Source organism: Molossus molossus, unplaced genomic scaffold, assembly GCF_014108415.1.
Source record: "Molossus molossus isolate mMolMol1 unplaced genomic scaffold, mMolMol1.p scaffold_m16_p_1, whole genome shotgun sequence".
Classification (NCBI taxonomy): Eukaryota; Metazoa; Chordata; class Mammalia; order Chiroptera; family Molossidae; genus Molossus; species Molossus molossus.
The window spans coordinates 205,945,601-206,089,779 of record NW_023425344.1 but is presented as its reverse complement, the minus strand read 5'-3'; the positions used below and the strand labels follow the sequence as shown (position 1 = coordinate 206,089,779).

The window sequence follows — 144,179 nt, the reverse complement described above, 5'->3', positions numbered from 1 at the left end:
AAGGGCCGGTAACCCTCCGCGGGAAAGAATTTGTGGTCTCTGGTTAGTTCATTCGGTTCTTGGGGAGCACCTTTGTTCCAGGTACTCTGGCCACAGTTCTCGGCTCAGCAAGGAGCCGACTCTCTCTTGGAGGAAGCTTCCTGAGCAGAGTTTATTTCTTCTTGGAGGTGCCCTTTCCTGGCCTACCCCTTTCAGGGGAGGAACCTCATGGGAAACGTAGAAGAAACAAACCCTTACTAAGTCAGGAGCTCAGCAAAAAGTGCTGAGAAGCAACCCTCTGGCTCTAGAAGCCCGGTTTGAAGTCCAGGTCCACCACTTTTCATGAGCAAATGGCTTAACTTCTTTGAGCCTCTTTTTTCTCATCTGCCAACTGAATAAGACCTACTTATTCACTGGTTTCTTGTAGGGATAAAATGTTAGCTCCTCTCTGACCCACTGACCTCCCTCACTGTTCTCTGTGGTTCTGCGGGGGAAGGGGCACCGATCACCCCCATCCTCACCCTGAGCAGAGCCCTTCTCCCAGTCTAGGCGGGAGGAACCCCATTCTGCTCACATCAGCAAGGGTTACTGAGTCCTAGGTCTATGTCCCTGCTGTGCTGCAGGCCACTCCTTCTCCTGTGCCCCTGTCACTGGGGCTTGGAAAGTACTGGGGGAGCCGAGGATGCCCAGCCAGGGCTGTGGCCTGCCACAAGACAGGGCAGAAGCCAGGGCTCCCCTCGACTGGGCACCCACTTCAACCGCGCCCACTGGGACTCCCTGGGCCAAGGCCCACCGCCTCATCCGCACCCCGGCTGCTCAGCCCAGTGTCCAGGGTGTATCTGGCCCAAGGAGGCGGAAAGCAGAAATGTAAACATCCCTTAAGACATCGCCAACTCCGCAGCCCCCATCCAAAGATTTTTTTCAAGGGACTGGGTGACGCAGGGAGGGGTGCAAAGGCTCGGAAGAGTGAGCGATAGAAAAAGTGAGAAGGCAAAACTCAACCGATTTCAGCGGAGACCCGGTGCACCCGCGGCGGCCGCCCCGCCGTGGCCCGGGCTCCCCGCAGCAGGAGGCGGGTGGAGGGCCGGGGGAACCGGCTGCATTTCCCCGCCGCCCCGCACGGCTGCCCGGCGCGAACTTGCCCGGACCCGCCCTCGGAGCGGCCGCGGGCCCCAGGGAGCAGCCGGGCGGTCGCGGCCGTGGGTGCGCGTGGACCGGGAACCGGGAGGGCGCGTGCGCGGGGACCCCAGGCGGCACCGGCGAGGAATCCCGCCCTCGGTTACCTGGGTTCCGAGGGTCACGGCGTCCAACTGAGACGGCGCGGACCGGGCGCTCCTCCGGGCGCAGCGGCCCCTAGACACGCGGGCGCAGCACCTGGCCGGCCGGTCGGCGCGCCTACCCCACGGGGCCCGCCCGCGATCCCCTGCCGCGCGGGGCGGGGCGGCGGGGCGGGGAGGCAGGGGGAGGAGTCACGGACGGGGCACCCTCCCTTCGCGGGGCTCACACTTAACCACCGGCCAGCCTCCGACACTGGACTCGGTGACCTCCAGAGGATCTCCCATCACTCGCCAGGCTGAGGTGCTGTGAAAGCCCCGCGCCCAGGGGTTGCGCACAGGCCCCGCACCTGACCCCTCTGCGCCCTTCCAGCCCACCCCCCACTCCCAGGGGCCAAGCGTCGGGAGCTGGAGGTCTCCTAGAGGCCCTGAGCATGCCCTTCAGAAGAATGCACGGGGTGGAGCACAGGGAAGGAAAAAAACAAACACTGGATACCCGCAGCCACACCCCACAATGTCCTCTTGCAGGCTGTTCTGGCCCTGTTGTCGTTTACACCTGGCTGTCTCCTGAGTGGCCGAGAAATGGGCTGGAAGTGGGGTGGTGGTGAGGGAGGTGTTGCTTTGCCACCCACCTCTCATCCTTTCTCCCGGGTTTCTGTTTCCCAGGTCTGGAAGGTGCTGGGCCTGGGCCTCTGCCACTCAGTGGACACGGAGATAAGAGTTGAAGGGACACAGAGGACAAAGAATGTTTGGTCCCTGGAACCCAGACTTTGTGGCTGTTCCCAGGTGCCCAAGGAACAGGTTGCAGCTACTTGCGGGCCCCACTCTTCATCCTCAGAGGAAGTCTGGAAAATCTACCCCTTGGACAGAAACAGGCCTGAAGTGAGGCGGCAGAGCCCCTTGCTGCCTCCGGCTCTCTGCCCTCCTTCTGCTCCCGGCGTTGCCTCGTTTGCTAAGTGCACAGACAGTGCAAGGAGCACTATACGTGGAGTCCAGAGGCCTCCGTTTAGGTCTGTGACCTTGGACAAGTCTCTGTCCCTTTCTGGGCTTCAGCTTCCCCATTTGCAGATAGTTGGTTGCAGTTTATTATCTCTAAGACCCTTTTTATGGATCCTGATTTGTGCTATTGGGCATCCTGTTTTATAAGGTTTTCTGTGGCTGCACCTCTTGTAAAGGTGTGTGTGTGTGTCCCTCAGCCTAGATTAGCTTGTCCTCTCAGACAATAAGTTCTGGAAGGGAAAGTGACTGAGGGCATACAAACGGGTAGGCAGTCATCCTGTGCAAAGCAGAGCTTGACAAGAACAGCTGGCATTGGGGGAGTGGATCTCGGTCCCAGGTCCTACTGAAATCAGAGTGGCCTCAGACAAGTCCCTCATTAATAATCCTCCCTTTGCCTTCCCAAGGGTGTTGGGGGCTGAGATATTAGATATGAAGTCTTTTGAATTGGGAAGGCAAGAGATTGTGTGCTTTCAGATGCCATCTTTTGATACCTGTGACAGTGATGGACTTTAGAGGCAGACGAGGACTTGAAATGTTCAAAGCCTAGTGCTGGCTTTGTTCTGACCCTGCAGAAGGTGCAGCATGCACAGCAGAAGCATGTAACACCCCCCCCACCCCCCCCCCACACACCACCACCACCAGCAAAGTGAACAGACGCACTGTACCTCCCCAGACCCCGCCCACTGCAGGCCTGTGTGTGTACCTGGGGCAACTAAAGAAGGAAGATCAAGAGGCTCCCATCCTAAAGGGAGGTGGTCAGCATGTCTTGGCTAAACACCTGGCTGGCAGGTACCACAGACACCAACCTCTACTTGTAAGGAGATGAAAATCTAGCTGAATGATTCAACAGGAATCCTTTGGAGAAAGCTGTGGAGAAAGAAGAGGCTGTTGTGGATGGCAAGCACACAGGAGGGCAGAGCAGGAGAATGGGAAGGGAGGGAGCCTAGAGGGGACGGGGTTGGGGCCTTCTGTGCAGCCCACGGAAATTGGAAGCACAGGAAGGACTGGGATGTGCACTAGTCACTGGGAGAAGCATTCTCCTTGTGGGAAGGAGCTGAGCCAAGGTGCAGAAGTGGGAATGAGCAGAAGGGAGGGTGCTTGAGGATCTTTGAGGCCACACCATTTGGGGAGGGATGGGCACAGCATATTCCTGGAGAGGCATAGGCCCCAAATTACCCAACTAGGCAGCAGATGACATGTCAAGGAGGCAGTGAGGTGACATGGAAAGAGCACCAGGAGTCAGGCACCCTGTAGTCAAAGGGCTATGAGTAGTTGTTTCTCTTCTCTGACGCTCGGTTTCTTTATCTGTAAAGCGTGGGTCATAACGTCTTTTCTTTTAATGTTATCACGGGACCACAGGATGCATTTGAAGTGCTCCGTAAACTGCAGCGTGCTGAGTGAATTTAACATTTGGGGTTTCGTTCTTTCCTTCAAGGGCCTCAGTACACATTTGTGGAACTGACCCACATTGGGTTGGGCCCTGTGTATCTCTTCATGGCAATGGGTGGATGGACCACGAAAGGGGGTGTCTGCAAGTGGTCAGAGGGACCCTGGAGGGTAGAAAGAAAGGAGAGTGCTAGACATAAATGTCACATCTCCTTCAGACACCTTTACAACATAACATGGATACACTTTCTGGGAGAATAGCTCTGCCCCGTCCCGTGTGACTTGGAATCTCCCATCTCTGCCTCCACCCTTCCTAGCACCTGGGCGCTCAGGGTGCACAGCGTCTGAACTCACTTTCCTAACCAGGCACCTACTCCTCACAGGGCTCACCAGCTCCTCCTGCGTGGCCCAGACTGTCTGTCCTCTTGTTCAAAATGCCTTGTCTGACAGCAGGAATAGTACAAAAGGGACCGCCGTCCCCGCTTAATAGCAAGACTCAGGTCCATCTTTGTACCCAACCCTCACTTAGCACTAAGTCCTCTCCCTCTTGTTGTCTCCTCTGTGCTGGAGTCATCAGAGCAGGGTTTACTGCCCCAGTTTGTAGACGGAAAAACTGAGGCTGGGAGAGGTGCCAGGGCTGATCTGGAATCAGTCCCGAATCCTGGTGTCAGCAGGGCCGCACTCTCTTCGAAGATTCCCTTGGAGAATGTGTCCTTGTTTCTTCCACCTCTGGTGGCTCCGGGAGTTTCCTGGCTTGTGATGGCGGGGCTCCAATCTGCCTCTATCTTTATGGGACCTTCTTTGTGTCTTTGTGTCCTCTCCTATTGTATAGGACACCAGGCATTGGGTTCAGGATGATCTCATCTCGAGACCCTCAACTTAATTACATCTGCAAAGATCCTTATTCCAAATAAAGTCACAGGGACTGGGGGTTAGAACACGGACTTATCTTTTAGGGGGTGCTATTCCACCCACTGCAGTGCCCTTCCTCCTAACGGTGGTACCTGTGGTCCCTCGAGGCCAGTCTCTTCCTTTCCTTCTTCCCTCAATTTCTCACCTCATCTCAGCTGCCTGGAGAAAGCCTCCTACAGCGTCTTATCCCATCGGGTCCTGTTACGGAGGAGGAAGGGGACAAGGACCATGTGGGAACCTTGCAGGGGGCATTGAGTGGGGGGACTCACCTCCCTTTGCCTTCCTCTCCCACCATCGCACAGTCTGACCACGGCTGCTTCAGTGGCACCCTCTGCGCCCCTTCCTCTAACATCTTTCCATCATGGGGTACCCATAAAGGCATCTTGCCCCTTTTGGAGAATGTGCTCACCCTGCCCCATGCCCCAGCTCCTCTTCGGATGCCCAGGTGCCAACAACCCTTTGCCAGGGAGCAACAAAGCTCTGCGTTCAGTGCAGAGAGCACAGCCTTCTAGGAAAAGCCCTCTGGAGGCGGGGGGGCACAGTCCCTCCCCAGGTGTGGGTTCTGTACTCAGAGCAGGATTGAGGGAGGCAGAGTGTGAAAGTCTGGCTCTTGGAGAGCGTGCGTATAGAAGGGAGATGCTAGGGAAGGAGAAGGGTGACCGACCTTGTCTGGGACTCACAGTGGCCAGGGTCAGGCCAAGCGGCCATGCTTAAGCTTGGGCCCTGCCTCCCCAGGGACAGACCATGAGAGCCCAACATCTCAGGTCCCTCAAGGAAGCCCCAGGCCTGCCCCGTGCAGTGTCTGCCAAGAACCAGAGAATCCAAAGAGTCTTCAGGGTCATCTGACCTAAGTAGTAAAGATGCTCAACAAGATGCAGAGATGCCACGAGAGAGACCAGCAGACCTGAGTGTCCAAGGGCTGCCCGTGTCTCATGCCAGCTTCCCAGGCCCAAGGCGGTATCTTTACAGTAGCCAAGGGTCCACAATTCTCTACACAAAGGATTGGGCAGCCCCAGCAAGGGGTAGCTAGGGGACTGGTCGTGAAGCTACACGAGCAGAGAAGCAGTTTTATTTGGGTGGAAGGTTTATGGGGTGCCTAGGGAAAGGGCACACATAGAGATTATGAAGGGGTTTTAGCTCCCCCACCCCCAACATTATCAATATCCCACTAAAACCTGTTTTCTCCTATTGGCCTCAGAGGGTCGCTGTCCCTGCATCCAAAAATGATCTAACAAGGAAATATAACACGTGATCCAGTGGGTCTCAGTCCTGGCTGATGTCAGATCCAATTCAATCCAAATCTCTGGAGGTGAGACCAGCTCTTTTGAAAGTTCCCAGGTGATTCTGCTGTGCAGCAGTGTGCAGACCCCAAGGTAGTCCAACTCCCTCAGCTGCCCGACTCGTGGGGAGCCTAGGGAGCTGCGATCACGTCTGTGTCCTCACTATTCTGCCCGACGGTGTCCTGGGTGCAACTCAGCACACCGCGAATACACGGTCTGTACACAGAAATGTGTGCAGAGCACGGGGCCTGCCTTGGGTGCTCCAGCACATATCGATGTGGAGGGTTTGCCCAGTAGCAATTGCAGCTGCACTTCCTGCCTGAATTCTGGGCCCTCCAGTGCACGTGGGTCACCACTTCCCTGGGTTTCTTCCTCTCTCAGCCTCCTTAGCCCCTGCTGTGGTCACTGCACGGTTGGGGGGGGGGGGGCGCGTGCCACTGGGCAGCCTCTGGCATCTGCCCTCAGCCTGGGCTGCTGCCTCTCCTCCAGGGCTAGCAGCCTTTAAGGATCCACTCCGCAAAATATTGACTGGGTTAGTGAACCCAGAGACCCCCGTTTCCCTCCTCGTTGACCCCCAGCTCTCTCAGTCCCCAGTGTGCAAGCTCTGGGAAAACCTGGACTCAGCTCTCTGTCAAGAGCCACACAAACGTGCACCACCTTTAACTGAGCAGCCCCACACCTAAGAGTCATCCTATGGGAATAATCCTCGAACAATGAAAACGCTCTTTGAACAACGTTCCAGCATTGTACCTAACAGCAGTCAGTGAACTCCGGGCGCAGCAGCCCAGCCGCTTTAAAGGTGGTTGTGAAGACCGCTGCATCATGGGAAAGCCGACGATACAGACTGAGTGTGAAGCTGCAGTGGGCAGGAGCCCAGCTGTGGGGCAGTTGTGTATGTGCATGTACAGGGGCTGGAGGGGAATTGGGGGGGGGGAACCCCACATTCCCTTCATTAGGTCTGGGATTGTGAGTTATTCTTTTTCTGATTTCTGGTATTGTGGTAATAAGTATGCAATCAATACCTATTTGTATGAGTACGTAATAGTAATTATTATCAGTCTTGCATTTAGGGAAGGTTCTTGAACACACCTAGTCAAGCTCAGGTGTAAATGAGCACAGGCCCTCCTGTGAGCTGCCTCTGTGGAGTATTAGCATTAGAAAGAAGCTCAAGTTTCAGACAAACTGGCATTGGGCCAGGGGGCGGAGCTATTCCCAGGCGCCATCAGGCCTGCAGATGAGCCCTCTTCACGCTCCCCCCAGCCGAGGGACAGGTCACAGGTAACAGCCTGTGAGCCTCACCGGTCCTGCCCATTATTTTATTCATTAATAAGAATATCTGTGGGGTGAGACAGGGATACTGACTAGGTAAGAAAGGTGCTGAGGGCTCACAGCCAGTGCAGGCAGGATGAGACCTGAACCCAGGTGGGACTCACCCAAGGACCAGGGCCTTCTCCCTCCTGTCTTTGGGGCTTCCCCCTGAGGAGGAGGGGGACCTGGTGCTATCCAGAGGCTCCTCAGTGGCAGCCTGGATGGCCAAGGACACTTAGAAACAGGGCTGGCACAGAGTGCTGACCCCAGGAGGGGGGCTGGCACTGGGCCTGAGGCTTCCTTAAAGCCTGGGTGTAGACTTTCTGAAGCTGTGTTCTCAGGAAAGGCCGGAGGAAGCCGTGCTGTGCTCTTTGTCCACACCCAGCTCAGGAGCAGTCAGAGGTGAGAGACGGTGCCTGCTGAGCTCGGGCCGGCTGGAGCTCAGATGAAGCCTACCACGTGCCCAGTCTGCTTACTGCCTGGAAGTCCAGATCTACACAAAACATCAAGCCCTGCAGGAAGGCTTCTTTTTTTTTTTTTTTTTGGTACGTGCCCCTAGCGGGAACTGAATCCAGGACTCTCTGGTCCGCAGGCCAAGGCTCCTACCACTGAGCCAAACCTGCCAGGGCTGGAAGGCTTCATTTTGACAAGAGGATTTATTTATTTATTTTTTATTATTATTATTTTTTAATCCTCACCCGAGGACATTTTTCCATTTTTTGCACAGATAGAGTGGGAGGGAAAGAGAGAGAGAGGGAAACATCAATGTGAAAGGGACACATCGAGTGGTTGCCACCCGCACGACCAACCAGGGCCGGGGACAAACTGCAACCGAGGTACGCGCCCTTAGCGGGAACCGAACCCGGGTCTCTCCGGGCCGCAGGTGGATGCTCTAACCGCTGAGCCAAACCGGCCAGGGCTTGACAAGAGGATTTAAAGTGATAATCATGCTCAGCCGGTTGGTTCAGTGGTTGAGCATCCACCCATTAACCAAGAGGTCACCGGTTCGATTCCCGGTCAGGGCACATGCCCAGGTTGTGGGCCAGATCCCCAGTGGGGGATATGCAAGAGGCGGCCACTCGATGTTCTCTCTCATCGATGTTTCTATCTCTCTCTCCCTCTTGCTTCCTCTCTCTAAAATCAATAAAGAAAAAAAATGTTTAAAGTGATAATCATAATCAGTGTTTACCAAGCTCTTACTACAGGCCAGACACGATAACTCAACTCTCACCAAGCCCCAGGCCTATCATTATCCTCGTGTCATAGACTGGAAAGTGGAGGCAGTGACTTGTACAAGGTCACACGGTTGCTCAGGGCTGGTCCAAAGTTTGTGCTCTCACTTGCTGTGCTATACTGCCTTTCTTAGTAACCAGCGGGTATATTTCAAAGTCCAAAACTTAAATATATTTACAATTCTTCCTGGAACATGTCTTCACCACAACATATATTCTATAGCTAATGTTCAAAATATGACTCCCGAACTTCAGTCGAGATGGTGGCGTAGGTAAATGTGGTATCGCCGCCTCCCACAACCACATCAAAATTACAACTAAACTACAGAACAACCATCATGCAGGACCACCTGAAATAGAGCTGAATGGAAGTCCTACAACTTTGAAATTAAAGAAGAAACCGCATGGAGACTGACAGTGCCGGTGGAGGCTGTTGTTCCTTTGGTGAGCCCTTCCCCCACAAGGCCGCAGACAGCCGCCATATCTGGGACTCCAGCAACCTGGCTCACACTGGTAGCCCCGCCCTGGTGACTCCCTGAGGCCCTGCCCCAGCCAGCTTTTGGGCCCACCCAAGCTGTTTCCAGTGGCTTTACCACAGAATCGACCTGTTTGGGCTCCTGCTTCAAATTTTCCTAAATTCTCTCAAACAAGCAGCATCTGGTCTCAGTGAGCCCCATACCTCTCGGTAAGTGGCCCCAGGCCTGGCACTAGAAGCAGCCAGCCTTGGTTCACAGCTTGGCTTTACCTGGGCACCTCCGAGCCCAGCACAAGAAGCAGCCATCTGTGGATCGCTTTGTAGCTTATGCCTGGTGGCCCCGGGTAGAACACAGGCAGTGGCTGACCTTGCCCCAGAGCCAGCACACCCAGTGGACAGCTTCAGACCACATCAGAACATCACCACCCAACCACCCCCACAAGTGACACACTTAAGGAGTGGACTCAGTGGGCACCAGAACCCTGATGAAGTAAGTCTTGCTCTGTGTGTTGGGCCCCTATACCGCTGATCCTCCAAGGTAGTCAGAGGCCAGTGGTCAGTGGGCACAGCCAGTCCTTGCAGCTGATCAGCCTGAGTAAATCCCTCCCTTTGACGTGCCAACAGCATTGAAGACTCAATTACAACCGAAGGTTGTAAAGTCCACATGAGGGGCACAACTCAAGGGCCCAGCTAGGAGACCAGGGAGACTGTGTCACTGGACCCTACAGGACACCCACAACAACAGGCCACCCTAGGAAGCCTAGGAGACATAGCAACTCTACCTAATACATAGAAACAAACACAGGGAGGCAGCCAAAATGAGAAGACAAAGAAACATGTCCCAGAAAGAACAGAACAAAACTCCAGGAAAAGAACTAAACAAAATGGAGATAAACAATCTAACAGATGCAGAGTTCAAAACACTGTTTATAAGGACACTCAGTGAACTTAGCAAGAATTTCAAGGAACTTCGTGAGAACGTCAAGGAACTTAGCGAGGACCTCAAGAGGATAAAAAAGGACTGGTCAGAAATGAAGGAGGCACTAACTGAAATAAAGAATAATTTATAGGGAAACAATAGTAGAGTAGGTGAAGCCAAGAAGCAAACTTATGTGAAATGTTGATGCGTTTTCATGAAGAAGATAAAAAAATATGAACAATAAGATGCCAATAAATACATATCTATCAAAACTGAATCTACAAACATAATGATCAAGCAGAACAGAAACAGACTCATAGATACAGAGAACTTTGTGTTGGCTGCCAGATGGGAGGAGAGTGGGGTGAAAAAGATGAAGGGATTAAGAAGTACAAATTGTTTGTTAGAATGACAAACCTCAAAGGGAAGCAGGGGGTGGGGGAGGGAAGAGAGAAACCACAGAACTTATATGCATTTATGCATAACCAATAGACACAGACAATAGTGTGGGGAAGGTAGGAGGAGGGGTGGGAGTGAAGAGGAGGGGGATGGGGGGGGAAGGGACATCTGTAATACATTCAACAATAAAGATAAATTTTAAAAAGAAACAAACAAACAAAATATGACTCCTATTCACATTAGCCAGCCAATCTTGAGAAATTGTCCACTTATGGGAAATACGGAGAACTTCTAGTCAATTTCATATGTTAGAATACAGGAAGGTGGAGATCTGTTAGCTATTCCAGGAACAGTAAGATCCTAAAAGGGCAGGTGGCTTGTCTGAGGTGCTCCATGAATTAAAGGCTGAACTTGCATTAGATTGCCTCTGCCTTGCTGGGCTTTCTTCCTCCTCAAAAATCCTTGTGCCATTGTTTTCGGCGTGGTTTTTGACATGTGTAATACTAGAAAGTTCCTTTGGGTTCAATCGGTGTCATATTAGCCTACACGGTTTATTTCGTTTGCCTTTGAAAAATCCAAATGTCTTTCTTCCAACACGTACGTCTGAGCAAGCCCATTGGACTGTCCCGGCCGCCAATGGGAGCCACAGCGGCTGGGAATCTGCTAAAAGCAGTGGTCACCGTCTTCCTCACGATCGAACCCCTTTCTGACTAGAGCTAGGCTTGAGAATACTTCTGAAATCCCTACTCAATATTTTAGTGTGAGAGGGAGTTCTAAGGAGAGGGAGAAGATAGTTGAAGGCTGTGTAAATATTTAATTTAGACCCAAGCTGGTATCCTTCATTACAGGACATTCGTGTCTTTACCACGATATTCTGGGGTCTAACGACAAACAGCCCCTTTTCAGGCTCACAGCACCCGCCTGGTCAGAAGACCTCAGATAGAGCCTCTTTCTGTGACTTGAACACTCCCATCCTCCCAGCCCACGCCCGTCACCCTTCACATCCCTGGCGTGTCCTCATCACCTAGCGCCAAGGGAGAGGATGGATTGCATCTTCCCTGCTTAGGGATGAGGAAACTGAAGCTTAGAGGCTCAGGGAAGCTGGTAAATGCTTAGCCCAGTTTTTTTCATGCAGATTCTGAGCATTTCCTGCCCCACCTTGGGGTCCCCAGGGAGGCCTCCAAGATCACAGTCCCTGTGACTCCTCCCATCTGGGAGTTCAGATCCCCTGTAATGAATGATTAAAGGGAGTCAGCAAATCACACAAAGGGCCATGTAAGACCTAAAGCCTAATTCATGCCCAGGACTGTCAGGGCTAGGGGCCAAAGGCCTTTGAGGGTAGAGGCTAATCCCAGGCTACCCTGAGTCAGAGTCAGCACCCATCCACTGGCTCCAGCTCCCCATTTCAGCTCTTCATCAGCAATAGCATCCCTGCCCCCATCCACCACCCCAGGGCCTGAACTTTATTCCTTTTCTCTAGTTCTCATGGCACCTTGGTGAGGCTGATGTTATTACCCCAACTTGCAGATGAAATCACTGAAGAGGAAGAGGCCCAAACTGGTTAAATATCTTATTCAAGTTCATGCACTTGGCAAATGGCTGTGTCAGGACTTGAACCCAAAGTGCGTGTTCTCTTAGTGACCCCAGACACCAAGCTCGCCCAGCTGGCACCCCAGTATTCCCCTCACAGCCAGCCTTCAGGATCATCAGTCAGCCTGCCCCAGTGCTTGGTGAGTGCCACCTGCTGGGCTCCATCCTGGCTTGGAGAGCCTCAGTTTTGGGCCTCACCTTCGCAGTGCACACGGCACCTGGCCACTTGAAGGACCAGTGTGCCAAGGAGCATTGTGGGATCTCACTGCCTCAGGACCAGGTCCGCTCACAGGCGGGCCTGGGCTCACAGGGTGGGGAATGGCAGGTTTCATCTGGCCCCTGATTTCTTCCTTCACTCATTCATTCTTTCTCAAGATCCTTCCTGAGCACCCACTCTGTGGCGGATGCTGTGGTAAGCTCAAAAACGTCACCTCCTGATCCCAGATCCTGTGACTATGTTACCTTATACAGTGAACAGGATTTCGCAGATATGATTAAGTTAAGGATCTTGAAATGGGACCGTTATCCTGGATTATCAGAGCGAGCCCTTGGTAATCATAAGGGTTCTTGTAAGAGAAAGGCAGGAGGCTTAGAGGTCAGAGAAAGAAGAAGTAGAGGTCAGAGCAATGCAGCCATGAGCGAAGGATGTGAGCAGCCTCTAGAAGCTGGAAAAGGCAAGGAAGTGGATTCTCCCCTAGAGCCTCCAGAAGGGACACATCCGTACCAACTGGATTTTAGCCCAGTGACACTGATTTTGGACTTCTGATCTCGAGAACTGAAACATAATAAATTTGGGTTGTTTCAAGCTACTTTGTTTGTGGTCATTTGTTAGAGCTTCAATAGGAAACTAATAGAGATCTCAAGATAAATGGGATGTGGTCCCCAACCTCGAGGAGCCTATTTTGGGGCTATGTAGGATCCCCTGAAGGGTTTATTAAACACCAGTCCTGGGCCCCACCCACAGCATTTTGGATTTAGTAGGTCTGGGCTGACAGTTTGCACTCGAACAAGCTCCCAGGAGATGCTGAGGCTGCTGGCTGGGACCACACTTTGAGAACCCTGGAATTGTCCTCCCTCTCCCCTCTCCTCCAGATGCTCCTCTTTTGTGGATACTCCTGTTGCCCCTCTCCACCCCCTTTTCCTTCCCAATCTTCATTCTGTCCCCAGGGGACTTCACTCTGTGGCATCAGCAAGGGCACTGGGGACCCCACATCACCACGCCCAGCTTAAAGGTTTCCCGCCAGCTCCAAACCCCTGCTCGCTCACGCATCCAGCCGGCAGGTGTTCACTGCGAACCTACTGCCAGCGCTGCTCTGGGTGCTGCCTTCACAGCCCTGACGTTCTAGCAGGCCGCTCAGGTAGTAAACACGGCAACAAGTAAGTGAACACATTGGCTGCAGAACCTGTCTGTCAACAAGTTCCCTGGGACACTGAACGCACATTTAAACTTCAGAACCGCTGCTCCCCACCAGCGGTGGATCGGGCGCACAACCTGGGCACGTGCCCTGACTGGGAATCAAACGGGCGACCTCTTGGTGCACAGGTCAATGCTCAACCACTGAGCTACACCGGCTGGGCTCAGTAGCTTCACTTTTTATGGTTTCAGTTACCCATGGTCAACCTCAGTCCAAAAATATTAAATGGAAAATTCCAGAAATGAACAACTAAAAAGTTTTAAATTACACACCATTTTAAGGAACATGATGAAATCTTGCACCTTCCTGCTTTGATGTAGGCTCCCCATCTGTCAGCTTCTTAGTAGCCTAGTTGGTTATCAGAGAGAGAGAGAGAAAGAGAGAGAAAGAGAGAGACCACATTCACATAACTTGTATTACAGTGTATTGTTATAATTGTTCTACTTTATTATTAGTTATCGTTGTCAAACTCTTATTGTGTCTACTTTATAAACTAAACTTTATCATAGGTATGTATGTACAAGAGAAAAACATAGTACAGTATATATGTGGCCCAGTTATCTCTGCAGTTTCAGGATGCACTGGAGTATTGGAATGTATCCCCCGCATGTAAGGAAGGACTAATGTATTTTTTAATACAGTGATACCTCGGTTCTCGAACATAATTCGTTCCAGGAGGACGGTCGAGAACCGAATTGTTCGAGAACCGAAGCAATGACCCAATAGGAAAGCGTGACTCTCTCTCTGCACTCACACTGATGACGCAAGCAAGGCGCGCTGGGCCGAATGAACGCCATTCGGCTCAACTCGGCTCATCTCGGAAGTTCGAGTTCCAAATATTTGTTCGGATTCCGAGACAAAAGTTTCTCGAATCTCCTGGTCGAATACCGATTTGGTCCAAAACCGAGGCGTTCGAGAACCGAGGTATCACTGTATTTCAGTTCCTTCCTTGTGGTTTTGATTTACATTATCCTCAGACAAATGATGTTCGTTTGAAATCTTTTGCCTATTTTTTTTTCTGGTAGGTTGGTTTTTAATTTATTAGGAATATTTACAGTTTTACATTTAATTACAATGATTTCAATTACCTATACCATTTTTTTTTTTTTTTGGTACGTGCCCCTAGCGGGAATCAAACCCCGGACTCTCCTGTCCACAGGCTAATGCTCCAACCGCTGAGCCAAACTGGCCAGGGCCATATTTTTGTTCGAAGGGTGACAATGATTCCTCCTGAAGGAGGGAGAAATACTACTACATAGTATTTTTCCTTCTAAACAGTTTGCTGTCTGCGTTCTCCCCTGCCATGTTCCTAATACTTGTTTCTTTTTACAGATAAAGCTCTAGGTCTCTTGCCTATTTTTACCTGGGTTATTTCTTATTGCTCACTCCTTTGTATATTTTGAATGTAAGTTCTTGTCAGAGATATGACTTGTAAATATTTTCCCAGCCTGTTTTCTTTTTTCAGCGTCTTTTGCAGAGCAAAATTTTTAATACTGATAAAATCCAATTTATTATCAGTTTTTTCTTTAAAAAGAAAACGTTTTTTTCTTTTATTGATTTTAGAGAGAAAGGGAGAGAGAGAGAGAGATAGAAACATCGATGAGAGAGAACATCAATTGGCTGCCTCCTGCATGCAACCTGGGCATGTGCCCTGATTGAGAATTGAACCTGCGACCTCTTAGTGCATGGGTTGATGCTCAACCACTGAGCCACACCAGCCAGGCTATTATCAATTTTTTCTTTTACAGATTATGCTTTCGGTATCTAAGAACTCTTTGCTGAACTCAAAGTCACAAATATTTTCTCCTGTATCTTCTAGTGGGGGGCATGCAGGACGCGGCCAATCGATGTTCTCTCTCATTGATGTTTCCATCTCTCTCTCTCTCCCCTTCTCACTCTCTAACATCAATAAAGAAAAAAATATATTATTAAAAAAAGACTGATCTATTTGGGGGTTAATTTTTATATAAGATGTGGGGAAGGTGAGAGGTCTTTTTCTCTTCTTTTTGTCTTTCAGATAGAGGTCCAGTTGTCCTAGTCATTCATGCATTTGTGCAAAACACACGTGTGTGCTCCCTGGGGCTGGATGCTCACCCGAGCACACCCCCATTTATACACGGTATGGACAGGGATTGGCCTTTACACCACACTCCTTTCCTATGAGGGGAGACTGCGTGGTGAGAAGTGCCCCAGGCTTGGGTTCAGATCTTTAATTGTTTCTGGCCTGTCCCCAATTCTGTAGAACAAGTCTTGCCATCTCCCCAGGCCTCAGTTTCGACATCTGAAAACCAGCAATAACAATCCTGATCTCACTGGCTTGTCGTGAGGGGTACAGAGGTGTGATCTGATAAACACAAACGCCGACACACTGAGCTTTCCGAAGGCAAGCCGCTGGGCCTGACCGAGAGTTGTAGGTGGAGGCCAGGGTTGGCCTGAATGTGACAGGAACTCCTGGTGCATTTCTACGGAGCTGTATCTCCGGAAATCCTAGGAAGCAGCCACGAAGATTGCTCGGTCTTGTCCTATTCTTTGTTTCTCTGCAGTAAAAGGGCTTTCCTTGAAGTTTGAGGGATCAAAATTAGACATTAAAAAGAACTTTCCTTCTGCGAGGGGAAGAAGTGAAAGGGATAACTGAGCTAATGGTGGGGAGAGTAGCGTGGGTCTTAACTGGTTGCACTTGTTCGAACATCCTTCCTTCCTGCGGGTCTGCCTTGGGTCTGAACCAGCCAGTCCTTTTCATGCTCGGTTCCTGCTCTGATGCGAGCTGGCGGCTTGCTCTGGAAGGGCCGCTGCTTCCCTGCAGGTGGCGCCCTTGTGCCGGCTCAAGAGGCGGAGCAGATTTAATTCTGCTCTGCAGTAGCTGGGACCTGCTGCCAGATGTCTGGTCCCTAACGGGCACCACACAAAACCTCAAGCTAGAGGCTGCAGGACCCCAGGCCTCAGGCCTGAAGGGACCAGATCTAGCTGCTGTGGCATTAGTGTGATGACAGAGAAAACCACCTGCCCCCACGGGCCCCGTCCTGTGGGCCTTTCCCAGAGTGGTACTCTATGCGGGGTGAGTCAGCTCCGGATGCTGGTCCTTGTTGCTGGAGGACACCAGACACGTCCTTGGTTTATTTGTTTTTTTTCACCCTAAAAATGGGAATAATTCCTTCTATTTCATAGGGCTATTAGGACACATAAATGTTAGCACTTCGGTTAAAGTTAGCACTTATTCAGCACACAGGATGTATGTGTCAGTCAGGAAAGGTTATTTTGCCAACTAGATGGACAATGAATGGTGGAATCACAAATGGTTTTATTTTTATAAACTAGTTAAGATATTATTATAATTTTTAAAAATGAAATAGAAAATTTTAGGTTTAAAAAATTTTGATTTGAAGTTTTGATATTCATGACTTATAATTCGTATTTGGCCTTTAAAACTTAATAAATACTTTTTAATATTTTAGAAAAAATAAAATTATTTTTCACATACCTTTTTTGGAAAAGTTAATTTTTACAATTGAACAATTGATTTAATTTACATTGCTATGATGAAAATAAATTCAAATTTTATACTTTTGATGTAATTCATTTTATTTTTAATCCAATGAATAACTGAGAATGAGTGCAAATAGAGATTATGATAGAAAAAGCAATTATCAACGCGCAGCTCAGACAAAAGAGGTGGAAAGAAATAGAAAATCTTGAAAGTGAGAGCCTACCTAAAACTTTTAAAACAAAAGTGAGCAGATTTTACATATACCCCTAAAAAACACTCATACAATTACTAGACATGGAAAAGGGAGCTGACTAAACAGCCAACTGTAGACAGTTTTCAATAAAAATAAGTCAACATCGCCCTGGCCAGTTTGGCTCAGCGATTAGAGCATAGGCCTGTGGTCCAGAGAGACCAGGGTTTGGTTCCCGCTAAGGGCACGGACCTCACGGACCTCAGTTGCAGTTTGTCCTTGGCCCTGGTTGGGTCGTGTGGGTGGCAACCACTCGATATGTCCCTTTCATGCTGATGTTTCTCTCTCTCTCTCCCTCCCACTCTATCTAAACAAAATATGGAAAAATGTCCTAAGGTGAGGATAAAAAAAAATAAGTAAACATCAATAGGGAACATCGGTGGGATGTTCTTAAAAAATAATGTGATGTGCCCTGTGTCTGGCCAAACAGAATGTTGTATTTGGGGTAGGAAGAGGCACTAATGACATTATATATACAGAGAATAAAATAATAACGCCTAGATTTAGTAGAAATGACTTTAAACTGTATACTAAAATAGGCAAACATGTAAGCTAGAATTTTAAAAAGTGAAACTAATGATTATCGAGGATATAGAATTCAAAATGAGATTATTAATTTAGAGGGTAAAAAGTGAGAGAAGAAATTGAAGACAACATTTAAAAAAAACAAACATTACTTCAATCAATTAGGTTGTATCAGAGACAAAAGCTACACTAAATGATTAATATTTATTGTATGAGTTTTGAAATACAGAGAAAGAAAAGTCAAGATTAAGAAGTATTTTCATTGGTTTTATGCCTTTTATGTAAAGTATAGGTTTTGATTAAAGTGACAAACTGAATAACAGCTTTCAATGATAGGCATTGCTTTAAAAAATTGTCAAGGGTAAACCTCTGATGATGGCACTAATGTGATCATAAAGAAAAAAGTGAGCCAGAATTTTAATCAGAAACGAAGAAGCATTCTCTGTGCTGTGTACAGCTCATGGTTTCAATTTATACTAGGACATGTGGCTTCATCTATACCAGTGCAATGACATTCTTTGGACAATTCAGCAATTATATATGATATTTCCTGGACCTGTCCCAAGACAGAACGCCTTGATGAAACACATATCAAATCTGACCTTACAACCACTCACAGACACTTGATGGGAAGGCCAGCAAATGCTCTTAAAGGAATCAGAAGTAATTTGAACAATATGCAATATGATTAGAAGAGTTCAGTGAAACAGCAGATCCTCAAAGAGCAAGTCATGGTGCTTGACAGAAAATGAAATTGTTTTTAAAATTTGTGCTAGTTAAAGGTAATAGCCCAGCCAGTGTGGCTCAGTGGTTGAATGTTGTACCATGGCCCAAGAGGTGGCTGGTTCAATTCCCAGTCAGGACACATGCCCAGGTTGTGGGCCCGATCCCCAGTAGGGAGCTTGCAGGAGGCGGCCAATTGATGGTCTCTTTCATAGATGTTTCTCTCTCTCCCTCTCCCTCTAAAATCAATAAAGAATAAAAAAAAAAACAACCTAAAAATAAAAAAAAAATCAATTAAAAAAACATTAAATTTGTGCTAACCATAATTATTTGGTGTAAACTGTTGCTTGTCAATAATATTAGCAAAAGATTATTTTTCAAAAACATATCTAAATTGGCTATCATTTTTATTTTATTTTTTTGATAGAGTGTGAGGGAGAGGAAGAGAGAGAGAGAGAGAGAAACATCGATGTGAGAGAGACACATCAACTGGTTGCCTCCCACATGACCCCAACCAGGGCCAGGGACCAAACCACAACAGAGGTACATGCCCTTGACCGGAATCGAACCCGAGACTTTTTGGTCTGCGGGCCAATGTTGAGCCAGACCGGCCAGTGCTTAGCAGTCATTTTTAAAGGACTGAAAATATTTTTTAATGTTTAGAGAAATTTTTAGATAAATAGAACAAACCTTTATATAAAATATGCAATAAAAGTGATATACTAATAAAATATAAGGAAATTAGGAAATACAAATAAAATACTCATATGACTATAAAGAAGATTCACATTCACATAGTCCAGTTTATAGAAACTCTTTTCTGGCCATTATAGATGAAGGCAGAGTCTTAAGTGAAGAGAGATTTGCACAAATGGGCCAAATATTGGTATTTTTGGGTTTCTTTATAATATCTGTGTTGAAAAATGTGAAAGAACTTAAGAAATGGCACATGGATTCTTCATGTTAATTAAGGAATATAAATCAACATACTGCTTTCTTCATCAAACAAGACTCGTTTTGAAAAAAACCCATCTGAATTGAACAGTGTGCCTAGGGACATATTCTTTCACAACCTCCTGTCTCATCACAGACCAGCAACAGATATTTCATGGATGGACATTCTGGGTAGCATCAAGCTAGCTACGGCTTCAAGGGAGGTTGAAATCTTAAGTGATAGACCTTTGTATGGGAAAATTAGAACATTATGTAATATTTCCTGTAATAATAAGTTACTACATAAAAGCCCATTACAGCATTTGAACCTGATATATAAAATTTATGTTTCACTTCAGAATCTAAGTGTTGCTTTAAGGAATATGTTAATAATTCCAGTTCCTATTGTTTCAGAAAACTGAAGTTTCTCCATGTAGAATTCAAAGCAAAACTGTCTAAAACCTCAAAAAAGATGGCCTAATTTGGCATTTCTGCCAATAAAACAAGATTTTTGTAAAAAATCCTTATTATAACAACATAATTTGTAATTTTATTGGAATAAAGAGCAACAAATTATATGAAATAAAGAAGTAATGTGTAACTTATGTGTTTCTATTTTATCATTCTTTCAAACATCGCTAGCTCATCAACAGAACACTCAGACATTCCTACTAATGACTGAACGCTGTCATCTTTGATATTTTACTAACTTTCAGCCATATAAAAACCAGTTTTCAGCCATACAAAAAACACGATTTTTCAATTTTGTCATTTATTAAGGTATTATTTGTCAAGGTACGAGGAGAAAAATATGTCTTGTAAGGGCTTGTGAGCCTGATCAATAACTTTGAAATATTCAGACATACGGCAGGGCCTCCATTTGCACTCTGCAGGCCCAGGAGCGCCAGGAGCAGCCTGGAGACCTCTGCCAATGTGACGTGGAACGCGCATGCTCCCTCGCCTTCCTTTCATGGGCTCTGAGACATGATGGGGAATCCTGGGTTTGAAACAAGAGGGCCCACCTGACTTGCCTTATTTTCCTTTGTCATCCATATATCAAAGGATATAGCCCATAGCCCAAGACCCTGGTCTCATGCCTTACCTCCCTCCAAAAGAACAATGGCTTGCCCTACCTGTTGACTCAGTGGCAAGTCTAGGTAATTATATATATATATATATATATATATATATATATATATGTATGTATATATGTATATATGTATATAATTTATATACATATGTATATATGTATATATATACATATGTGTATATATATGTATACACACACACACACACACATATATATATATATATATTTTTTTTTTTTTGTCTTTTTGAGAGTATGTGCCCTTAGCAAGAACCGAACCGGGGTCTCCCTGGTCCGTGGGCCAATGCTCTAACCGCTGAACCAAACCGGCCAGGGCCATATCTTTATTTTTAAAATTGATTTTAGAGAGAGAAAGAGAGAGCAAAAGAGCGAGAGAGCGAGAGAGAGAGAGAGAGAGGTCCATGTGAGAAACATCTATTGGCTGCCTCCTGCATGGGGATCATACCTGAAAGCCAGGTATGTGCCCTGGCCAGGAATTGAACACTCCAGTTTTGGTGTATAGGATGGCACTCCAACCAACTAAGCCACACCGGCCAAGGCTAGGCCATCATATTTTATACCATATGCTTCTTCCAACCCACAGTTGACCTAAGGGTAGTCAAGTGACATATGACATAAGATAAGAGTAGACAAAGATCAACTGGAACAAGGAAGAACATTTTCATCTTCCCACTGATTCCCTCTTCCTCCCAGGACATCCTGACCTCCGGCGTGCCCTCAACAACTGAGCAATGCTGCCAGACTTCTCTCTTCTCCACCCTGCCGCCCCTCCTGCATCCCCCTTTCTCTGCATCGCATAAATGTGGTCACAATTTTCTTGTGGTTTTAGGCTAGCAAATAGTTATAAACTCTAAAGCATTTTATCCAATGCATAGAAAAACTCAGATGGCTCGATTAGGTTGTTATCTACCAGAATTCATGAAAGAATCAAATGTTCTTCAAACATTTCCAATGAAGGGTAACCCCAGAAAATGGGCTTGGTGGCGGTAAAGTTTACAAGAGAAAAGCTGCCATGACAGAAACTACCATCAGTGAAATCTGATACTGACAAAAATTTGATCTATGAACCAAATTTCTGATATAAAATTGAAGTGATAAAAGAATTGGTCCCAGTGAAAATGGTGTCAGTCAACTCAAAATGAAAAAGCGAAAAAATTGGAAATAGCTTAACTGAGCTTTATAGAAAATTGATCAAGAAATTAAATGGACTTTAATGGAGTCCATTCCGGACAACCTTTTCCCAAGGAAAATTTGTCAAGGTCAACGACCTTCCTAGTTACGTGTTTGTATTCAGTGGATTCTCGGGAGGATTTCCACTGAGAAACAAGGGGCAGTGGTCGGTGGTGGGTGCGCCTGAGAGGCCCTGACAGGGGCTGGGAGCGGCTGACGGGCAGTGCCCTTGGCAGTGAGCCTCCCTCTTTTTATAAAAATATAATACTAAATCTAATATGACTGCATTGGTAGAAACATGAATAAAATCTAGGCTAGATTCATTATTTTATATTTATTATATTCTTTGGCTCTGATTTTAAAATTAATTAAAATGAAAACATCTTTGTGGGCCCTAGGCAGGCGGGCTAACAGTAAGTTGGCCCTGGTAGGAGCCAGGTCAAGGGCAAGCAGGGTCATCTAGATAAGGGTGGGGTGGGGAGGATGGAGAGAAGAGATGGGCTCTATCTGCGCCTTCTCAGTGGCCGGCGCCAGAGCGACGGTGCCCAGCCCAGCCTTCCCACAGCCACTGTGCTCCCAAGGTCTGGGTTTCCAGTCACACCTCTCTTCGCAGTGAACGTCCCACCTCTCAAGGAGCCTGGGTGTATCCTGTTCTTGCAACCTAAGGAGCCCAACTAAACCAAGAACTCTAACGCTCCCTCCCAAGCGCATGAAGCCCTGTTAGCCAACCCTCTGCACGCTGTCAGCCTTGGTTGAGTGTCTGGGGAGAGCCAGTGTGCTGGGGGGGGGGGGGGGGGGCGCTGCCTTCCTGACTCAGCTGTGTGCTCTTTGGGCCGAGATGGGATCTTTCCCTTCAGGTCCTCCCCCTAGGCACTGCACCTTCTCAACAGGCCTGCCTGAGTTCCTACTGTGTGCCAGACCCTGTGCCCAAGGCCCTGGGCACACAGCCTTAACCAAGACAGAGCCCTGCCCGCTCACGACAGGGTTTCCCAGCCTCAGCACTACAGCACTATTGACATTTGGGCCGGATCACTGTTGTGGGCCATCCGTGCACTGCAGGGTGTTTAGCAATATCCCTGGCCTCTCTCCAGTAGATGCCAGTACCCCCCCCCCCCAAAATAGTGACCGTCAGCACTGTCTCCCGACATTATCGAGTGTCCTCTAGGGGGCAAAATGGCCCTTGGTCGAGAACCGCTGGCTTAGGGGATGGGTGCTGACACCCGGTCAGACCGGGCTCAGGAGGAGCAGCGCAGCTCCTTGTCGGGAGTCGGCTGAGGACCTGCGTCACGTGGGCCCTGGAGCTGAGCGGGGCCCTGGAGCTGAACGGGGCCCTGGAGCGAGCGGGGCCCTGGAGCTGAGCGGGGCCCTGGAGCTGAGCGGGGCCCTGGAGCGAGCGGGGCCCTGGAGCTGAGCGGGGCCCTGGAGCTGAGCGGGGCCCTGGAGCTGAGCGGGGCCCTGGAGCGAGCGGGGCCCTGGAGCTGAGCGGGGCCCTGGAGCGAGCGGGGCCCTGGAGCTGAGCGGGGCCCTGGAGCGAGCGGGGCCCTGGAGCTGAGCGGGGCCCTGGAGCTGAGCGGGGCCCTGGAGCTGAACGGGGCCCTGGAGCGAGCGGGGCCCTGGAGCTGAGCGGGGCCCTGGAGCTGAGCGGGATCCTGGAGCGAGCGGGGTCCTGGAGCTGAGCGTGGCCCTGGAGCTGAGCGTGGCCCTGGAGCTGAGCGTGGCCCTGGAGCTGAGCGTGGCCCTGGAGCTGAGCGGGGCCCTGGAGCTGAGCGTGGCCCTGGAGCTGAGCGGGGCCCTGGAGCTAGCGGGGCCCTGGAGCTGAGCGGGGCCCTGGAGCGAGCGGGGCCCTGGAGCTGAGCGGGGCCCTGGAGCTGAGCGGGGTCCTGGAGCTGAGCGGGGCCCTGGAGCTGAGCGGGGTCCTGGAGCTGAGCGGGGCCCTGGAGACCGGCGCAGCAGAGGAAGAGCTGCGACCTCGACCTCGCACCAGGCAGGACTGCAGACAAGCAGGGAGCGAATGAGGTGAGCGAATGGGTAGATCTCACTATCAGTTGAAGGGTGAGGTTAGATATAAAATATGTAAAAACTCCTAAGACAATATAGGTTACCCATGAGTTAAATCCAGGCTAAAGATACATTTTGTTTAGTCCACCTAGTAATAATTTAATTTTTAAAATTAAATAGGAAAATTTAAATGCTTGGTTATAGCCATAGTCCCCACCATTTCTTATCACTCACAGACCTATTCATTTACAATATTTTAACTGCCAGGCTTCTGAAGGCTTGTGAGTTTATATTTTTAAATATAAAAAAGTACAGTGATTTTTTTTTTTTGGGGGGGGGGGGGACATGTCCCTAGCGGGAACCAAATCCGGGTCTCCCTGGTCTGCAGGCCGACGCTCCAACCGCTGAGCCAAACCGGCCAGGGCAATACAGTGATTTTTTTCATATGGGGTTTCATGGACCCTCTCCAGATCTTGGGATGAAATTCAGGGCATTGGGAGACTCCACAATTGTGAGTGGAATCTTGAGGTCTGCGATGGATCTGAGATTCTCTGAGCATTTTTCTGGTGAGAGAGTCCTGGGCTACCTTAGATTTTCCAAAGGCTCTCCCTCTCTCCTGAAAGAGGCCCAGCTAGATAGCAAGGGGGTCTTTGGTCCCTGGAGAAATGTTGTGCAATCAGCAAAGGAGAGACCCAGGGCTGAGTTCTCTCACCTTTTCCTCTCAGTCTATTTTAATTCAGTTGGAAATTAAAAATATTAATGCACTGTGAGATCTGCTTAGAGCACAGGCAGGCACGGTGGCTGTCACCAGAGGGCTGGCGCATTGATTTAAGGCAGCCCAGCAAAGGGAGTGCCTTTGTGGACCAGAAGAAAGCCTTCGGTTAATGATTCCCTCCACCCTCACGAGGCCGCTCTGAAGGGCCAGAGCCAGGGGAAGGGGGTGGGGTGGGGGTGGGGGGGTACCGACGAGCATTGAGCATTGTCACTGGGAGGCTGCAGTCAGCCAGGGACGCACCGGGCCAGCGGCTCTCTGGGGTGGAGGTTAGGGTGGAGGACAACCCTGGAGTGGGGCCTGCGAGGTAGACCTGAGGGAGGGGCAGGAGCTCTGTCCTGCGACCAAATCCCTGTTCTTCATCTGCGAACTGGAATTGCTCGTTGAGACCCAAGCACAGCCTGGCATCTTCCCGGGGTGGTTCCAGCGTGGGCACAGCTCTCCTTTCCGCTGAAACGGTAGCAGCGGGGTTGGATTTTCCCGACTTCTCCGGTTTTCTGTAAACCTCCCTGAAACTTTTGACCAGATCTGCAGGGTGGAGCTCTGGATTCCCTGAGGGGGTGGGCAGGGCACCCACGGAGTGTGTGTGCACTTGTGCACGTGTATTCACACACAGGGCTGGGGCTCACCCCGTCCCTGACCCACCAGGGAACTCCGTTCTGAGAACTCTGGGAGCTTATTTGGGGGAGGGGTAGAGAAAATAAGAAGCCCTAGGAGGCCCCTGTCTGATCGGGGTTCGGCCCCCACCCTGGGTGATGCCTCAGCCTGACAGGGGAGCCACAGTTCCATTCAGGGAACTCCTCCAAGAGGAGGAAAGCAGGGTCCAGAGCAACTCAGGAACTAAGAAGGGGGCACAGATACAACCAGCAAGGCCAAGTGCCCTGCTCAAGACTGAGCGAAGACAGGGAGGCAGTCTCACATTTCCCTTCTTCTTCCACCCCATGTGCTTCAAACCTTATTCCTGTCCATTCCTTCAGCTTTGCTGTTTCCCAGCTGGAGGACCACCGGACACGAGCCCGTTCTCCACCTTGGCTGCACATGTCCGCACCAAGGCAGATGGGATGAGGACTGCGGACAGGGGCCCAGGCCTCAGTGTCTGTGTAACTCCCTGGTGATTCCAAGGTGCAGGCAGGTCTGAGATTCGGTGCACTAGGAAGTGCTTCTTAAACCGCAATGTGCACATCAGGCACCTGGGGTATGGGTATAGCGCTGACCCTGGGTCAGTAGGTTTGGGATGGAGTCTGGGATTCTTCGTTTCCAGGAAGCTCCCGGCTGAGGCTCATGCTGATGCTGGGGGTACACAGAGCTCTGTCAGAGTGCTGTGAGGAGAAAGCAAGCTCCCAGGCCCCTCCTTCTTTGAAGGCTTTCATTAATTAATAGAACACCTACCCACCATTTACTGAGCTCATTCTCTGGGCGGGGCTCTGTGCTAGGTGTTAGGAATAAGTCAGAGACCACAGTCCAGCTCTTGCTCTCGAGGAGGTTGCATTCCGGGAGGGGGAGGGGCAGGGCTGTGCACAGTGAGCAGGTCCATTTTTGTTGGGGAGAAAGGCTATGCAAACATAGGAAGCCGGATACTATGATAATGAGCACCCTGAAGGCTGCGTTAGCTGGGTGGTTGGAGGGACCTCACCAAGGAGCTCATGACTGAATGAGGAGAAGCCAGTCATGAAAAGTCAGGAAACAGAGTCCCAGGCAGAGGGAATGGCAGTGCAACGTCCCAAGACGGGAGCGTGGCCATTCAGGAAGACCCCAGTGCGGAGTGCAGTGAGTGACAGGGAGAGGAAGGAGAGCCAGGCCAGGGCGCCGCTGGGCCCGCTCCCTGGTGAGGGGTTCGGATTCTGTTTTGGGGCAATGGGAAGCCATTGAAGAGTTTTAAGCATCTCATTTTTATTCTAAGACAATGTCTCTGCTGGGTATGTCGACACAGGATTAGAGAGAGGCAGGAGTGAAATCCCACTGGTGAATAAAGAGGTCACACATATGCACGCACACATGCACGCACACACACATACACGCACATGCTCACCCCCCCCCCCAACACCCTTGGTAAAGGCACCGCTCTTAGGCCCAGGAGGGAACCGTCTTTAAAAGACCCCTGTGAGACCACCCAGACTTCCCATCCCAGCCGGTGGCCCTCTGCCTCCGTACCTAGGAGTTGCCCTTGGCTTCTTGTCATCCCTCACCCTGCACAGCCAGCCCGTTAGCTTTGCCATATATCCTTAATGCAACCTCTCACCACCTCACCTCCGTCCTGGCCACCAACCCCTCTCCTCGGAGCTCCTGCAGTGATCACCCCTCTTCCACTCCTGCCCTGCAACCCATGTTCACACAGCTGGAGTCACTGAGGTGTGGAGAGGTGAAGCCACTCTGTCCACCTTGCACAGCCCGTGAGCAGTGGGCGGGTCACCTCCACCACGACGCAGCCCTGCTCACAGCTGCGTGGAAGCGAAAGGCTGGGAGCCACCCGTGGTGTAGGACTCAGCTTGGGTTTTCCTTGGGAACAAAACAAAACTCTCTTCCTTAAAGTTATAAAGCAACTGGCATCTTAAGAGAGAGTATCTTTTCCCCCTTAACATGTGTTTTCTTTAGATAAAAATCCAGCTTCAAACTTGGGAACCGGCAACATGTAGGCAGGCTTTGGGTGGTTTTCTGGGCCACTTCCTTCTGCACTGTCAGGAGAGCTTCCATGTGATGGGATAAAGCTGAACTGATCACCAAAGAGAAACAGAAATCAAGAGTGAAGTGGCCCTGGCCGGTTTTGCTCAGCAGTTAGAGCTTCGGCTCAGGGACCAATGAGTTGCGGGTTCGATTCCGGTCAAGGGCACGTACTTCGGTTGTGATTTGTCCTCGGCCCTGGTGGGGTCGTGCGGGAGGCAACCCGTGGATGTGGCTCTATCACATGGATGTTTCTCTTTGTCCCTCCCACTCTATCTGATCATAAGGAGAAAAATATCCCCAGGTGAGGAATGAAAAAAAAGAGAAGTGCCCCAGTTCCCCTTTTCATGCCAAGCTTAGGGGGAAGGAGACAAGGCCCGGCTCAGTTCTGCACCAGGCAGCGCCCTCTGGGGGCTCCTTTCTGCACTCCCACACAGGGTGCGAAGGCCCCGCTTCAAGTCCAGAGGGCTGGGTTTCAGTCCAGCAGTGCCACCCATTCACACGCCCACGCCTCTGCTCCTCCCCTGAAAGGAGACGCTCCCTCCACTGGTCCCCAGGACCATGCTGAGGCTAAACTAAAAGAATGGAAGGACCCTAGAATCTCATTCATTCAAACTCTAATTTGGAATAGGTAATATTTAAAAAACAAAACAAAACATATTTTGGCCTGGCTGGTGTGGCTCACTGGTTGAGCATAGACCCATGCACCAAGAGGTCACCGGTTTGATTGTTGGTCAGGGCACATGCCCAGGTAGAGGGCCCGATCCCCAGTGTGGGGCATGCAGGAGGTGGCCAATTGATGTTCTCTCTCATCTATGTTTCTATCTCTCACTACCTCTCCCTTCTTCTCTCTCTAGAATCAATAAAAAAAAATATTTTTTATCATTTAAAAATCAATAAATAAAAAATTAAAAAACAAACAAACAAAAAACATGTTTTGTTTTCATAGCCAAGAATTTAAAATGTGTACCTCCTGCCCTGGCTGGCTTGGCTCAGTGGTTAGAGTGTCTGCCCGTGGACCAATGAGTTTCAGGTTTGATTCCAGTCAAGGGCAGGTGCCTCAGTGACAGTTTGTCTCTGGCCCTGGTTGGGTCCTGCGTGGGGTGGGGCAACCACTCGATGTGTCTCTACGACATCAATGTTTCTCTCTCACTCTCTCCCACTCTATCTGATGATAAATAGAAAAATGAATAAATAAAATGTGTACCTCCTGAATCTGTTACTTCACAGACTTATAGAGGGGTAGGGGCAGGCTTACTCAGCATTATAGCCCCAGCAGAAGGCAGAGGGCCTGGTAACTGTTGCTGTGAATGCTTCCAGATGTTTTCTGTGCATTTACATGTGTGTGTGCATTTGCACACACAAGCACACTCAACTTCCACCTTACTCTGCAATACATATAGTTTTTGCAAGTCTGTTAGGGAAGACAGTCAATAGCAGGAGGATGTTGGAGAGGCTGCAGAGGGGCTGTGATACTAGGGTGTCCAAAACCGAACGTAAACGGATGGTTCAGGGATGCTGAAGCACGGGAGACTTGGTTGCTGAAACATGTCCTGTCTGTTTCTGGGCTCTTCTAATCTTTTAGTAGACCAAGTACGGATTTGAGCAGATCTGATAAGAGTCCACGGATGACGTGGGCTCATGCTCTCCTCTGGCCAGTGTGGGAGAGTGCTGGGGCCGAGATCTGCATCCCAGTTGAGCACACGGTTCAGGATCCCTGGGTTGGAGTCAGGAGATGGTGGGTCATGGCTATTGGTTGGGGACGATGGTTCAGAAGATGGAACCTGGTTTCCAGACTTTGGCTGGTCAAATAACTGAATGACCTCTGGCAAGTCAACTTCTCCAAGTTTGTTCTTTCATCTGTCAAGTTCACATCACATTTCCAGAATTAGAAAGAATGCACGTGGAGTCCTTTTGCAAGAGCTTGACTGCAGACACTCGGCCATTTAGCTACGAGTATTAACACCATTGCTAGGTCTTTGAGTTTGGAAAGCAAAGGCTACCCAGACCTGCTGGAGGAACAGCACTCCAGGCTGTGACTGGGGCAGGAAAGGGAGCTTCTCACCTAGTTTCTGTCTCCGTAGGTAGCACAAGATTAGTAGACAGGTGTTCAATAAGGATTTAATGAAAAGAATTGCATGACCTGGAGCAAGTTAGTTAACAATGTTTCCTTTTCTCACTACCTCCAGAGTCAGGCTTGAGTCCTGTGAGGTGTCAATGAGATTTAGTTTGGGAAGTCCTACAATGGTGCTTGTTACTTCTATTTCTAAACAAAGGAGCCCCAATCCAGAACCACAGTTTGCTCTACTGACACTAAGAACTCTGAATATTTATTCAAGCTCATAAGAAGTTGAATTTATTCAAGCCTGGGTAATATTGCCTTGTGGTGGTTATCTCCGGATGAAGCTAGTGCCTCTCTAGGTTACCTGCAGGAGCTGAGAAGACACTCTCTCACCTTGATGACCTTGCCATGCCACTGATGGGATCTGAGCATTAGTGTGGGGCCTCTCACTTTATATTCAATTGAACTGCACAGATTTCACGTCACCACTGTTAAAAAGGAAAGACAGAATAACAGGCATTAAATTAAAAAAATTTTTAAATCCTCACCTGAGGATATTTTTCCATTGATTTTTTAGAGTGGTAAGGAGGGAGGGGGAGAGAGAAACATCAATGTTTCTTGATTGCCTCCCACACAACCCTGACTGGGGCTGGTGATTGAACTTGCAACCCAGGTACTTGACCTTGACTGGCAATTGAACCCTCGACTCTTAGGTCCACCGGCCTATGTTCTAACTGCTGAGCCGAACTGGCCAGGATGCATTAAATTAATATCATGCATTTTTGCCAAGATGCCCCAACCGCCACCTCACCCAAGGGATTTAATTCCTTCTCTAGTCCCAAGAGGTTAACACTCTTTATTAGGTTTTCTAAATTGAAAGGGGGCAGCCATTCTCATCTTGGTGATTTCACTAGGTGCTGATGAGAACAGCACAAACCCCCAGGAAGGCACTGGTCCTTCCAGGTGGCGAGTTGAGATACACTGAGCTTGGGGTTTCCTAATAATATCTGATCTAAACTGTGTTTACCGTTAGTTCATGGGCTGCTCTACTTCTGATCCTTCACAGGCCTTCTTCTTCCCCGTTTGCTGTTCTCTCTGCTACTGCTCCTTGGTGGCTTGCTTTGCAGTCCTGTCATTTCACAAACTCCTTCTACTCCTGGAAAAGGATGAGCAAAATTACAGTGTTGCTGCTGCCTACCATTCAGGAAATGCCACACACACACACACACACACACACGCACGCACGCACGCTACTGATCATGCTTACCAGATGGCAAATGTATCTCGTTTTATCAGAAAGTGAGCAGCAAACATTCAATTTCACCATGAACACAACATCTAAATTCACATCCATTTTCAATTTGCAATTCTTAATGACTTGGCATAATGAAAATCAATATTTTATTCCTATAGTATTAACTGTTTGTAAGTTATAATGCAGACTTGAGATTTAAAAAATTGTCACAACTTGCTATTTTGATATACTCCGTCTCTATATTTTTTCAATACCTCAGAATTCTATATTTGGAATGGGTAAATGTAATGAAAATGGCACATAGGAAGAATAAAAACCTATGGCTGATGTACACACACACACACACACACACACACACACACCACTGCTTAAGTTTAGAGGTTACTTTTTGATAGTTTGTAAGAGAAGTTTAAGATCAATTAGTTCTCTTATTGGACTGCATGCTGAGGCAATGGAAGCCCACGGGGTGGAGAAAGTTCCTGACGCTGCAATGGCAGGGCCAGGGAACTGTCCCATGAGTCCCAAGTCTAGATTCTATTCACAGAATGGTCCCTAAAGATCTCTCTGTTTGGGCCTTATCTGGTTATCGACAAACTGAATGGCAACCCTGGCTAATTCAGTTTCTGTGCACTTGAGAGTGAAGAGTGGTTGTTACGGGCTGAATTGTGTCCCCATCAATACATGTTGAAGCCTCAACTGCTAGGATCTCAGATTGTGACTGTATTTAGAGGCAGGACCCTTAAAGAGGTCATTAAGGTAAAACAAGGTCAGACAAATGGGCCCTAATTCAGTATGACTGATGTCCTTAGAAGAGATTAGGACAAAGACAACAGAGCCAAACTGGCCAGGATGCATTAAATTAGTATCATGAAAAAGGTGGCCATATGCAACCCACGGGAAGGCCTCGGAAGAAACCAAAGCTTCTGACATCTTCATTTTGGACTTGCAGCTTCCGGAATTGTGAGAAATTAAATTTCTGTAGTTTAAGCCACCCAGTCAGTGGTCTTTTGTTATAGCAACCCCAACAAATACAATGGTCCAGGTTGGAGGCAAATATAGACTTTACATTGTATTTTTCTCTATAATGAAGACATTGTTATTAATTAGGGTTCATTAGTTATAAGCAAGAGAAATCAAATCCACTCAACTCAGCACACAGAGGAATTGGTCCTAAGAATACAGCGGTATCTCATGAAACCAGAGTGGAATATAGCTGGCTTCAGAAATGCACTGGATCCAGGGCCTGGAGTACTGTCAAGATTTTTTCTTCTGATTTTTCTCTGGGTATCTTCTTCAGTTATCCATCCTAAGTTTGGATTCCTGGGGAAGAGGCGCACTGGCCCATCTTGAGTGAGGGGCTCAACCCTGGCCTAAGAGTCACGCCCAGAAGAGGCAGGGCCACACCGCACACAGTGGCCATCAGAGCCCTGTGGGTATGGAGGCGTCCTCAGGAAAGGAGGGCTCCACAGACAGGAAAAAGTCCTCTGTGGCATGACGGGAACAATGGGGAGACACATATGTTTAGTGTGCTACAGCAGAATGGCTAATGCATGAACGGTTTAGCTACAAATAGCAAAATCAAAGCAAGAGCAGCCTGAGACCTCATCGAGACCAAGAACTGCTTGCCCCCTAACGACTGTCTCCCAACTGAGGATGACAGAGAAGGAAGAGGCCAAGAATGAGCCTGTCAAAATATGTGCACCCATCAGCTGGAAAAAGCTGACTGGTGATCAATTGGAATTCCATTATACAAATGCAGTGTTTATGACCCCAAAAATAATGTGCAAAGCAACAAAACATGAAGCCAGACTGGTCTATGGTTTTATATGTGTTTGGGAGCCTCAATCATTGATTACACTCTGAGAAGGAGGGGGTAAAGATTAAAGAATGCTTATTGTTCTGGAGAAGAGGCAACTATAGAAAATACAGGAAGGACCAAGTTTCCAATAAATATAAACCAGATAGAAATAGTTACCAGCCTGAAATGGGTTGGGAAGCACATCCTCACAGCTGGGATGGCACTTGGTTTTGCTCATGTTACCTGATCCTCTTCTTCCACCTGCTCCCCAGGCCTACTGCCCCTGCGTAGCTTGATCTCCTCTACACCTTCTCCCACTTCCCACACAACTCAGCATTCTATTTTTCTGAAACTTTTTTTGTGGACACTGTGTACCCCCAATAGACTAAACCTCCTGGTTAAGGCCCATGTGATATACGCCTCCCCACACTGTCTTAAAGGGCCTGCTACACCTTTTAATGAACAGTTGCCTGAGTAGTTGTCACAGACTGATCAGAAAATGATGGTCAGTAATCTGCTTGCTGGGATCAAACAGTCTTAGAATAATGAGAGAAGAAAGAGAAATATTCCTTTTAAGATAAAAACTTTATTTTACAATTTTATAAAGCAGCTTTACATTAAGCACAAACAATCCATTTACTTTGTATAGAAACAAAATACCTTTCCATCTGCAAAAAATCAAGTTTTGCTGTATATAAAACTAACATGTGCACATTGTGCTTAAACTGCAAAGTCTGTACAGCTTTACAAAGGACTACCCTTCAGAAGGGCATCCAGTAAACACTTTATTGCATATTTGACACATGGTATATAACCCACATGTACAATGGAGGAAAAACAAGAAAAACAATTACAAGGAGGATGCAGATAGCAGCTTTCAGTGAAGTTTGCACACCAACAAAGGAAAAGAACCGCCACATCTCGAGAGTTGTGCTTGTGTGTCATTTTTGTCTTTGCTTACATACACTGGATGGTTTTTGGATGAAGCCTTTATGTACAGTAACTGCTAAAGGGTCAAACTTGACCTTTATCTGAAACTTTTGGCTGGTTTAAAAACTGAAGTGGCAACAGATTTAATTTAACACCAAAGCTAACTCAAGATAAGTGTAAACTAATACCCACAAATCTTGAAACAAAGACAAATTTAAAGAAACAAAATAAAACTTTAAAACACCTTCCTCATTCTCTCTATGCTCAGAATAAGTAAACATTTTACATGATTTAAAACTCTAGAAAACTCAATACGTGTTTAGGAACAAAAATGGGATGGATGGTCTTGGGCAGTGTTCCTCCATGATTGCCCCCAGCTCACCTGCGGCACTCACCTGAGTGCCTGTTAAAATGCAGTTCACCATGGTTCACAGGCAGTTTACGGAATATCTGAAATTGTATTTCAGTAAGTTCCCAGGTGGTTCTGAGACATCCTAAAGTTTGAGAACCACTGGTTTATACCGATGGTGCTGCTACAGGTTAATTCACTCTCTTACAAAATTCTGGGATCACAAGAAAAATCAAGTTGCTGTTGCAATGTGGAAGGCAGTGTGAGACCAACGGCAATGAAATAGCAATGCCATTTCTAGGTCAAAATGCCTTTCCTTTATCAGTGGAAAAGGACAGACACATTGTTAAGGCACTGATATTTGTCACAGGAGCAGAACCATACTGTTTTCATTGATTTCCTTAATCTGAAGTACCAGTATGCCAACACAAGGCAGAAGTCCGGACTGTTCTAAAATAATAACAAATATGATGACATAAAAAGGGTCACCAGATTGGAGAAAGTTTATTTTTGAGTACTGCAATTAAAAACGAAGGCATCCAGATGTTTTTATTGAGACATCTCATGTATAAGAACTACAAAGGTCAAAAGCTGTGGGGAAACCTAATAATCCACAATTGTTTTGTTGAGGGCAAAATAAGAGTTGTGGTGTGCATTTAATATAGGTCATAGACAAACTGAACTGTTTGTGTGTGACCCCTGAAAGTGTAGGGTCTCATAGTCCCAATTTAAGTTATAGTACTGATTCAGTGTATTGTCATACACTAACACAGAAGACAGCAAAATCAACCTCCTTTGGTTCTGACCTGACGCTTGAAGCCCTACAGCAGACACTGCCCAGGGTATGTGGGCTAAGAAACCTATAGGCATAGGTACAGTGGGGTATGGTGAGATATACATGCCAAATAAAGTCTGATTATACAGGTAAAACAATGCAGTAGCATCTCTTCTATCCACTAGCTGAAATAATTTAAAATTAAAATGCAAAGGAAAAACAATGATGTGCAGATTAAATGGTTTGAAAAGTTGATGACCAAGAATGATCTAAGTAGGAAAAACACCTGCTGTGATTCTTGTAATATCTGACCTAGTATTTTCCTTTAAGGGGGGAAAATCCTAAAAATCAATAGCTCCCTCTCAAATTTAGGTTTATAATAAAATTTCCCAAATAATGTCCCCAAAATGCCCCCCAATAGAAAAAACTCTTATGTGTAGTCTGAAATGAAATAGAAAATTCTAGATAGTCACAAAAGAAATCATTACAATGGGAATAGGGGAGGGATAGACTGATTATCAAACTTTTACTGATTGTAGATCAAGTTTCATAAAACAGATAACATTTTTGTTAATTTCTTGTGCAGTCAACACGTTTCATTTTAGTTGTGCTTACATGACATGACTGTGAAGCCTGAACACTGACTGTGTTTTTAATTTACACATCAAAAAAATCATAAATTCAAAATATTCTCCATATATAACAAGTTGAACAAAAGCAACAAATGCTCATTTGCCCCCAAGAAGTTAATCTATAGAAAAAAACACCACATCATTTAAAAAAGTTGTACACAGTCCACTATTCAGGCTACAAGTATATATTTACTGTATTACAGCACATTATATTTTTAAGTCTGCTTTCAACATAAACATAAATAGTCACATTTTAAAAGCACCCCATACTAAGTTTTCAGGTAAGTGATAGACAGTTGGCCAGTAACAGCTACTCACCACTCATTTTCCCAAACCGAGAGGGACCGGGCTACCTGTGGACTGTACAGGGTGATGCAAGGCAAGGTTAAACGTCTTTGTTCAGCCTACTGACTAAGCCCTTTCCTGCTCTAAACGCCACCGGCAATTCTAAGCACCCACCCGTGGAATGCCACTCTCTCGGAAGACTGGTTTTAAGGAGCATTCGTCACTTTGATGTCATCCACAAAAACCCAGTCTACGGCCTTTTAACATGTGCTGTGTGCTGCTGAAACAGGGCCTGCAGTTCTGTGTACAGCAGAGGCTGAAGTATGGTTTTGGTTGTGAGCTCTAGTTGTGCTTTGCCCTGCTGCCTTTAAGGTAGCTTTTCCACCTCTTGACAAATTCTTTGAAGATTGGGGACTCATCAATGGTGCTGAGGAGCTGCAGCTGATTGATGTGGGTGGTGTGATAGTCCCAGCGCGCCAGGTTGGGGGCGATGCCAAGCATGAAGTGCCGGAGGTCGTAGATGGTTCCTGAGCCAGTGTCGTATAAGGGGAGCATGGCTTTAAGGGATTCCATGCCATGCTCATACAGGGACCTTGCTTCTTTCCCGAGTTTTTCTCCTGCCGTTTCTTTTAAGTCATACAGCCCAATTAAAGAATACATAAAGCCATTTAAAACAAAAGAGCTAGGTGTGGTTGGATACTCTTCATACCAGTCATGTTTATTCATAAACACAGCTTTAACTCCATGTTGCTCTGATAGAAACTTGTAAGGGGCTGTTGCCCTTAAAGCTGAATTGAGGAATATATGGTCTTTTGTTAGTAGATAGGCCCTGACTAATGTAGAAATGGCTTGCCCTTGGGCCATGGCAGAGTACCACCCTGGCTCTAAAGACTTGAACCCTTCCCCTAACTTCCGGGTTACCATAATTGGCCAGCCACCTTTCTCATCCTGGTTCCTTACCAGCCAATCGCTGGCAGCGAAGAATGCAGCCATGTGGGCTGTGGTCGAGATAGTGATGTTATCAAGGAATCCTTTCCCTTTTGCAATCAATCTAATCACCTTCTTGGGCATTATTTTGGTTGGCTTGACAGCTTTTGTGTTGGAAAGGCCTACTCCTTTCCTGAGGTCAGTGACCAGGTCCCTGGTAACCGTGCTCCATGAAGTTCTGGGCCCAATGCCATAATAAATGTCTCTTTCTTTAAAAGCAATTAGCTGGGTATTTGAGACATAATGCACAGTGAAGAGCTGATTCTTTTCTGTAGTCTCTAGAACCACGGACACACTTCCATTTGTCAAGAACTTGAGGTCAAAGGAAATAATAAAATCTTTTGTGTTCCCCAGTTGCAAAGATACACCTTCACTGGTCTCTGTAGGGAATAAAATATACCAACAAAGACTGATTAGAATAAAACCTCTTTGTATTTAAAAGTTAACTGCAATTCATCCTTGACAACCACTGACCACATAATACTTCAATATTTTGTGTTAGATCATTATTATTATTTTTTTTCATTTTTTTTTTTGTCCTCATTCGAGGACATTTTTCCATTTTTTGTACAGACAGAGTGGGAGGGAGAGAGAGGAAGAGAGAGAGAGGGAAACATCGATGTGAAAGGGACACATCGAGTGGCTGCCACCCACACGACCAACCAGGGCCGGGGACAAACTGCAACCGAGGTACATGCCCTTAGCGGGAACCGAACCTGGGTCTCTCCGGACCGCAGGCGGACGCTCTAACCGCTGAGCCAAACCGGCCAGGGCTAGATCATTATTTTTATTAAATTAATCACAAATGACAGAATTGGTGAATTCACGATGGCTTGTGAGCATCAGGCTAAAGCTATCTTTTGGCCTGTGGTTAACACTAGAGGTTTAAGAGCAACAGTTAAGGTATTGTTGATCAAATTACCTTTATTTTTAATTTTTTATTAATATTTTTTTCTTTATTGATTTTAGAGAGAGAAAGGGAGAGGGAGAGATAGAAACATTGATGAGAGAGAACATCGAGACTGGCTGCCTCCTGCATGCCCCTCACTGGGGATCGGGCCCACAACCTGCACATGTGCCCTGACCGGGAATCAAACCGGCGACCTCTTGGTGCACTGAGCCACACTGCCTTTTTTTTTTAGATCAAATGCCAGTTGAATAATAATCAGTGACTATTCTAGTACACCTATTCTGCAAAAAGAAAAAAATAACCAAAAGACAGCTAAACCCAGGTTGTCTAGTCTGGTTCCACAATACATGCTCTCAATCACTCACTATTTGATATTAAAAATGATGTTTGTTTTCAGATATTTGATGGAATTGTAGCTGATATAGTCAAGGAAAAGTGAGGGACATTCAGGGAGGGAGAGGGAGAAGCACAGACTTTGGAGTTAAAAACAAAAAAAGCCTCGTATGAATTCTTTTTTTTTTTTTTTTTTATCCTCACCCGAGGACATTTTTCCATTTTTTGTTCAGGTAGAGTGGGAGGCAGAGAGAGGAACAGAGAGAGAGAGAGAAACATCGACGTGAAAGGGACACATCGAGTGGCTGCCACCCGCACGACCGACCAGGGCCGGGGACAAACTGCAACCGAGGTACGTGCCCTTAGCGGGAACCGAACCCGGGTCTCTCTGGACCGCAGGCCGACGCTCTAACCGCTGAGCCAAACCGGCCAGGGCTCGTATGAATTCTTATTCTACCACTTACTAGCTTTGAGATGTTCAATAAATATACCTCTTTGAGTCTCAGTTTCTTCACATGTTAAATAGTGATGATGATGATTATTATTCTGAAGTCACACTGGCTTCAGAAGCTGATAAAACAGTAAAAGCTGTTTAATCTGGCAAATTATCAAACAGGAAATTTTTCTTGCAATGATGGCTGATTCCCAGAAAGATGACTTCTGTAGACTGCTGGGCTAGAGCTACCATGCAAAGAAACTGAGCACATTAAATTAGACTTCAGCAGCACCAAGAACAAGAAAAACAACAAAATTGTTGCACAAATTTTAAAAAAAATTTTTATTGATTTTTTTAGAGAGAAAGGAAGGGTGAGAGAGATAAAAACATTGATGAGAGAAATATCGGTAGGCTCCCTCTTGCACATCCCCTACTGGGGATCAAGCCTGAAACCCAGGCATGTGCCCTAACCAGGAATCGAACCAGGACCTCAGTCTATGGGATGATGCTCAATTCACTGAGCCACACTAGGCTTGTACAAATTTTATAATATTAAAAGTAAATGTAAATATGTTGATCTTTATAGAGCTCAAATTATCAAAACACATTCCATGTATTATCTCATTTGATCCTTACAATAATCTACTGAGGCTGACAGAGCAGAAATGACCAATTCTATTTTAAAGATGAAGATATGGAAATTTTGCAAGGTTAATAGCGTTTGTCTAAAGCTAAATGCTAATCAGTGGTGGAGTAGGGACTAGAAACCAAGATTCCTGAACCCAAGTTCAAAGACTGTGAAAAAGAAATGATACTGGAAGTGGAATTCTCATGAGAATAATCAGTGCAAGAGTTATTTTTCTTAAATATAGCCATAGAATCAGATCTGCTTTGAGGAGTCCTTGAGGAAATCTTTAGTGTCACCAGGAGCAAAAATTAGAAATGTAAAGATATGTGATGACAGTGTATAATGTATACAGTGTGATTAATTTGGAGAGTATTAGCATGTTGAGTTGATGGTTAACTCTCCCAACATTGGACTTTACCAGTGTGGATATAACTGACCCAGGAGTCTTAATTTCTTCATTTGATAGGCAATTATGAAAACTGTACTAAAAATGAGAATATCTTGATAGACTTATGCATGCTGAGTGATTTAAAAAAAAGTGATTTCTGAAGTATACTTCTAATACAGTAAAAATCTACTTAATCTGGGAAAATGTCAACATGCAATCTGTCTCTTAGCTAGCATGTCTCTGCATTAATAGTAAAAATGGAATCTGATGCTTGGTACATCGCTGAAACACCACAGGATTCTGCTGACTTATGAATCACTCAAGATTAAATAATATTCAACAAAGAAGACTACTGAGTGTTACTTATTTTTTCATTCTTAGGGTAATGCTTCATTAATCATAAAAGAGTATTAATTATGACATCCATCTTCACCAAAATGGGTAACAATCTTTAGAAGTCCAAATGGGAGGAAGCTAAAGAAATACCCATTTTTCTCCCAGAATTATATTCTGGTCATCACTTTATATATACAAATCCAATGAAATGATATGGTTCAATCCATCACCTTATATCTCAATATAACAGATTAGTTCAAAGAATTCATAATGAATGATGTCATGGGATGTAACCTTTTAGAAAACCACTCGTAATTTTCTTAAAGCCTAACAGCACCACATAGCAGAAGTGACAGAGGAGTCACAATCCCCAATTTAAGTCAATCTACTGACAGTCATAATCTTCACAACAATTTTATGAAATAGTTCTTTTAATTATATTTTAGACATGTACGGAGGGGTTAAACAACCTGTCAACATCACTCAGAAGGATCTGAATGGGCCCTGGCCAGTTTGGCTCAGCGGTTGAAGCGTCGGCCTGTGGTACAGAGAGACCCGGGTTCGGTTCCCGCTAAGGGCACGTACCTCGGTTGCAGTTTGTCCCCAGCCCTGGTTGGTCGTACGGATGGTAGCCACTCGATGTGTCCCTTTCACGTCGATGTTTCTCTCTCTCTCTCTCTCTCTCTCTCTCCCCCTCCCATTCTACCTGAACAAAAAATGGAAAAATGTCCTCGAATGAGGATAAAAAAAAGAAGGATCTGAATGGTAGAAAACGAAAGTGACCACAGTGTGGCAACCATAGTATGTTGAATCTACTAATAGAAAATGTGAAATTCACAACCCCTCCTTTCTCTGAGCAGTTAATTCCCAGGAGTCTCAAGCAAGTGTTTATTTTTAGTATATGTGTACATGTACTTCAGGCACCAAAGAATGCTAATCATTTAAGAGTAGTCTTTAAACCAGTGTTTTCAGATATGACACAAACTGTTATGACTCATTCATTTACTCAACAGGTTCACTAGGTGGAATGAGAAGAGGCCCTGCTCTGAACCTGCAGGGGCACTGGGAGGGAAGGGTCATGGAGAAGAGAAGCTCCCAAGAAGCCTGAGCAAGAAGGGCTACAGAGAGAGGGACAAGTGAAATCATAGAAATGGAGTAAAGACAGTGCTTTGGGAAAGAAAAAGCTAATTTAATTTAATAGAGTAGGATAGGTATAAAGTTTCAGTTTATTCCATTTTTAAATCAGGAAAAGGAATAAAACATTATTCAACAAATAAAACAATTAAAATTTATACTGCAGATCCATGTTATTATTCTTCTAGATGATTTTGTCCCTTTTAGGGAAAAAAAAATTCAAGGCTAAAAAAAAAAAAACAAGAAAAGGCTAACAGTATTCAGGCCTCGGTCCCTCAGAGCCTCATCTCACTTAGGCCTACGCTTTTATGTACAAGTCCTAACTTCTCCTCAGCAGTGATTCTCTGAATTTATCTCCCACAAGGTCTACATCCTTTAAAAAGCCTCATCTCTTGTACTAACACCTTAAACAGACTCACCTCTGGGGTTTCTTCCTCTTGCTCTGAGTGATAGCTCCCATGTAACTCCAACTCACTCTCCCTCCAACACTTGTATAGAGTGCAACACCAGGCACACCCAGGGTATCAACACAAGCCCTCTATCTCAGCTAGCACACTCCCACCAACAGGGAGTTCCAACTGTCAGTAGCTTGTGCCTTACTTGCAGAGTTTCTGTTACAGAGTTTTCTTCACATGCTCAAAACCACCTGCGGAAGTAGTTTCATAGCCAGCTACCGGCTGGAGAAAGAAGGGCTAAAGTGAGGGTCCCTCACTTTGTATAAGGGGACCTTATCCTTTGTATTTCCTAGGGCACCCAAAAGTGTACCATGAAATCTATTGCTCTAAAATAGGATGGAGTGCAAAAGATTGTTCTGGAAAACTTCCCAGCACTTGAGATCACAATCAAGGCTGCTGTTTTCCACCATAATCCAAACAACATTTTGTCATTAGTGCAAAAATAAGAGCCTTTGGTGCACCCCAAACAAAATATCTTTTGTTTAGTCCAATCATTTCCTGCTGCAATAAATATAACTTCTTAGGTATCACAAGCTAAATATTCTTAAACATTTTCATGTACTTTCTTACTCAGCCAAGCTTGCTGTTTTACAATAAGCAGAGATGTTCTATGTGCTGGAATATCACAGAATGCCATAGGAGAAAAGAAGTTCTAGTCATAGAATAAAACTGAAAGGTCACCCATTATTTGCACTGCATTAAGCACTCATAAATCCATTACTTAAGGCCATCCAGAATGAGTAGATTTGTATTGTGGCTTTCAAGGTCTGTGAATTACACAGTCATCAATAAAGGACAAGGAGAGAATACAGACGAGGTCTTATAACCTTTTCTCTCTTTCTATTTACTGACTGCAAGGTTGGAGGGAGGGAGAAATGAGTTCTGTTCTTGACAACATTTCCCCATAGAGAATTTAAGTCTGAGGTGCTAACTAAAATTATTTCATTGTCTTTTTAAGTAATGGACTCATTAATTCTCATGGATATTGATTAGTGAAGAAAAATGCATTACATCCTAATTAATGAGACTGTCTTAGTAAAAGGGGAAATGTTGCATAAAGTTAATTTGATTTTATTAATGAAATGGTTTTATATGAAATTTGAGACAATCTAGTACATTAACAAAATTCAATATGGGAAGCAGGCCTAGTTGGTAATGCTGTCTTATCTTGAAACAAATTAAAAGTTACTGGTTAAAACAGGCAAAGGAAAGGATGACTCTTTCTATAAAGGCAAATTTCTACCTTAATGCAAAATAGTTTAAAAGTTAAAGAACAAATACTGTACTGAAATGAACGAAGGGACTACATTCTGGTGGGACACAGACCCCTGGAAGGCGATGCACACCATGCAGCAACCTGGAGCTTAATATTCAACCTAGAGCTTGGCTCTTCACCCAGCAAATATGCCTCTTATATCCTTGAATTTTTAGCTCTTCCTTTTTTAGAGATTTCACTTGAGTGACAGCATTTGTTTCTTTATATATGTAATATAAAAGGTCTGCTAATGTGTTTTTTAAAACAAAAAACAAAACAATTTTGAGAGACTATCAGATGTTATAAATCAACATAAAATTAGCAGACACATAATATGTCACTTACCTGGGGCAATGAACTGTTTAACATTGGTGAATCTAGACTTATCAGCCACACTGGCCATAAAGCAGCCCTTTGGCACGATCCAGTCATTGGGCTTGCTGGTTTTGTCCCTATCTTCTGCTGTTTCATATACCTCTATGTGAGGAGGTTTCTCAGTTAGATTCTTGCTGTAATGACTTAACCCATACTGTGCAATTTGGATTGGGTAGAAATAGCCTTGAGGTCCCCATTGTGTAGATAAAGGTACACCTGTAAAATAGAGAAATAAAATAAATAAACCATGTCCAGACATTTATAAGTTTGTTCTGAACATTACTCTTCACTATTTTACTTCTGGGGATATAAAGTTATCAGCAAATTTTGAGCTTTCTTATTATACTGCTTTGATACTTACTAAAAAATAGTACCAAATTAACCAGATATGAAAAACAAAATTAAATGTTTATTCACTCTCATTATTTATTGACACAGCAATGCCATGTTGTAGGTTATCTTTTAGACTGATTTTTTTATGTGTGTTACTTTGCTCACAGCTACAGGTGTCATGTTTCATAATCCTGTTTCATGCATTCAAGTTCTGCACAATTGAAATACATATAGATAATGTTACCAGTTTTACTCTAGAGCAGTGGTTCTCAACCTTTCTGATGCCACGACCCTTTAATACAGTTCCTCATGCTGTGGTGACCCCCAACCATAAAATTATTTTCGTTGCTACTTCATAACTAACTTTGCTACTGTTATGTCTTAGGTGACCCTTCTGAAAGGGTTGTTCGACCCCCAAAGGGGTCACGACCCACACACAGGTAGAGAACCGCTACTCTTAGAGTATCATCCTGAAATTTTCTTAAATATTTATACTTAACAATCAAGTTAATTACATACTTATCTCTCCCTCCAATGGTCAAGATGTAGTCTCATAAGTATATAATCTGATGGTTAAGCATTTGCTTAAGGGCCCAGTTATGATTAGGCAACTTAAAGTATAAACAAACTTGAGAATCTTTTTCATCTACTTCATGTCAAAATGTAATTCTTGGGAACAAGGAGTATTTTTTTAAATGAATTAAAGTTGTATGTTTAAATATAGATTCTTGAAATAATTCATTAATGGATTAACTCTTATAAAGTTCTAAGGAAAACCTTTATTTAAAAAAATATATGTTTTTATTAATTTTTTTTTTTTTTTTGAGAGAGAGAAAGGAAGGAAGAGGGAGAGAGAAACATTGATCAGTTGCCTCCTGCAACTTGGGCATGTGACCTGACTGGGACTTGACTGGTTATCTTTTGGTGCATGGGACAATGCTCTACCAACTGAGCCATACCAGCCAGGGTATCTAAGGAAAACATTTAAATGTTTGGTGTCAGTATTTATTTTAGTAATTACCTACATGGGAAATACAATCACACCACATTGTGCAGACTATTATATTGTTGCATCATGGTGTATGTGTTGAGAGATAAACTCTATCTGTATGTAGTTCCAGTTCCAGCAGAAACTGGGAACCTATGAAACACTATGTGTTTTGATGTAGTTTCAACACAGTTTAACAAATTAGGGGCCACAGAGTTGAAGAAACCGAGGCTACACATAAGCTTTTTAACTTCTGTAATTCCTTCTCCAAGGTGGGATTTTGTTTTTTTCCAAAATTCAAACAGAATTATTTTCATCTAATAAAAAGAAGGCTTATACAATCTCATTAAAGATGGGTGACAACTACAGTAATGTACAACTGGCATAAGAACTGATAGACTGATCAATGGAATAGTGGGCCAGAAACATACTCTGGTATTCAAATATGTTAGTATGATGATAAAGCTTACATCATGAATCAGTGGGGAAAGGAGGAGGTCACTCAATACATGTTAGGAAAAAGAGTCTTAAAACAGACCCTAACTTTTTACCATTTACCAAAATATTAACCAATTTAGCTGAACTAAAAAAGCTCAATGTAAAATAACAAAACCATAAAACTATTAGAGAGAATACAGAGGAACAGCTGATCATGATGTGGCAAATGACTTTTAAGCATGAAAGGAACAGAAAATAAAATCCCTAAGTTTAGTAAATAGAACTGGAAACTTCTAAAATTAATAAATCATAAGTAAATGAAAAGTCAAATTCAATTTGGCTTTCTGATCAATCGTAGGTTTGAAATACAAACTTCAAATTGTACACTAATAAACTCACAAGGAACCCCCACTGTTCCAAGTTTGAAAGACATTATGTAATAGACTACAGGAGTTCAGAATAAGTTCAGAGAAAATGGTGTGCATGTATTGTCTAGTTCTGAGGACTTTAAATCTCCAACCAGAGATGACACCTGGCTAATTGGGTAAGAAGACTGTATTGGGACATTGATGGGCACAATGAATGGTCTCTGTCCCTTTCCCATCTCCTCTCATAGAATAGCAACTGCATAAACACAAAATTTCTGGCGAACCTGTGCCTTGGCCTTACTGGTGAGAATTTTAGATTCTGAGGCAGGTTAATGGAAGAATCCTATTTGATCAGGTATGATCTTATTGTAGCCCTTAAATCACACCATCTAGAAAAGTTGCCCTAGGTTCAGAATAAATCGTTCCTCCCTGCTAAGTCAGGGTGATGAAAGGTCTCTTGATGTATGTACTAACTATATAATTAACACCTATAGTTCCTTATTCCTCAACACAATCAGGACAGAAAAATGCAGTGGAGCAGAGAGATACCAACCTTCAACCCCACTTATGCACTTGACTCTGTCTCGGACTTCCACATTGTAGCCTTCAAAGGACATAAACACACCATCAGGGTGATAAGGAGCTCTTTGTGCATAGACTTTGGAATAGCTATGAGAGAATTCAAACCGATCATAGCCATCATACTGAACCATCTTTCCATAAACATCAAAGTATTTCTCTACCCAAGAGAATGGAAGAAAGATTTCATTCCCTTCTCGTCTCCCTTTAATTGTGTGGTCATCATTTATGAGACAGTCAATTTCTTCATATTTGAGTCCTAACACCTTGCTCCCCCCATTGCTATCGAAGACCCCAGCGACAGGAGGCGCTTTCTGTTGTTCCGGAGGAAATGCCTCCTCTGACTGTTTGACCAGATGGTTCACATAGTTGTTACTCTCAGATGCTGCTGCTCTTTTCTCTAATCCATCCACTCTGAAGCCACTACTCAAGTGCCGAGGAAACTGGATTGCTTTGTCGCTGGAACACTTATTCCACAGAAGTACTGTGACCAAGGTGAAGAATGCGCAGATAACAATCAAAGTCTTATAGTTGACCCGAGCTGCCAAGCAACGCATATTCAGACCATACCTATGGAGTCAAGAAGAAAAATTCATGCAAAGATATACTACTGACATTTCACAAGATAAGGTTTTATTTTTTTATGCTGAATAACTACATTAGAAAAATTTTATTAATTGCATGTAATCTAACCAGATTTAAAATTACGAACTCAAACTTTTCAGCAGAGACAAAGAAAAGGCAAGAGGTGTTTTCCCCTCTTAAAATGCTCACTTGGTGCAATCCTCTAAAGCAGAGATTCCCAAACTTTCTCTGTTTGTGGCGCCATTTGTATCTTAGTAATTTAAAAAACAAAAATTTTTTTTTCTTTATTGGTTTTAGAGAGAGAGAAAGGGAGAGGGAGAGGAAGATAGAAACATCGATGAGAGAAAACATCAACTGATCACCTCCTGCATTACCCACACTGGGGATCGGGCCCACAACCTGGGCATGTGCCCTGACTGGGAATCAAACCAGCGACCTCTTGGTGCATGGGTTGACGCTCAATCAGTGGGCCACACCAGCTGGGCTTAATTTTTTTCACAAAGCCCATAGGCCCAAAGAAATATCTAATAGTTCCATTCATTAAGCAGTTAGGTCTAAACAACTTAATACGTATTTCTGTCTTAACAACGTAGTGGCTGCTTAAAAAAACATAATAGGTCTTGTTAAGGTAAATACCAACATTGCCATGTTGGCAAATTTTTAGTGCTTATCCTACTTGATCAGTATAAAATAGTCAATGACTCCTTGTTGAAATGCTTTCTTCCCATAGTTTCTAGGGCACCACTCTATCTTGGTTCTCCTTATACCCCACTAGCTGTTTCTCCTCAGTCATTTTTGATCATTCCTTCTCATCTCCCTGAACCTCAAATGTTGGGAATGCTACAGGGTCCCAGTCCTCATACCTCTTTATCTCTATTTACTCCTAGGTGATTTCACCCAATCTCATAGCTTTACATACAGTTTATATATTCCCAAAGTTCTATCTCCAGGTCAGTCCTTTCTTCAGAACTGCAGACACATATATCTAAGTTCCAATCCAAGAAGTAATTGACATCTTTCCTTTGAGGTCAAAAGGACTTCTGAAATATAACACCCAAAATTTAACTCATCTTTCCCCTCAACCTGTTCCTCATTTCTTACTGCTCAGGCCAGAAATCTTGACTCCTTTCTTGCTCACCCCATATCCAATCAGTCAGGGAATCCTATTGGCTCTGCCTTCAAATTATGCGCAGAATCTGACTTCTTTTCTGTTACCACTACATCAGAGCCACTGTCTTCTTTCTCTTGGAATACAGCAATGATGTCCAAACTGGTCTCCATGTTTCTATCCTTGCTCTACTATTCTACCCCCAAGTCTATTTTCAACACAGCAGTCAGAATGATGCCTTTAAATATAAGTCAGATGATGTCATTCTAGCCATGATGGGAGAAGAATTTGATGCTGTTGTCCCTGTTGGCCATATGGTATACCAGCCAGTTGTGATTACATGTAAGCGGTCCCGGGTTGCCTGCTGCTGGGGTCATTAAGAAATATGAAAAATTATAGGTTATTTATGTGCAATATATAGAATATTTCAGCCTGCTGAGAGTAAGGGGAATAGTCACATTGCTGTTTGCAATAGTAGCTCTGTAATTTATTTTGTGGTGTAAATGCACAATTACTTATTTTATTGTTTGCAATTCTCTTTCCCCTTTTCCTCTCAATAAACCCTTTCAACACCAATGAGATTTAAAAAAAAAACCAAAGTCAAAATGAAAACGTTTAATGAAAAATTACACAATAAATTTGTTTTTCAAGAAGGTTGATGGTGAATGTGTAATCCATTAATTTCTTTTAATTCCAAGAGAAGGTAAATTTTGAGTCCTTGCCTGGCTGAAAACAACTTTATTCTGCTCTCACCTTTGATTAATAGTTTGGCAGGATATAGAATCCCTGGTTGCAATTTCCAAATGTTGTAGGCAATATTTCACTGTCTTAAAGTGTTAAAGGTTACTGATGAGAGGTTTGACTTCAGACTGATACCCATTACTTTGTACACGACTTTTCTCTGAATCTCTTATCCTAGGGATTCTGCAGGTTCGTGAGACTGTGTTACAGTATGATATCTGAGTCACTATTTCAGTACTTGGTGTGTCCTTTCAATCTGAAAACTTGTGTCCTCTTATTCTTATTTAATGGATATAGTATCTCCTTGCAGCTCCCAGTATATTAGAGTTCCTTTTATGTAAAGTTCTCTCTGGTTAGTTCTATTTTCTCCAGTGGCATTTTTCTCATTATTTTAGTCTCTCCTTCATGCCATTAGTTTTCCTCACATGCACGGTGATCTCTGGTTACTCATTCATATTTAGGCCTAAATGACTCATTAGCCAACATAGATTTTCTCTGTTACTGTCAAGATGGTCTGTTTTTTGGCTAGATGGCTCTCCTGAGGGGGCTCTGTGTGGGCTAGGTATACAGTGTTCCTTTAAGGGTGTGTAGGTGGAGAGCCAGAAGGCCCTCTAAATGCCAGAATAAAGATGGCCTTTTCTTTTGTTCTGGGGATATAACTTGTACTCAAGAAGCCTTAGCTTTTCCAAATTTCTCTAAAGAAAACCTGTCTGATGTTTTGCCTGGGTTCATGCCAGCTATCTGTAGTCCAAGTGCAGGGATGAGAGAGGTATGGGGAGGTGAGAAGAGGGGTACACTTGTGTCTTTTAGTACTTGAAAAGAGATCCAGAAAAATCTGTTCAATTATCACTCTTGGGTAGTCTTCCTATTGTTATTGGCTTCTTCATTCTTATTTCTATACATTTTATTTCAGTGGGGCATCTGTAGGAAAAGGAAGCAAAGATAAGGGTTTAATCTTGGAAATCATACAGATTTTAAGAGTTAGAATCCAATAACCTTTTATGATCTGCATTATTAGTATGAGAAAATGTGTTGAATGCTAAAACAAACACAAGAAAACCAAAATATGGTATAAGCAAATCTTCAGAAGGCATACGTTTATAAATTGAGGATTTCCTTATGTTGTAGTACAGGTAAACTGATAACACAAAATGGTGTTTATTTTATTAAAAGTCCTTTATTAAAAACACTTATCTACCAAAAATTTTTAACCATTTGTCAGCTATATCTCACATTTAGACCAATTAAAACAGAAATATAAAGCTTATTGTCCCATCTTTGAGAAGTGCCTATTCTCCATGACTCAAATGAGAGTATGTAACCCTGCTTATGAGAACTAGGCTACCATTATGTGAGGCACATGAGGTGAAAGTAAAATAAATAAATAAATAAATAAAAATTAAAAACTTTCAATAACTTTTATGCTGAGATTTTATGATACTGTTCCTTATTCAAAACAATCAGAGCTTTTTAGAGAAATGGATGATTTTAGGTCTGGGGCCTTGCCAAGACAATAAACAAGAATACTTTCAAATATCAATGGAATCATAATCCAGGGGATCAGAAAAGTAGAAGAGGACAAATAAAAGATTGAAAATATACTGATAATTACTGAAGCTGAAAGATACCCTGGAGGTTCACTATATTTTTCTCTATACTTTTGTTTATGTTCAAATGTTTTCATAATTAACAACAACAACAAAAGATCAGACCAAAAAAACACAGGACAGGAATCAGTGTGAAAGGTCAGAATTGTGAGAATTAAAACTGACATTAATTGAAGCACACTGAACCAATAAAAATCCATGAGTTTATAATGATAATAAAAATGGAGAAAGCCAGGGAAAAAACTTATACCATCTTCTGAGTTGGTGAAAGAATTTACCTATCTGACCTTTTCAGGAGAACAAACCAACAGCCTCAGATGTTAAAAAGTTATATTTTACAGAAAACTGTGGCTAATAATGTAGAAAAAAGTTGCTGTTTGTTTTAAAATCAGTAAATTAGCATTATGGGATTCTTCATGAAATTACTGATTTAGGCAAGTATTATAGTCAGGTATATGTTTGATAGGGACTTGGAGATTCATACTGTGCAACATAACACCAAATATATTATTTTCTAGTCACAAGGAGAAACAGATGGAACTCTGCAGTGAAGCATCATTACCCTAATTCAGTGATCAAATTCAGTCTCATTAATGGTGACTCATCCAGTTACTGTCTCTCTTTTTTAAAAACTGAATTTATTGAGGTGACCTTGGTTAATAAAATTATGCATGTTTCAGGTATACAATTTTACATTACATCATCTGTATATTGTATTGTGTGTTTACTACCCCAAATTGAATCTCCTTCCATCACATTTATTCCCTCTTTACACTCTTCTACCTCACCCACTTCCCTTTCCCTCTGGTGATCACCTCCTGTTGTTTGTGTCCATGAGTCTTTGTTTAACACCCTCACCAATCTCACCCGGCCTCCACCACCTCCCCCACAACAGCTATCAGTCTGTTCTATTCTATGAGATACTATGTCTCTTGATGAATTAAAAAAAAGAATACATAACCTATCACACAGTACAACCAAAAATGTTTAACTTAAATCTCTCAGGCCGTAAGATACCTTACATTTCCTTAACAGGAAATGTAAGGTATAGAGTAAGACGTTAAGTGTGGGAGCAGATACATTTAGACGGTAAGACATCCTGCAGGGGAGCTGGCCCTGTCTCCTCAATAAATTAGTGGTATAAAAAGAAAAAGGGAACTGGATTAGATTTTCTTTTCCCTTTATTGATTTTAGAGAGAGAGGAAGTGAGAGGGAGAGAAAAAGAGAGAAACATCTATGAGCGAGAACATTGATTGGCCACCTCCTGCATGTTCCCCACTGGGAATCGGGCCCACAACATGGGCATGTGTCCTGACCTGGAATCAAACCAGTGACCTCTTGGTGCATGCATGGGTCCATGCTCAACCACTAAACCACACCGGCTGGACTAGATTTTATTTTAAAAATGAGATGTAAGGGATGTAACAACCAGATGTGAAAATTTGTCCTATTCTGGGAAATTTGACTATGGACTTGATACGAAGGAAAGATGGAAGAACATATGGAAGTTGTTAACTTAAAAAGGAGGTTATAAAACAGCAATATAGTATAATCTCATTTTAGTAAAAAATGCATATACAGGTATTTATTTTCTCATTTTCATGATTATATTTGCCGTAAAAATTGAAAATTAAAAATGTCTAAGTCAATTTTGTTAAAATATTGAAAGAAATAAATGTAAATTTTAAGTTAAAAATGTCTATGAGAGTCTGAAACACCAATCAGAAAGATTATATGTACCCTTATATGCATAGCAGCACTATTTACAATTGCTAAGATCTGGAAACAGCCCAAGTGTCCATCAATAGATAAGTGGATAAAAAAGCTGTGGTACATATACACAATGGAATACTATGCAGCTGTAAGAAAGACCTCTTATCCTTTGAGATGACATGGAGGGATCTGGAGAGTATTATGCTAAGTGATATAAGCCAGTCAGAGAAAGACAAGTACCACATGATCTCGCTTATTTGTGGAATATAATGAACAAAATAAGCTGATGAACAAAATAGACCCAGAGACATAGAAGTTGGGTACAGACTGACAAACCTCAGAGGAGGGGGGGCAAGACAGAAGGAAGAGATAAACCAAAGAACTTATATGAATATATGCATAACCAATGGACACAGACAACAATGGTGGGGGCGGGGAGCACAGGATCCGAAGGAGGGTGTCAATGGGGGAAAAAAGGAGAAACATTTGTAACAAAAATAAATTAATAAAAAAAATGTCTATGAGTATTTAGTTTTCAAAATAGGAACTGACATTTTTAGGGGCAGGGAGAGAGATCAGGGAGATAGAATGAGGGTGGAGAGAAAGAAAGAAAACCCTGAGTATTGGCATACGGTATTAACTACCGAATCAAACTTATCTGAAGGTAAATGTGAACATTTTATTATAATGTTGCTCAAATTGTAGAAAACTGAACATAGAAAATTTAAAGTTTTAAAAAGTAGACGGCACTGATATTTTGCTAAGTATAAATGACAGTAATTTTAAGAGCTAAAATGAGGATTTTCTGCTGAGTGGTGATAAGCTTCCTACTTACTTAAAAGCTTTTGCCATATCCATGAACTAGATTAACCTTTCAAGTTACAAAAAAAGTAAAAAAAACCCCATAAATTCAAAAATCTTGAAACCTCATCTATTGCTGACCCTAAAGATTTATTTTATTAGAAACATAATGCAATAAAAATTGATTTTAGTAACTTTGGCGATCTAAAAAAAATTCAGTAAGAGAGTAAAGAAACTGGAAAAACTTTGCAGAAATAGAAATAGATTAGGAAAAGCAAAATATAACTTAGTTTTTCTTTGGAAGAGTGAATTGTTCTCTTCTAAAACAATCTGCAATTCAAAGAACTCTTTTGTGATAACTTTTCAAATTTATTTTCATTAAAAAAAATTTTTTTTTAAATCCTCACCCGAGGATATTTTTCTAATGATTTTTAGATATAGTGGAAGGGAGGGAGGGAAAGAAAGAGAAACACTGATGTGAGAGACACATCGAATGGTTGCCTCCTACAGGGCCCTACTGGGCTGGGACCAAACCTGCAACCCAGGTTTGTGCCCTTGAGCGGGAATCAAACCCGTGACCCTTTGGTCTATGGGCTGATGCTCTAACCACTGAGAAAACCAGCCAAGGCTCAAATTCATTTTCTTAACTGAATATTTCAAATAACCATTAGAGTAATTCAGTAAACGTTAAAACTGTGAATATCACCATGAATTTTTTAAAATATGAAGGTAATATTTCAGTTAAGAACAACCTCTAAATAAATTTGCAAAAGATTTAACTAAAAAAAATTACTGGTTCTTTCTTTCCCCTGAATAATGTAGACCAAGGCTTGCTTGTTCATTCTTTTATTGATTTATACATCTAACAATTTACAGTTGTTATAATTCTTTGGTACCAAGTAAATAAAAAGAATAGTAGTTACTCAACAGATAATCAAACTGACTATATATATAGAGAAAATAATGTTATGAGCCAAAAACTGTAAAAAAGTTACATAAATTTGGAATGAAACACAAAGGAAGAAGCCCGGAACACTCTCCCTTAACTTTTTTTTTTTTAATCCTCACCCAAGGACATTTTCCCTTTTTTTTTTTGTTCATATAGTGTGGAAGGGAGGAAGGGAGGAAGGGAGGGAGGGAGAGAGACAGAGAGAGAGAGAGAGAGAGAGAGAAACATCGACGTAAAAGGGACACATCGAGTGGCTGCCACCCACATGACCTAACCAGGGCCGGGGACAAACTGCGACCAAGGTACATGCCCTTAGCGGGAACTGAACCCGGGTCTCTCTGGACTGCAGGCCGACACTCTAACCGCTGAGCCAAACCGGCTAGGGCCTCCCTTAACTTTTTAAGGCTTTGAGGAAAGCTTCAAAGTGGAATGACTAGAAGATCAACAACTAATTATTTGCATTGCTATTTCCTCTCCCTGGTACTGTTTCCCCAAATATCCACTGGCTTGCTCCCTTACTTCTTCAGGTCCCTGCTTAAGGGTCAATATATCAAAGAGACCTTTTCTGACCACCCAGTCTAAACTAGTTCTCATCCCGCCATTTTCTAGGTCCTTACTCAGCTTTATTTTTCTCCCTAGCATTTATCACCACTTGATATTATGTATACATATTTCAATTATTAGCCATCTCCAATCCACTAGAATCTAAATTCCACGAGGACTGGGATTTTGTTTCTCCTATATGTCCAGTGGCTAGAAATGTGCCTGGTTCACAGTAGGCAGTCAATATAGGTTTGATGAATGAATGAACAATGTTAAGTATGCAATTTTTAAAAATAACAAACATTTGAAATGGACAACTTTGCTTACTTTCCCATATTTGGGTATTCTGAAACCATAATCCAAATAAAAATGAACATAATGGATACAACAGAATATGGATTGGGATGTTGTATGTATATCGGCCAGCTCTTTAAAATAGATTTACAATTTAATTATGGCTCTTAGTAATGTTCCATCTGCTTACTGTTTGATAGACCAAGATTTAAATTACACAGTCAAATGGTTAAGCATTCTGTGATAGCTCTAACTCAAAGGAATACCGCCTAATATTTCTGGTGGTTAGGCCTCTTGCAGTAATGTAAATAAGCAGTGTTCTCCAGCAATTACTCACAATAAAGGACAAACTGAGAAGGTAATTTTGCTAGTCCATTTTTTAAAATAACAAAAGTTAAAATAATATTTGATATAAGTGGCTTACAATGCATCAAATAAGGTTATATTTCGAGGTGATCATCCCAAAGAAATTGAGCAGAGAGTATATGGGATATTACATTATTTACATTTTAGAGATGAAGAGACTAAGGTATAATAGCCCATAAGAGCTTCACTAAAGAAAAGGACAGGGACAAAGACAAGATAAATGAGAATTTAAACCTGATTAAAAACTGTATTTCTCCTATTTTACAGATGATAAAACTGAGGCTACGTGATGTTAAGTAATTTAGCCTAGGTCACAAGATTACTTGATAGTTCACTTGAGATTTTTACTGACTCCAAACCTTGTGTTCTGACATGTCACAGGGTATCTTTGAGCATATATATATATATATATATATATAATTTCTGAAGCTGAATAGTACCCTTCCTCAGGACATATTCTAATTTATAACAGGTTACAACTGTGAACTGGACTCAAACATTTACAGGTCTTATTTTTCTAGACAAAGTTGAATTCTGACCTTGGATCAACAGCTTGCAAAGACAAAATATGATTTTAGGAAAAGTTATCTAGTATTCTAAAGATTTATTAGTATTTTTAAATTTTCTTCAAATTCAACAGTGTAACTACATGCCATAATAATATGAGTAGAAATGAGTCATAATTATGAATATTTAAGTATATATATACAGTCCAATAAAGCAACCTGTGTCTCCAGGTGGATTAGAATAATTAAGTCCTTGAAAATAGGATCCCCACTGAACCCACAAACCCAGCAACAATTTACAAATACATTACAAAGTTTCATTTCTACTAATAATTATTATGATGTTACAGGGTACCTTGTTGAAGCAAAACTTTTCTCAAGAGATAGAAATGGAGCATAACAATTTCATCAGTCCATGATAATTTGAGGTTTTAAAATAATGTGTTGGTGTTCTAAAAATCCCAAGGTAGCAGTATATACAAGAATAACTAGCATTAGTATAACAAGTTAGGGTGTAAAAAAGTATAAGTCTTAAGATAAAAATATTTCTATTTCAATGCCAAAAAACAAAATCAAACCAAAAAACCACAACCCAGAATATAGTTTTAACTTTTTTTTCCTATTTAGTTTAATTTCTGGCAAGAATATATAATCTTGGATATAGATTGCCTATAATTACCCTCAGAATAAAAATTGTCTGTGACATCAAAGCTCAAATTTATCTGCTCAGTTACTCAAAACAAATCTGCTTTGAAGTAACTTAACCCAATAGTGTTACTTTCTCTGCAATTCTCATATCCATTGCCACAAAAGGAAAACAAAACAAAAATGAAAAACTTCAAACTATAGAAATAAAGGAGACCCATCTAATAAAGAATATGTTAATTGTATAATAAACACTCAAAATAGAACTGGATAGTTGGGGGAAGGTACACTGGTGGTACTGTGCTTTATCTGCAAGGAAAGCTGAGACCTATTATCTCCTATTACTCCACAGAGTGTGGAAGCTCACTTTCTCCCCCCCCCCCGCCCCAGTTAAAAAAAACACATTGTGATAAAATACACATAATATAAAATATATCATCTTAACCATTTTAAGTGTACAATTAAGTGGCATTAAATATTCACAATGTTGTGCTACCATCACTAGCATTTATCTCCATAACTCTCTTCATCTTGTAAAACTGAAATTCATTAAACATTAAACAATAACTCCCTATTCCTCACACACTACCAGCCCATGGCAACCACCAATCTACTCTCTTCGTTTATGATTCTGACTACATTAAGTATCTAAGTGAAATCACATAGTATTTATCTTTTTGTGATTGGCCTATTTCACTTAGTATAATGACATCAAGTTTAATCCATATTGTAGCACATGCCAGACTTTCCTTCTTTTTTAAGGCTGATTAATACTCAATTGTATGTACACACCACATTTTGCTTATTTATTTATCAATTGATGAATACGTGGGTTGCTTCTGTCTCTTGGCTATTGAGAATAATATTTCTATAAACATGGGTGTACAAATATCTTTTTGAGACCAACATTTTCAATTCTTTTGGATATATACCCAGAAGTAGAATTGCCGGATCATATGGTAATTCTATCTTTACGTTTTTGAGGAACCATTCTGGTTTGGTTTTTTTTTATCCTTATCCGAGGACATTTTTCATTTATCTTCAGATAGAGAGAGAGAGACACATAGAGTGGTCGCCACCCACACAACCCCAACCAGGCTGAGGATAAACTGCAACCGAGGTACGTGCCCTTAGAGGGAGCTGAACCCGGGACTCTCTGGTCCGGAGGCTGACGCTCTAACCGCTGAGCCAAACCGGCCAGGGCAGGAACCACTATTCTGTATTCCACAATGCCTGTACCATATTCCCACCAAAAAAGTGCACAGGGCTCCCATTTCGCCACATCCTCGCCAATGCTTATATTTTCTGTTTGTTTTTTAATAGTATTATGTATATTATAATTAAAATTATATTTATGTATAATTATGTATATGGGGTAGCATCTCACTGTGGTTATGATTTGCATTTTCCTAATGATTAGTGATGTTGGGCACCTTTTCATGTGCTTATTGGCCATTGCATATCTTCTTTGGAGAAATGTCTAATCGAGACCTTTGCCCATTTTTGAATTGGGCTCGTTTTGTTGTTGTTGTTGTTGTTATTGAGTTTTAGGAGTTCTCTATATATTCCAAATATTAATCCTTTATTAGATAACTGACTGGCAAATATGTTCTCCCATTCTGTGGGTTGCTTTTTCACTGTTGATATTGTCCTTTGATACACAAATTTTAATTTTCATGAAGTCTAATTTATCTATTTTTTCTTTTGTTGTCCATGCCTTTGGTGTCATATTCAAGAAATTATTGCCCATCTAATGTGAAGTTGTTTTTTTTTAAAAAAAATCTTTATTGTTGAATGTAAAATGTATTACAGATGTTCCACATTTTTCCCCCATTGACCCCTTCCTCCCCACTCCTGCCCCCCTCCCGCCTTTTCCCACACTATTGTCTGTGTCCATTGGTTATGCATAAAAGTTCTTTGGTTTATTTCTTCCCACCCCCCCAACCCCTTTTCCTTTGAGGTTTGTCAGTCTAACAATGAATTTGTATTTCTTTCTTTTTTTTTATTTTTTTTATCCTCACCCGAGGACATTCTTCCATTTTTTGTTCAGATAGAGCGGGAGGGAGAGAGAGGAAGAGAGAGAGAAACATTGACGTGAAGGGACACCTCGAGTGGCTGCCACCCGCACGACCAACCAGGGCCGGGGACAAACTGCAACCAAGGTACGTGCCCTTAGCGGGAAGCGAACCCGGGTCTCTCTGTACTGCAGGCCGGCACTCCAACCGCTGAGCCAAACCGGCCAGGGCGAATTTGTATTTCTTAATCTCTTCATCTTTTTCACCCATTCCCCCAACCCCCCTCCCAACTGGCAACCAACAAAATGTTCTCTGTATCTATGAGGATGTTTCTGTTCTACCTGTTCATTTTGTTTGTAGATTCCATCATTGATAGATATGTGTTCATTGCCATTTTGTTTGTTCATATATTTTATCTTTTTCTTCAAAAAGACCATTCGTCATTTCATATAATACCGGTTTGGTGGTGATGAACTCCTTTAACTTTTTCTTGTCTGGTAAAGTCTTTATATGGCCATTGATTCTAAATGACAACTTTGCAGGATAGAGTAATCTTAGTTGTAGGTTCTTGCTTTTCATCACTCTGAATATTTCTTGCCACTCCCTTCTGGCCTGCAAAGTTTCTTTTGAGAAATCAGCTGACAGCCTAATGGGAACTCCCTTGTAGGTAACTATCTGCCTTTCTCTTGCTGCTTTTAAGATTCTCTCTTTGTCCTGAACCTTTTGCATTTTGATGATGATGTGTCTTGGTGTGGGCCTCTTGGGGTTCATCTTGCTTGGGACTCTCTGTGCTTCCTGGACTTGTATGTCTGTTTCCTTCACCAGTTAGGAAAGTTTTCTGCCATTATTGTTTCAAACAGGTTTTCGATTTCTTGTTCTCGCTCTTCTCCTTCTGGCACCCCCAAGATGCGAATGTTGGCATGCTTGAAGTTGTCCCAGAGGCTCCTTACACTATCCTCATTTTTATGAATTCTTTTTTCTTTTTGCTGTTCTGATTGGGCATTTTTTTGCTTCCTTATATTCCAAATCGATGGTTTGCTCCTTGGATTTACGTACTCTATTATTGAAGCTGTGTAAATTATTCTTTATTTCAGTTAATGCCTCCTTCAATTCTAACTGTGCATCCATGATTCTGACTGGTCCTTTTTTATGCTCTTGAGGCCCTCACTAAGTTCACTGAGGTTCTCACTAAGTTCACTGAGGTTCTCACTAAGTTCACTGAACATCCTTATAAGCAGTATTTTGAACTCAGCATCTGTTAGGTTGCTTATCTCCATTTTGCTTAGTTCTCCTCCTGGGGTTTTGTTCTGTTCTTTCATTTGGGACCTGTTTCTTTGTCTCCTCATTTTGGCTGCCTCCCTGTGTCTGTTTCAGTGTATTACTTAACAAGAGGTATGGGGCTAGCTGAGACCAGATGCTGCTCATTTGAAAGAATTTAGGAAAAACCTGAAGCAGGATTCAAGACAGGCCAATCCTATGGTTAAGCAACTGGCAACAGCTTGGGTGGGTGGGGCGGGGCCTCAGGGAGTCAGCAGGGCGGGGCTACCAGTGTGAGCAAGGTTGCTGGAGTCCCAGATATGGTGGCTGTCTGCCGCCCCAGGGAAGGGCTCACCAAAGGAACAAAGGCCTGTGACAGCACGTCTGTCCCGGAGAAAGCCCCCTCTCCTGCCCTCGCTCCAGTGCCAAACAGCTCAGTTCTTCCCTGTATGACTCTGGTGCCCCTCGACTGCCTCCCCTCCAAGCTTAGAGGGAAAGAGTCCGATAAATTCGCACGTGGGCCCTTGAAGGAGCTGCCTGGGGCTCCAGCCGCTTCAGCTTCCCTGAGCCTCAGTTCCCGCTGGTTTTTCCAGCCAGAAGTTATGGGGATTCTCTTCCTGGCACTGGAACCCTGAGCGGGGCACCTGGTGTGGGACAGGGACCCCCTCAGTCCTCAGGAAGGACCTTCCCAGCCGCGGGAGCCTCCTGATTTTTATCCACCACACGTGGGTGTGGGACCAGCCCGGTGCACTGGCGCACCGCCACCGCCGCCCCTCCTACCAGTCTGGATGTGGCTGCTGCTTTAATTCCGTAGTTGTAGGACTTCCATTCAGCCCGATTTCAGGTGGTTTTGAATGATGGTTTTTCTGTAGTTTAGTTGTAACTTTGATGTGGTTGTGGGAGGACGCGATACCACATTTACCTACGCTGCCATCTTGACGGGAAGTCTCTAATGTGAAGTTTTTGTTCAATGTTTTCTTCTAAGAATTTTATAGTTTGAGGTCTTACATTTAGGTCTTCAATCCAATTCTGAGTTAATTTTTGCATGTGGTGTGAGAGATGGGTCCAACATAATTCTTTTGGATGTGGATATCCAGTTGTCCCAGCAACATTTGTTGAAAAAGATTTTCCTTTCCCCACTGAATGGTCTTGGTACTCGTCACAAATCATTTGACCATTTTTGTCAGTGTTTATTTCTGGGCTCTCTATTCTAATCCATTCACCTATACGCCTGTCATTATGATAATACCACACTATTTTGATTACTGTAGCTTTATAGTGGTAAGTTTTAAAATGAGAAATATCAGTCTTCTAGTTTCGTTCTTCTTTTTAAAGTCTGCTTTGGCTATTTGGGGAGGGTCCCTTAAGATTTCATATGAATTTTAGGGTGGGTTTTTCTATTTCTGAAAAAAGATAGTAAAATTCTGATAGGGACTGTCTTAAAATCTGTAGACCACTTAATATCTTAATATTAAGTCTTCCAATCCATGAAATGGATATATTTTCATTTATTTATGCCTTCTTTAACTTGGTAATTCATATTCTAAGCCTACTGGACCTTCTACCTGACACAGTTTTGTAGGAAAATCGTAGTGTGCCAGTTGACCATCAAATCAATTACAGTTTTAAAAAATGCAATGACATAATGTAAAATGTTTTAAATTATTAAAACATTTGTTAAATTATTTTAAGCAGTGAAGTACAGACATTGATTAGTACCATATCAACCACCCTTCCATACTAATAGAAGAAACTCTGTTTACACAAAAACATTAAATTAATAAAGTAAAAAAAGGAAAACCCTCATCAATTTCTATAGCACCCGCTATGACAATGAGCTAGTGAACAGACTAAATTCAGTAAGTTGTTTTACTTGGTATTCCTAAGTATATAGTTTAGCCTAAGATCTGGCCCAAGAAAAATATAAAATGTTTATGTATGATCCCTGCTCTCAAATGATTTACAACACAACCTCAAAGAGAAAGACTTGAACATATAAGAAAACAACTGAAGAAAAAATTCATAAAGAAAAAGTGGTAAAATATATATGATTGTTGAATTTGCAAGTCAGGAAAAAAGTAATGTGGCAGGCAGTAAGGAAGGGAAAGACGCTAGGGAGCGCTGCATGGGGAAAGCATTTATGAAGCAGAACACAGATGGTATACATTGGTCTACAAGAAAACATTAACAACCATTACATGAGCCCCTTTCCAAACACAGGATGATATATACCTACAGCTATGCATTTCCTTATCCATACTGCAAAGTAGTTTTTAATTCATTTCTTCATTTAATTCCTTCAACATCCAATGAAACGGGCAGAAAAATGACTGTTATTTCACAAGAAAAAACTGAGGCTCAGCAATATTAAGTAGCTTGTGGAGTAAAGCAAGGAATCAAGGTCTTTTGATTTCAAGCTCCCTTTTACCAGTGATTCCCAAACCCAGAATATTAAGTCTCATCTGGGCTGGGAAGAGATGGTTCAAGATGTTCCCAGGTGGTTGTAATGGTTAATTAGGTCTGGGTGTCAATATACTGTACCAGCACTTCTTAAATTAAAAAAATATGTTTTTATTGATATTTTAGAGAGAGTATAATTAATAATTAACGTTCATAGCACATAGTGAGGGTATATGGGGAACGAGATAACAGTGTTTTGTGGTCTCCTGTTCTGGTGCAGAGGATGTGCCCTGAGGAGTCTGGAAAAGATTACTCTGACACTTCAAAGGTGTGTTATTTTAGATGCAAAAAGACAATAATATACGGCCTCGCTTAAGGTAAAGACTGACCTTTGTCAAGGAAGCTACAGGTCTAGGACGAGACTACTTTGCCATGACCTGCTTTTAGTTAGGAATTTTTATATTCAGACCATCCTGTGTGGTTTCCTTTCAGTCTCTTAATTTGTAAGGCCACCATCCAGGCCTCCCCCGAGCTTGTCAGGTTTGGTATATGGCTCCTTTTCCACCCACAATACTAAAGGTTACCATGTTGTTGTTGTTGTTAATCACACTGAGAAAATTTGGAGCCCTCATTTGTATAAGAACAGACCAATCAGAGACGGGGGGGGAGGGGGGGTTCAGGCACTACTATCTATATAAGCAAGCTACTTCTGTTTCACCAGAGTGTATTTTAAGTTTCCACCAAAGACTGTGTTTTCCCAGGTGGAGGTGAAACATCAGAGCTGGAGCTGTAACACTGGAGATGGAGCTGTCATACAGGAGTAGGGTGGAGCTGTAATATGGGGCCCTCCTTGCCTGAGCTGTTTCACAGTCATGATGTTCCAAATGCTATATCACTATTGAGCTTTCTCACAGCTGTGTTATCCTGCAGCTGAATTGTATCACAATTGAATTATTTGCACTGAATAAAGTCTCTCCCCCTTCACTGCACTTCAAATTGTTGTCTCCTGTTGCTGCTGAATTGGCAACAGCGCTTTCCCTTGACAAAACTGAGAAGTAGGTAGTCTGGAGTTAATAAACACCTACATCATTAAGGATGTAGGTACTTTCTATCTTTTTACATCACACGATGGCTCAAGAAAGCTACTGAAACCTCAGTCATGTTTGTGTTGTGGCCAAAACAGAAGAGGAAAGACAGAAGGGCATAAGAGCATATCATCTCTCAGTAGAATGTACAGTATATTGCAGGTACTCCTCAGATGTTAAATTGAAATGTGCCTTATTCAGGTATACTGAAGGTATGTATCTAGATAGTGTCTATAGTCATGTATATTTTCAAACTAATTTACTGCCGTGTGTTACCTAATATGGCAACCTAGTCTTCCCATAGTCCAGAGCTTTGCTGAAAATCATCCCCAGCACTCCATGAGTAGGTAAACCCTGCTACCCTCATTTATCCTCAAACCTGCATGAGGCGCCCTGGCCGGTTTGGCTCAGCGGTTGGAGCGTCGGCCTGCAGTCCGGAGAGACCTGGGTTCGGTTCCCGCTAAGGGCATGTACTTCGGTTGCAGTTTGTCCCCGGCCCTGGTTGGTCGTGCGGTGGCAGCCACGCGATGTGTCCCTTTCACATCAATGTTTCTCTCTCTCTCTCCCTTCCTCTCTCTCCCTCCCACTCTATCTGTACAAAAAATGGAAAAATGTCCTCGGGTGAGGATTAAAAAAAAAACGAAAAAAACAAAAAACCTGCATAAGGCATATTTAGATTTTTTAAAAACTACATTTGAATGATAAAGTATTTGTGTGTGTGTGTGTGTGTGTGTGTGTGCGCGCGCGCGCGCGCGCACGCTTTAATGAGGGTGCAGGAGGAAAGGTTACAGGAAAGGAAACATTTAATGGGTAATTTTACCCATTATACCCACATGCCAGGTGCTATACATACTTTAGTTACTGAAATCAAACCCTAAGATGGAGCTCTTATGATCACCAGCATAGTTGAGAAAACTGAGTAGTTCTAACTCTGCTGAAATAAAAAATTATTAACAAGTACACAGTGGGATTTAAACCCAGATTTATCTGGCTTCAAAATGTAGGTTCTTTATATCAGGTCATAATAGCATATTATCTGGCTCCAAGTCACCATTTACTTTCTTACGAACTAGATCCCAGCACAATGATTTGCCCTTGGTTTGTGCAGACATCTTAAACTACTAGTATTATGCAGCACCTTCTGAAAATAAAAACTGTTTCTGAAAAGAGCTTCTAAATGTATTCAGCTTAATTCTCTCTCACATTAAAAGCAATAATATGAAAAACTAGGACAGGAATGTTTTTTAAAGAGCAAAGAGCAGCTTTGTATCCAGAAAAGCTAAACAATTCTAGTGTAGCTAAAATGTTCTTTGAAGTATTGTATAGTACTTAGCTAAAAAAGGTATCCACTTCTTCTAAGCAATGTGTCAAACTAAGTGTATGTTATATAAATAAATCAGTTCAGAAAGGAGTCCCAGGCGTTTCAAGCTGTGTAAGATCTCTCCCCTCATTAGGAAAGTTAGGAGAAAGAAAACCTAAGGATGTGTTTACTCTGCATGGCCCATGGACAGGGGGATTTACAGTACAAATTGGTAGAACCATCCCAACAAGTTCTACAAAATATCTGCTGATCATGTTTTATCAAATTTGTTGCAATCTGCCCTGGCCAGTTTGGCTCAGCGGTTGGAGCATGGAGCATCGGCCTGCAGACCAGAGAGTCCCAGGATTGGTTCCCACTAGGGGCACGTACAAAAAAAAAAAAAAAATTTTTTTTTTTGCAATCCTGCAAAATAGGAATGACAAAAGAGGAAAGGTTCATCAAGTTGGTTGCTTATAATAATTTTAAATAATCTTAAGGCATAAAGATATAGTCTTGGCCATGCGGAAGACATATGTGGAAGAAATCAGTGCCCAAGATGATTCTGAAATGTGAGAAGTGATAGGGCTAATTTTTAACACAGAAGTAGTAGAATGCAGTTCTGAGAAACATCACAAAGCAATGCATAAGGCAGCACACTGGAAAAAATAATTGAGAGAATGTGCTAACAGGAATTATGTAAGAACAATCTGTCTGGTTGTTACATTATACTTGAGTTCTATTTGCTAGTTGACTTACTGTTTTTCTAGTGTTTATGATAAAAAGAAACATCTAATATAGCAGCCTTCTGACAATATAATTTTTGCAATTAAAAAAGATAAGGTTAGCACTCACATTTTAGGTTTCTCTTAATAACAGTTAACAAAATAGCAGGGCAGGAGACAAAGAGGGAACTTGGTAAAAAGGGAAGGAGAGAAAGAGACTATCACATATAATTCTCATATCTACAAAGTGGGTATTATCTCCATTTCCCAGATAGGAAAAAGATATGGAGTCACCTGTTGATTCAACCACCTACTTACTACCTTTGCTACCACCTCCAGTTACTTCACTCCTGTGAATCAGTTTCTTCATGAGTAAAATAAAACCAGTATTATCTACTTTGCAGGTACCTCACATAGGGTGGTCTTGAGAACTAAATGAAATAATGTATATATTAAAAAAAAAAATGTGGGCACTGGTCAGGTGGCTCAGCTGGTTGGAGTGAGGTCCTGTACACCAAAAAGGTGTTGGGTTCAATTCCTGGTCAGGGTACATACCTAGGTTTCAGGTTCACTCCCCAGTTGAGGTGTAAACAGGAGGCAACTGACTGATGTTTCTCTCTCACATTGATGTTTCTCTTTCCCTTTCTTTCTCTCAAGTCAGTTAAAAAAAAAAAATCCTTGGGTAAGGATTAAAAAAAGAAAAAGTGGAAATGTTAGTTTTGTTTTTCTCCTTGCAGAGAATTACTAATTTGTTCAAAGTTAAAATTTGTCCACAGTCTAATAAGAGATAGAGCTGAAAATGGAAATCAGATTTAAGGATTGTAACTCAGTTTTTGAACTTAGTCCAGTGTTTGCCATTATGCTACATTTTCATTGTACTTCATTTCATATCATTTATATTTCTACTTCTATAGCATGCTAAATTTAAAAAGGTATGTCCTAATGTCATATAGTACCTCCACATTTTGAAAACAGTCAACATATTTTTCATCCCCAATTTTGTTGTTGTTGTTGTTAATCCTCACCTCAGGATATTTTTTCTTTCGATTTTTAGAGAGAATAAAAGACAGAGAGAGAGGGAAGGGAAGAGGGAAAAGGAAGGAGGGAGGGGGACAGAGAGAGAAACATCAATATGAGAGAGAGATCAGTTGGTTGCCTACTGTATGGGGGCCTGGTCAGTGCCCAGGATCGAACCTGCAACCCAGGTATGTGCTCTTGACTGAAAATCGAATCTAAGACACTTCAGTGAACGAGCCAGTGCTCTAACCACTAAGCAAAACTAGCCAGGACTCAATCCCAATTTCTAATACTCAGAGCCCTCAGTGAGGAGTCTCCTTTTAGATTATCTAAGACTAAGGGATCTCTGATTTAGTCACTCAAGAGAATACCATACTAACCCAGAAATTCTAAAACTAAATAGGTTATAAACATAAATGTTTATAGCAGTTTATTCATAGTAATCCCAACTGGAAAAAACTTAAATGTCCATCAGCTGATGATTGGATAAATAAACTGTGGTTCATTCATACAATGAAATACAACTCAGCAATAAACTGATACCTGATATCAGCAACAATATGGATGAATCCTAAAAGAATTTTGTTACGTGAAGGAAGCCAGACACAAAAGGTTACTTGACATATGATTTCATTTTTGTGACATTCTGAAAAAAAAACAAAACTATAGGGATAAAAGTAAGACCACTAGTGGCAGGATGGAATTGACTATAAAGGCGCATGAGGGACTCTGCTGGTGGTGGTAATGGAAATGTTCCAGATTTTGATTGTTGTGGTACAGATTACATGAATGTATATGTCTGTCAAAATTCACCTAACTGTACACTTTAAAAGAAGTGTATTTTATTGTATGTAAATTATACCTCAATAAACCTGACTGGTAAAACAACTTGTAATTTTAGTCAAGAATAAATGTATTTCTGTAGGATTTATTTTGAGTAGTAAAGGCTATGAAAATATAGAAGAAAGTAATAAAATAGGTAAAATAAACATACATCTGATTTTTTTTAAATCCTCACCCTAGGACACTTTTGCATTTATCTTCAGATAGAGTGGGAGAAAGAGAGGGGGGGAAAGAGAGAGGGAGAAACATCAATGTGAGAGAGACACACTGAGTGGCTGCCACCCACATGACCCCAACCGGGGCCGGGGACAAACCACAACTGAGGTACGTACCCTTAGTGGGAACCGAACCCAGGACTCTCTGGTCCGCAGGCCAACCCTCTAATCCCTGTGCCAAACCAGCCAGGGTAAATCTGAGCTCTTGAGTCTGAAAAACCTAAACTTGAATACTGGTAAGCTGGACAATCTTGGAGAAGTTAGGTAACATTTCCAAATCTTGATTTCTCATCTGTAAAGTTGAGATAAGACCTTCTACTTTATAAGGTAGTTGTAAGATTAAATGAACACTATATTTGGCTGTCACCACATAGGAGGCAAAGAAAAATGTCTATGGATGTAGTGATGTCTTTTTTTTAAGTCAATAAGAAGGAGCAATCATCTATCTACATCAGTTAATTTAATCAACCTATTATTTGCTACCCATCTATTTACATGGTATGTTAACATTTTCCAAGTAGGGGACTTGAAAAAAAAATGTATACCATCCCCCACCCCTGAAAAGAACACCTTTCTCTAAGCTTCTGTAATTTTTCTTATGTCATAAAAGTTGATAAGAACAGCAATCAAGAAACAAATATAATCTGCCTTCCACAGAATGATATATTGGTATGGAACATAAATTTTATCAGCAATAAATGTGAAATAAGTAAGATTTAAGCTAAGATTTCCCAGATGTACAGTTTTCTAAGCAAATAGGAAGATTACCAAATTGAATTAACTTCAGTATGTAGGAACTTTCATTTAACTTCTACTTAAGACCTTACTCTGCGTGCTGAGCAAAGGGTATAAATACTTTCTTTTGGTTTTTAAATTTGAGACATATTAAATTACAACATAAATTCTATTTACTTGAATAAATAAGGTGGTGGAAGCAGAGATAAAATTTATCCAGAACAGTATTTCTTAATGTATAGAAATACATTTTAATACATTTTCTAAGGGTTGAAACTAAGTTTTCACTGACATTTATATAAACAGTCTCAGATCTTGGTACTGGGATTATTTATAAAGGTGAGATATGAATTACAAATATTTGGCAAACAGAAAATTATATCTTCTGTTTTTCCTTCCCAAATAAAAATTCTTTTCTCCACGAATGTATGTGTATCATGTATATTCCATATATCTATATAGATACATATTTTCTTTCTGCAACAAGCCTGACCACACAGCCCACACGCTGCTTCATGTTTTTTTTTTTGTTCAGGTAGAGTGGGAGGGAGAGAGAGGAACAGAGAGAGAAAGAGAGAGAAACATCGACGTGAAAGGGACACATCGAGTGGCTGCCACCGCACAACCGACCAGGGCCGGGGACAAACTGCAACCGAAGTACATGCCCTTAGCGGAAACCGAACCCGGGTCTCTCCGGACCGCAGGCCGACGCTCTAACCGCTAAGCCAAACCGGCCAGGGCTGCTTCATGTTTTTTAAAAAATTGCTCCTTCAAGTATTAACCCATATTTTATAAGCTTTAGGCTTCAAACTGTGGCAAATATGATTAAGAAATAAGAAATTAAGATGATACACAAATCTTCCCTTTTCTATTAAGCCAACTACAAAGCAGCTAGGACCTCCAAACAATCCTATAGGAATTTAGGTTATTAACTGAGCTGCTTTTATGATGGTCTGTGTTGTTAGGACTAAAACTCCATCTCTAGGAAGCAGAGTGAATTTAAAAAGAAGCTTGACATTATACATTGAATTTGAAGACCTGACACCATTGTTTTCTACCCCCTTACTATTACCTGGGGGGTGGGGTGGGGTTGAAGGGGAAGGGTGTTCAAGTATTAACTGATGTCTATTTCTTGACTGAAAATTAAATAATTCTAGCAGTTTCTTGGTGTAAATTTACATAGCCTGAATGCAGAAATAAAACAAGGGGATTTTATTATAAACTACAAACCAGAATCAAGTCAATAAAATTTTTCTTTCTTTCTATTCTCCACTTTAGTCATAGAGAAGTTGGTGGTTTCAAGACTTTTGGGGGTCACATGGAATCTTTGTACATGTTTTTCATATACTTGAGACCTGACATTTGGAGGTTACAGAGCATCCTAAAGTTAAATATGCTCAACCTGAACATACTTTTCTGTAAGGAAATCCTTAAGATGACTCATCAAATTCTAAGCCTTTCCAGGAAAATGAGAAATTACCCTAAAATGACCAAATATAGAAATTCTACCATCTTTAGTAATGTCAAATAAGTTATTTCTTTACATTACTAGAAAATTATTTCTTATTTGTATATTCTCTGCCTCATTCCTTCTGGTCTGCTGCTCTTCCCCAAAAAGCACATCCTCCACTCAAACAGAAACACTCTCAATTAGTCTTATAATTTTAGATTAATCCAAACTTTGCAACTCTCCAAGGAGGAATTTATTATACACCCTTGTTGCATTTATATCAAAAAATTCCTTGAGAAGAGAAACTACATGTAAATGAATTATTTTCCTTCTCTCAAAGTGCCCTGGGCAATGCAGTTTTCTTTTCCTTCCATACAATGGTCTAATTATTTCTGGAATACACCACAATATACTTCTATTCTTCTTGTAGACAGTTCTCTTCAAGGGAAAAAAATCTTGAAAGAAGGGAAAATGGCATTTATATCTACCCACATATTTACCATTTCCAGTGCTCTTCATTTCTTTCTATAGATGAAAATTTCTATCCGATACCATTTTCTTTCTGCCTGAAGTACTACTTTGAAAAGTTCTTGTAGTACAGGTCTGTTGGTGACAAATTCTCTCAGCTTTTTTATCCAAAAGTATTTATTTTGCATTGATTTTGGAAAGGTCTATTTTGCCAGGTACAGAGTTCTCGACTGAGTGTGTGTGTGTGTGTGTGTGTGTGTGTGTGTGTGTTTTAAGAACATCTCTTCATTATCTTCTGACATGCATAATTTCTGACAAAAGGTCTGTATTAATTTTTATGTATCTGTTCATCTGATATTTAAGGTGATACTTTTTTTCTCTGGTTGCTTTTAGGATAATTTTTAAGATTTTTGTCATTTTATTTCAACAATTTGATTACTGTGCCTGTTTCTTCTGCATGGAGATTTGTAAACTTCTATAATCTATGGGTTTATAGTTTTCATCAAAGTTGGTAAATATTTGCCCATTGTTTCTTAAAATATATATTTTTTCTGTCTCTCATCTCCTTCTGAAACATGTTATGTTTGTGTTAAGCTGCATGATATTGTCCCATGGCTCACTGATGAGTTTTTCTTCCGAGTATTTTTTCTCTTGGTGTTTCACTTTAGATAGTTGCTATTGCTGTTTTTAGGTTTTAACTATTTCTCCCCTTCAGTGTACAATCTGTTTATATCATTTGCTGTATGTTCCATTTCAGATACTGTATGCTTCATTTCTAGAAGTTCTATTTGGGTCTCTCTTTTTAAAAATAACTTCCGCCCAGCAGGTGGGGCTCAGTGGTTGAGCTTCGACCCAGGCACCAAGAGGTCGCTGGTTTGATTCCCGATCAGGGTATGTGCCCAGGTTGTGGGTCCGATCCCCAATGAGGGGCATAAAGGAGGTGGCCAATTGATGTTCTCTCTCATAGATATTTCTATCTCTCTCTCCTTTTCTCTTTCTCTCTAAAATTAATAAAGAAAAAAAATTTTTTTTAAATAACTTCCATTTCTCTCCTTGGCATGTTCATGTTTTTCCTCTACCCTCCTGAACATATGGAGTATATTTATAATTGCTGCTTTAATGTCCTTGTCTGCTAATTTGATTTCTTTCTCTCTTCCTATTGGTTGATTTTTGTCCTGATGATGGGTTGTAGTATCTTGCTTCTTTGCATGTCCGGTAACTTTTTATAGGATGCAAAACACTTAAGAATTTTAGGTACCAAATATTTTATTCAGATTTGTTACGGATCTGTATTTATCTTTCGTGCTTAATCTTCATTATACAAACATATTGCATATTTTTTTAAAGAATAAAGTGCTATTTATAGGATATAAGTTGATAAACGAATTTGTACAATTTATGTGTTTACCCTCAACAAATTTTAAGTATATAGTACAGCACTCTCAAATACAAGCACGTTATACAGCCCTCTAGAACTTTTTCATCTTGCATAGCTGAAACTTTGTATCCACTGACCGGCAACTTCCCATTCCTCCCTCCCTCTAGCACCTGCAGCCACTATTCTTTCTGCTTCTATGAGTGTGACTATTTTGAGTGGAATCATGCAGTCTTTGTTCCTTTTGTGACTAGCTTATTTCACTTACCATAAGGTACTCAAAGTTCATCCATGTTGTTGCATGACAGAAGTTCTTCTTTTTCATTATACGTATATACCACATTTTCTTTCATTCATCCGTTGATGAACATTTATATTACTTCCACACCTTGGCTACTGTGAACAATGCTTCAATGAATAGAAAAGTGCAAACATCTCAAGATCTCCTGATTTTAATTATTTTGAACAAATTCCTAGACATGGGACTGCTGGATCATATGGCATGGATTTTTGTATCCCTCTAAGTGATTTTGAGCTTTGTCTGGGTGCAGTTGTTACTTGGCAACACTTTGATCATTTCAAGGCTTACTTTTAAATTTTGTTAGGTGGGACAAGAGTAGCTTTTAGCCTAGGACAGTGATTTTCAACCAGTGTGCTATGGCAAGTATTTTTAAAACATGCAATACCTGACTATTTAGTCAGGGGCTCTGACATCTTTTCTCTTAGACTGTCAAATAAAAAAAATGGTAAGAGCCAACACAACAGCAGCCATCTGGTGTGAATGTCCTGTCTTGAACTATAAATAAATAAGTCATACAAAAGAGTTGTATCTTATTGGTCATGTACCATAATAAGTTTACATCTGATTGGTTAATTCTTGGTATCAGAAATCCTTATGTACAAGCATAGGCACCTGATTTTTTATTTATTATTATCATTATTTTTTAATCCTCACCTGAGGACATTTTTGCATTCATCTTCAGATAGAACGGGAGGGGGGGGGGAGACAGAGAAAAACATCGATGTGAGAGAGACACATTGACTGGCGTACCACCCCACACAACCCCAATTGCAATCAAGGTACGTGCCCTTAGCAGGAACCGAACCCAGGACTCTCTGGTCCGCGGGCTGACACTCTAACTGCTGAGCCAAACTGGCCAGGGCAGGCACCTGATTTTTTAAAAACTCACTTTGGAGAAAAAAAAATAATTACTATTATTTTTTGTAAATCAATTAAAATTATATCTATTTTTTTGGTCAGATTGGTAAAAAATATATTTTTTGATGTGTCGCAGAATTTTAATCATCAGTATACGTGTGCCATGAGATGAAAAAGGTTGAAAATCACTGGTTTAGGGCAATACACCCTTCTTAATACTTTACCCAATGCCTGTCTATTAGGAGGTATTTCCATCCCGGTTGGTGAGGCCACCTTAGTCTCTGTGATCTCTGAGGACTTTTCTTCCTACTTCTGCTACTAGTTCTTTTCCTAGTTTTGAGTACTTACTTCATATGCATGCACAGGTTGATATTGAGGCAAGGACTTGAAGGAGACCTCTATAGGTCTCTGGAACACTCCTTTTTGTGTAGCCCTCCCCTTTTCCCATATTCTGCCCTCAAAATTTTAGCTTCCTTCTCATGTGAACCCCACACTCAAGCCAGTAAGACTCCTGGGCTGTTTCGGTCCCCTCTGCTGGCACGGTGGCTTGGAAACACTGTGGGCTCACCTTACTGGTTTCCCTTCTCAGATCATTGTCCTGGACTGACTTTTACCCAGTGTCTGAAAAACCACAACTTGGAAAAGAGAAATAAAGTTGAGAAGTCAATTCTTACCATTAATAAATTCCATTTAATTATTATGCCATTGTTTTGCTACAACTTAAAAAGCCTTACTGTATTTGTAGCTGACTTCATAGGGGCAAAGGCTAATTACTAAACTATCTTATAAAATGTTATTTTTCTGTTGAGTACATTCTAAACCAAGCATGACAGGATATTCTTATGTGGAAGTGTAAATTTTTCTTTGTATCTTCTTGTCCTATAAACTGAATATGTAAATTTTTGGCTAACTCTCCAAATATCCTTTTAACTTTTTTTAATTAAAATTTTAAATAAATATTTATCACAGTATAATATACATAGTGTACACCTTGATTAATTTTCACAAAGTAAATACAGCTATGTAACCAGTACTCAGATCAATACTATAAGAACACAAGGTTGATTTAACATTCAGAATTCAAATTAACAGAAAGAGAGAGAAAAATCACAGCATCTCAATAGGTTTTATCAAATAGAAGCTTTAGATAAAATTTATCCCTCCTGATTTTATTAAATGCTTATAGCAACTATTAGAACTTCATTAATCAGCCATATAAGATCCGTTCATGCCCTGGTCAGTTTTACTCAGCAGTTAAGAGTGTCAGTCCAAGGACCAAAGAGTCGTTGGTTCAATTCCTGGTCAAGGGCACGTACCTGGGTTGCATGTTCTATCTCCGGCCCCAGTCAGGAGGAGACCGTGTGGGAGGCAACCAATTGATGTGTTTCTCTCACATCAATGTTTCCCTCTCCCCAACTCTATCTAAAAAATAATGGAAAAATATCCTTGGGTGAGGATTAACAACAAAATCTGTTCATGTTATTTCTCTGTCAAAACCCTTTCCCCAAAGGATAAGCTCTCCTGACTTCAAACACAATAAATCAGTTTTGCCTGTTTTTAATCTTCATATAACTGAAATCATACAATGGGTACTGTTTTGTGACTGGTTTTTTCCTATGAACATTATGTTCCTGAGATTCATCTATGTGGTTGTGTACTACAACAGTTTATTCTCATTGCTGTATGGGATTCCATTGCATACCACTATTTAGGTATCCAATGTGCTGTTGTTGATCGTTTTCAGTTTTTGGCTAGGTGAATATTGCTCTGTGAACACTCTTTTTTTGTTGTTAATTCTTACCTGAGGATATTCTTTGCATTGATTTTTACACAGTGGAATGGAGGAGGGAGGGAGGGAGAGCCAGCGAGCGAGAGAGACACATCAATTGGTTACCTTCTGCACGTGCCCTGACTGGGGCTGGGGAATGAACCTGCAACCCAGGTATGTGCCCTTGACTGGGAATCAGACACCATACCCTTCAGTATGTGGGCCGATGCTCTAACAGATTAGCCATACCAGCAGGGCATCTGTGAATACTCTTACACATGTGTTTTGGTGAACAAATGTTCACATTTCCGTTGGATATACAGGGTGGACAAAAGTACGTTTATAGTGCCATTGTGACATTCTTTTGAGTTAATGAAGCTATTGTAATAATCATAACCTGCATGACTTTTTCCATATGAACTGTAAACCTACTTTTGCCCACCCCTGTGTACTGAAGACTGGAGTTGTAAGGTCATCATGGGTTTAAACTGTTCTTTGCAGATGACTAGTGAGATTAAGGATATTTTAATATGTGTTTGCTTTTTAAATATCTTCTGGGAAGTGACCATTTAAGTGTGTTGCCCATTTTTCTATTGGGTTGTCTGTTTTCTTTATTGCTGAGGGAGGGAGAAGGAGAAGGAGAGAAGGAGAAAGAGAAGGAGGCAGAGAGAGACAGAGAGGGGGAGGGAGGGAGAGAGAGACAGAGAGGGGGGAGGGAGGGAGGGGGGAGAGCAAGAGAGAGAGAGAGAGAGAGAGAGAGAGAGAGAGAGAGAGAGAGAGAGAGATCGGTGTGATGAGGAACAACGATTGGCTGCCTTCCATACGCTCCCCAACTGGGGATCAGACACACAATGCAGGTATGTGCCCTGACTCCAGCCAGGCCCTCTTCATTCTTAATGGTGTCTTTTAATGAACAGCATTTCTTAATAATGTAGTTCAACTTATCATTTTTCTTTTATTGTTAACACTTTATGTATTCTGTTTAAGAATCTTTGCCTAGCCCAGCCAGTGTGGCTCATGTGTCAACCCATGCACCAAGCGGTCGTTCGCTGGTTCAATTCCCAGTGAGGGCACATCCCCAGGTTGTGGGCCAAATCCCCGGTGGGGGGCATGCAGGAGGTGGCCAATCAATGCTCTCTCATTGATGTTTCTCTCTCTCTCTCCCTCTTCCTTCTTCTTTCTCTAAAATCAATAAAGAAAAAAAAAAGTCTGCTTAACTCAGGGTCATGAAGATACTGTTTACTTCCAGAAGCTTTGTTGTTTTACTTTTCATATCTATAATTCATCTGTAATTAATTTCTTTTTTTTTTAATCCTCACCCGAGGACATTTTTGCATTTATCTTCACATACAACAGGAGGGAGAGAGGGAGGAAGAGAGACAGAAAGAGAAACATCAATGTGAGAGATACACATCGACTGGTTGCCACCCGCATAACTCCAACCGGGGCCAGGGACAAACTGTAACCGAGGTACATGCCCTTAGTGGGAACCAAACCCAGGACTCTCTGGTCTGCAGGCCGACGCTCTAACCACTGAGCAAAACTGGCCAGGGCTGTAATTAATTTCTTTATATGGCTTTAGGTTGAGATCAAGATTCATTTTTTATTTTCATACAGATACCTAACCCAATTTATTGAAAAGAGCATTCTTTCCTCTCTGTGCTACAATGTTATCTTTGATATAAATCAAGCGACTATGTACCCATATGTTGGCTCTATTTTATTTCATTGGTTTGTCTTTTCTTGTGTCAGAACCATGCTGTCTTTATTACTGTAGCTTAATCACATCTTGTAGTATAAATCCCCTAGTTTATTATTCTTCAAGACTATCTTGGCTATTCTTGGTCCCTTGCATTTCCATTATAATTTAAGAATCAGCTTGCCAATTTCAAAGAAACAAAACTCCAGACCAAACAAATCTGGAATTCTGTTTGAGATTGCACTGAATCTATATGAAAAGAACTGATATCTTTATAACACTAAGTTCAATCCATGAACTGGTATATTCCTGTATTTAGTTGTCTTACTAATTTCTCTCAATAATGTCTTAAAATGTTCAGTATATGGTCTTTTGTTACATTAATTTGGGTATTTGATGTTTTTGATATACTGATACCACTTCTTAAATTTCATTTGTTTGTTTGTTGCTAGTATATGGGCCTAAAATTGGTTTCTGTATATCAACCACGTACCTGGCAACCTTGCTAAATTCACTTTTTAATTCCATTGTTTGCAGACTTAAAAATTTTTCTTTGTAACAATCATGTCTTCTGTAAATAATTGCCATTTTATTCCTCTCTCTAATCATTATGCTTCCTCCCTTATTGTACTGTCCAATAGAACTTCTTGTGATAAAGAAAATGTTCTATATTTGTGGTATATGGTAGCCACTAGCCACCTGTGCTTATTGAGCACCTGATATGTAGCCAGAGTGACTGATAATTTTAAATTTAACTAAAATTTAAATTTAAATTGAACAACTGTAGATCTCCAACATAATGGCGAATACAAGTGGTTAAGCAAGCATCCTTATTTTATTTCTTATCTCAGAATAAAGGCTTTCACTATTTCATCACTGAATATAATACTTGCTGTAGGTTTTTTGGGGGGAGGTGGGGATGGGGGTAGAACTCCTATCAGATGAAGGAAGGTCTGTTCTACTAACAGATTGCTAAAGGCATTTAATAAAATCATGAACAGGTAAATTTTATTACAATTCTATTTGATAAAACCTACTGATATGTTTTTTGTTTTTTTTTTCCTAGCGGGCACCAACCCGGGACTCTCTGGACCACTGGCCAATGTTCCAACTGCTGAGCCAAACCAGCCAGGGCCTGATGTGCTATTTTTTGTTGTTGTTGTTGTTAATTTGGTCAGTTACACTGACCGAGTTCTGAATGTTAAGCCAAACTTGTACTCCTATAGTAAATGCAACTTGCTCATGATGTCTAGCTATATTTGTCTATCTAGATTTGATTTGCTAATATATTTTTAAAAAAATTTAAATCCTCACTCGAGGACACTTTTTCTATTTATCTTCAGATAGAGTGGGAGAGAGAGAAAGAAAAATCGATGTGAGAGAGACACATCCACTGGTTGCCTCCCGCATGACCCCAACCAGGGCCAGGTTCGGAACCACAACTCAGATATGTATCCTTGACCAGAATCAAACCCATGACTCTGGTCCGTGGGCTGCTGACGCTCTAGCCGCTGAGCCAAACTGGCCAGGGCAGATTTGCTAATATATTTAGATTTGTTCATCTGCATTCACAAATGAAATGGACTTGAAATTTTCCTTATAAAGTCCTTACCAGGTGTGTTGATATTAAGGTGATGCAAGTATCAAAATAGGTTGGGAAAGATTTTCTCTCTTTGTATTGTCTGAAAGTGTTTTAATATTATTGATGTTATTTCTTCTGAAAATTCTTGGAAGAATTTTTATCTGTGAAGCCATCTGGGTCTAGAAACTTCTTCATGGAAAAGTTCAAAATTACAGACTCAATTTCATTAATATGGAACTATTCAGATTTTTACATTCAAATTTGTCTAAATTTTCAAATCTAATGACATGAAGTAATTTTTAAAATCCTCTTATTTTTAATGTCTATAAGCTCTAAGATGTTCTTTTTTCATTCCTGAAATTGGAAGTTTATCCCTTTTCCTTTTTTCTTCATCAGTCCTCCAGGGGGTTTATTACTTTAATTAAATGTACTGATTTTGTTGAATCTCTTTTGTTTTTTACTTAATTAATTTTGGCTCTAACTTTTATTTTCTGCCTGCTACATTCTTTGTACAAGAATGCTTCTTGCAGAGCTTATGTTTGGCACAACGCCTTTGTTCAGAAAAGATTATTCCCCATTTTTATTGTTATATAAAAAAAATAAATTGATGACTCCTCTTATGTAACAGTTTATTCTAGTGAATGCTGTGTTTATTTTTTATTTTTTTGTTAATCCTCACCAGAAATTATTCTTCCACTGACTTTTAGAGAGTGGAAGGGAGGGAGTGAGGGAGGGGGAGAGAGAAACCTCAGTGTGAGACACATCGATTGGCTGCCTCTCACACGTGCCCCAATGGGGGTGGGGTGAGGGTGGGGGATCAAACCTGTAACCCAGGTACATACCCTTTACTGGAAATTGAACCCAAGATCCTTCAGTGAGCTGGCTGTCACTTTATCCACTGAGCCACACCAGCCAGGGGTGAATGTAGTGTTTTTTTAAAGGTTCCTCTGACACACCTACTCTGTTATCGGCTGTATAATGAGAAGATAATATTTAAGACTTGTGACCAACAGTTATAGGGCTTCACTAATACTGATGTTCTCTCTCTCAAGTAACCTTTTATGTAAATAGGGGTCATCTCTAATGATTAATTGGATACCCATACTGTAAAACATACAAATTAGTCTAGTTAGGATTATCGAGGCCTAGGGCAGTAACAAATATGCCCACACTCTTAGTGACTTAGCAAACAAATTTACTTCTGCTCACACATGGTCCACTGTCTCAAATTCAATTTATATTTAAACAATCACCACTGATTTAATTAGATCATAATTTTGTATGTGTGTTTCTACTGACATCTACTCAAGATCATGCTACTTAGCAGGCTTACTCTGGCTGAAGACATGAAATCTATACTAAAAGTTCTGATTCACAGAGTAGAAATATGAACGAACATGAAGTCCTTATAATGTTTTCATGCAGCCATGTTTTGATTTTCACTAAGAAGTTGAAATTCCTTTTAGTATGAGCTTTCTTGCTTGGCCATTTAGCATTACTCTGAAGACTCCACTATTCCTATGCCGTTTTGCAATAAACACTATGGACAAAGTAAAATAGCCACTTAAAAGTGAATGACTATAGGACTGCCTCAGATTTTCCTCTCTTCTGCATTTGTACATTATTTTTTTATCCTCGCCCGAGGACATTTTTTGTTCAGATAGAGAGGGAGGGAGGAAGAGAGAGGGAGGGAGGGAGGGAGGGAGAGAGAGAGGGAGAGAGAGAGAGAGAGAGAGAGAGAGAGAGAGAGAGAGAGAGAGAGAGAGAGAGAAACATCAACGTGAAAGGGACACATCGAGCGGCTGCCTCCCACAACCAGGGCCAGGGACAAACTGCAACCGAGGTACGTGCCCTTAGCGGGAACCAAACTCGGGTCTCTCTGGACCACAGGCCGACACTCTAACTGTTGAGCCAAACTGGCCAGGGCTGCATTTGTACATTTGTGAGACAGGCATGGTTTATACAGACTGGAAAGCTTATGAGATCTTTATAAGAATATTTCATTTGCATTATTTCTATTTTTTTAATCCTCATCTGAGGATATTTTTCTACTCATCTTCAGATAGAGTGGGAGAGAGGGAGAGAGAGAAACATTGATGTGAGAGAGACACCTTGACTAGTTGCCTCCTGCACGACTCCAATCAGGGCCGGGGACAAATTGCAACCAAGGTACATGCCCTGGACCAGAATCAAACCCGCGACTCACTGGTCTGCAGGCTTATGCTCTAATCACTGAGCCAAATCGGCCAGGGCTGTCTATTTACTTTAATAGAGTACCCACAATTCTATCTAGTTTAATACTTCCAACAACAGCAATGTTTGGAACTTTGCCAAAATCATGTTTACTACTCATGAAATAGATCTAAATTGTTAATAATGTAAAACAAAAGTGATATTTGTGTCAAAGACCTAATTCTTATCCAACTCACCTACAGATAAGCAGCTTAGTGACAGAAAATGTCATGATCACAAGATAGTCTAATCACTAATAACAAAGAAATAAAATAAAATAAAATAAAAAAGAACTGAAATAGGTATGTGTCTGTGTGCACGTGTGTGTGCAATTGTGCACTTAGGGAGGATTAGTTTTGATGAATTTAGGGCCTTAGTCCAACAAAAATCTGAAATTTCACACACATAACATTAGGAAGCTATACAGAATAGCAGTCAAGGATGTAGGCTTCTAACTATTGCTTGTGAGTTTGAATCCTGCCTCTATCACTCATTAACTCTGTGTCTTCAAGACATTTATCTATCTTGTTTACATTTCTGTTCCCTCATAAACCAATGGGCACTATTTCATAGGGTAGACTCAAATGAGTTAGTGAATGTAAAGTGTTTAGATCAATGCTAGGCACATAGAAAGTACTAAATAAATATTAGTAAATACCACCACCACATTAAAAAAAGTGAGAGAAATAAGATAATTAAAAATGTAAGATGAAGTTTAAAAATTTAAATTTAAACATATTTTTGTACATACTTTCAACCTAATGTCTACCCAAGTTTCAAAACCTTTACTACTCTACAAAACAGTATTACTCCTTATACATGATGACCCAATCGGTAAGTGTTTACTGAACACCTACTAGGCACTGGGATATGAAAACAAGAGGTATAACATCTGCCCCTCAAAACCTTATAGTCAAACCCTGGCCAGGTAGCTCAGCATCATCCTGATACGCCAAAGTAGTGGGTTTGATCCCTGATCAGGGCACAGACAAGAAGCAACCAATGAATGCATGAAAAAGTGAAACAACAAATCAATGTTACTCTTTCTTTCCCCCCTCTCCCACTTCTCTCTCTCTGAAATCTATAAATAAAAAATTTAAAAAATGCTTTACATTAAAAAAACATAATTATTATTAACAAACAAATTATTTAGAATTAAGGCCATATATAATTAATGCTGATCTTGTGGTAAAGAAAATACATTTTGTCTATAACAACAAGGAATTCCATGAGAGCTGATGCAAGGATGCCTAATGTATTGCAGGCATTTCCAGAACTGAAGGCTGGCTCTGCATTATGCCAAGCCTAGAAAGGACCAAATAATCTAACCCTTCCCTACCTCCCTCCTGCAAAAGAGAGGGGGAAAAAAACCTTTAAAAATATTTGGCTAATTTTATAGTCTTTTTATTTGTAATGGCAAGAATCATACTTTTTACATGTACTTTATCAGTGTAGAGATATCTATCTATCTATCTATCTATCTATCTATCTATCTATCTATCTATCTAGTACTATAAGCACTTAAATTCACCAGCATAGTTGTATTGGGCTGCCCATTCTAAAAACAAAACAAAAATCCCTATTTATTGGTTAAGAACCAAAGAAAAGTAGAACAACTATACCTTTTATGTTATATTTAGTACTGACATAACTTCTGGCATAAAAACCATAGAGCTGAGAATAATCTTGGAAACCACCTCAATTACTTTATTTACAAACAAAAAATATTAAAATCTAGAGAAGTTTAATGACTTGTCCAAAGTCACACAACTAGTATTGGTGGCACCAACATTAGACATCAACTCTACTAATTTCTAAGGCTGTGCTTTCCATTTCAACTTACTGCCTTTATTGATCTACCTGCAACACCAAAACAAACAAACAAACAAACTCAGGTAATGCTTTGAAATACTGAATTCTGGACTTTTTCCTTACCAAATGTCAATTAGAGTTTGGCACTTTTTAAACAAACAGTCATGGTTTGACACTGTGTGTGTGCGCATGCGCACACACACACACACACACACACACACACACATACTGAAACAATTTTCCATACAATTTTATCATATTTGAAATATTTTTATTTATTTTATTATCCTCACTTGAGGATATTTTTCCATTGTTTTTTTTTTTTTTTTTTTTTTTTTTTTAAGATAGGGAGGGAGGGAGAGGGAGAGAGAAAGAAAGAGAGAAACATTGGTGTGAGAGAGAGACACTGACTGGTTGCCTCCTGCACAACCCCAACCAGGACCCAGGATCAAACCCACCACCGAGGTATGCGCCCTTGACCAGAAATCAAACCTGTGACTCTTTGGCCCATGAGCCAAAGCTCTAACCGCTGAGCCAAATCAGCCAGGGCTGAAATATTTTTTATATTTAATCATTTGAAAATTTTAATATGTTAGAAATAAATAATAAATAATAACTGGCCTCTAGATAAATGAAGTATACAATAAGATCACTAATGTAATAAACATGTTAAGAAAAACTCTTACAACCAACAATTCTATGTGTAGTCATTAATTGTGACAGTATAACATCAGCATAGAATAAAATAACATTAAGATAAAGAAGGTTTAATCACTGTGCAAATGGAACTTATTGATGTAACATAAAATGAGTTTATTGACAAAACAGTTTAAAGCATTACTTGCAGTTATACAAGAATTTGTTTTGCAAATGTTATACCAAGTATCATTTCTAGCGTTTAATTAGACTATTTAAAAGTTACTGCAAATGTGCTAAATTTCTGAGATATTTTTACTGCTAACAGCAATGCAGACATATATTATTTCTGAAAATAAATGATTTTTATTTTCAAGAAAGCTATTAGTTATCACTAATATCATTAGAGAATCCTTTCTGAGATATCAATTGGAGACTCACATAATTAGCATTAATGAGCACTATGCTGGCTGTTCCCTTGTATAACATGTATAAAATAGGTTTTCCAAAAGTGAGGCCCCTTAAGGGTGAAGAAAGCACTACATAAGGTTGATATAATCTGTCTTATCTAATTACTACTTTCCCTCCCAGGGGTTTAAAAGTTTAGAGATATTCGCCCTGGCCAGTTTGGCTCAGCGGTTAGAGCGTCGGCCTGCGGTCCGGAGAGGCCCGGGTTCGGTTCCCGCTAGGGGCACGTACTTCGGTTGCAGTTTGTCCCCGGCCCTGGTTGGTCGTGCGGGTGGCAGCCACTCGAGGTGTCCCTTCACGTCGATGTTTCTCTCTCTCTCTCTCCCTCCCACTCTATCTGTACAAAAAAAAAAAAAAAGTTTAGAGATATTCTAATAATTTTCATTACTTTTCTAATCTTAGGAGAAGCAGTGTATGATAGTAGATAAGGGTATGAACTTTTAGGTAGGAGAACAGAAGTTCAAATCCTGACTTTGCCAATACTAGCTGTGTTATCTTGGATACATTTTCTTTACTTGTAAAATGTGGGCAATCGTGTCTGCCATGTAGGCTAATTGTGAGGATTTAGTTAAATGTGTAAAACAAAATGCCCGACTTGGAGTTAACAAAAAAACAGTTCCTCAAAAGAAGTTAAATGTCATCCTTCCCCAGTTCCCCAATTTCAGAAAAGCTTGTTTCAGCACTCTCAGGTCAAACTGATACTGTCAACTGTCATACAAGCACAACTGCTTGCAGCTGCCACTTTATTAGTCTCAGGCTCTAAAAAGAATACTCAAGTGAAGTCACAAACCTCATCTTCTGAGTCTTCTACAAATAAGGAAGTAGGTTACCGAGACCTTAACAGACAAAACCCCACACTTCTTTTTATCCCTCCTATTCAGAAAAAGGAAAGAGGGAAATAAAGTATGTATTATAAATATATATAATACCGCCACTACACCTTTCCCAAGGCTAGAAAACACTGTCTTATTTATATTTTATTTACAAAGAGAGCCTGAGAAAGTAGGACAGTATAAGTTATGTTATGTTATGACCAGAGCAGTCACTATAAAAAGATTTGCACCTTCCAATTTCAAATTTGCTGGCTTAAATTCAAAGACTGTCATACTCATAACTACAACAAACCTAGTTAGCCAGTAGAAATATCAGTGACATAATCACACTATTAAATAGGATGTTTAAAGAGAGATAGTCATTCTGAAGCACACAAGTCATTTTTCCATTTGCAATGAATTCTAATACTAACATTTTCAGAATCTGAATATGTAAATAAAATACTGTTTTGACTTTCTCCTACTGAAATAGAGGATAATGCATCTAGTTAATTAGAATCTGCATCAAGGAAATCAATTATAGTTACCAAATGATGTAACAGGAATGCTATCCTTTAAGGCATATAATATTTTTCCAATTTAAGCATATATTTTACGTAATATATTAAGTATTTAAAAGGACTTTATACAGCACACAAACAGAAAAATCTGTTTAAATAACATGGTATCCCTGCATATATTCTAACAGGTTAAATATAGGTCTTTACAAAACAGAAATAGTAAATATAAAGCTCAAATAGGGTAAAAATCACTCACTAAAACTTTGTCTTTATTCCTTTCTGATAAAAGCTAAATATAAGCTAAGAATTCAATTAGTTATTGGATTATAGGTTTTTTTAGCAGTAGTTTTTGAAATTCAAGAAGGTAGGTAATGAGTGTTCCACACATTTTTATTAATTCAGCTCAATGATGCAATATATTGAAGTGTAATTTTTAACTGTCAGTCAACTTAAATGTTTATGTAAAGAAGCCCAAGTTTAAAAACATTAATGTGTAATCTCACTCCCCTAATATTAACTGATTAACTATAAGAACACACCAAAGGTTGCATATGTTGACAAACATCCAAAAAAAGTATCAGGGTGTCTTTGTTCATTTGCTAGCCAACGGGGAAAAGATCTTACCTAAGACCCTAAAATTTCTTTTTCTAAAGTGACATTTGTCAATCCAAAGCCAACCTTTAGCACTGGCAGAATTTATTACATTTTACTTTGTGTTGTATGTCTTTTCAGTCCAAGATGTGATTTATGAAGAGATTCTTATAAAGCAATCTAGTTTTGGACAACAATGAAATTATTCAAATACTGAGATATATAAAAAACTATATATTCGTTCTATTGCAATAAGCATAGAAAACCAAAATTCATATATGGAAATGTGTACTGTTGTTATAAAATATAGCCAAACATCCAGAGGTGATGGCAACTAGTTCAATAAAAAATATATTGAAAAAACCTCTATCCACAAGGTTGATCATAAAAGGAGAAAATGAACAGAAATAAAAGGGATGAGCTGCTCCTTCACAGGCTAATGGCGTAGCAATACCATTAGTCATTGGGAAAATGCGAATTAAAACCACAAGATATCAGCTACACATATAGCAGAACAGCTAAAAGACAAAAACAAACTGACAACTGCTGAAGACTAGACAGAGCAACAGGAACTCTCATACACTGGTAACAAGAATGCAAAATTGTGTAGCCACTTGGAAAAAAATTTGGCAGTTTCTTATAAAGTTAAATGTATTACACTAAGGTTCATAATCCCACTTCCAGGTATTTACCCAAATGAAATAAAAACAAAGAAAAACACACAGAAAATATAAAACACCTTTATGTAAATGTCTGCTGTAGGTTATTCATAATTTCCCAAAGCTAGACACAATCCAGATGTCCCTCAACAGATAAATGGATAAACAAACTGTGGTAATACAATGGAATGTTACTCAGTAATAAAAAAGAACTATGACTTATGCAACAGATGGATGAATGTTTTTAAATATGTTTTTATTGACTTTTTAAAAGGGAGAGATAGAAACATCAGAGAGAGAGAGAAACATCAATCAGCTGCCTCCTGCACGCCCCCTACTGGGGATCGAGCCAGCAACCTGGGCATGTACCCAGACTGGGAATTGAACCAGGACCTCTCAGTCCATGGGATGATGCTCAGTCCACTGAGCTACACCAACTGGGCCAGATGGACAAATATTAAATGCATTTGTCAAGTGAAAGAAGCCAGTGATTTCATTTATATGAAATTCTGGAAAGGCTAACTAAAGGCATGAAAAATACATCAGTGGTGGATGGGGAAGGCCTGGGGTGGGGCAGGAATTGTGTGGAATGGGACAAAAGGGGAGAAAATGGGAGACATCTATAATACTGTCAACAATAAAAAATAATTAAAAAACAAAACAATACACACCTTTAAGCCCTGGCTACTGTGGCTCAGTGGTTAAAGTGTCAGCCCACACATCAGAGGGTCATGGGTTCAATTCCCAGTCAAGGGCATGTACCAGGGTTGCAGGTTTGTTTCCCAGCCTCGGTCAGGAGGCAACCAATTGATGGATGTGTCTCTCTCATATCAATGTTTCTCTCTCTCCTCTCCCCGCTTCCACTAGCTCTAAAAATCAATGGAAAGAATATCCTCAGGGAAGGATTAACCAAAAACAAAACAAAAAATACCTTAAAAAATACATTAGTGGTTGCTAAGGTTCGAGGTAGGAAGAGGGGCTGACTACAAAGGGACAACACAAGGGAATGAGGGGGTGATGGAACTGTTATTGGTAAATACATGGCTATGCATTTCTCAAAACCAATGCTACTGTGTAACACAAAGAATGAATTTTACAGGATACAAATTAAACAAAACAAACCAGGTGTCACGAAAACCGAAGGTGGGAATGTGAACTGACAAATAAATCTAATTGTATTACAAATGAATGACATAACAGACTGAAGGAGATTTGAACAAAAAAAGACCTGACTTAACTTGGGAAAAGAGCATTTGGGCTGGATACTGTGAGAATGAAGATAAAAAAAGAACTGTACACAAACACTGCATTAGTAAATTTGTTTCTCACAGGAGTATGGGTTAACAAGTCTAAAACTACTATCTATACATGTATAGCAAATATGTAAATGTAGTTGCAAAAAAGCAAAAGAGGAATGCTAAAATAAACCTTATGGTGCCAGACTGGATTTGGAGGTATCAGTACAAACTAATTTTTTTTTCTGTATATACAGATAGATAGTACATACAGAAATAAACATAGGGGGTGTGTGTGTAGAGGGTAAAAGTAGGTTTACAGTTGTAAGTGCACAAAACAGAGTTTATTTTTTATTATTATTAATTATTGTATTATTTTCCATACAAACATATGGGTTAAAATATAAGCATACATTTCCTAGCTCTGACCACTGAAAAGCCTAGAAGCAGCAACATTTCAGTAGCAATGAGCACATCTAGTACCCAGAAGTTGGTTTCTAAATACTATTTTCCAATAAGTTGAACATGGGCTCCTTGGAGAAGTAGGTAATTCCAGGCCTGGGACAGGGAAAATATAAGATGAGCTTGTAGTATCTTGTACAGCCAGAAAGTAAGAAATTACTTTAAAAAACAAAAACAAACAAACAAAAAAACACATACAAAACATGTTGAAAGAACACAGAAGTAAACTTCAAAGGGCTCCCAGTGCCAAAGCTCAATTTGATCCACAAAATAAATAACAACAGCACTGATTCTAATACAGAGCATAAAATAAATATCCATGAGTGTCCATTGACATAAATAAATGATTAAATAAAATAAATGTGGGGAGGGACAGCTCTTTCTTACAGATAAATTATAATTAATAAGTGTAGAAGGAAGGAATGAAATAGAAGATCACCAATAGAAAATCATAGTAATAATTGCTGTAGGCAAGGCCCACCAGTTAATGCTAAAATTTGTTACAAAAATTTTAAGGAGAAACAGGATTATGTGTGTAACCTCGAAGTATTTTCCCCCCAAATATTAATTAAGGGAAAACTAACTTTACTAGTAGAGAAATCTGCAGACATCACCAAAATCAAGTGATCAAGGTTAATAACATCACCAGTAATGAGTCATATTGATATCATGTAACCCCATTCACTGAGAAGGACACATCACTTCACTGGCATTCTTTCCAAAAATCTGTAAGTTCAATCTAACTATGAGAAAACAGGAAAAAAAATCAAATTGAATGACATTCTACAAAATACCTGACCAGCAGTCTTCCAAAATGTGAAGGTAATGAAAAACAAGGAAAGCTTGAAGAACTCTGAGATTGGAGAATACGAAGAAAATAAGACAAATAAATATAATGTGGAATCCTAGAAGAAGGATATTAGTGGGAAAAAATGGTGAAATCCTAACAGAGTCTGTACTTTAGTAGACATTATTGATTCTTTAGTTCTGATCACTGAACCAAGGTTATATAAGATGTTAACATTAAAGGAAGCTGAGTGTAGAATATACAAAAGTTCTGTACTATTTTTAGAACTTACTTGTATATCTAAAATTATTCCACAATAAAAACAAATTTTTTTAAAGGAAGTGTCAAAAAATATGGCCTTTACTCCTCTCTTTTAAATATGTGTATACCTTTTTTGATAGCAAACCCTTTCTTGATAGTAAATAAAATTTAAAACAATTATTTTGGTAGAAAATGCAATGACTGTATATAAAGAAAAGCTTTAAAAATACATTACCTAAACTTTTTTTTTTTTGCATTTATCTTCAGATAGAATGGGAGAGAGGGAGGAAGAGAGAGAGAGAAACATCGACGTGAGAGAGACACATCAAGTGACTGCCACCCATACGACCCTGACCTGCTAGGGACAAACTGCAACCGAGGTACGTGCCCTTAGGACAGTGGTTCTCAACCTTCCTAATGCTGCGACCCTTTAATACAGTTCCTCATGTTGTGGTGACCCCCAACCATAAAATTATTTTCGTTGCTACTTCATAACTGTAATTTTGCTACTGTTATGAATCGCCATTGGAAATATGTATTTTCCGATGGTCTTAGGCGACCCCTGTGAAAGAGTCATTTGACCCCCAAAGGGGTCGCAACCCTCAGGTTAAGAACTGCTGCCTTGTGGGGAACCAAACCTGGGACTCCTCTGGTCCGCGGGCCAATGCTCTAACTGCTGAGCCAAACTGGCCAGGGCACCTAAACTTTTTTAAGGAAAACCTCATAGTGGTCAATTAAAGTAAGATGTTTTTACATTATCCCCTGTGAGGACAAACCTTGGAAGTTCATTCCCAAACTAGCTTCTTTACTGACCTAAGGCTACGCAATGGCATTGATCAGGTCCACAAAATTAAAAAGCTGACTGCTACAGACTGAATGATTGTGTCACCTCAAAAATTCATGTTAATATCCTAATTCCCAATGTGATGGTATTTGAAAGTGGGGCCACAGGGAGGTGATTAGGCGCCTCCCTCATAAATGGAATTAATACCCTTCTAAAAGAGGCACCAGCCCTGGCCGGTTTGGCTCAGCGGTTGGAGCGTCGGCCTGCGGTCTGGAGAGACCCGAGTTCGGTTCCCGCTAAGGGCACGTACCTCGGTTGCAGTTTGTCCCCGGCCCTGGTTGGGTCGTGTGGGTGGCGACCACTCGATGTGTCCCTTTCACGTCGATGTTTCTCTCTCTCTCTCTCTCTCTCCCCCTCCCACTCTATCTGAACAAAAATGGAAAAATGTCCTCGGGTGAGGATTAAAAAAAAAAAAAAAAAGAGGCACCAGAGAGCTCTCTCACCTCTTCCACCAGGTGAGGGCACAGGGAAAAGATAGTCATCTGCGAACCAGAAAGCAGGTCCTCACTAGACACTAAATTTGCTGGCACCTTGATCTTGAACTTCCCAGCCTCCAGAACTGTGAGAAATAAACTCCCATTGTTTATAAGCTACTCAGTTATGTTATTTTTGTTGTAACAGCTAGAATAGACTAAGACACTGACGTTATTTTTTAGTCTGAAAACCGTGAATGATATGAACAGAAAAAATTCTAAAACAAGTCTACCCAAGCCCTTTCTTATCCAGTCATATAAAAGACAAGCAGCATATTCCATTTAAAGAAACTTTGCCCATCTTAACACACACATTTTTAATTTCAATGATACTGTCAAACTGTCAATGACTCAGTATTTGATTTTTAAAATAAAAAATTTTATGTTGACCTAGAAAAATAAGGTTGTATAGAGATTATATTGAAAAAAAAATATCTAACTGTGAACTTTTCTGTAAGTTTATTTTTACTTCTTTTACTTTTAAGTACCATACTGAAATATAAATCAGGGAAGCTTTTAAAAAAAGATGTCTTAAAGATATAATTTTGATAGAGGCACAATGCTTAGGCAGTACCTTCTTATATCATTATTTATTTATTTATTTATTTATTTATTTATTTATTTATTTAATTTTTATTATTTTTTTAATCCTCACCTGAGGACATTTTTCCATTTTTTGTTCAGATAGAGCGGGAGGGAGAGAGAGAAACATCGACGTGAAAGGGACACATCGAGTGGCTGCCACCCGCACGACCAACCAGGACCGGGGACAAACTGCAACTGAGGCACATGCCCTTAGCAGGAACCGAACCTGGGTTTCTCTGGACCGCAGGCCGACGCTCTAACCGCTGAGCCAAACCAGCTCATCTATCATTTAAAAGGGAATTCTTTTATGCATGAGTCTCAGTCTATGAATCAGATTGGTACTTTGGACCACAACTAAATACACACAATGCTAAGGTAGCCTCATTCACATACTCAAGCTATCAAGATTCCTATCAATTCTTCTGAGCTTAATTTTATCCATCTTTCATAATTCATATATAAGCATTCTAATTCTAAATCTACACTGATTTAAATATACAATGTATGATTGTATAAAACAATATAAAAATATTCTTACAGATAAATTCCCACATTTCCCCCCTTCAAAATGTAAATTTAAAAAAAAATTTTTTTTTTATCCTCACCCAAGGACATTTTTCATTTTTTGTTCAGACATAGTGGGAGGGAGAGAGAGGAAAAGTGAGAGAGAGAGAAACATTGACGTGAAAGAGACACATCGAGTGGCTGCCACCCGCACGACCCAGCCAGGGCTGGGGACAAATTACAACTGAGATACGTGCCCTTAGCGGGAACTGAACCCGGGTCTCTCTGGACCGCAGGTCGATGCTCTAACCGCTGAGCCAAACCGGCCAGTGCTAAACCTAGTTTTATATTAGAATATTTTCATTTAAAACTTCATGCACTCTAAACCTCTGCATTACTAGGATAGATATTAAAAACACATATTCATTACTCTCAAAATATTATGAGTTCTGTTTAAATTTACTAAGAAAGACAAGCTATAAATACATTGGTATGAAAATTTTTTTAGAGCAGAATAAGCCTGACCTTTATCATAAAATATAAACTTTTATTTTGACATTCTAAGCAAAATAAAGACTTCTACTTAAAAATAACACTTGGCATTTAGCTGCTCACAGCATTGTCCTATTTGTAAAGTCAATTATTTCTGAAAATTAATATCTCTTCCTAAGAAATTATATAGGCCCCTCACTTCAAGAAGTACAGCCTGGGGTACAAGCACGCCTACTCATATGCATATTTTCAATTAGTTTTCATACATGACAACACTTACTGACAACTAAAAATTGGTTAGCTATCACTTCACATATTATAATCATACAGCATAGTAAGACAGCCTGATTTAATCATCTAAGCCAAGGGTCGGTGAAATTTTCTTAAAGGGCCAGATTTTAGGCTTACAGGCCATACACACTGTTATAACTAATAAACTCTGCCACTGTAGTGCTACGTCAGCCATAGACAACATGTAATTAATGGGTGAACCATGTTCCAATAAACCTTTATTTACCAAAACAGGTGACTGGTCTGTAGGTCAGTTTGCCAACTCCTGCGCTAGGCAAATAGATCTGATTATCAATATACAACACCTTCAGTAAACATTGTAATCATACATTCCCCTCATATCTGGAAGTTGTTACATGGAATATTAGCTATTCAAATCATAAAGGAACCATGGAAATATCTTCTGAGGTCAGAATCTCAGGTAGACTGAAAAGTATTAATAAAGCACACATTTAAAAAAAGTTTGAAAATGTATAGTAAGGTTATGCTTTAGCTTTATTAAACAATCTTACCTTAATCAAATGAAAGAATCTAAACTCTAGTACATGTCTGGTTTCAAACTCAAAATATTTTTTGATCAAAACTTCAGTTTCTTGTCAAATTCCTGGAGAAACAAAATTAAAAACCTTTAAGTCAGGTTTCAGCACCAGATAAAATGGGGTAATCACACTCCAACCTGTCTCTCTGAGTGAATGTAGCTATCAGATCTGGATAGAATACTCTAGTGCACTGCTGGTGGGAATGCAGACTGGTGCAGCCACTATGGAAAACAATATGGTGTTACCTCAAAAAATTAAAAATTGAACTGCCATTTGACCCAGTGATCCCACTTCTAGGAATATACCCTAAGAAGCCTGAAACACCAATCAGAAAGAATATGTGTACCCCTATGTTCATAGCAGCACTATTTACAATTGCTAAGATCTAGAAACAGCCCAAGTGTTGTCCATTAATAGATGAGTGGATAAAAAAGCTGAGGAGGGTGTCAATGGAGGAAAAAAGGAGAAACATCTATAACAAAACAAAACAAAAAAAGAATACATGGAGGATGCTGAAAAGTAAACAGTAACAAGCAGATTGGGTAAGAGGACCAGAATCTGAAGTATTACTGAAAGGCATTTTGTTTTCCATTGGTTTCTTCTTCCAGCCTGAACTTAATACAGCTCCCGTCAGAAGTAAGCATTAACACAGAGAAAGCTTCAGAAGCCTTCCAGTGCTGGCTCTAGGAAAGGGAAAGGGATCTCCTAACACAAAAAAGTGTGGAAATCCCTCCTCCGTTTTTTCTCCATTATCTTAGCCTCCTGTGGCAGCTGCAGCAACAGAAGCCATCAGGACCCTAAGATTCTGATGGAGGGGAACACCTACCTCTCTGATCAGAGTAGCTGTGGTCCCAAGAGGATATGTTGAAACCCCAATGCTCTTTTTTTTTCTCCCTCTGTCCTCCTGCCACCGGGCTCTTGATATAGGCACAGTTGCAGATAATACACATTGGAGAGGGATAAATAAAGCCCTACCTTTCTGGTCAGAGAATGGAAAAGGGGAGCCCCAGGGAATCAGAAATCACTGGGAGACCCCAGAGAAGGAGCTTGGGAAAACAATACTTTCAAAGCTGTTTATGACCTACTGGGCTTACCCTCAAGCAGCACATGTGTGGATCTCATCCAAATGAGCATACATCGACTGAGATTTCACCTATGAGAAAGACCACTACCAAGTTCCAGAGTGGACAATGGGTGGTGCACATGTGGGACAGATCCAAACAGCATGGCAAAGTCTTTGAAAACTGAACTGATGTTGCAACCACTACCTACAGGAACATCCAGTCTGAACCTAACTGGGCTGCATGGGAAAAGATGCCTACACCAAGAAAACACAGATCCTGAAATTATCTGAGAAAGATATAAAAAATTATTACAGCAACTATTCAGAATGTTTTACCAAGTAAGATCAAACATTCTTGAAACAAGTGGAAAATAAAAAGACAGTAAAAAATAGAAGATATAAAGAACCAAATGTAAATCTTAGGATTAGAAAAATATCAATAACCAAAATTAAAAGCTCACTAGATGAGCTCAATAGTGGAATAGAGACAACAAAAGAAAAAGTCAGTGAATTTAATATAGATGAATAGAAGTTATCTAATGTGAACAGAGAAAGGCTGAAAAAAGGAAAAGTGTCTTACATTCAACATTTGTGACACTAGAATCCCAGCATGAGAGCACAAAGAGTTCAGTGTAATAAAAACATCTTAAGAAAATATTTTCCAAATTTGAAGGACATCAAAAAATCTGTAAGATTCATGACACTCAGCAAACCCTCAAACAGAATAAATACAAAGGAATCTATGGCAGACACATACAAACAAACCCTCCTGGAAGTAATAAATGAGTTCATCAAGATCAAAAATATAAGAGCAATATCAATTATATTTCTATATCCTAAACAATAAACAATTTGGAACCCCAAAATTTTAAAATAATATCATTCAAAATAGTTCCATAGAAGCAAAATACTTATAAATCTGATAAAATATATGTACAATCTATATGATAAATAGTACAAAATGCTGATGAAATAAGTCGAAGAAGCCCTGGCTGGTTTGGCTCAGTGGTAGAGCATCGGCCTGCGAACCAATGAGTCCCAGGTTCGATTCCAGCCAACGGCACGAACCTTGGTTGCGGTTCGTCCCCAGCCCTGGTCGGGTTGTGTGGGAGGCAACCAATCGATATGTCTCTCTCACATTGATGTTTCTCTCTCTCTCTCTCCCTCCCGCTCTAGCTGAAGATAAATGCAAAAAAAAGTCCTCGAATGAGGATAAAAACAAAACAAAACAACCCCACAGATCTATTGAAGTCATAGATAAGCTGATTCAAAAATTAATATGGAAAGGCAAAAGAACTAAGTAGCCAAAACCATTAAAAACAAATTTAAAAAAAATAAAAGAAGTGGGAGGAATCACCCTATTCAATTTTAAGGCCTTAAGCTATAGTTACCAAGACAGTGTGATATTGGTGAAGGGAAAGACCACAGATCAATGGAACAGGACGGCATGTCCGCAAATAGTTCTATACAACATGGCCAGCTGATTTTTGAAAAAGGTACAAAGACAATACAATGAGAAATAGATGGTCTCCTTCAACAAATGGTGTTGGATTGAGCACCCATATGCAAAGAAAAGAATGAACTTTGACCTAAACCTCTTGCTTTATATAAAAATTAACTCAAAATGGGTCAAAAACCTAAATGTAAAATAATAAAATTTTTACCAGAAACAAAAGAAACAAAATCTTCGTTACCTAGTACTAGGCAAAGAGTTCTTAAATATGACAACAAAATACAACCCATTAAGTACAAGTGATAAAACGGACTTTATCAAAATTAAAAGCTTTCTCTGAAAAGATATCTAAGATAATATAAAGACAAGCTATAAACAGGGAGATAATATTTGCAGATTACATATCCAACAAAAGACTTGTCCTCAGAATATACAAAAAAACTCTCAAAACTCAACAATAAGAAAACAATCAATTTATATATGAGCAAAAACACACTAATCAGATAGCTAAAATCCAAAAAACTTGCTAATACCAAATGCTGCCAAAGATACAGTCCAACAGAACTCTCATTCATTGCTTATGGGAATGAAAAATTGCAGTCACTCTAAAAACAATTTGGTAGTTTCTTTTAAAGTTAAATCTACACTTTTCTATACAAACCAGCAATCAAATCCTAGATATTTACTCAAATGAACTGAAGACTAATATTCACACAAAAATCTGTATATAATCATTTAAAGAAGCTTTACTCATAATCACCAAAACCTGGAAGGATCCAAGATATCCTTCAAAAAGTTGTTAAAATGACTAAAGAAAACAATTTAGCTGAAACAACAAACTTTACTTAACACTTCATGAAATGGACAGTTTCCACTCAGTTAACTGCAAAATAGGGCAAAAGGCAGAAAGTTTGTATAAGATAAAGAATAGTCCAGCCAGTGTGGCTTAATGGTTGAGCGTCGACCCATGCACGAAGAGGTCACTGGTTCGATTCCCGGCCGGGACACATGCCTAGGTTGTGGGCCCAATCCCCAATGGGGGGCATGCAGGAGCGGCCAGTCTATGTTCTCTCTCATGGATATTTCTATATCTCTCTCCCTCTCCCTTCCTCTCTCTCTAAAATCAATAAAGGAAAAAAATAAATAAAGAACAAGGAAGAGAAAAATAGAAAACATCTGACCGGCTAGTGCCACACACTTCAGGGTGAGAAGGTCCAGAGTTGGCTTGGCATTTGGGGTTTGGCTGACTAGGTAAGTGTTTCCAGTCAAGTGGAGTCTTTATGGGGACAAGGAAGTTTTGGTTTGCTGATGTGGCACCCTGGGCAAGAGTGGCTCCATCTTGGGCCTAGAAAGTTATTTCAGCCCTGGCCGGTTTGGCTCAGCGGTTAGAGCGTCCGCCTGCGGTCCCGAGAGACCCAGGTTCGGTTCCCGCTAAGGGCACGTACCTCGGTTGCAGTTTGTCCCCGGCCCTGGTTGGTCGTGCGGGTGACAGCCACTCAATGTGTCCCTTTCACATCGATGTTTCCCTCTCTCTCTCTCTCCCTCCCACTCTGTCTGTACAAAAAATGGAAAAATGTCCTCGGATGAGGATAAAAAAAAAAAAAAAAAAGAAAGTTATTTCAACAAGGTGAATGGATAAATCATTTGTGGTACATAATACAATAGAATACTCTTCAGGAATAAAAAGGAATAAACTATTTGATTCATGCAATGACATGGATAAATATTAAATACGTTTTGCTAAATCTTGAAAGAAGTCAGATCCAAAAAGCTGCATATTATATTACTGCATTCAATATGACACACTGGAAAAGGAAAAACTATAGGAAAAGAAAAGAGACTGTCAGGATTAGAGGATAGGGAAAGGGCTGACTGCAAAGCAGATGGGCAGGTGTAATACTGTGATATATAAGAAATATATATTTGTTCTTCATCCACAGTTCTCTAAACCCTTGGAATTTCTTGAGTGATAAGAGCAATGGGGACATCCTTTGTTACAATATTTGGTCTCTTGTCCAGAGTTCCTATAAATTATTCAGAGCCATGAAGGTGAAAAGGGTATCTTATTAGTCATAATAAGCCCCTTTCTACCACACTAGGTTTATGTTAATGAGGTGACATTTGGAAAGCACCTAAGGACAGGAGCTGGTTGCCAGGAGAATCAACTATGTGATTAGAAGGCTGGAACTTTCAGTCCCCTGATCCCACCCCCAACATCCAGGGAGGAAAGAGAGGCTGGAGGTTGAACCAATCACCAGTGGTAATGGCCAATGATTTAATCAATCATGCTCACACAGTGAAGCCTCCACAAAAACCCAACAGGAATGGTTTCAAAGAGTTTTTATAATGGTGAACACGTGAAAATTTGGGGAGAGTTGTAGGCTCCGAGAGGGCATGAAAGCTCCATACCCTTTTCTATTACCTTGCCCTATGCATTTCTTCTATCTGGATGTTTATGTCCTTTTATAAACCAGTAATCCAATAAGTAATATGTTTCTCTGAGTCTGTGAGCTGCTCTAGCAAATTAACCAAACCCAAGGAAGGGGATGGGGGTGTCATCGAAATCTCCTATCTACAGAGATTTGGTGGGTCAGAAGCACAGGTGACAACTTGGACTTTGGATTGGCATCTGAAGTAGGGGGGCAGGGAAGACAGTCTTATGAGACTGAGCCCTTATGAGGAATCTGATGCTATCTCTGGATAGACAGCATCAGAAATGAGTTGAATTGTAGAACACCCAGCTGATGTCCAAGAATTACTTGTAGGTGTGGGGACCCCCAACATATGCTCATTGTAATTGGGTTCAGAACCCTTTAACAGGATAATTTTTAGTTATGAAATTGTCTATATGGTATAGGAGTAGTGGACAATGACCCTGTGCATTTGTCAAAACCCATATAGAATCATACATCATGAAGAGTAAACTTTAATGTATGTAATTTTTTTTTTTTTTTTGGTAAATACCCCTTGCAGGAACTGAACCTGGGACTCTCTGGTCCGCAGGCCGATGTTCCAACCGGTGAGCCAAACTGGCCAGAACTAATGTCTGTAAATTTTAAAAAATTAATAAGATGTTGGGGAATTTCAAGATAGAATACAGTGTGTGATGCATGAATCTGACAGTATTATCAATGAAGAGCATATAATCTCACTCAAGGGAATAGGGGGAAAATGAGCTGACAAGTAAATGTGGAAAATAGTGTTTTGAGTGGAAACTTTAAGGCTAAATATAAAAGGACCTGTACATAAATACTGTACTCTAGTTGGTAGATATACTTCTCATGGTGGTACTAGTTAACTATTCTGAACTTGCTTCACATGTATACTGGGGTGGAACGAGTAAGTAAACAAATGACTAAAGCTAGGTTTCTCACAGACATTGGTATGAATTTAACACATATACTGCTTATTATGTAATACAGATGAAAAATATAGAATTATAGATATGTAGAGATACATGGATTAGCATACATATGTATAATTCCTAGCTCTGTTCTCTGAGAAAGCCTAGAAAGTGATACCTCAATAGCAAGGAGTACACCCAACACCTAGACATTGGTCTCTAATCACAATCTTCCAATACAAGAGACCAGAACTCCTTGGTGAAATGACTGATTTTACGAGTAGGGTGGAGAAAATTCAACATGCGCCTGGAGTTATCTTGTAGTGCCAGAAATCAGGAACTCAAAAAAGAAAAGGAGGAGGACGTATCAGAGGGATACAGGGGTCAACACTGGAATAATTTTAGCAACAAAATAAATAGCACAGTATTGCATTGTAAGCCAATGTATAAAATAAGTATACACATTGATGTGAATGACTGAATGAATAAATCAGTTAAGAATGAAAGAGAAGGGACAAACTGCCTTACAGAATTCTTAATAATACAGAGATAGATAGATAGATGATAGATAGATAGATAGATAGATAGACAGACCCCATCCATAAAAATGAAGCACAATCACCCCACCCCTTTGAGTGTAGACTAGAATTAGTGACTCACTTCCAAAGAATATAGTGCAGAAAAACAAAAATAATAACTTTACAGTGGAGAAACCTAGCAAACATTACCTTAACCAACTAATATTACCATGTACCCCATACGATGTGACAAAATTCTTCCCTAAAACTCTGAACCTTAGTCTAATCATAAAACATCAGACAAAAACAAATTGAGGGACATTCTACAAAATACCTGACTAGTACTCAGAACTATCAAAGTCACTAAAAACAAAGGACGACTGAGAGACTGCCACAGATTATAGGAGACTAAGGAGACACAGATGCAATGTAAAATCATGTATGGCAGTGGTTCTCAACCTTCCTAATGCCACGACCCCTTAATACAGTTCCTCATGTTGTGGTGACCCTCAACCATAAAATTATTTTCGTTGCTACTTCATAACTGTAATTTTGCTACTGTTATAAACTGCCATCAGAAATATGTGTTTTCCGATGGTTTTAGGCGATCCCTGTGAAAGGGTTGTTCAACCCCCAAAAGGGGTCGCAACCCACAGGTTGAGAACTGCTGCTGTATGAGATACTGGAACAGAAAATGAAGACCAGTGGAAAATCTGGCAAAATCCAAGTTTAGAATTTGGAGTTTGGTTAATGTAAGGTACCAATAGTGGTTTCTTGGTTTTGACAAATGTACTTGGTATTGTAAAATGTTATTATGGGAAGCTAGGTGAGGGATATACAGGAACTCTGTATTATCTTTGCAACTATTTAATAAATCTATAATTATTCAAAAATAAAAGTTTCTATTATTTTAAAAAATGGACAAAAGACTCAAACAGACCACTTCACCTAAGAGGATATCTGTGTGGCAAAAAAGCACATGACAACATGTTCAACATCATTAGCTATTAGGAAAATGCAAATTAAAACCATTATCAGATATCACTGCAAACCTAATATAATGGCTATAAGGCATTGTGCTAAGTAAATGCTTGTGTAATAGTCTCAAATGGCTACATACTGTATAATTCCATTTAATGATTATTTCTGAAAAAACAAAACTAAAATGACAGAGTGGCTGTCAAAAGTTACTGATGGGGTGAGGAAGGTACAATTACAAAGGAACAGGGATCGCATGAAGGAGTTCTATGAATTAATCGAACTGTCTGGAAACTGTGATGCTGGTTACATGAGTATACAGGCATGTTAAAAATTCATCAGCTGTGCACAGAAAAGGTCAATTTTACTGCATGTTCATTTAAAAGCATAAATTTATGATACTTAAACAAATAACCTTTAATTCATCAAGGTTTTTCCAGGATATTTAATTTGAATTTTAGTCTATAAAAATTCTCTTATTTATTCTGGCTGCTTTTAAGATAGAGCAGTGACAAATATCACAGCTCAGTCCTGAAATGCAGAATCACCTGGGGATCAGAAGCCTAAATGTCAGTTCCTCCATGTGGTGCATCACCTGGAATGGATTCTAATCTGCTAACAATTACAACCCTATCTAACTGAAGAGTAAATCCTGACATCTACTTAATTGCATCATAGAAGAACTTCCATTAAAGTTGTCTTAAAAAAAAACAAAAAGAAAAAAGAAAGAGAGCCCTGGTCGGTTTGGCTCAGCGGTTAGAGCGTCAGCCTGCAGTCCAGAGAGCCCAGGGTTCAGTTCCCGCTAAGGGCATGTACCTCGGTTGCAGTCTGTCCCCGGCCCTGGTTGGTTGTGCGGTGGCAGCCACTCGATGTGTCTCTTTCGCGTCGATGTTTTTCTCTCTCTCTCCCTCCCACTCTATCTGAATAAAAAATGAAAAAATGTCCTCGGGTGAGGATTAAAAAAAAAAAAAGAAGAAGAATACTGATTTATAGTCAGAAAATTTCAGGGAGAGAAAAAATGTTTGGTGGTTAATTCTACTTCAAATGCATAGAAAGCATTCTAAAAATATAAAAAGTAAAATACAATCACTTGTTTCTACCTTTATTATCAGGAAAAAAATTAGTTGTTTTATTTGAATAAATAGGACAGCTGAAACAAAAATGTAAATCGGATACATAATATTTCAGAATTAATTCTATTCTTTTGCAAGAGTTCATCTTACCTCAACCAAGACACTAGTACTACAAGCTTTCATTATATACTATATATACACAGGGCACAAAATATTCAAATCCATAAACTACAGAAATTATTTTAAATTAAAAAAAAACATAAGTACAAAGGTGTTACCTGTCTTAAATACCTTTATCATATTTAATCTATTAGATTTCTAAGTTTATTTTAGGTGTTATTTTATCTTTTTTATTTATTTTATCCTCACCCGAGGACAGTTTTCCATTTTTTTTTTTTGTTCAGATGGAGTGGGAGGGAAAGATATGGAGAGAGAGAGAAACATCGATGTGAAAGGGATACATCGAGTGGTTGCCACATGCACAACCAACCAGGGCCAGGGACAAACTGCAACTGAGGTACGCATCCTTAGCGGGAACCGAACCCGGGTCTCTCTGGACCACAGGCCGACACTCTAACCGCTGAGCCAAACTGGCCAGGGCTTTAGGTGTTATTTTAAAAAATCATATACAGCCAAATACTTGTACTTAAATGAAACTCAATGATTACTTGTTTTTTTTTAAGACTATAATTGTTTGCAGTTGTGCTAGTAAATTTAGCAACAATTTCACATTGCTATGCTTTATTTATTCATTTTTAAAAATATGTTTTTATTGACTTTTTAGAGAGAGAAGAAGGGAGAGACAGAGATAAACATCCATCGGCTCCCTCCAGCATACCCCCCAACTGGGGACAGAGCCTGCAACCCAGGCATGTGACCAGGAATGGAACCAGGACCTTTCAATTCATGGGATGACACTCAATCCACTGAGCCACACTGGCTGGGCATTACTATGCTTTATTTCAGCGGTTCTCAACCTGTGAGTCGCGACCCCTTTGAAGATTGAATGACCCTTTCACAGGGGTTGCCTAAGACCATCGGAAAACACATATTTCCGATGGCAATTCATAACAGTAGCAAAATTACAGTTATGAAGTAGCAACGAAAATAATTTTATGGTTGAGGGTCACCACAACATGAGGAACTGTATTAAGGGGTCGTGGCATTAGGAAGGTTGAGAACCACTGCTTTATTTAAAAGAATCAAAGACTTTTTTCAGCCCTGGTCAGTTTAACTCAGTAGTTAGAGCGTCAGTCAGCCTGTGGACTAAAGAGCCACGGGTTCGATTCCAGTCAAGGGCATGTACCTCGGCTGCAGTTCAGTCCACGGCCCTGGTTGGGGTCATGCAGGAGGCAACCAGTCAATGTATCTCTCTCACATCAATGCCCCTCCACCCCATCTGAAGATAAGTGGAAAAATATCCTCGGGTGAGGATTTAAAATAAATAAGTAAATAAAAGAATCAGATTTTTTTTAAAAAGGCCAATCTACAACTACACTAATTGCAAATGAAAAACAAAAAAACAGCTGTAAGAAATAGTTTTTACCTTGGACCTTGTATTTTCCTAATATTATATTCGATTAGAAATAAATGGCCTGGCCCAGCTGGTGTGGCTTAGTGGCTGAGTGTCGACCCATGTACCAAGAGGTCGCTGGTTCAATTCCCAGCCAGGGCACATACCCAGGTTGTGGGCCAAATTCCCAGTGAGGGGTGTGCAGGAGGCGGTCAACTGATGTTCTCTCTCATCGATGTTTCTATCTCTCTCTCCCTCTCCTTTCCTCTCTAAAATCAATAAAGAGAAAAAAAAATTAAAATAAATAAATGGCCTGCCTCAAGAATTTAGGATTATTTTTCCCAGAAACACATTTGTAAAAATAAATGACTTACATCTGGCAACTTATCCTTTCTCACTGAAGCCATTTGTATGTAGTTGCTCTAACAGTTCACTAAGGCCATTTTAGTTTCACCACCCATTAAAATATGCTTATTCCTCCATGTAATCTTATCAGTAGATGTTCAGTTTACTAAACAAAGGCTGCTTTAATAATTCAAATCTGACTTCTAAAGATGCAATGCACCTTTCAAAAGCTTTCAGTAAAACAGTAAATTTCATCTGTCTTTCTGTGGCACTGCATGTATTTAAGTTACTCCCTTATTTTAATGTCTATAACCACGAAGGATATTTTCTCCCTCTTTTCAAAAGAATCAAGAGAACCTCAGTCATTGTTATCATTACACCATTCACTGATATACTTCCAACTTTCTTCAAAAGTTTCCATTTAATAAGAATTTTCACACGTGAACTAAATCCAACAGAATGCTATACTTTCCTAGACACTGAGATATAAAAAAAATTTCACAGAAATCAATATTATGTACTAACATTTTAAAGTTTATAGTACATTAATCCACTTTACAAAATAAAAGTAGCTATCACCTTGCTTCACCCAAGTTAGTATCACCAAACTTAATATGAGAATAGACATCTCCCCATAAGTAAATCAAGTGAATTTTCTACCCACTATACCAAGTCACTTGTTCACAAATGGAAGTTTTTGTATAAACATATTTAGGCTATTTGTCCGAAGACAGGGAGAGTCATACTGATAAGAAATTATCCATGATTAATGTTAAGCTGCCAAAGAATCATGAAGAAATTGTGGATGGAGAGAGAACCTGGTATATATTAAGGTGCCCTAAGAATACATATGACATTTACACTTTGTAGCCCAAACTTATGTTAGAAGTATATTTTGCCACTCATTAGTAGTTCTGACAATAAAACGTTCTGAAATGGTCAAGTTGAAAATTAATGCCTGGGTAGATTATCTATGAATAGCATATACTTTCGCTTATTCCAATCCATCATTATTAAAATTCCCACTGCTGCTTTGGACGATTACATAATACAGAAATACAGAATTGTAACCTTGACCATCTCTGAAAAAAATTAAGAATAACTGTCTTTAGAAGTCATTGAACAATTGATAAGAATCCTGCAGTTTTTCCATAAAAAGTACACTGACGCTCAGCACACAGTGGAAGCACATCATCAATTGTATACGAGACAGATGCTCTAAGAGTAGTAAACAACAGATACTAAACCTCTTTCATTATTATTTTTTCTTTATTGATTTTAGAGAGAGAGGAAGAGATGGAAACACTGATGAGAGAGAACATTGACTGTCCGCCTCCTGCATGCCCCTCATTGGGGATTTGGCCCTAGATTGGCACAATCTAGGCATGTGCCCTGACTGGGAATTGAACTGGCGACCTCTTGGTGCATGGGTTGATGCTCAGCCACTGAACCACACCAGCTGGGTATCTTTTATTATTTTTATTTTTATTTTTTTTTTATCCTCACCCGAGGATATTTTTCCATTTTTTGTACAGATAGAGAGGGAGGGAGAGAGAGAAAGGGAGAGAGAGAGAGAAACATCGACGTGAAGGGACACATCGAGTGGCTGCCACCCGCACGACCAACCAGGGCCGGGGACAAACTGCAACCGAAGTACGTGCCCTTAGCGGGAACCGAACCCGGGTCTCTCCGGACCGCAGGCCGACGCTCTAACCGCTGAGCCAAGGGCCTTTTATTATTTTTTAAAAGTCTAGCCATTCACCAAAAAGCCATATTGAGAAGTTTGTTTTAATGTGCTTTAGGGTTGGCAATTTTTCACTATCTATTGATGAATATTGGTTTAAAGCAACTGCTGATTATTTTTTACTTGGGTAATTTCTGGCTATTGAAGGTAGGGGGGAAAGCAAAAGTTCACCAATTTATGAGAACAGATTTTGTAAAGCTGCCTTTAACACTTTAGGGTTTTTTTGTTTGTTTTTGTTTTGTTTTTTTATCCTCACCTAAGGACATTTTTGCATTTATCTTCAGATAGAGCAGGAGGGAGAGAGGAGGGAAGAGAGAGAGAGAAACATGGATGCGAGAGAGACACATCAAGTGGTTGACACCCACATGACCCCAACCAGGGCCAGGGACAAATTGCAACCAAGGTACGTGCCCTTAGCAGGAAATGAACCCAGGACTCTCTGGTCTGCATACCTACGCTCTAACCACTGAGCAACCGGCCAGGGCACTTCAGAGTTTTTACTAAGAAAAATAAAATGGAGATTCTTCAGCAGAATCTTAAATTGTCATCTGAATCTGGGTTACTGAACTCAAGATTCCTCACTGCTTTAGGAATAGAACAAAGCAGAAAAGAGAGTTAAGTCAAGTTCCTCACAAAGGAAAAACAAGTAAGCCTTTGTTAACAATATCTGTTGAGCATCTAGTATGTAAAACACTGTTGTAGTGGTGGGGTGAGGAAAGGGCCAAAACAAAGAACACTACACTGGTACCTGCTTTCAAAGAACTAACACAAATATAAAACACACAAAGAATCCTTTATAAAGCATGGCTGTATCTGTTTTGTGTAAGTATACTGCTATATACATAAGGGCAGGGGCCATGACTTATCTTGTTTACCATAGTAACCTCAGTGCCTATTGTTAGTATGAAGTAAGTGATCAAAAACTATTGGTTGGATAAATTAACACATTCAACAGTTATGTCAATACTGACACCCAGCTTCCTTGACTCCAGGAACCTAGCCACCTTTGACAGGCAGAATAATGGCCCTCCAAAGATATCCTTGGTCCTCTCCCCCTAACCCCCAACCTAGTTTTTCTTACATGGCAAAAGAGACTTTCAGTTATAATTAAGGTTAAGAACACTGAGATGGGGAGAGTATCCTGGATTATCCAAGTGGGCCCAATTTAATTATGAGTCCTTTAATGTGGAAGAGAAAAACAGAAGATGGGTCAGAGAGATGAGACAGAAGGAGGAGATACTAAAAGTCTTAAAGGGACTTGACCTGTTGTTGCTGGCTTTTAAAATGGAGAAAGAAAGCCACATGTGAAGGAATGAGGGTAGTCTCAGGAGCTGGGAAGAGCCCTCACCTAACACCTAACAAGGCAACTGGAATTTAAGTCCAAACTGCAAGGAAAAGAATCCAGCCCTACATCCTCCAGAAAGGAACACCACCACGCCAAAATTTTGATTTTAGCCCTGCAGGACCTGTGTTGTCTTACTGACCTACACAACATAAGATAATACATTTTTGTTTAAACTACTAAATCTGTAGTGATGTGCTATGGCATCAATGGAAAACTAATATATCCCTTTTAACCTCTATTCTAGCAACCCAAATATATAGCCTCTTGTCATCTCATCATCCTGTCACTACTTCAATAAAAGATCTAAAATTCTCAAATGCTTCAATCTGATTACAGTATCTTATTTTTAACTCTTCTACTTCACACTTCTCACACCTGCCATTAAGAAAGAAAGTCGTCGTGGCCAGTCTGACTCAGCAGTTAGAGTGTCAGTCCTCAGACCAGAGTCGTGGGCTCGATGCTGGTCAAGGTCACGTACCTTGGTTGTGGTTCATCCCCAGCCCTGGTCAGGGTCGTGCAAGAGGCAACCAGTTGATGTTTCTCCCTCTCTTTCTCTCTTCTTCTCCTCTCTCTCCCTCCCTCCCACTCTATCTGAAGATAAATGGAAAAATATCCTCGGGTGAGGATTAAAAAAAGAAAGACCTTGTTTAAAAAAATGGATATCTTGAAACAAAAAATTAGTATTTTCTAGTTCCAATGTTTGGTTAGCACTGTGCCCGATAACGAGCACACGACAGCCCTGAGAACCGTTGTACCAAACTGCAAATTTCACATTCTCTGCAACACACAGTACCAAGAACATGCACGGAAATAAGTTATTAAACAACCCAGTGTGTCAAATCCTGATTAGCTTACTTTCAAAGGAAAGGCTTTTTGTTTTTAAATTTGGTACCATTTTTGCCTCTTTATATTTATACACTTGCTCTAAAATATTAAAAACAACCTCATAAACAATCTGTTTAACAGTAATTAGAATTTTATCTAGTTAAAACAACAGCAGAGCATGCCACAACACAGATGGCAGAAGACTTTCTCCTTGCCTGATCAGTGTCAAAGAAATGTTCTCCTATTTCATGAGCATGAAGAATCTTGTTGCAGGCTATCTCATTTACAAAATACATACTTAGGAGTGGAAGGACAGCTTTATTAAGAAAGTCTTTGTTCAGCAGAACTCTTGGCTATTTCTCAATGTAAAGACTTTCCTTACTGCCCAGAAAAAACCTAGCCAAATATATGATTAAGGAATCAGAATAAATGGGAGTTTGTACTATTGATTTTACTTTGGTTCCAAGTCTTTAAGCACACTAATACCTTACGGAGCAGGTTCCCAAACTTGGTGCTTTTAAAAATCCCAATGTTCAAGTTCTACCCCATATCAATTAAATCAGAATGTCTGGGTATGGGACAAGAATTAGTATTTAAAGATCCCTAAGTGGTTCCAGCGTGGTTTATTATTAGCAATGTGGCATGGTGCAGGGCACTGAATGGAATCAGGAGGTCTAGATCTGGCATTGGCTCTACCACCAGTGAGCCTGGGTATGTCACAGGGTAGCCATTTCTTCATCTGTACAAAGATAAGCTTGGACAAGTCATTTCTAGTATCTGCCATGTTGTAAGTCTAGGATGAGATTCCTTAGTTCTCTTCTAAAGATTAGACTGCCTCAACATTTAAACTATGTAAAAAATTTTAAATCTTTGATCTAACATTTATTCCAGCCTGTTAAAAGTTTATTTTTGTAAGAAAGATAATCTTACACTTGAAATTTAGCTATTCTTCAATTGTGCAGATTTGGAGATATCATTATATCTACCCAGGTCAAAAAATGATATGTGTTGGGAACAACGGGGAAGCTTGAATTATTTCAAAATATAGTTTGCTGTTAAACTATTTCTTGAATTTCCATTAAATTGTACTATACTGCATGTATTCTAATATTCTTTTTGTGTGTGTGTCAATCCTTACCCAAGGATATTCTTCCACTAATTTTTAGAGACAGTGGAAAGGAGCGAGGGGGAGAGACAGAAAGAAACATCAATGTGAGAGAGACACACGGATCGGTTGCCTCCCACACAACCCCGATCAGGGTTGGGGATCAAATCTGCAACCTAGGTACATATCCTTGACTGGAACTGAACCCAAGACCTTTTGGTCCAAGGGCCAACGCTCTTACTGCTAAGCCAAACTGGCCAGGGCTATTCTGATATTCTTAAATAGCATTCCTGGTTTAATTTAGGTCTTAAAGATATAAAATGATTTTGACTTTTTACCAATATTAACTTATTAGAGTAAATCATTAATGACACCATGAACATGGGTTGAAAGAATCCCTAAGCAGCAAGTTATTGTTTGACAGTCTCAAACTGAATTTGTACCCTTGGCCAGCCCTCTTACAAAGACATGCTACCAATGAGGAGGATGCATGAAAAAAAGTTAATTCATTCAACAAGTTAAGCATTTTATAGTACCAGGGTTTGGGGACTGGGTAGCAGACTTCTAAGATCCACTGCCAATGATCTCTGCCTCATGGTATTCACATGCTTGTGTAACATCCTGTTCCTGTGAGTGTGTCTTCCTTCTAAAGAATAGAATATGGCAAAAGTGATGGGAGGTCACTTCTCTGATTAGGTTATAAAAGATTGTGATGTCCTCCTTGCTGGCACTCTTCCTTGCATTCTCACTTACTTGTCCTGATCTCAATTGCTTACTCTGGGGAAATGCTCTATGAAGAGGTCTACATGGCAAGGGAGGCCTCTGGTCAATTCCAACAAGGAAATGAATCCTGCCAACAACCTCACGTGTGAGCTAGGAAGTGGATTCTGCCATCTTAAACTTTTAGATGGATGGGCTGCATGCCTAGTCAATTTATTGACTGTAGCCTTGTAAGAGACCTACCTAAGCTGTTCCTGCATTCCGGACCTACTGTGAGATAATAAATGATGTTGTGTGCTGCTAAGTTTTGAGATAATTTATTATGCAGCAATAGATAACTAATATAGGCACAGCGCAATGAATGAAAACACTGTACTGAAGGAACCAAAAGTTGAATAATGAATAGGATCAAGGTATCAACAAACTAGTAATGGGTGAGAGACATGTACATTCAATAGCAAGCACTGTATTAATATTTGTTTTAGAATGACTGAACCAGCCCAGCCGGGGTGGCTCAGTGAATTGAGCATTGTCCCAGTTTGATTCCTGGTTAGGGCACATGCCCGGGTTGCAGGCTCGATCCCCAGCTGGGGGCATGCAGGAGGCAGCCGACTGATGTTTCTCTCTCACATCAATGTTTCTATTTCTCTCTCTAAAGAATCAATAAAAACATATTAAAAAAAAAAAAAAAAAAAAGAATGACTGAACCAACCACAAGGATTCTCTCACTGATCTATGCTAGCACAGTGGAGTAATCTAAAAAATTAAAAGGTACTAAATTTTACATTCATATTTTAATCACTGTAATTCATGTTCTGACAGATTTAACTCCTTATTTATACTCATATTGGGTTTAGATTTAATTAGTTTACATCCCCCTCAATGTATACTAATTAGGAGGTGAAGAGTAGTCCAGAATCATCCTAGACAACAAGGAGCAACCCAGATGACATTAAAAAATAATTTTTCATAGATGATCCAAAGTGGAAAATCCACACGCAACATTTCATAAAATATAACTAACTGTTAAGAATTTTCAAAATCTAGACGTAGAAGAGAAGTAAAAATTTCAGTCAAATTTTACTAATATAAAAAAGCCCAAAACACACCTGGCTTATGTGGCTCAGTAGCTTGAGTGTTGTCCCATGGACTGAGAGGTCCCGGTTTGATTCCAGATCAGGGCACATGCCCTGGTTGCAGGCTCAATCCCCAGTAGGGGGCGTAAAGGAGGCAACAAATCAATGTTTCTCTCTCACATTGATGTTTCCATCTCTCTCCCTAAAAAAGAAAATCAATAAAAACATATATATTTTTTAAAAGCCCAAAACACTTTAATTAGATTTCATAAATTTTTATAGGTAATTAACAACTTTTGCCTAAGGTAACACCATGTCTTTTCCATCCATTTTTCAACCTACATACACTTCATTTCCTTTTTTTTAAACTATCAGTGATAAAAGAGATAAACTGCTTAGATGAAGCAATATTTAAATAGTTTCTCAAAGATAAGAACACGACACCCAGCCAGTGTGGCTCTGTGGTTGAAAGTCGACCCCATGCACCAAGAGGTTACGGGTTTGATTCCCAGTCAGGGCACATGCTCAGGTTTTGGGCCAAATCCCCAGTGGGGGGCATGCAAGAGGTGGCCAATCGATGTTCTCTCATCAATGTTTTATCTCTCTCTCTCCCTCTCCCTTCCTCTCTCTAAAATCAATAAAAAATAAAAAAAAATAAAAAGATAAGAACAGGACTTGATTGAGCTGAGAAAATAATTTTATATTATTTTTACATTTGTATTTGAATAGTGTTTTACACATTTTCCATGGTGCTATTGCATCTTTATTATGATCTTCATACTGACATACTGACATATACAAAAAGCAGGCAGACATAATCACCTCCTCCCCCACCTCCAACATACTTACACATACTTTACAGATAGAAAAAATTGAGTCACAAAGAGATTAACTGACTTGCTCAAGGTCAATGAACTATAAGTGGTTTAATCTGGACTATGACACTTCTTTCAAATCTAAGTCCACTGTTTTCTATCACGACATATTACCTCATCCAATGATTAAAGAAAAGTACCACTGTGTAAGTCTACAAACACCTGACCATAAAGGCATCTGCCTTCAGGACTGGGGGTTTTCACATTCCAAACTATTATAAAAATGTTTTGCAGATGTTACAAATGTGCTAATATTCTTATAGAAACAAGAAAAAATGCTCAAGAAGTGAATAAAAATCAACTAAAGAAAACTTAGTATCCAAAGCAGTAAGAACATGAGATTAATGGTTATTCTCTGTACATAAGATCAATGTTTTAGAACCTCTGAACTATTAAACAGATAACCACTGCGGCCAGAGTAGATATATGAGAGGCTATTCCAGGCAAAATCACATATTACGCTAGACCTCATAGTGGATCATTATCTGAATAACCATGGAAATTTGTACTGAAAATAGTAAGAATAAATTTTTTTTTTTTTTTTGCCTTAGTAGAAATCTAGATTCATTTCTAAACCCAATCAGGCTTACTGGGACTCTCAAATTGCAAATATGGCTGCAAACCCAGTGGGCAATAGCATACTTGGAATTAACAGAATCTGGCCTAGGTGGAGAGGACCATTCACTGCTAGGGCCAAGTTAGACTAACCTAAAAATAGGTAAGGCTTCAGTACACATGGTTTGGCTCTGTGGAATAGTATCTGTTACCTCAAATACTCTTTCCTTTCTTCCATTTTCAGCCAATACCAAAGGAATGACATGTTACATCAGACTTCATTATAGTTCCTCCAAGAAAATAGGTGGTTGGAGAGAAGTTAAAACCATTTAACTATGAAGGTAAAAAAAGATTTACACCTCCTCTAAAGAAGACAGGAAAGAAGAAAAAAAAAAGCAAAGAATAGATAAGACAAATAGAAAACAAATAACAAGATGGCAGACATAAGCCCAATCACATCAAATGTAGATGGTCTGAACTTCTGATTAAAAGGAGACTGTCAGACTACATAAAATGTGGTATACAAGAAACCCGATTTAAATATACAAACACAAAGTTTAAAATTAAAAGACTGTAAAGATATACCAGGCTAACACTAATCAAAAGAGAGCTGGAAAATATTTCCTATATATTTCACAGCAAAGACTATTACCAAGGATAAATGGGATCATTTCATAATAATAAAGGAATCAATTTAAGAGGATATAAGAATCCTAAACTAACAGCTTCAAAATATATAAAGCGAAAACTGAAAGAATTGCAAGGAAGAATAGAAAAATCCACGATTATCAGAGATTTCAACACTCTTCTCCCCAAAACTGACAGAACAAGATAGAAAATTAATAATACAGTAGATTGAACAATACTCAACTAATTTGACTTAACTGACATTTATAGACCATTCCATTCCACTCAACAATACCAGAAAACACATTCTTTTCAAGTACACATAGAACCATGACCCAAGTCAGACTATATTCTGCGTCATAAAACCATTCTCAATAAATTTTAAAGATTTAAAATCATACAAATTATATTCTCTGATAACAATGGAATTAAATTAAAATCAGAACATCCAAAAAAAGAATACCATCGATCTGGAAACTAAATGACACGCTTCTAAATTTTAGAAAAGACGGTCTGAAATCAAGACCTTAGCTTCTACCTTAAGAAATTAGAAATAGAAGAGCAAATTAAACCCAAACAACAAGTAAACTGTTCTCTCCTTTTCTGTAAGAAAAACAAGCAGACCAAGGGAAAGAAAGAAAAAATAAATAAATATAACAAAACAGAAAAAAGTCAAAGGGATAAAAAGATAGTTCTTTGACATCAATAAAATGCAAAATGGTAAAGGCACTTTGGAAGACAGTTTCTTATAAAACAAAATATATTCTTATTATACAATCCAGCAATCATTGACCCAATGATTGACCCAAATGAGTTGAAAACTTAATCCACAAAAAACCTGCATATGGATGTTTTTAGCAGACTTATTCATAGTCATCAAAACTTGAGAACAACCAAGATTAACCTTCAGCAGGTGAATGAATAAGTAAACTGTAGCATATCCAGACAATAGAATATAATTCAGTGCTAAAAAAAAAAAAGAACTATCAAAAGACATGAAGGAACTTTACCCTGGCCGATTTTGCTCAGCGGTTAGAGCATCAGCCCTCAGACCAGAGTCTTGGGTTTGATTCCGATCAAGGGTACGTGCCTGGGTTGCAGGTTTCCAGGTCATGCAGTAGGCAACCAATCAATGTGTCTCTCTTGCATTGGTGTTTCTCTTTCTCTCTCTCCCCAAAACTCTATCTGAAGATAAATGAAAAAAATGTCCTCAGATGAGGATTTAAAAAAAAAGACATGAAGGAATTTTAGTGCATATTATTACTAAATAAAGGAAGCCAATGTGAAAAGGCTACATACCATATAATTCCAACTATATGACATTCTGGAAAAGGTAAAACTATGAGGACAGTAAATATCAGTGGTTTCCAGGAGTTGAGGGGTGCGGAGGGAGAGATGACTAGGCAGAACACAGGATTTTTAGGGCAGTGAAACTACTCTGTATGATGTTGTAATGGTGAATACATGTCATTAAACATTTGTCCAAACCCATAAAAATGTATAACATCAAGAGTGAACTGTTGTAAATTGTGGACTTTGGGTAATAATGATGTATGAATGTAGGTTCATCAATTATAGCTAATATACCACTCTGGTGAGGAATGTTGGTAGTGAGGGAGGCTGTGCATGTGCGAGGGAGATGAGTATATGGAAACTCTGTACTTTCTTTCTTTCTTTTTTTTTTTTAATCCTCACCAGAGGACATTTTTCCATTTTTTGTTCAGCTAGAGCGGGAGGGAGAGAGAGGAAGACAGAGAGAGAGAAACATCTATGTGAAGGGACACATCGAGTGGCTGCCACCCGCACGACCAACCAGGGGCGGGGACAAACTACAACAGAGGTACATGGCCTTAGCGGGAACCGAACCCGGGTCTCTCTGTACCGCAGGCCGACGCTCCAACCGCTGAGCCAAACCGGCCAGGGCGGAACTCTGTACTTTCCACTCAATTTTACCATGAACCTAAAATTGCTCTTAAAAAATTAAGTCTATTGTCCTGGACGGTTTGGCTCAGCAGTTAGAGCGTCGTCCTGTGGACCAGAGAGTCCTAGGTTTGGTTCCCACTAAGGGCCCCTCAGTTGCGATTTGTCCCAGGCCGCGGTTGGGGTTGTGTAGGTGGCAACCACTCAATGTGTCTCTCTCACATCGATGTTTCTCTCTCTCTTCCTCCCTCTCTCAATCCCACTCTATCTGAAGATAAATGCAAAAAAATGTCCTCGGGTGATGATTAAATAAATAAATAAATAAAATATATATTTTTTAAAAATTAAGTCTATTGACAAATTTTAAAAAGGCAATGAAACCAAAAACTGCTTCTTTAAAATCAGTAAAATTGATAAACCTCTAGCCAGACTAAACTGGAAAAAAAAACCAACAAAAAACAACCGCATCAGAAATGACAGAATAAAATAGATAGATATTAAAAGAATAATAAGAAAATGTTATAAACAACTTTGTCAATAAATTTAACAACTCAGGAAAAAAAAAAAAAGACAAATTCGTGAAAGACAAACTACCAAAGCTCACTTAAGAAGAAATAGATAACCAGAAATAGATAATCAGAATTATAGTAAAAAAAAAAAATTCCATAAAAAGAACTCTAGGCCCACTGGCTTCACTGATGAATTCCACAAAAATTTAAGAAATAAATAATACCAATTCTAAAAAACACCCAGAAAACTGAAGAGGAAGGAACACTCTTCAACTCATTGTACAAGCCAAATCTTCCATAAATGTGGATGTAAAAATTCTTAACACTTCCATAAATCAAGTCCAATAATAAATAAATATATCATGACCAAGTGGTGTTTATGGAGAAATGCAAAGCTGGTTTAACATTCGAAAAGAAATCAATGTTAAAAAACACTTTTATATAAGATTATATTCCTTAATGTGCTATGTATATTCTTATTTTCTTATTCTTAAACTGTACACTCCTATTGACTCTTTTCTTCATTTGAAAAAGAAAATAACATCTTCCTCAAAGAGGAGCTGTAGAAATTAAATGAAAGCAGGTATGAAAAATGTAATGAAAGTAGAAGTGAGAGAGGGAGGGACAATGGGATTCCTCTATTAGAGTAATTTCAAGCTTACTTAATCTCTAAATTTAAATGTTTTCTTTTGTAAAATGGGGACACTAATGCTCTCTCATCAGATTGGAGGAAGAATGAAATGACATAAATGGTAGGTACTTGATATGCTTGTAAATAGCAGCAGAGTCAACATGATTGAAGTTCTTTCCCTTCAATGCCTGTACATAGTACCTCCAATGTAACAGAAAAAGACATACTAGAAAATTGATCTTCCCATTTAGAAAAGGTAAGGCCCCAAATCCAACATGATAGATAACAGCAACTAGCTCAAAACCAAAAGGTCAATAATAACAAATTTAAGAAGCATATATGCTTTGTTTCACCAATAGTAATAAGATACAGAGAAAAACTATACTAATACGCTATAGTTTATTAACATATTCAGACTCAACATCTACATAACTGAACGCATGATGGATATATTAATTAGTATTTTAAAAATCAAACTTCTTAGTGTCATCTTAATTTCATTAAACTCCAAATACATGCTGTTCAGAGATCTCAGCAATAAAATGTGACATCTCATTTGGTAATAACAACCAAACTCCACTGATATTTCTGTGTGAAACCTCAGGATTCTTAAAAGAATAATGTTCCAAGAAAGGAAAAGAACAGAGTACATATGAGAAAAGTCAGTAACTTAAATAAATAAATCCATTATACCCTGAAAGCTACATAAAGTGCTACAGTTTACAATTTACTCCATACTTATTATCAAAAGCAGCTTTAACTGAAAACTCAGGGCAAAATTTGGAAATAATTCTGGGGCATACTTGAAAAGTAGCTACTAGATTACACTAACTAGAATCAAGATTTCAAATAGATATTTTATAAAACATCTTTCTTTTATTCATGAAACATCTAATTTTTACAAAGCTGGACACATCTTTATTTTCTAGAACCAGAATCCCCCATGTTATTTAGGTTTCCTCCTTTTAACTACCTACTTTTTTTTTTCGGTACGTGCCCCTAGCGGAAACCAAACCCGGGACTCTGGTCCGCAGGCCGACACTCCAACCGCTGAGCCACACTGGCCAGGGTTACATACCTACTTTTTAATTAGTATAATATTAAGACAATTTAAAATTGTGTGCTACTCTATATTTGTCCTGTTTTGTTCACATAATTTTATTTAACTCCCATAAACACAATTTGGTGAGAAGATAAGTAGTATTATCTCAGCCTACAGACAAGACTGTTGAAGGTCTGAGAGATGAAGTGATTTGCCCGTGATCACACATAACTGGAAGGCAGTGAAGATAGAATTAATTAGAACCTTAGTCATAACCCAGCTCACTTCTACTTTGTCACAATGCTTCAGGCAACTTGAAGAGAGAAAGGAGATACAAATCAAATCACTAACGTCTCTATGTAAATGGTAGCAAAGTCAATTATCTGGATGTGAAAGTGATTAAAAATTATTGGTTACAAGGAGATACAGATTCAAATTTTCAAGTATTCCAATCTTTTCACTACTCCAACATTCCTTTTAAAGAAAGGAATGCTTAACAACAATGAGGTATCACCTCACACCTGTCAAAATGGCCACCATCAACAAATCATCAAACAACAAGTGCTGGCGAGAGTGTGGAGAAAGGGGACTCTAGTACACTGCTGGTGGGAATGCAGACTAGTGCAGCCACTATGGAAAACAATATGGTGTTACCTCAAAAAATTAAAATTGAACTGCCATTTGACCCAGTGATCCCCTTTCTTGGAATATACCCTAAGAAGCCTGAAACACCAATCAGAAAGAATATATGTACCCCCATGTTCATAGCAGCACTATTTACAATAGCTAAGATTTGGAAACAGCCCAAATGTCCATCAGTAGACGAATGGATAAAAAAGCTGTGGTACATATACACAATAAAGAATATGAAGCTGTAAGAAAGAAAGATCTCTTATCCATTGAGACGACATGGAGGGACCTGGAGAGTATTATCCTAAGCGAAACAAGCCAAACAGAGAAAGACAAATATCACATGATCTCACTTATTTGTGGAATATAATAAACATAACAGTCTGAGGAACAGGGTAGACCCAGAGACAGGGAAGTAGGGTATAGACTGACAACCTTCAGAAGAAGGGGTGGGGGGGAGATAAACCATAGAACTTACATGCATGTACACATAACCGATGGACACGGACAACAAAGCTGGGGACGGGGTGGGGGGATGAGGAGGAGGGTGTCAATGGGGAAAAAAAGGAGAAACATCTATAACAAAAATAATTAATTAAAAAAAAAGAAAGGAATATTTAATACTTGCTATATTACTTTACATAACAGAAAGCTCTGAACTGGACAATTAAACCAATAAAACATGACTAAACATATTTTGACTAATTCATGAAAGATAGCAAAAAAAGAATGGAGGGAAAAACCTCAGAGCAAATACAAAACAACCAAAGCAGACACTTGACTACTTGCTCCAATATCTATTCTACAACTGTACGTGGCAGTAACCTGGAGAACTGACTTGGGCTCAAGGGTGACTATCACTGACAGAAATGGATTCAGAAATGAGGAGTCATGCTAATGAGATATGAAAAGGTTTTCTAGTAGCTTCTGGTTAAGTGTGTCTTTCCTGGTAAGAGGAAGCCGGATTTTTTCTTCCTTGTAGAACATATGTTCCTTCCTGGCAACCATCATACAAACCACAAGGAAAATCCTGCCTTGGTATAAAGCCAGCATTATGGATAATGGAGTGGAACAATGCAAAGAATCTGAATCCTTGCTATCTTCATTAAAGTACTGACCAACTAATCCGGAAGCCTACTATGCCCCTGACTTCCAGTTATGTAAGTTAATAAATTTCCTTATTGTGTAATACTGTTTGAATTGGGCTTTCTGATAGTTAATAGATGGAAGGGGCCTAACTGAAACAGACATGGAGATAATACATCTGAACTGATGACTAGACTACAAAAGGTACCCTACAACGAAAATGAATTTTGGATTTTTTTTCGTTAATCCTTACCCGAGGATATTTTTTCCATTGATTTTTTAGAGAGAGTGGAAGGGGTGGGAGTATAGAGAGTGAAACATCAATGTGAGCGAGACTCATCGATTTGTTGCCTCCTGTACGCATCTCCCATATGCACCCCGACTGGGAACAGGGATTGAACATGCAACCCAGGTGCATGCCCTTTATAGAGAATCAAACCCAAGACCCTTTTGTGTGTAGGCTGAAACTCTACCACTGAGCCACACTTGCCAGGGCAAGCTCTATGATTTTTAAGAAGATTTTCAGAACACTGTTACTCTTTCAGTGGGTAATTTAGATATAGTAATATAAAACAGATGAAACAAATTATAGAACAAACTTTGAAAAAGAAATGGCACAAATCTATTCTTCTTTTGGGGGAAGTGTTAATCCTCACCGAAGGATGTTTTTCCATTGTATTTTTTTCTAGACAGGGTGAAAGGGAGGGAGGGAGGGGGAGAAAGAAAGAGGGAGGGAGAGACAAACATGTGAGAAAGACACATTGATTGATTGCCTCTCTCACAACCGGAACTGGGGCTGGGAGTTGGACCTGCAACCCAAACACGTGCCCTTGACTGGGAAGAAACCCGAGACCCTTTAGTCTGAGGGTTGACGCTCTAACCGCTGAGCCAAACTGGCCAGGGTGGAACAAATCTATTCCTAATTTTTATAATTACTATTTTTCTGAATTGAATATTCTTGAAAGACTCGGAGGGAGGTGTTCATGAGGGAGGAGAGGTGTCATTATTCTGCACTGCAAGACTTGCATACTGAAAGTGACAAAAGATTGTTGAAAGAAATTCAAGATCTAACTAAATAAATGGAAAAACATCCCATGTTTATGGGTGGGAAGGTTTAACATTGTTAAGATGGCAATATCTCCAAAAGCAATCTACTGACTCAATGCAATCCTTATCAAAACCTCAACAGTTGTTTTTGCAGAAATGGAAAAGGTGATCCTAAAGTTTATATGGAACTGCAAGGGATTCTAACCAATCAAAAGGAAAAAAATCTTGAAAAAAAAAAAAAGGTCAGAGGACTCACACTTCTCTATTTCAAGATGTAGGAAATCTACAGTAATCATGCAGTACTGGCATAAAGATACATATACAGGACATTGGAAAAGAATTGAGTGTCCAGAAATAAACCCATTCATCTATAATGAATTGATTTTGACAAGGGTGCCAAGACCACCAATAGAGAAAGAACAGTCTTTTCAACAATGGTGCTGGGATAACTGGATATCCACATGAAAAAGAATTTGGACCTCTATCTCACAACATACAGAAAAGTTAACTCAAAATGGAGCTAAGACCTAAATACAACACCTAAAACCATAAAACTCCAAGAAAAAAACATAGTTAAATCTGCACGATCTTGGCTTGGGAGTGATTTCTTATATATGACACCAAAAGCATTAGCCACACACACAAAAAAAACAGATCAACTGGACTTTACCACAATTAAATTTTGTGCATCAAAAGATACTATCACCCTGGCTGGTTTGTCTCAGCGGTTAGAGTTTTGGCCTGCAGATCAATGAGTCACTAGTTTGATTTCAGTCAAGGGCACATACCCAGGCTGAAGTTTGTCACCGGCCCTGGTTGGGTTGTATAGGAGGCAACCAGTCGAAGTGGCTCTATCACATCGATGTTTCTCTCTCTCTCTCTCTCTCTCTCTCTCTCCCTCTCTCTCTCCCTCCCTCCCTCCCTCCCTCCCACTCTACCTAATAATAAGTAGAAAAACATCTTCAGGTGAGGAATTAAAAAAAAAAAAAAGATACTAGCAAGAAAGCAAAAAGAAAACCTACAAAATGGGAGAAAATACAATCATGTCTGACAAGGATCTAATATCCAGAATATATAAATGTTATCATTCAACAAAAAGATAAAAATTGGCCCAAGATTTGAACTGATCTCTCTCCAAAGATATGCAAATATAAATAAGCATGTGAAAAGATGCTTTACACCACTAGTCTAGGGAAATTCAACTCAAAACCACAATAAAATGCCACCTCATACCCACTAGGATGGCTATAATTAAAAAAAAAATGGTCAAGGATGTAGAGAAAGTGGAACCATCATACATTGTTAATGGAATGTAAAATGTTGTAGCTGCTATGGAAAACAGTTACAGGGGTGGGCAAAAGTAGGTTTACAGTTATAATACAAATAAACAATACAATAATAAATAAATAATACAAAAATAAACTTTCACATACTCACAACTACAAAGCTATTTTTGCCACTCCTGTATAATAATTCCTCAATAAGTTAATCATATAATTTCTATATTATGCAACAATTTTGTTCCTAGGTAGATACATTCAAAACACGTGTTTAAAACAAAAAATTTTACACAAATGTTCACAGTAGCAGTATTCACTATAGCCAATATGTGGAACCATCCCAAATATTCATCAATAAATGAATGAATGGATAAACAAAATACAAGGAAGTATTATTCAGCCATAAGAAGGAATGGCATAGTACTACATGCTACAACATGGATGAACCTTGAAAATATGCTAAGTGAAAGAAGCAAGACACCAACTGAAGGGCACATATTGCTTGATTTCATTACATGAAATAGCCGGAACTGGCAAATCCACAGAGACAAAGAAAATTAATGGTTGCCAGGGGCTGGGAGAAAAGGAGGAATGGGGAATGATTATTTAATGGATACAAGGTTTCTTTTTGGGGTGATGAAATATTCTGGAATTAGATACTGGTGATACTTATACATTATTAATGTGTCAAATACTCTGCTGTAGTTTAAATTTGCATAATATTTTATTACTAACATTTGATATTATATGAAACCATAAGGTTGAGAACAAGTGATGTACGTAACAGAAATTTTTGCTATGAGGAATTATAATCAATGAAAAACAAAAACAAAAAAGTCTGTAGAGAATTGCTTAATTAAACTCTCTCTGTTCAATACATACTTTAATGCCTCAATGACAGAATGTCCACTCTATATTCATTTCAATTGTTAAAAACATCATTATGTATCAATATTTCCATTCCTGTTCCTACTTCTATTCTCTGGAGATGTAACAGATATGTTTAATTTCTTTTCCACATGCTATCCCTTCCTGTTTTTCACAGAATCACAGATCTGAGACAGGAAGAATTTGAAAGACCATTCAATTACCCAATTTCAAAAGTATTACCATATACCCCACTAAAGTGCCTTTTTTTCCCAGGATGAAAGTCTTAAATGTTTCAGTTATTTTGCAAGTATCTGTTTCAAGACACTGCTTCATACTGATTACTCTCCTCTGAATACATTGTTTATCAATGCCCTCCTTAAAATGTGACAAACAGAACTGAAAATACTAAGCTAAATGAGAGTACAAAAAAGATAATCAACTCGGTTTTGGACAACATGCTTCAAAATAATGTTATTTTTAGTGGGTGTTAGCCTTTGGGATAGTTATAATAAGCCACTGACTCACCAACTTCAAACAAATAAGAAGACATATCCAGGCCCACATCTGCTTAAACAAACAAACAAACAAAACATCCCACCTACTGCTGTTAGGTCTCCAATACTGTATTTGTGCATATTTTTTTTAATTCAATTATAGAGCTTTGTTTGTTCCTATCAAATATAAAAGTATTATAACAAGTATTTTCTTAGATACAGTCTTTCATTCTAATTATTCAAAATAAGAGGGTGGAGCCCTGGCCAGTTTGGCTCAGCAGTTAGAGTGTCAGCCCAAGGGTTTGATTCCGGTCAAGAGCATGAAACTTGGTTGTGGTTCTGTCAAGGGGTTGTGGTTCTGTCCCCAGCCCTGGTGGGATTGTGCGGGAGGCAACCAATTGATGTGTCTCTCACATATTGATGTTTCTCCCCCTCGCTCTTTCTCCCTCTCACTCTATCTGAAGATAAGTGGTAAAGAATATCCTGGGGTGAGGATTAAAAAGAAAGGGGAGGGGGAATGGGGGTACAGGAAGGATCCTGATTCTCTCACATAACAAGCATACTAGCACTCGCCCTCACAATTTTAAGAGCAACTGATAAACATCTTAAATAGGACACCAGGGAAGACAGCATCTTGAGGCATATCACTAAGAATACACTAAACTGTAGTTTATTTTTAACATTCGCCCATCAATCAATTATAAATCCACCTACCTATGTAATTATTCAGACTACATTTCTCTTGTGTACAAAGATATCTTAAAAGTCTGCCAAATTTATAACTGTATAACCTTAGGGGTCCCTTTCCTTATTTATAAAACAGGACTAAATGAGGCAATTTATGAAAAGCATTTAACCAGTGTCTAGTACAAAATTAAAAATCCAATAAATGTAGCTATAATTTTGGATGGATTATGGCTAGAGTATCTCCTGAGGAACCGACCAGTTTACCTATCCTATAAAAAAATAAATGAGGCCAATATGGCATGACTTGTTCTCTGTGAGCACATGCTGGCTCCTCATGATCACTGTACCAACAATACATGTGTTCAATAATCTGAGAATTTGTACAGGAGTGACACCAAAGTTACCAGTTTATTATAATTATCTGCAACCTTTACTTGCTTTTTAATAGTTTACATACTTCAGCAGCTAAAACATCTCTTACACATAGTAGGTGTTCAAAATCAAAGTTTGGTGAATTCTTTTAGGAATCGAGATGAATTTCTAAGCTTTGATAAATGTTCTGTGATTATATAAGATGTTAACATTAGGGGAAGCTGGATGAAAGGTATATGGGAATTCTCTGTGCTATCTTTGCAATTCTCTAATATATAACTATTTCAAAATTAAACATTAAAAAAAATCCAGATTATCTATTTGCACCACTATTAGGTGCAAATTCTTTAGCAGCGTTTACAGCCCTATAATTAATCTGAAATAGGAGACAGAAATTCCAGCAAAGAGGAACTCTTAATTACCCCTACTTATCCTGGGCCACACAGTTAGTATTCAGTAAACAATAGTCATCCCAAGATTTTACTTTCTGAAACAAGGGCATTTAAAAAAAAAAATCTATCCCAAAAGCAAATATCTTTTCCGTAAAGCATTAAAACTCTTTAGAATCCAATTAAAACCTCTAACTCTTATTGTTCCAACTACTTATTTAGCAGTGGCATTCAAGTCAAGCTCAAAGATCTCTGATGTTTGAGACAAATTACTACTATACTAATAGCATGAAAATCTTTTTCTTTTAAAGAATCCTTTTTTTTTCCTTTACTGATTTTAGAAAGTGAGGAAGAGATAGGGAGAGAGAGATAAAACATCAATAAGAGAGAACATCGATTGGCCGGCCACTGGGGATCGGGCCCACAACCTGGGCATGTGTCCTGACCGGGAATCAAACCGGCAACCTCTTGGTGCATGGCTCAACGCTCAACCACTGAGCCAGACCAACCGGACAGCATGAAAATCTTTATGAAATATATTTTTAAAATGTTTTTATATCATGGCTGGTTGGTTTTTTAATGAAGTAAATAAGAATTTAAGAAAATGGTAAATTTCATTTGCAATTACTCATGTTTAAACTTTTACTGTTAAGCAGCAAAGTTATAAAAATTCTGCTAAAACTTTAACCATCAAGCAAAAAAATTCTAAAATACCTAAGAATAAAGTAACTTTCCCTTAAATGCTCTCTTAAATACCTCCAAATAGCTTTGTGTTTTAAAGAGTTCCTTTCAGGTATCAACTGTCTAATTTTCAAAAACCTGACTTTCCATTTTGGAACAGTATTATAGAATTGGTACTATAAACAGAAGTGCTACTGTGAAAGAATCGATCCAATGATAAAAAGAGCTAAGGCCACTTGTCTTATAGAAAATTAGTGCCAAATACTGCCAGACCCTGCTTTCTTCCTTCTGGGCCAGTAGCCAGATACTAATCATTTTTAGACCCTTTCTAATTTTTACTACACAATTTAGTACACAATACCACATCTGAAGTGGGCAGTATTTTAATGAACGTTCTCCATAATTCGTCTGGTGTTTTTTCTCTCTCTCACTCACGACTGGAAGTATACAGAAGAACTGATAACAGTGATCACCTACCTCTGGGGCAACTGTTTGGGTTCTTATAATAACTATTAAAAGTTAATTTATCTATCAAAAGGAAATACTACAACAATAAACTATTAATTCTAGTTAAAATGTTTCACCTTAAAAAATAATATATGAGGCATTCATTACCTTTAAAAATATTTTATATGTATTTGTTTTAAAAATAATTTACAATGCTCAACTTTACTTATAATCAAAGAATACAAATTAAAGTAAGACCATTTCTGTTTAAAATATTAGAAAAGTTTTTAAAAACTAATATTGAATATTGGCATATAAACTGGCATAGCCTTTCTAGAAAGCAATGTGTCAATATCTATAATTTCTTTAAGTTCTTACCTTTTGACTGAACATTTTTATTCCTGTCCTCAGAAAATAATCAAGTATGGAGAAATATTTATGCACAAAGATTTTCATCAACATTATCATCAGAGGAATACAATGTTCAATAATTGGGAATAGTTAAATCATTATACATCCACTCAATAGAATATTATGCTGATATTAAAATTAAATTTTAAAACAATTTTAACAAAGTAGAAAACTCTTCATGATTCACTGCTTGCTGTGGGGATAAACAGTATACAAATGAATAAATATATTCATGGGAAGAGGAAGAATATATACCATAACGCTAACAATACTTATATTTGGGGTGAGGCATTAGATTTTTGTGTTTTGTGTTTCTCCAAGTTTTTAAAATGATTTCCTATAATTTATAAAATCTGGGGAAAATTATACCCACACACCCCACAGACACACTTACTCTTAAGTTTATAATATTGCAAAACTGATATAGTATTTAAACAGCTGATATAAATTAAGTTGAAACCTTCTAATTAATAACATTTATGAAAGACAATGAAAAAATAGCCCATATCATTAAGATGATTCCTACCACAAAATAAGCACTCTCAGCTAGCTTATTTTTAAATCAATACAATAAAAAATAAAACTTCAGAAACTATTATATGATAAACTATGGACAAAAATTAAACCCCATCAAAACAGGATTAATAATGTAATTATGAGTTAAATTATAATACTTATTAGGACAAATAATACCCCTGGAAGAAGGAACTTATTAAACTAACATATAACATCTAAATTAATAAATATAACCAAACTCTTATTTTAAATGGACTGAGTCGGCTACTGGCAGAATACTTATTAATGAATGGGTAAATTATAAATTCTCACACATTAACTAATCTGTATAGTTTTAAATGTAGATTGAGTTTACCCCTAAAGACTATTTCTACCACTAGTTGCCCACTAGGAAATCACAAATCTCACCAAGTCACTATTATGCTTAGCATCCTTCAGTGGGTTGCCACTGCCTTAAATGCAAAGTCTTTACATTGGTTATAAGAGCTTCCTATGCTATATAACCCAGTGATTTACAGTGTGATCCTTAAAGCAGCAACATCCCCATCACCTATGAACATACTAAAACTCCAAAGTCATGAACCCCACCCTACCAGGAGATTCATACACACGTTATAGTTTGAAATCCACTGCTCTAGCCCCGCTGAATTCCCTGCAGATCCCCAAATCTGCCCTGCTCTTTCTGCAAATGCAATTCTCTACCTATAGTGTGCTTTCACCTGTCCGTTTCCTACAGGGTATCCCATCCACCTTGTTTCCTATTTAATCTTTCAAGACTTAACTTAGGAATCACTTCAAAAGGGAACTGAAAACTTTTCCACAATGAGGAAGATATTTCTCAAGATTTTTTCTATTATTGTGGAGACTCTCATTTGCATTCTCCACCAACTAAAGCCACTTTTAAAATGACTTAAGGGGCAATCAAAGAAAGCCTTTGCTTGACATATCCCCAAACATAAGTTATTAATACATTACCAAATTAAAAAACTGATTCATGGTTCTACCCATTAATTTCAAACTACAGAGTAATAGGAAAATACCATGTACAGTAAAACCAAACTGTCATAAAGAAATGAATTTATTGTAGAAAAAATTTAGGAAAATAGCCAATACGGTTTGAAATTCAGATTTTGAAATAAATTTGATTTCTCTCTTTTTTTGGTTAATTCTCAGAATTAACCACTGATTTTTAGAGCAAGTGGAAGAGAGAGGGGTAAGGGAGTAGGGGAGAAAGAAGGAAACATCAATGTGAGAGAGACACACTGACTGGCTGCCTCTCCTATGTGCCCCAACTGGGGCCAGGGATTGAACCTGCAACCCAGGTACATGTCCTTGACCAGAATCTAGCCCAAGAACCTTGGGTTGGCAGGCCAACACTCTAACCACCTAGCCATGCCAGCAAGGGCTAATTTTTCTCTTTTAGGCACATATTTCCCCCCATTTTCCAGAGGAGGGAGAACAAGTTATAAAGAATATGTGGTTGCCCTGGCCGGTTTGGCTCAGCGGTTAGAGCGTCGGCCTGCGTTACAGAGAGACCCGGGTTCGGTTCCCGCTAAGGGCACGTACCTCAGTTGCAGTTTGTCCCCAGCCCTGGTTGGTCGTGCGGGTGGCAACCACTCGATGTGTCCCTTCACATCAATGTTTCTCTCTCTCTCTCTTCCTCTCTCCCTCCCGCTCTGTCTGAACAAAAAATGCAAAAATGTCCTCGGGTGAGGAAAAAAAAAAAATAGAATATGTGGTCAAAAAAAAAAGGCAGGAAAGAGAAATGTGTAGAAACTATTCTCCGATATGTTAATAAGTTTGAGATAATCTCACAGTACACGATTAGTTAATAATCTATCTTTGCCCAGGCCAGTGTGGCTCAGTTGGTTGGAACATCATCCCATATACTGACAGGTAGGGAGTTTGAATCATGGTCAGGCCACATACACCTGGTTGTGTGTATGGGTGGCAACCAACTGGTTTCTCTCTCACATTGATGTTTCTCTTTCTCTCTCTTCCTTCCCGCTTCCTATTTTAAAAAAATGATATCTTCAATCATTTAATGACCATCTAGTATGTGCTAAGAACCATGTGGGATTAAGAATTACGTGTACCACCCTCGCCAGTTTGGCTCAGCAGTCAGAGCATCAGCCCACAGACCAGTGAGTTGCGTGTTTGATTCTGGTCAAGGGCATTTGCCTTGGTTGTGGTTCATCCCCAGCCCTGGTCGTGGTTGTGTGGGAGATAACCAGTCAATGTGTCTTTCTCACATCAATGTTTCTCTCTCTCTCTCTCGCTCTCTCTCCCTCCCTCCAACTCTATCTGAAGATAAAATAGAAAATATCCTTGGGTGAGGATTAAAAAAAAGAAAGAATTGTGTACCTATCTAGACAGAGAGAGGTGAGGTTAATTCCTATTTAGCCAAAAAATGAATCCTTATGCCCACCCACCGAAAAACAAATACAAAACTGTTCATAGCAGCTGTTCCTAAGAACTAAAACTGGAAATAGCCCAAACATTTATCAACAGAACAGATAAAATGGAATACTACACAATAATGAAAAATAATAAGCTGCTAACTCTAAAAACATGGATGAATATCACAGACACAATGTTGAACAAAAGAAACCAGATATAGAAGAGGGATGTGATTCCCTTTATATGAAGTTCAGGAATAAGCAAAACTAATCTATTATAATGAAAGTCAGAACAGTGGTTACCTTTGGGAAATACTGACTAGGAGAGAGCATAAGAAAGGCTTCTAAGGTCCTAGAAGTATTCTATATCTTGATCTGGTTGGTGATTCATGTTTATATACATAGAAATTCATGGAGTTGTTTATGATTTCTGTAGTTTACTGTATATAATTTTTTAAAGTCCTATAAATTTTTTTTTTAAATGGAATAAAAAGTTCCTCCTCTTCTATGCCAGCCAGAAGGGAGAGAAAGAAGGAAGGAAGAAGAAAGGAAGGAAATGTTTAGGTCAAATGAGCTTCACATTTCTGCTTTAAAGTTCAAATGTCTTATTCAGGTACTGTTCTGGGTGCTAGGTATAAAGCATTGAATGAAATGTGTAAAAATCCCTGCCCTCATGGATCTTAATTATAGTAGGGGTAAAAAGACAATAAAAATATAAAGTATGTTGGATAGCAAAAAGGCACAAAAAAGAGACAAAATAGGGAAGAGGGATACGAAGAGTATGTGTGAAAGGGATATTGTAATTTTAAACAAGGTAGCCAGTAAAGGCCTCACTGAATGGGTGATGTTTTAATTCGGATGTGAAGGAAGTAGAAAAAGAGACGTGGATATATGGAAGAACATGTTTTAGGCCCTCTGAAACATCAAGGAGGCCACTGTGACTGAAGGGAAGTGAGCAAGGATAAGATTATTTTAAATGGTGAGGTTCTTTTCCCAGTCTTTTCCTCCTTTCACACCATTCCAACTTTCCATTTAAAGACTGACATAAGATAAAATTTTTTTACACAGAAACTTCTGTAACCACTAGCCGCCACTGTATACTTCTCGCATCTCTGCTCCTAGGGCTGTATCATTCATGGCATCTTTATATACTACCTTTCAATTAAATACATATATACTGCCTCCCACTCCCAAATAAACCAAGCCTTTTCTGAGTAGTGACTAGACTTTATGCTTTTTTGTTTCCCTAGTACTTGGCCCATGGTTGGCACTTAAATGGTTACTGGTAATAATAACTTCATCAGGCATAAGATTAGTAAACTGTGGACAGATTTTTAAAATAAAAAAAAGGAAGGAAAGAAACCAAGATTAGGGAACTATGTGAGTAGAGGTACTGAGGTGTCTCCATGTGTCATGACCTAAAGTCAGGATTATCTTCTGAGCCATGTCCTTCAGACTCTGAGATCCCTGACATCATTTTTCTAAAGGCCACTGTAGGCTTTTTTTTCTTGGGGGGAAAATCTGGCATCTGATATTCCTTTCAAATAATGGTTTTATAACACCAATGTTCACAACTAACTTAAAGAAACTCTTAACCAACTAGCTGTGTGGTCTTCAGCAAGTCATTCAACTTCTCCAGTGTATGTCAAATTCCCTCATATGCTAAATGAGGGAGTTGTATTAAATGGTCTCTGAAGTCCAATCAATCTCAAATTCTCTACTTCAGCTTTTTAAAAAAATCTGAATGGATAAACCTTACAACCTACTTCTTCACTTTATAAAATAAATCAAGTATTTATTAACAATTTAAAAAACACCGAATAAGCAGTCATATTCAGAAAGTAGTATAGTATTTTGAAAAATCATAGAATCTGGAGTAAGGCAGAGCTGGATCTAGTCATAGCCTGCTTCTTAGTAGATAAAGACCCTAAGTTATTAAATCTATAGGACTTGTTTTGAAAATTAAAGGCAATGTATGTAAACCAATTGTTAACTGGACATAAAAACCCACACACTTTGGCAACAATCATTTCCCATATAGAAAGCAGCCAAGGTAAAATATCTACCAAATCACTGATATTCAAGATCTGAAGTACTCAAAACTAGTTCATAATTCTCTTAGCAATTTCAAAATTCAGCATGACTTTTCTGGAAGTTTAACAGAGTAACCCTTAACTCCTAGAGTTCTGGGAGTCTCACATCTTTTTTTTTTTTTTTTTTTTTTTTTTATCCTCACCCGAGGACATTTTTCCATTTTTTGTACAGATAGAGTGGGAGGAAGAGAGAGAGAGGGAAACATCGATGTGAAAGGGACACACGACCAACCAGGGCCGGGGACAAACTGCAACCGAGGTACATGCCCTTAGCGGGAACCGAACCCGGGTCTCTCCGGACCGCAGGTGGACGTTCCAACCGCTGAGCCAAACCGGCCATGGCGGGAGTCTCACATCTTAAATATGAGGATAAGAACTACACATCTAATGTCAGTTTGAGATCATTGAGGCAAGAGAATAAGATAATTTAGAAAGCCCCAAATTTTAGAAAAATAGGACAACACTGAGATTTCGGCTTAACTCATCTCAGATATTACGAAGACATTAATCTTGGAATTGAGAGTTCAAATCTTGGTAATGAGAGCCAACAGTGTAAAATAAGCAACAGAGATTTAAAAAGTAATAAGTTAAACATAAACTTGCCTTTGAGTTCAGAAGGAGACAGACAAAAATAATTATAGCAAACTAAGGAACGTAAGAGAATGAACAAGACATAGAGAATAAATAACATAGTGGGGTGGGAACAGGGAGGACCAAAAAACAAAGATGACGTAAAAAGTATTATCCTAAGTGAAACAAGACAAGTATCATATGATCTCACTAATTTGTGGAATATAATCAACATAACAGTCTGAAGAACAGGGTAGTCCCAGAGACGTGGAAGTAGGGTACAGACTGACAATCCCCAGAAGAGGGGGTAGGTTGGGAGAGATAAACCACAGTACTTATATGCATGTATGCATAACCAATGGACATGGACAACAAAGCTGGGGACAAGGCGCGGAAGGAGGGGGGGAGGGGGTCAATGGGGGAAAAAGGAGAAACATCTGTAACAAAAATAAATAATAAATAAATAAAGCAGTATTATGAGGGAAAAAAAGCTGATAGTGCTTTTCATTTATTTTTTTATTATTATATTTTTTTATCCTCACCCTAGGATATTTTCTTTTTTTGCATTTATCTTGAGGGAGAGAGAGAGAAAGAAACATTGACATGAGAGAGACACATCGAGTGGATGCCACCCACACAATCCCAACCAGGGCCAGGGACAAACTGCAACCGAGGTACGTGCCCCTAGCGGGAACCGAACCCAGGGCTCTCTGGTCCACAGGCCAATTCTCTAACCACTGAGCAAAATCGGCCAGGGCGATAGTGCTTTTTAAGTTGTATCTTGAAAAATCAGTAGCTTTTGTCTGCAAGACAGGAAGAAGAAAAAGCATTGTAAGCAGTGGGGAAAATATATGAAAAGACTCAAATCAGGAAACAGTATAGCTCTCTCAGTAAACTGATTTTATTACAGTAAATCCTCAATTTTACAGACTTCGGATTTAACAGACAACATTTCTAGTCCATATGTCATATGTGACAATGAACACCCTGTTAATTTAAAACTGCTTTTAACCAAGATATGCTTACATTACATTAACAGGTCAGCCCAGCCGGTGTGGCTCTGTGGATGAGCATCGACCCATGCACCAAGAGACTGCCGGTTCGATTCCTGGTCGGGGCACATGCCCAGGTTGTGGGCCCAATCCTCAGTGGGAGGCATGCAAGAGGTAGCCAATCGATGTTCTCTCTCTCTCTCTAAAAATTAATAAAGATAAAAAAATAAATGAACAGGTTATTTTTTGTTATTAACTAACTGATTTATTTATTTATTTATTTATTTATTTATTTATTTATTTATTTCCTGGCCCGAGGACATTTTTTCAATTTTTTGTTCAGATAGGGTGGGAGGGAGAGAGGGGAAGAGAGAGATAGAGAGAAACATCAATGTAAAAGGAACATATCGAGTGGCTGCCACCTGCACGACCCAACCAGGGCCGGGGACAAACTGCAACCGAGGTATGTGCCCCTAGTGGGAACCAAACCCAGGTCTCTCTGGACCATAGGCCAACGCTCTAACCGCTGAGCCAAACCAGCCAGGGCTCACTGTTATTTTTAACAAATTTTAGTAAATAGGCCATATGTTAGAAAAAACACTGTAGTAATCTCACCAATATGAATACATACTACATATTTAACTATAGTCTACATATTTAAATCCAAGAGACACTGTTCAGGGAATGATTATCACGTGATCACACTGCAGTGTGAGAAAAACTGGTTCTGTTGTCTCGTGGCATGACCTTCTGCAGCAGTTTTAATGCCAGACTGATGGTCCCATGTAGGCTAAGCCACGCCCCAGCCGTGTGCATTTGTTTACTAGTGGTGACAGGTGAATACATGAATTTACTAGACTTATTTAGTATAAATTTAAAATTATTGTAATACATACAAAAAATTTTCTGTGAAATTAAACTTTTCACACAATTTTAATTATACAAACATGTCTACAGAAGTAAAGACAGGTAAACTACCTGATTTGTCAATTTTTTAACATAATCATTCGGAAAAGCTCTTAGGCTTTAATGGACACCCGCTCACCCAAATTAGTCCATTATATCAAGGTTTTACTGTAGTACAGTTAGAGCTTGAGGTTTATGGTGGAGGAATGAATGGCAAGAGATGAGTCAGATGATGAATAACAGTAAATAGTTTGGACTAAATACTGTAGGTAAGGAAGAAGTATGGGTTTTAAGAAAGAAACACTGAACAGATTTGCATTTTAGAAAAATCACCTGGACAGTAGTATAAAGTGCGAATTAAAGGGGGTCAACCACTACAGACCTCATTTTACAATCAGAGTTAAATAAGGACATTAGATTGTCATATAAATATTCTACAACCAGGGAACAGGTATAAAAACAACAATGCTTTATCAGATAAAGCTAAATTATCAGAAGGAAATCATTTACCCTCGTAAATGTATATTCTGGAATTAAGTATTTCCCATAAATCTTTAAAAGGAAGAGGGTTCTGCCCTGGCCAGTTTGGCTCAGCGGTTAGAGCGTTGGCCTGCGGTCCAGAGAGACCTGGGTTCGGTTCCCGCTAAGGGCATGTACCGCGGTTGCAGTTTGTCCCCGGCCCTGGTTGGTCGTGCGGGTGGCAGCCACTCGATGTGTCCCTTTCACATCGATGTTTCTCTCTCTTCCTCTCTCTCCCTCCCACTCTATCTGTACAAAAAATGGAAAAATGTCCTCGGGTGAGGATAAAAAAAAAAAAAAAAAAAAAAAGGAAGAGGGTTCTGCCCTAGCCGGTTTGGCTCAGCGGTTAGAGCATTGGCCTGCGGTTCAGAGAGACCCATGTTCAGTTTCCGTTAGGGGCACGTACCTCGGTTGCAGTTTGTCCCAAGCCCTGGTTGGGTCATGCGGGAGGCAGCCACTCGATGTGTCCCTTTCACATCGATGTTTCTCTCTCTCTCTCTCTCTCTTCCTCTCTCTCCCTCCCAATCTATCTGAACAAAAAATGGAAAAATGTCGAGTGAGGATTAAAAAAATAAATAAAAAATAAAAAAATAAAAGGAAGAGGGTTCTAAAATTAGATATGTAAAAATTATATGGAACTAGTTGTATCATGAGAATTAGCTAGTCTTATGGCATCTATCTCTTTTTGTACATATAATACTGCAGATCTGCAACATAAAACCAGTGCAAGAAAATCCTTGGAATTGGAATTTATATTATTTACAGAGAATTCTCTTGCTTTAATTTTCTATATACAGAAACCAAGGTGCTGAGAGACTAAGGAATTACCTAAGGTCATATGGTTAGTTGCAGAGTGAAGATGGGAATTCATGTTTTATGATTTCCTTTCTAGAAACTGCTTTAGTATATCATCTTTATGATTCTAGAATGCTGAATGATAATTCAAAAGACATTCTGGTATTGTAATTTTCAGCAGTGTAATAATGAACTATAGAACTATTTTTGTTTCATATGCCTCACAAGAAAAACATATCAATTAGATTTGCATATGTTTCACAAAATGAAATCTCTTCCTGAAGTCTGCGTTATAAGAACACTTTCTCCACTGCTATTAAAACACACCCTATTCTTCCGTAAGGAGTCTAAAAACTTCCTCTGTCAAACTTAGGACACAATTAGATTTGAAAGAAGGCCTAAGATTCATTTATCTTTATATAATTACATTTCCAACATCTTTAACACGTTTTAACATTTTACTTGTTAACATTTAATATTTAGTCGTTTTCTTATTTTGTCATGCTCCCCACTCCACCCCTATAATTTTTAGATCCTTGAACTATATACATTTTTCCTTCACTAGTACACACAAGTAGAAGTGGCAACACTGACAAAAAGCCTGATAAATACTGTACTATTCACAAATTTGTACAGTGATCAAAATGTTTTAATTTTTAGACTTATTTAATTTACACTTAAGTAATGTCTGCTCATTGAAATAGATTCAAATAATATAAAAACACAAAATTAATAAGCTGTCTTATGCCTTTGCAATTTTCTCTTGAAAAATCCCCCGAACACTGGTAAGTTTGATGTGTGTTCTCACAGACTTTTTTATGCTTATATAACAAAAGGTGCTAATCCTCAAAGAGTCACTATATATTTAATACTCAAACTCTACTGATCATAATGTCATCTTCCTTCAATAATTCAGAAGGAAGATCGTTATCTTGCTTGGTTTCTGGTTATCACAACAGACATCAATTATATCATTATTCAGAGGTTATTTTAAAAAGTGAGCTAAACCCCAAGTATGCTGTTTATTTCTTCCTTATCAGCATCTCAGTTATTTTATGTATTTATTTGTTGGTTTTCTCTCTCTCCATGTAGATTACATGAGAGCTGGAATCTTGTACCTCTAGTGCTTGACACCTAGCAGATAATCAAATACTTGTTGACTGATCATTATGTTCACTTAGAAATTAGAAAAGCTGCTTTAAAAAAATTATTGATATCTGTTTAATTTACTATTTGTTCTCAAAGGTGGGCATTGTTTACGTTTTGGGGACTGGGAGGGGGGTTGGCTGTAGTTCCAAGTATCTGCTCAGCTGAACAGTTTTGATAGCTACAAAAATCAATCAGGTATTTTGGTTTGAATTATAACAACAACAGAAATAACATAAGCTCTACAAAGACTTAAATATTGCTACGTAGGATTCCATTATTTTTTAACATGATTGCAAGATTCAAGAATTAAGTACATTTTCCCTAATCTATTTGCTTCTAAAACCAAAAGAAAAAGACTAAAGCAGGCAAAATTCTTTGTTTTAGCATACTTAAATGTGTCTGTTTACCTGAAATTACAGAATTACTACAAGTACAGGCTCCACTGCCTGCCACACCAGACTTCATTTACAGGCCTCTATGATAAAGTAGCTATCTAACCAGAATAATTGTCAGGCAAATACAGACTTTTTGACCTATAGATTAAAAAACCAACAAACAAGCAACAAAAAAAACCACACACACACACACACATATATATGTCGTTTTATTTAAATTCCATCTAAGTCTGGGCTAGTTACCAAGAAAGAACTCTGCATAAGTTTCACGACTAACTGTATCTTTACAATAAAACTGTTAAGCACGATTCTCTAGAAGAGCTGTTAGTTACCCTTACAAATCTCAAATGACTCGGTTGCAGAGTTCTAGCTTTGCAACTTCAAATTCCAGTATGTTACATGGAGGCTAAACTTAAAGTTATCCCTCTCCATAAATGCTTTAGAAAAGCCAGAACACACTTCCCAGCAAGACTTGACTCTGCCTAACATTCAGGCAAGATTTTAGTACAGATTTAATAATGCAGTATCAGTAAAGCAGATTACCTAGAAAAGGGAAGTCAAAATCACTATAACTACACATTCGTCCCCATCCTCAGTGGCTTCCGCGCTCAACCTGACCCTCGCCTCCTAAAAACCCTACAGTTCACACCCCTACCTAAGGAACTGCCACTCTGGTTCCCCAGAGCGGCGAGGCCAGCACGCCCCAACAGGGATCCTGGGGCAGAGAAAAGAAAACGGCAGAACAAGTCCACTATTTCTCCAACTAGGCAACAAAACGAATCAACCCACCAACTAAGCATTAAGTACATCCTCATCTCAAAAGAAAGACCTGCTCGGGATGCTGACCAGCCAGACAGACTGTCTACCGGGCTGGCTCAGGATGCCCCTTAATGCCCCCTCTCCTACTGAGCCGCGCCCTCCATTCAAGATCACCCAGGGACCGCTAACTCGCCCCATCCGCCCGAAAAGACTGGAGACCATGCCAAGTTACCGCCCCCCTCTGGGCAAAGCAAAAACCCCAGTAAAGACGCTGGTCTCTGCGGTGCACCCTTCCGCCCCCAGCTGCACAGCAAGGCAGCCCGGCCCCTGCAGGACGCAGACACATCGCCTCTAGCCCGGAGACCCCATACACAGACCCCTTTCCCCGGAACCCTAACAAACTGCTTCTTCATCCCAGAAGCGAGAAACGGACACCCACTCCCACTGAAAGGACCCCCACCCCCAACCCAATGATCTGCCCCTTCGGAGACCTACCACCTTGCCAAACTGAATCTTATGCACTCAAAGAGCCTAAGACCCCGATAAAGGGAACCCTTGTCCCGGAACCCCGCTACACCCCTCAAGGAACCTCAGGACCCTGATAAATCTCCCTCGATTCCGAACACCGGGCACCTTCTATAACACCATCACCACCCCGAAAGCCAGAAGAGCCCTAGGACCCCCAATAAACCGCCCCCTCGCCCTGAGGAGCCCTCGCTACACCGTCGTTGGGTGCCCAGCCCCGGCTACACTGCCTCCTCACCCCCTGCACTCTCAAACCCCGCCAAGCCTTGCGCCCACCGGGCAGCGCCGCGCTGCGCTGCCCCGGGAGCCGCCCCCGTCGGGAGCCCGCCTGCCCCGGCTGTGCCGTGTCCCCGCTCCTCGACCGCTCCTCGCTGGAGACGCGCTCCAGGCTTCCTTACCTGGGCAGCGTCGGAGGGCGAGCGGACTGAGGAGCCCTGAGGGAGAGGAGGCGGCGGCAGAGAAGGGGCGGCCCAGGCCTGCGGCTGCCGCAGCTCCAACCTCTCCGCGAGAAAGCGCTTGTGTGAGAAGAGCCCTCCCGCTCCGCGCGCAGCCAGGAGACCGAGCCACAGCCGTGCCCGCCGCTCTTCCCGCGAGATCCCAGCCACGGCGAGGGGTGGTAGCGGCGACTCGAGTGACAGCGCCCAGAGCCTGTCGGCGGAGGCGTGGGAGGCGGGACTCAGATCCTGTTAGCACCAATTGTAAAATAGGAAAGGTCATTTGCCCTGCCTGCAGCTTCTTCCCCTCCTCCGCCCCTCATCAATAAACTAGGGGCAAAGGTAGCAGTGACCTTAAGTAGTCCGAGGTGGTGAACATTCGGGGGAAAGTAACTTGGGTCACGAACTTGGCTTGTGTCTAGACCTGCACAGACTTCATAGATACCCCTGGCTTAGGGAAGAAGTCGATCTTCACACCTGTGTAGGCAGAGGCGCTGTTACCCTTGGTTACAGCGCTGCCTGAAGTTCGGATCTTCCTCGTTGAAGACGCACCCTCTTTGGTTACCTTATCTAAACTACCTTCCCCCCATCTCGGCCTCTCCTCCCTCCACCCCAAACATGGTGCCGTTGTTGAGATGCCCATGTTTTCCAAACCCCAACTCAGGACATCTGGTCTGACAAAGGACTCTATTCTGCTTCGTGCATGTATTTCTACTTAAAGCCTTATAGAAAAGTAAAAAAAAAAAAAAATGTTACTTGAATCACCAATATAGCAACATGAAAAGTCATATCTGTAGACCCCAGTGTCTGGCACACGCAGGACACTTAATAGACGTGAAAAGAATGAAGGAAGAATGTGATATTGTGATATTTAAATATATAAAATCTGGACCCACCCCCGAATATCCTGGCTCTCCTAGCCTTTCCTCTACAGTGACAGCCACTCCCTTAAATCCAATCTCTTCATTGTTATGCCTGTCCTGTAGCCTTTACTCATGGTCTCCTCCTCACTGCCTCACCTACAGCAGCAGGAAGTGCCCTTTCTCCTCATTAAGGTTAACCCCAGCACCTGGGCACTGATTCTCAGCCATTCCCAGATTTAGATTAATGAACTATCTTTCGTTTCTCTCCTCTAATAAAACTCTCTTCCACAAACATTCCTGATCTCCTCCATCTTTTTTTTTTTTTTTTTTAAATCCTCACCCAAGGATATTTTTCTATTTATTTTCAGATGGAGTGGAAGGGGGAGAGAGAGAGATGGAGAGAGAGAGAAATATCGACCTGAGAGGGACTCATTGACTAGTTGCCTCCGGACAACCCTGACCAGGAGGGGGGATGAACCACCTCTGAGGCTTCTGCCCTTGACTGGAATTTAACCTGTGATTCATTGATCCCACACTAACCACTGAGCAAACCGGCCAGGGCCTCCTCCATCTTTTGGATAAAACAAAACAACTGTACTTCTTCTATCCTCTCAAGCTACTCTATCTCCTTTCTTCTCAGAATGATACTTCTTGAGAAACAAAGTATATTTACTGTCTCTGCTTTCTCATCTCTATTTCCCCCCACTACAATGCTGCTTTTGCCCACAAAATCCACTGTTCTCTCAATGGTCACAAAAGACTTCTTTCCTAATGGACAAATGGTCTATTTGGGGGCATCTTTCCTCATCTTTGCAACCTTTCACAGGGGTCGCCTAAGACCATCGGAAAACATATATCCGATGGTTTTAGGAACCGAGACACGGCTCTTCTGCAGGTCTCCAGGCAGGTCCGCCCACATGCAGATACATCCACATACAACATGAGGAACTGTATTAAAGGGTCCCGGCATTAGGAAGGTTGAGAACAACTGCTTTAGACAATGCTGACCATCTCCTCCTTTGGTACCTGATTCTCCTGATTCTCTAACTACTCTTCTGACTTAAAAAATGTATATGTATCCTTTCCTGTTCTTTTGTGTTTTGTTTTTTTAATTTTTCTTTTCTTTAAAAAAATTTTTTTTTTCTTTATTGATTTTTTTTTAAAGAGAGGAAGGGACAGGGAGCAAGAGATAGATACATTGATGAGAGAGAACATAGATTGGCTGCCTCCTGCACACACACACACCCCCGCCACTGGGGATTTGGCCCACCTGGGCTTGTGCCCTGACCAGGAATCAAACCAGCAATCTTGGTGCATGGGTCAACACTCAACCACTGAGCCACACCAGCTGGGCTATCCTTTCTTGTTTTTAAAACTTGCATATTGATGTCTCCTTATCTTATAGCCACACATTGCGTGTAATAAGAAAAATGACTACACACCATTGTACACTTTGAGTGTCAGTAAGCAGCTCAGACAACAGCTGTTAGAGGAGTTCAGAGGGAGGAGACACGGCTATGTGTCTGGGTCTTAATACAGTAACTTGGCTTATCCAAATGCAGGGCAGAGATGGAGGCTTTTCAGAGAAAAATAATGTGAACCTGAGCACAGAGAAAATGACGTGGGCGGAGCCTGACTATGGGTAGATCAGTGTGGTGGATGGAAGATTCCTGCAGAAGAGCAGTGGGAGGGAAGATGAGAGAGGAGCTAATAATAAAAAGCCTTAAAAACCAGGCAAGCTGATTCAACTTGCTTCTGTATTAAATGGGGAACAGAACCAACCATAACATTTGTAGGACCCACAAAACGGCTACACATGTCACATATCAAATGTCTAAATATGTAAAACATAAAACAAGCCAACAATATGTGAAATTTAAAAATCGGAAGACCAGGTTTGCACTTAGAATTCTGGAACTTCTCAGAGTTCCCTGCTGAAACAGGGAGAGCTGGTCCCCACAAAGAGCAGTCTTTCCCCCACAGCCAGTTCAGCCCCACACTGCAAGGTACTCCCCACTTCCTGGGCACTCCAGCCCACATGTCCAAACTCCATGCCTACTTTTCCCTCTATAAAATGGTCATTTTTTTGTCTTTCTGTGGGTCCAGGAATAATATTTCAGGATCTAGGGGAGAAGTCCATATGGACCCTGGATGCAGCTCAGGGCCATTTGGGCAGGGAATTCTGGCTTCTAGGTACCTGGAGCAAGGTCCGAAGGGGTCAAGTCAACTCCAAATGGGCACATTTTCCCCCCTACTCGATGGTCTCCTGCTCAGTAGGTAGGACTTCAGCTGGAGAAGGGCAGAGCAGGGCCCCTTACAGGCAGGCCTCTCCTGCTTGCATCTATAGGTGGTACCAGAAGAACCACTGAATTTCTTTGGCAGAGTAATGACATGTATATCGATCTGTATCTTAAAGTACAAATCTCTGTGTTTTCTATATTTCCCACCTCCTCTGCTCTTGCACTGGTATCTTAATTTAGGAACGTACTGGAAAGAAAATGTTATTCTTCGTTCTACTTTGTCTTTATATGGCATCTTCTTTTGCTTGGTTTCATAAATTATACCATCTGATGATTTCTTTATTAGTGTATCAGAAATCTGGGTGTCTCTAAATGTGAGAAAAAAAGAAAAGGCATGAAGTGCTCTTAGCTTGGATTAAAGCTTGGAACACTTACATTTGACTTCTAAATCAAAATGCTTTGCAAGTAGAAGCTCTTTAAGAGGTCCTATCAGAAGGGTACACAGGCAGGATGAGTACTGAAAAGGCAGTAAGCCACCCCAGATGGGGGCACCCCTCTCACCATCTGTCTTTATGGCACGATGCTTCACTCTGTGGCCTGACAGACATGCTCTGTTCCCACAACCTCTCCATCTGGTACCAAGTGCTCCTTTCCTCTGGCCATAAGAGCCAGAACCACCATGGTTTCTGTTTTCTAAATCCAAGCCTAGAATTCCACCTGCAGATTCTGCACATCTCTCAGTGGTGCTGCGGATAGTTTCATCAGGAGGCTTTGGCATTTGCTTGATCCCAAGAGTCAATTCTACTCAAAGCCTCACTCTCACCATCTGTGGTTGGTCTTTGCCAACAAGCAGCAGAACAGAACCAACTAATTCCTTACTCAGTTCATACTATCTGCTGACTGTATCTGACTATCTGACCTATTCGTCCAGGCAAGTACAACCAACTGTAAACACATTTGTCCCTGTTCAACACCCATCCTTACTGCTGTCTCACTCTGCGTATGCCCTAGGAAGAGCTACCTCCTGGTCACTGCATATTCACAAGGGACAAAGAAAATAGTGTTATTTGGAAAGCTGAAAGAAGAAATCTGGCTCTCAGACCCAACCTCCACTCCATCCTTTCAGAGTTTTGGTGGCACACCTCTTTGGTTAGGTTGGAAGGCTGAAATTCTGTATGACTTACCTCAAGATTGAGGGAGTAGTATTCATCTGTCCATTTGCTGACCACAAACCTCTGATTTTGGTTTGCTTTGCAAATACTCTGTAACAAAGGGGAGAAATCAAGAGAGTCATAATGGTTTCAAGTATGTACACAAATTCTTACTATACTTCCCTTAAGAGGTGGAGCTTAATTCCCCTCTCCCTAAGTATGGGCTAGATTAGTGACTCATTTCCAATGAAGAGAATATGGCAAAAGTGACAGTGTATGACTTCTGAGTCTTGGTGGTAAGAGGCATTGCAGCTTCTTCCTTGGTCTCTCTCTTTGATCATTCACTCTGTAGAAAGCCAGCTGCCATCTTAGGGACATTCAAGCAGAGGCCCACATAGCAAGAAACTCAGGCCTCTAGCCAATTGCTGTGTGAGTGAGCCATCTTGCAAATCCCAGTCCAGCCCCAATTAAGCTTTCAGATGCCTGCAGCTTCAGGCCAATACCTTGGTATAACCTAAGGAGAGGCCCTCGGCCAAAACCACCCAGCTAAACCTCTCCAAGATTCCACCCAGAAACTGTGTGAGATAATACATGTCTATTGTTTTAAGCCACTTTATTTTGAAATCATTTGTTATGCAGCCATTGCTAGCTATTACATGAGTCTTGAGAGTAGTTCAGTCCACTGCTACTCCTAGACAAAATCTAAAAACTCATATCCTACTAATCATCAGGCACTAACGTGACCTAAAGAGTAGAGAACAATGGATTTGTTAGCATAACTTGAAAGTCAAGTGGAACTACACCAAAAGAAAGTGAAAAAAAAACAAACAAACCACATTTCTTGGAGGGAAGAACATTTCCAGTGCCCTACAGACTATTAAGAGCACCATAGTATTTGGAGATAACAACAATCAGGGAGTCAATGGAGGCAGTTAATAGTAGTAGGTCTTGAGCAGTACAGAAACTTTCCACTCTCAAAAGCTTAGACTGCTTTACAAATATATTAGTGTCATCCAATCTTATGGAAAAGTATATGTTTCCATAAAAACAGAGAGGGAAAAAACACCAAATATCCTCTTACTCATCCATATTAACTAAGAAAAAACAGTTGAAAAGTCCATCTATGGGGACCCTGTCAAAGGTAAATTGACATCCTGACAATATTAAGTGCTCATGTGAGAGCAGAGTGTGTTTGACAGCAAGAAGATTGAAATTCTTTCTGAATATAAAACTTTATTCCTGACGTCTTAACATCGTGAATTAAGATTCAGTGGGAGAGCAATGTCCCTATTAAATTAAAAATAAGGAAAAGCCACATAAAAAGAGGCCAGTTAGCCAAGTTACATACATTGCCTGTCTAAATTCATTTTACATATGTAAGAGTCACATAGATGGACCATACATACAGAGCCAAATAATATATAAGTTGATCAAGAGATAAGCCAAGAATATATATTTGAGATTCATTTGCATCTGCATGATTTAAATGACCATAACACAGATGTGATGATCTTCTATTTCCTTTAATAGTGAGGGCAGAAATTAAGTTTTTGAACCACAAGATCCCAGAAAAACTGAATTCTACACCCTTCTCTCAATCCTTCACCATCAAATTGAAAATAATTAACAAATACTTATTGGATGGCTACTAAGTGCATAAGCCATAGACCCTGCCATTAAAAAAAAAAAAGCCATGCCCTCGCCAGCTGTCTTAGTGGGTTGGAGTGTCATCCCGTACACCAAATGGTTTCAGGATCAATTCCCAGTCAGGGCACATACCTATGTTGCAGGTTCGATCCCCCACTGAGGCATGTACAGGAGGCATCCAGTCGATGTTTCTCTCTCTCTCCCTTCCTCTCTCTCTAAAATCAATGAAAACATAGCCTCGGGTGAGGATTAAAGAAAAAATCCATATGAACTAGATGAGAATCAGAAATGTACAGCGCCTTGCATATAGTAAGTTCTCAAAGGCTAGCAGATAAGTTGATAACAAGGGATCCCGGGCAGTCACTCCTAATTACCTCGTCAGCAGCAAGAACCCCACATAGCAGGGCTCTTCCCTTCTTAAAGAGCCCTGCTTTAGTTCAGTAATGTCCTCGCTCCAGGAATTAACCTTGTTGGAGCTAATCCAGTCTCCACTATTCTATTCCCCTGTGTCAGGTACAGTGAGTCCTCTTCACTTAATGTGGATAAGTTCTTGGAAACTGACTTTAAGCAAAATAATGTGTAACAAAACTAATTTTACCATAGGTCAATTGATATTAACAATAATTAAGTTCCTGTGGATTATTTTTGGTCACAAAAATATCATCAAATTTCTAAATAAAGACCCCAAATACTTTCTAATATTAAAAATTGAACCAAATGTGAGCTCTACAAACATTTAAGTGAAATTAATGAAGACAAATGAGAGAATTATTTTTCAAATCACTTATTCCAATTCAGGGTCACAGGTGGCCAGAGCCCCTTCTGGCAGCTCAGGGAGTAAGATGGGACAGGATATCCTTCCATCACAGGGCCACTCACACCCACCCACGCTCACTCGGACTGGGACAACCGATACACCAGTTCGCCTCAAGTGCACCTCTTTGGGATGTGGGAGGAAACCAAAGTTCCCAGACAAAATCCATGCAGACATGGGGAGAACATGCATACTCCACACAGACAGTGGCCCGAGCCTGGTGTTTTTGTTTGTTTGTTTTTGTTTTTTCCATTAATGTTACAACGAAATGACGTTGAAGGAAACCATTATCTGAGGACCCATTATACATAGTACAGGCTCAACAAATATGTGTAGGAAGAAATGGAAGAAGGTAAGAAAGAAATCCTATAATTTTACCAAGGCTTGGCATCTATCTCAGGCAAGCAAACTGACTCCTCCGTGAGCCTGCACATATCACGTACTGGGGAGACTGGGGACAAGGAACGGGGAGACGAGAACACAAACACATTCTTCAGAAGTCCTCAGGGTACGTGGAGCATGACTTGTGATGCAGCTGGTTCCAGGATTCACAAGATAAGACAATGGCTTTGCCCTCTGATGAGAAGACATGCAACTTTCCTCCAGGAAGGCTGGGGGCCTGGGGAGTGGGCGGGGACAGAGCCCTGTGTGACAGGCGGGCAGATAACCATGGCAGACACTGCATTTCTGTGCCTGCAGGGTAGAGGCCCAGCACCTGGACCATGGTGACCCTACATCTCTGAGGCCCTTTACAAAAGCCACTGCCCTCCTTCTGACATGTTTTTAGTGATACCTGGAACAAACTGTTCATTAGAAACCCCCAGAGTTTTTGTTTAAACAGCCATATTAAATCATTATTACTGACCAAGAGTCATCTGTACCTATAAACTTTTGTACATATGTTGGGGCAGAACAAAACTAAGAAAAACTGCTTTGAGTAGTTAAGGATGACTTATTTTTTTTCCCCTTTCCACGCATTATAAAAGATAAACCTCCCATTTTCCTTGTACACATTCCCCCATATTCTTATAAGTCTCTGCTGTCAGAATAAAAATATTTCTGGAATAGCTTAGTAAACTTCCTATGTTAGCGGTAACTTGACCTTTCACTGATTTAAAATTAACCAACAGGGAAACAATAAGTTGCCTTAATTAAAGCATCATCTTCATTAAAAGATGATTAGATGGCCAGAAAAGGGCTCCCTAAAAACCGGCATGCACTCTCTGGCTGTAATCACGCCAGCATTTTGAAAACAGAGTGATTGAAGGGTCCAGAATTGAATTTGATGATTGGATATCTCTGCAAAATATGAAACATGTTAACAATGATTCTTTCTCCCTAGTGTGTTCTAAAGATTGTTTCCATGGCAATCTACATTGTTTTGTCTGAATTATTCTTTATGCCATTTCCCCCTCCATCTAGATATTTGTGAGGCACCTGTCACTTGAGTATCTCTTCTCTGAACAAGTCCCCAGGAGGGAAAAGAGAATATTTCTTGGAAGAAATGAAGGGCTGACACTTGTCAAGAAGAGCCCAATTTGTGAGATTATGTAGGGCCTGAGGTTCTCTGTGGAGTGCCTGGGATCCATCTTCTGCTCAGGTGGTAGAAAGGCAAAAGCCTAGGTCCACATTTTTAGCCACTGCTAGGATGCCTCTCAGGAGTCCAGTTCTTTCTGGGCTTTGGGCAGAATGACAAACTGAGGCAGGGGAGGTGGGCTGGATTGGGAGGAGACCACACTTAGAAAACAGATGCCTCCCCTGTGCAGCAGAGACGATGCTATCTGCACACCAAGCATTCCATTTTCTCCTGACACACAGGAAGACCACATTTCTAGGTGCAGCCACATACTAGTTCTAGTCAGCGCTGAGGGTAGAAGCCAGGTCCTAAATCACCATCTGGTAGGCTGCCAAACACTTGAACTGTGAGGGTGAGAAATACACCTGTTATCTGCTAGGCTACTGAGATTTGGGGTTGTCACAGCAGTTGGTCTAATTGATGAGATGGGGCAGAATTCTGGGCACATTCAGCAACAGATGGTAGTAGGAAGTCTTAGGAGGGTGACAAAGTGCAGTGTCTTCAAGGTCTTCGGGGTTTTCAAGGTGGTGTTAGCAGCCATAGCTTGTCATTAACTGAGTATGACAAGAGGGAGTTTGGGATCCAAGGACTGGGCCACCCCTCCCACTGGACTCTAGTTCCTGAGAGCACAGTTTGCATAGTGATGGCAAGACAGGACCCTCATTCCAAAGGAATAAAGTGGAACATTCAGAAAGGAATCAGGTAGGGCAGGGGTTGGAGCAATAGGATAAGATATAAACCTGGTGAGTAGGAGTGTAGCTCCAGGCAGAGGTTTAGACACAGGAGAACAAGGCAAGAACCTCTTCCCTGGCCCAGAGACATTTCAGAGGGACAGAAGCAGTAGCGATAGAGTGGCTGAATCGATGTAAATCTTCTCGGGTAATAATACTCAGAGAGGAATCTTGTAGAGTGGTACCTATAGGAGGGTACAAAGTAGCCTTGGTACTCACAGTAGAGGACAGCAGAACATGGAGAAAAAGCCATTCACACTGTGGAACGTCAGGAAACTAGAGCTCAGGAAGAGAGACAAGAGTCAGGAGATCATCTATAGGGATGGCAGTAAGAAGAGGTTAAAAGAATCATCAGAGAAAAAGCAGCAAAAATGGAGCTTAATGATCAGTCAATTGTTTTCTAATGCTAGGTCAGGTTGACTTCAAGGATGGCAACAGTGAGGGATGAGAGCTAGGAGGTCAGGCAGTACCTGACACCAATCAACAAGGAAAGGAAACCAGTCACCTCAACAAAACATCCCCATTCCTCCCTTGCCGCACTGAGTCTACATGTTGGTGAGGTCTGGCTTTCCCTGTACATCACTATAACCCACATGTTCTCACAAAGAGAATCAGGACTCATCTCATTCGGCTAGTAGGAGGTGGAATTATCACTCTAGCTGTAGGCACTGGACAATCGCCTGTTACTTAGACACTCATAAAAGAGTTTTTATAGGCAATGAGCTATGAGATTGTTAACATTTACATTCTGTCCCATGCCTAGGAGTTTGGCTTGCTGTATGTGAAGGATAAGAGGTCTGTAGCTGATTATTATGGGGTGTACTGTGTTTTATTGGGAGAAGCAGTTAATAGTTCTTGGGATAATTAAGCTCTGGGCTGGAATTTCATTGGCCATAGAAAGACTTTCTACAACATTCATTCAAATAAGAGACACAGCCTTTTGTTTTATAGGTGGAAATCAAATTTCCAATAAATAAATAAATGTAAAAAACTCTCCAGGAAAGAACTCACTGGCTTATGGGCTATAAATAACCTCACTTACACTATAGTGTAAATGACTAATATCAGACACTTTCCAGAGTAGATTTCAATTGTGGAGAGGCAGAAAGCAGGGTCTCAGAAGTGGGGATGAAGTAGGACTATGAGGAGGGTAGAGCTCACAGAAAGGGAGGTAGCTAAGGATGCTACTAATACTCCTTCACAATGTGACCCCTACTTACTGCTCCAGCCTCCTGCCACCTTTCACATCTGCCTCCAGCACTGACCAAGACACATGAGGTGTGTCCAGATCTTTCTCAAGACACATCAGGTCCTTTTATGCCTCTGTGCCTCCCACGTCTATTCCTCACTCTCAGGACTTTATTCCACCCATGGTCTCTGCCTGGACAGCTCTTTCCTCTCCCTCCAAGTCCAGACTAAATGTTACCTCCCCTGTGAAGCCTGACAATCTCCCCAGAAGTATCTGTTGCTGCTTCCTCTGT

At 40.4% G+C, this 144,179-nt stretch overlaps 1 protein-coding gene across 2 annotated transcripts; it reads right to left on the bottom strand.

Moving 5' to 3' along the window:
• Positions 1–32,572: 32,572 nt before the first annotated feature.
• Positions 32,573–133,768, bottom strand: GLCE (glucuronic acid epimerase). 2 transcript variants are annotated; one of them, XM_036243956.1, is made up of 4 exons: positions 133,641–133,768; positions 44,793–45,388; positions 42,083–42,328; positions 32,573–36,242 (listed from the first exon to the last, which is right to left on the bottom strand). In XM_036243956.1, exons 2-4 carry the CDS (start codon positions 45,373–45,375, stop codon positions 35,218–35,220), a joined length of 1,854 nt encoding a protein of 617 aa, XP_036099849.1. In that variant the 5' UTR covers positions 45,376–45,388; positions 133,641–133,768; the 3' UTR covers positions 32,573–35,217. The 2 variants fall into 2 exon arrangements, with proteins under 2 accessions (XP_036099849.1, XP_036099840.1); XM_036243947.1 differs by lacking the exon at positions 133,641–133,768 and adding an exon at positions 89,944–90,035.
• Positions 133,769–144,179: the final 10,411 nt, after the last annotated feature.

Bases quoted from the DNA above. Each gene is read 5' to 3' on its own strand.
- GLCE (XM_036243956.1), bottom strand. From the start codon at position 45,375: ATGCGTTGCTTGGCAGCTCGGGTCAACTATAAGACTTTGATTGTTATC. The intron at 42,329-44,792 runs GTTGGTATCTCT...TCTATTTTACAG, and splicing joins GTGCATAAGTGGGGTTGAAG to GTGTACCTTTATCTACACAA. The intron at 36,243-42,082 runs GTAAGTGACATA...TATTCCCTACAG, and splicing joins TAAACAGTTCATTGCCCCAG to AGACCAGTGAAGGTGTATCT.